Source organism: Micropterus salmoides, unplaced genomic scaffold, assembly GCF_014851395.1.
Source record: "Micropterus salmoides isolate LMB-PRFRI ecotype aquatic unplaced genomic scaffold, ASM1485139v1 Ms_hic_scaffold_23, whole genome shotgun sequence".
NCBI classification, from domain to species: domain Eukaryota; kingdom Metazoa; phylum Chordata; class Actinopteri; order Centrarchiformes; family Centrarchidae; genus Micropterus; species Micropterus salmoides.
The window spans coordinates 1,201,175-1,345,353 of record NW_024041484.1 but is presented as its reverse complement, the minus strand read 5'-3'; the positions used below and the strand labels follow the sequence as shown (position 1 = coordinate 1,345,353).

General features: G+C 42.0%; 2 protein-coding genes and 1 pseudogene across 8 annotated transcripts; all 3 read left to right on the top strand.

Moving 5' to 3' along the window:
- Positions 1-11,289: 11,289 nt before the first annotated feature.
- Positions 11,290-24,953, top strand: LOC119918025. 2 transcript variants are annotated; one of them, XM_038738526.1, is made up of 5 exons: positions 11,290-11,447; positions 14,366-15,393; positions 15,778-19,080; positions 19,210-19,293; positions 24,443-24,953. In XM_038738526.1, exons 2-5 carry the CDS (start codon positions 14,511-14,513, stop codon positions 24,487-24,489), a joined length of 4,317 nt encoding a protein of 1,438 aa, XP_038594454.1. In that variant the 5' UTR covers positions 11,290-11,447; positions 14,366-14,510; the 3' UTR covers positions 24,490-24,953. The 2 variants fall into 2 exon arrangements, with proteins under 2 accessions (XP_038594454.1, XP_038594453.1); XM_038738525.1 differs by having other exon boundaries at positions 14,366-19,080.
- An 8,134-nt stretch (positions 24,954-33,087) lies between these two features.
- dennd5b (DENN/MADD domain containing 5B) lies at positions 33,088-126,371 on the top strand. Of its 6 annotated transcripts, XM_038739022.1 has the most exons (24): positions 33,088-33,527; positions 65,695-65,754; positions 73,828-73,937; positions 77,475-78,171; positions 87,753-87,940; positions 91,781-92,359; positions 93,233-93,464; positions 95,930-96,080; positions 101,260-101,350; positions 101,677-101,787; positions 104,755-104,886; positions 105,494-105,646; positions 105,884-105,965; positions 106,043-106,124; positions 107,208-107,336; positions 108,682-108,803; positions 109,983-110,128; positions 111,718-111,759; positions 112,390-112,508; positions 113,538-113,725; positions 114,782-114,864; positions 115,637-115,763; positions 115,989-116,163; positions 121,915-126,371. In XM_038739022.1, exons 1-24 carry the CDS (start codon positions 33,419-33,421, stop codon positions 122,096-122,098), a joined length of 4,092 nt encoding a protein of 1,363 aa, XP_038594950.1. In that variant the 5' UTR covers positions 33,088-33,418; the 3' UTR covers positions 122,099-126,371. The 6 variants fall into 6 exon arrangements, with proteins under 6 accessions (XP_038594950.1, XP_038594947.1, XP_038594948.1 ...); XM_038739019.1 differs by lacking the exon at positions 111,718-111,759 and having other exon boundaries at positions 33,098-33,527; positions 101,260-101,358; positions 101,661-101,787; XM_038739020.1 differs by lacking the exon at positions 101,677-101,787 and having other exon boundaries at positions 33,100-33,527.
- Positions 126,372-127,846: 1,475 nt separating this feature from the next.
- On the top strand, positions 127,847-141,661 carry LOC119918333 (annotated as a pseudogene).
- The last annotated feature ends 2,518 nt before the right edge of the window (positions 141,662-144,179 follow it).

The following is a 144,179-nucleotide window of genomic DNA, read 5'->3' as shown; positions in this document are numbered from 1 at the left end:
ACCACTGACTAATGGAGATCCATAACATTGCATTCTCTGGCCAGGATGAACAATGCATCTCTCCTAAGACAGCAAAGTCCAGTTACTACTGTGTAACACAATAGAAAAAGACACAATAAGTCTGATAATATAGAATATGATGCATCACATAATGATATGTATAAGCTAAGAGACATGTAGCATGTTAACAATGGCTTTGCTAACATGAATGAATGAATAAAGTTGTATCATTGTGTCATATGTACAATAATGCCCAGTTCCCCTTCGAGGGAACTCGAACTGCGTCGGTAACGACACTATGGGAACGCCTCTGGGCGTGGCAGGGCTGAACTATGAATGAAACTACTCCAATCCTATTGGTGTTACTAGAACGGTAGTGTGTGATGGCGTAACCGGAGGGGGTATAATAAGCACGCCGGCACATAGGACACATTAGCTTCTTTCCATTCAGCAGGCACTCTGGCTATGTTTGGAAGCTCCATCATCCTACCTGAAGTCGAGACGAAGCAGGTCAGGTCGAAGCGATTCCGACAGTGTGTCTTTCCATGTGAGTGTTTCATCACGGAAGGTGATACCCATGGGATGTGCGTCTCATGCCTGGGGATGTCGCACGCCCAGGCAGCTCTCGAGGGGGCTCAAGCCGTGTCGGATGACATCCGATTTGGTGGGCAAGGGTTACATGGCAGCGGGTCGGGCTGGTGCCAGCCTGCACACGATGGCTGTCTTGCAGGCATACCAGGCCGATCTCCTTCGGGACTGTGACGTAGGGGGAGGTCTTTCTGAGGAGGACCTGACTGAGCTCCGTAGAGCGACGGACTTAGCTCTCCGTGTGACCAAGGAAACGGCATGTTCCATCGGCCGATCCATGGCGGCTTTGGTGGCTATGGAGCGCCATCTGTGGCTCAACCTCTTGGGCATCCAGGGGAAGGAGAGGGCTTTTCTCCTGGATGCGCCCCTCTTGCTTACTGGCCTGTTTGGCGAAGCGGTGGATGCTGTCGTCAACAGGTTCCGCTGGCCTCTCCCCATTTTTCCCCGTTCTTCCTTGGGGCGGGGTACAGCTTCCCCTGGGACATGCGGTCTGGGGTCCTTTACGCTTTGGGGGGGTCGCAGGGTGCCCTGGCTTCTGGGGGTGGGGGTCTGTGCGTGGGTTTGGAGGGCTGCAGTGGGATTGTAGGGCGATTGTCGATGCATCTTGATGCATTGTGCTTTTTCCCTGGGCAGGGTCTCTGAATAGCTGCTGGGCGTTTAGTTTGTGCATTGGAGTCCAGGGGAGGCATTTCCTCGTTGGCTTGGAGGGACCAGTTTGCGTCCCTGTTTTGCTTCGTTGGCCTCGGATACATGCTTCCCCATTTCTCTGTCGGCCAGTTGTTGGACTCCTCTGGATACTGAGGTATATAGTTAGTTTTCGGGATGTGCAGTGTGGGTGCGGGGCAGGGCTGTGCTCCGGTTTGTTCTGGGCTTGTGCCTGGAGTTCTCAGCCCTTGACGGGTGGGTGGGTTGGTGGTGGCATACAGCTGAGCTAGTTGCTCAGTTGCTGGTTTGGCTGGTGTTGCACGGCGGCCGGGGGGCGTGCTAGGCATGGGGGATGTCGGCTGGCAGCGGCGGCCTTAGTTTTTTCCGGCGGTTGGGGGGACGGCGGACTTTTATTGGCGGGTGCACGGTGACCTGTGCGGCGCGTTTGCTGCCGGGCTGGGACTTGCTGCTGGTGTTTCTCTCCGCTGGCTTTCGCTGTCGTGTTGTTCCGCTTGCTCTCTCTCATTTGCCCAACCTCGCACGTGGGATTCGCAGGGGGCTGCTGGGCATTGGGTGTCGCCTGGTTTAGGGATACAAGGAGAACAACAACTGTTATGAAGTGTAGAGAGCTTAGTTAGATAAGGCTTGTATATCTTTCTATTTAACTTGCTTTAGCTGATCAATGACAAAAACAGTGTCAATATTTTAATATTAAAGTAAGGTTAGGTTTTCTTTAAATATGAAATTATGTTGTTAAAGTGAAATGGCAGTAGCAATAAACTACGTTAACTGTGGTTAACATCACTGTTAGCTTTAGGAAGCCTATAGTGCCTAAATACATATAAAACTTTGATGGACTTTTTCAAGCAGCCTGATAATAAGGAATTGCAATAATCCAGCCTAGAAGTAACAAATGCATGACTAGTTTTTCTGTACCATTTTTAGACAGGATGTTCCTGATTTTTGCAATATTACGTAGGTGAAAAAAGGCGGTCCTTGAAATTTGCTTAATGCAGAAGAATAACCCCTTCAAACCCTCTGCCTGCCTCTGTAAATGTATTGTTTTGTGTTGGATGCATGTCAGGGATTGTGAAGTGTTGTATGGTGGAGTAAAGATAAGGTGTGTGGTAACTAAGGTGCAGTTAAAATTGGAGGGTAGTTGTGAAACAGGCACCCCACAACTGTCAGGTAGTGGAGCCTCCCCCCAAGCCCTCTGTGTCTAATGTGTAATTAAAATTCAGGGGCGGCCAGTGAGGGAGGAAGAAGGGTGAGGCCGCAATAAAGCAGCCCGACCCACCAAATGCCCTGCAGCCTGCCCACCCCCCAGAGTCCTAAGGGTGTATGTTGTGAGACATGACCAAAGGGGGAAAAGGTGAAAGAGGTCATAGGGAGGCTAGAATGGTCCCCCTCACTGGGACCAGATTCCTGACTGGCCCCATCATTCATTCAGTCCTGTCCCCCACCCCCCTAAGCAGAAGGACGCCAGGTCCCTCCAGCCCAGGGCTTATAGCAAGAGCCCCTCTAGCACCGGCAGCACCCCAGAGTCAGCGACAACCCCGCCCATCCCCAGGACAGGTCCAGGGGGGCCCAGCCTAAATATAAATTTCAAATCACACACACATACTTTGTTTTTGTTTTTTTTAAATTGTCCCATTTTTTTTTTGCTTGGAGGGAAGTCACCTTCCCCCACAGGCCCATTTTCTCCAAAATTGTCCTAATCACAGAGAAACATTCCACAATCCTATTCTTTAAACGACACATTGCGCTTTTATGCCTCTTGTTATTTTTACATATGTGTAGGTGGCTTTTGAAGAGAGTTGAAATCCGATACTTTCATTTATAGGTAAAATCCGGGGGGCTCAACTCCGCAGCCACTGCCGTCTCCATTATTTACGCTGGGACAATCAACTGGCACGCAATGAATGTCAGGATACCTGGGGCTGCGAAGGATCCAGCTGTTGGATCCTCCAAACCGAGGAAACGGGACAGCCTAGTCGCATCGACTGTGACGTATTCGGCCTTCAAATGCAGCCTTCGAAAGATGCGGCCCCTGAATTAAGACACAGCTCAAGACTCTTCAGCTGATCTAGAATGCTGCAGCACGTGTTTTGACAGGAACCAGGAAAAGAGATCACATTTCTCCTGTTTTAGCTTCTCTGCATTGGCTTCCAGTAAAATCCAGAATAGAATTTAAAATCATTCTTCTTACCTACAAAGCTCTTAATGGTCAGGCACCATCTTATCTTAAAGAGCTCATAGTACCTTACTACCCACCAGAGCACTGCGCTCCCAGAATGCAGGGTTACTTGTGGTTCCTAGAGTCTCCAAAAGTAGACTTGGAGCCAGAGCGTTCAGCTATCAAGCTCCTCTCCTGTGGAACCAGGTTCCAGTTTGGGTTCAGGAGGCAGACACCATCTCCACATTTAAGAGTAAGCTTAAGACTTTCCTCTTTGATAAAGCTTATAGTTAGGGCTGGCTCAGGTGAGTCCTGAACCATCCCTTAGTTATGCTGCTATATGCCTAGACTGCCGGGGGATTTCCCATGATGCACTGAGCTCCCCTCTCCTCTACTTTCTCTCTCTCTGTATGCAATCTCATCCCCGAATTCTTCCCTTTCCCGTAGTCTTGTGCTTTCTCGTCCCTCTCCTCTCTCCTCCTATCACTTCCTGCAGGTTTTCTGGCTCTGGAGCTGTGGAGTCTGGATCTGTGGCTGCGGGTCACCTGCTGCCCCTGTGTTCCTGCTCGACACCCTCTGCTACAACAACTATTGTTACTAGTCCTATTGTTATTATTGTTATTATAATCATTAACATTACGATTGTTATCATTAACACTACTATAAATATCTGTACCATTTTTCATTTAGTCTATAGCAACATCACCTTTACTGTCTGTACCACTTTGTGTATATTGTGTAGGCTGCCTCCCTCCCTCCCCTCTCTCTTTCCTTCTATCCCCCTCCCTCTCTCTCTCTCTCTCTCTCTCTCTCTCTCTCTCTCTCTCTCTCTCTCCCCCCTCTCTCTCCTTCACCCCAACCGGTCGAGGCAGATGGCCGCCCACCCTGAGCCATGGTTCTGCTCGAGGTTTCTGCCTCTTAAAAGGAAGTTTTTCCTTGCCTCTGTCGCCTAGTGCTGCTCTTGGTGGGAACTGTTGGGCTTCTGTAAATAACATCATAGAGTACGGTCTAGACCTGCTCTTTTATGAAAAGCGCTGTGAGATAACTGTGATTTGACGCTATATAAATAAAATTGAAAATGGAATTTTTAACCCCATTCAGTTGCATTATGGGAAATATAGGATTAAAGAATATTCTAAAACAGGTCTAGTTTAGAGTCATTAGCTGACCCCACAAGAGTTCACTGACCTTCCAGCTCTAGTTATTTCTCTCATGTAACTGTCCTTTTTAGAGAGACTACAGTTAGATTGATAAAGTAGAGACAGTAGCTCAGGCGTCAGGGGAGGAGATCTGTGTTCTCTCGGAATCTGGCAAGGTTGAGTCTTACAGGAATGTTTACAGGAATCTCCTGGCTCCCTAAGCTAAATGAATAATTGAATTGAATTGATAATACCAACATGGTTTGTTTTTGTCATCTAGAATCTAAAATACTGCGTTAATACTAATACCATGCATCAAATTGGTCTGCATGTCTGTCGTCCCAGGTCTGGGGCTGCATAAGTGCTGCTGGCACTGGGGAGCGACAGTTCAGTGAGGGAACCATGAATGCCAACATGTACTGTGACATACTGTGTGTACTTTGTGAAGTTAAAAAATGGATGTCAAATAATTTCCTCCAGCTGAACTCAGACAAAACACAAATCCTGGTCATCGGGTCCCAGCAGATGGCAAAACAAATACTGCCATCTGCTGGTTCCCTAGTAAATCACATTAAGGCTGTGGCAAAGAACCTTGGTGTTTGGTTTGATAGTAATTTAAATTTCGAGCAGCACACCACAAAGCTTGTTCAATCATGTTTTTATCAACTTAGAAATATAGCAAAAATTCGATCTATGTTAACTTTTAAGGACACCGAGACCATTTTACACGCCTTCATCTCATCACGCCTGGATTATTGCAACAGCCCTTTCCACTGTTTAACCCAAAAATCTATTGATCGACTCCAGACTGTCCAGAACTCAGCTGCCAGGCTTTTAACCAGAACAAAGAAATATTACTCCTATTTTAGCTTCATTACACTGGCTCCCAGTATGTTTTAGAATTTACTTTAAAATTCTATTGATCACTTTTAAAGCTCTTCATGGCCTCTCGCCTTGTTATATTTCTGACCTTTTAGTCCCATACGCACCAGCACGTACCTTGAGATCCTCGGGCAGAGGTCTGTTGTCTGTTCCAGAGTCTCGACTGAAAACTAAAGGGGACAGAGCGTTTGCTGTCAGGGCCCCGAGGCTCTGGAACAGCCTGCCCGAGGAAATCAGGCCGGCTGAGTCAGTGAACTCTTTTAAGTCCCTTCTTAAAACATACTTTTATTTTTTGAGAGCCTTTCCCGATCTTATTTGACTTTATTTTATCCCTTTTATTTTATTGTATTTGACTAATTTTATATTTATCTGTATTTTAGTCTTTTCAATGTTTTCTTGCTTTTATCTTGTATTGTTTTTGTATCATTGTTTTTTGGGTATTATTGTCTTTAGTGCTCTACAAATAAAGATTGTTATTATTATTATTACTGAAGCAGAGCATCATCCCCTCCCTTCGTAGACTGTGCTTTAGGGCAGTATTCCAACATGATAACGACCCCAAACACACCTCCAAGATGACCACTGCCTTGCTAAAGAAGCTGAGGGTAAAGGTGATGGACTGGCCAAGCATGTCTCCAGACCTAAACCCTATTGAGCATCTGTGGGGCATCCTCAAACAGAAGGTGGAGGAGCGCAAGGTCTCTAACATCCATCTGCTCCGTGATGTCGTCATGGAGGAGTGGAAGAGGACTCCAGTGGCAACCTGTGAAGCTCTGGTGAATCCAAACCCAAGAGGGTTAAGGCAGTGCTGGAAATTAATGGTGGCCGTGTGGGAGTGAGTCATTAAAATCCCTGTGCCATTGTCAGAGTGCAAACAATGTCTACATAAACAAAAACACTTTTATCATCACCATTAGCTTTAATGTGTGTGTGTGTGTGTGTGTGTGTGTGTGTGTGTGTGTGAGTGTGAGTGAGACTCCTGGGTAGCTTTGAGGAGGATGTGTGTGACCATGCATATAGCAGGTGGGGGAGAGTGAGTAGGAAATAATGGCGGGATCTCTGCTGTAAGACAAGGTGATTGCATATTAGGAGGTTAGTGTCGTGGAAATGATATTCCTGATGAGGGGTTGAGCAAAGAATTGAGTTACAACAAACTGAGAATAAACAGTACTACAATACATTTACAGCTGGTCCAGAGACCTTCCGCCTAGGTCAGCTTCGGGCGTCTGGCCCCGAGCAAAGGGATGCATCATCATTTACACAGTCTAGGTTTCTATGTTTTGGGCAACAGAGATCCTCTCTCGGCCTTGAATGAACATTCCAGGAGAGGAGAGGAACAACAAGAGAGGAAAACACCAAAATCCATCTCACAGCTCTGACCTTAACCCTAGTAAATGTGGACGGACTAACATAAGGAGTCTAGGAGAGGAAAGGTTAAGAATAAAACATAATACATATATATCTATAAGCCATAATGAGAATAGTAATAATTTTAACAATTTAACAAAGTAACATTTTTCTGCCATAACAGTTATGAAAAAGGCTAGTGGATGTAAGGCGCTTACCCCACAGAGATGTGTTATCTGGAGTTTTTAAAAACATGATTTTCGACATATTAGGCCCGACCTTATCGCCCCCAGTGATAGTGCCTTCATTTCCATGAAAAAAGCCTATTTGGGGATGGAGGATGTTGAGGTAAATTCATAGTGTGAAATAGGAGAGTGATACCCCTGAAACAATTCATTCAGTATTCTGACATGTGCTTGAAATTAGTGTTTTCTCAAGCTACTTGTTTTTATTATTAGCAACAACACTTTAAACCTTCACATTTTGTGTGGTTCCATCGAACAGTACCAAGGATGGTTCAAATCTATGTAATACACATTATACTAATCTGTCTTTGTGATGTGTCACATTTAATGGTTAAGTCTTTGAATTCTAACATTGTCTGCAGCATGCCATGTGGGAGATGGCAGACAGGGAATCCTTCACATATTTAAATAATGCGGTTATTATCATTTGATGCACTTTGTCTTTCCATACCCCTCCCTGTCCCCGCTATACACAGGCACGGCTCATTATGCACATGGCTGATCTTTGTATACTTCTGCCATGTCTTTAAAACTCCACACAGATTGTATGTCAGACCTTTGTCATCTCCAAGACACGACAGAGGGCTAACCACAATGAGTTAGCTAAAATTTATGTGTAAAATTGGTGGAATTCTCCTTTAAAATCATCTGTCAGTTAATCCATTTAATTTCCAAAGGAGGTCAACTAGTAAACCTGTCATTCAACAAGTCAGCAAAGTAGTCAGATTCTGTAATAAGGAGACAGAACCACATGAGAGACCTATCACAGGAAGCACCAAAATGACTTATTACTGTGGATTTTCAGCACCTAGAGAAAACAGTAAAGTTCAATCCATTTGTTATGAATTTTAAAATTTGGTCTCAGAATGTTCAAAATATTCACTCTTGGAGCATCATGAGAAGTCTTTTGTTTTTCTTTATAAGTTGTTGCTTATAAATGCTAATGTATATGTTCTCAGTGTCTGTCCTCATTAACTGTCATGTGATGAAATTTCTATTTTGTAGACAATAAAGTTCCTAACTAACTAACTAACTAACACTGGCTATACAGCGTTCACAGTTAACCATCCACTACATTACATAATCTAGTAAATATTCAAATCAGCTTCAAATACAGTTTTTTGTGTGTGAAAACATCAAAAGCCCTTTTCATTTCTCAGTTGGACCTCCTCGATTCCTCTCCTTGCCTCATCGCCTCTGCGTCAGTGTGGAAAAGCTTGCAGGACCTAGAGGACCTGCAAGCTTTTCCACACTGACGATCCCCACACAATGGAAAATTTCCAACTGGCTGACGTCCTTAATTTGTTTTACTGCAGATTTGAGAAGCACACATTGACACCTCTCTCCAACATCAAACAGTCACCTTCCCGGCCTATTAGCACTGGCGCCCCCCAGGGCTGTCAGGAAATGAGCAGGAAACATCGCAGCAGATCCATCACACCCTGGACACAACCAGCTTCTCCTATGTGGTAAGCGATACAGAGAGATGTATGCCAAAACAACCAGAAACACAAATAGTTTCTACCCACAGGCCATCGCTCTGATGAACAGTGTCAGGAACAATCCCTCTGCAATAACCCAGTGACTCTAACATCCACCTGCATATTTACTACTTACTAGCAATTGGGTAGCTGTTCTTATTGTACATACTTTCTAGAGCTCTTCTCCACGCTTGAAATAACTCAGTCATTCATGTAATATTTTATTTAATTTCCAGCTTTTTCTTCATGATTCACTTTGACTATTGTTGAAGTATGCCGACTTCACCAGGTCTGTTGATGAGAAGAGATCAGATGAGACAGTGCCTTAAGTTTCGAGACCTTTATTACCAAACCAAAAGCAATTGCAGATATATATCTGGAGACTCCTCACACCAACACAGAGTCTACTCTGAAGCAGTAAGCAGAGGAGTCTGTCTCTTCCTATGCAGCCTGACAATTTATAGAGGTAACCCAGAGTGGTGTGTCTGTGTGATTAGTGATTGGGTGCGGATGATTGAATCACCAGGTATGGTATGTGTTTGTGTCAACACAACTGCCTCACAAACTAAGTATTGCAACACAAGTTACATAAGATATAAAGAGAGCATCATGTACCCACCCTGATAACCTGACAAAACCGAAAGCCAAAAAGGGAAAGAAGCACGATAAATCCCCAAATGAGACTGATGGTCAATGCTCCCGGAGCTAGCTGAGCTAGCTGCTATAGCCTCGGTATCGGGTAACAACCTGACACAGATTCAAAATTAAAGTTAAAATCGCCGGCCTACCTGAGAAGATGGAGAACTGAGTTTTTGGTGAAGTGCATCCCTGATGCTGCTGTGTGCTTACAACTCTAAACCAGTGGTTCTCAAACCAGGACCCCTAAACTCACACAAATTACACCATGGACCATCATTTGATAAGATATAATCTCAGGATCACCCATCTGATAAGATTTTTGGTTTTAGATGTTTTATTACTGAACATTTATATAACTTGTGACCAAAATAGACTGTCACTGTGTTACTTATGGATGGAATTAATTCTGGAGCGAGGACTGGCTTCATTCACACATGGATCCACCGACAGGGTGTTTGTTTTCTTCCCTGCAGGATGCAGAGACCTTTTCATGCATGTGACTTTTGTGCTGTATTCACCTAACCCTTAACCTGGACATTTCCACAACCATTTCTTTTTCTGTCCACAAGTATTTATTCACATTGCCACATGTCCTTTAATTGTATTGTGTTTTGAACCTACAGTAAATGTATAATGCATTGAACTCTATTGGACAATAGTGCTTTATTGACAAAGTACTAGGAAGTATGTGAAAGCACCTGAAGACATCTAGTCCAGAGGGTTTTCTCAAACACTCCACTTAATTTTTTAAGCACATTTCCCACAATCCCTATAATATGTATAAAATGTAAACATTTAGAACATTAGTCTACACTGACCATCTGAATTCAAATTTAAAGGAATAGTCTAATTTCTGAGATAGTGGCTGTGTCAGTTGCCAACTGTTTACTGTTGACCTTAAACCATAGACTGTAAAAGAAGTGGACGTAGTCACTGTGACGTCACCCATTTGTTTGTGGACTGCTGTTTTGAAGCCTTGTATTTGACATTTTGGCTGCCACCGTGTTGATTTTTTTGCAACAAGGCACTGGAAGTGACCATATTCAGAAGTGATAGTTGTGTTAGAAAGCTTGAAAAATGAACAGTCAACTCCTAATAAGCTTTTTCAACGGTACTGGCTAAATCCTGACTGACAGGTTGCAACATGTCAATCACAAGGTAGTCGTGTCCTAAAGCCTCCCCTGCTTTATGGTCTATTTTCCTCTAAATGGGAGCATAATTTATAAAATTAACATCATGCTGTGTTGAAGAAGACTTGAAACTAGCGACTGAGACCATAAACTCATTAGGAAAGTGTTTACTGAGGGAATAATTCATGTGAGAAGGAGGTTTATTTTACCATTATTTCTAATGGAACTTCTTTTGCAGCCACAGTAGTTGCCCCAGGCTGGCTTCAATCATGTGAGCTGGAGGTTGCTTTTAGCAAAAATGTGCTATGGACTTTTAAGAACATTCAACCTCTTTCGTATTTTGTTTCAGAATAAAATTCTGTGCATTTACAGTGAGAAATGGGAATGAAAAATCTTGATTTTAATTACAACTGTAGTACATTTTAATGTTCTCTTCTAAATTGTATTATAGTTTATGTTCCAAATTCGCACTCATTCATCTCCAGAGCATGATGCACCTGTCTGGCTTCTGCCTGCAGCATGCATCTCACTGTCCCTGCCTCTCTGAGCTGCCTGCACTAATCATGTTTTTGTTTTTTAGCTTGTCAGTCATACCTCTTTACAAATAGCTACTACATTTTTTGGTTTTGGCTTGTGAATTCATATTACTATAAAGTCGTGGTCTACTAAATTTGAAAATGCGTGTGTTGAAAGCGGTTCTTATTAGGAGGAGGTATTTTAACACATTTTCTACTATAGATTGGGAGGACAGATTGGTATTTTCTTAGACATAACGCCCCCAAATAAATCATGGTTAGCCTAGAGACATCACACAGAGTTACAATTCATACATTCAATAATAATACATTTTGTGAAACTTTATTTGAGTTGTAAAAAGTGCAGACAAAGATCATATTTATCACTTGATGCATAGACTGGTGTTTGCCCCTCTTTGTCCGATGATACAGGCCCCTTCCAAAAAGCCACCAATCAGAGCTCACGCTGAACGTCATATAAATGGTCCGTTCGACTTCCTCCTTCCTCACTGATACGGAAAGTTAGAGGTCTGTTGCTACGGGACTTCAGTCAGTTGTTACGCGGTGAAAGTTCACCCTAGAAAAATAATAGAGAACCTTTACAACGGTTTTGAGGAAGTGTTGTGAAATGCGTTAAATATGGTGAACCGCTTGAACATGGTAAGTTACACTAACGCTGGGTGTCATGTTAAAGAACACATTTGTATTTTTAATGTATTTTAAACCTTCTTTCGTTTAAATGTGACAAATAGTAAACGCACCGAGAAAACATGTAACGTTGTAAGGTATAATACACTTAGCTGTAAGTTATGTGACGCAGATTTACTTAAATTTACTTTAAAATACAAACGTGCTTGGAAAGCGTAATGATCACCATAAGTTAGTTAACGTTAAGTTAACGTTATGCCTTTTGTTCGCAGCGACACTAACGTTTCTGGCCTCGGATAGAAAAAAACTAACGTTACCGTTGGTTGTACCTTGAGCAACCTTTAGCATTTTAAAACTGACTGAAATGGAAGTAATGTTACTGTTGCGTGTGGTTATTTTAATCACTTTCTCGTCCTTTATAAACGTATGCATTTGTTGTACGCATTAACAAGAACTGGGCTTTGGCTAACTAAGTTAACTTGGATGGTAAATAATGTAATTACTCCATTGGTCAACGAGCCAGCTATGAAGGGCCGTGACTATCTGGAGAAGCTAGCGGGGACTCTCCTCCTTTGAATAGATAGGTATGCGAATTCATAGAAATCCGGTAACTTGCTTACAAAACATGATCAAGCGCGAACTGCGACACGGCAAGTACTGTAGCTAACGTTAGCAAAGTTGTGAGTTAGCAAACTGTATCAACAGTTGCTGCTGCAAAGCTAACATGCAGAGCGGAGGAGACTGTCCCAGAGCAGCATGGCAGCTCCAGACTGAGATACTCCACTATACTGCTGCTATAGCTAACATCACAACAACTGCAAGAAAGTAAGCTGAAAGTCCTTGGGTAACGTTAAGTAACTTGATTTAATGACACTGACAGATATATCATGGCTGGAATAGTGGTGGAGTCGAGCAGCTATGTACAACGGTCTATAACCTCGAACTCCCAGTTGTATAATAACGTTTAGCCTAACGTTACATAGCTATCCTTATTAGCTAGGCATGCTTGCTAATAATAACTTTTTTGAGGTGGGTCTCCGACATTAACCGCCTGTTGGACAGACTTGTGCAGCCATGTTTATGATGTTAACCATTCAGTTAAGGTTGGTCATATGTCGATGTATTTGCGAGAGCGAACTAGAGGGGTTCTGAGCGAACATATGAGCTGCACAGCTCTTCAATAAACTACGTTTTTGCTTTACCCATTTTAAATTATGTTACAAAAAAAATATGTGGAGGTCAGTGGCAGCCACAAATAACTCATGCATGGGTAACACTAAAGTTGACGTTTTTACTTGGTGAATTCATTTTTATATTTTTTGAAGATTTCTTGTTAGGGTTTTTTCTTTGTAGTAGGATATGGAAGATAAATTATATGCGTAATTTAACAAATGCAAAGTTGAGTAAACAGAAGAAAAATCGAATATATATTTGGTGTGACCATCCTTTTTAAACAAGCATTAATTCAAGGTACACTTGAATAAAGTCAGGGATTTTGTAGGCATTTCGTGTGGTGTATGATTAAACAGTTATACACAAAAGGTGCTAACGATCATAAAATATGTAGGTTGAAACGCAATCATTAAAGGAGACCTATTATACTGCTTTTCCAGTCCTATATTGTAATTCTGTGACGCATGTATAGCAGCTTTACATGATTCAAAGTAAAAAAATAAATAAAAAATTCTTATACTGACTCTTCATGTAGGCCTTCATTTCAGCCTCTGTCTGAAATAAGCTCTAGATGCTCCTGTCTCTTTAAAGCACCCCCTCTCAAAGCCCACGGTCTTCTGATTGGCCAAGACCTGAAGCATGTTACCAGGCTGCTGTTGTTGCTGCGGGGAACAGGCAGAGGGAGCGTTGCTATGCTGTTGCTATGGGAGCCAATGACATGGCTGTTTCTCTATACGGAGTTCGGCAAGTTCGGACTTCTGTACTTAAAGCTCGGACTTGGCAAGTTTGGCTTGGGAGTACAAACTTCCAGGAACGGGAGCACGCAGTCAGTCATTCAGCAATTGGAACAGCAGCAGACTTGATGATGGCCAGACCCGTTAGCGGGCGGGACCTCACATTTCCGAAAACATCGTAGCAATTTTTAAAATCAGCTCTGTCTTGAGAAATCAACTACATATTTGTAGTTTAAACAACTATATTCCTGCATAAAAAATCTCTTAAAACTACTATATGTGACATAAGAACAGCAGTATTATAAGTTACAGTTCTTTTTTCTCGTCCGACATTTCTGCTTTTTGGCAGCGAAATGCATCCTGGGATATCTGGCGATCCGAAGTCCACACAAGTCACCACCGATGCAGGTTTGGTAAAAGGGGCGGAGCGAGAACACATCCGGGTATTTGACTGTACTTGGCTAGATGCAGACTTTTGAATTGGAACAGTACTTTGGCTGCGACTGATGACGTTTCACAAGAACACAAGTACAGACAAGAACGCAGATTGAGAAAAAGCCCATATATAGAACACCGGCACTGTACGTAGAATGGAGCTGCTAGAAGAAAAAGCAGTTCAGAACAGGAGGAAATCTGAGGTTTTGGCTCACAGGGTGTGGTGCCTTTAGGGCTTTCCATTGGCTACGGTTTAACTGAGTGTTTAGTCGGTGTTTTACACACACTGCACAAGAACATTACACAGGGACTTCTTTTAAATAGTTCAACCTCATCATTTGAAACATGAACATCCAACATTGTAAATAAGTCATGAAATGTAGAATGGCATAATAGGTCTCCTTTAAAGTGGTGAGAATGTGGATCGGGTCTTTAGCTGGCGTAGCCCGGCCTTGTCTCAATCATTTGCTAATAAGTGCAAACAAAAGCACAACCATAGGCAAAGGATTCTTAAGTTAAAGGTCGCTTTGAATGTGAAATCAGCAAACCACTAATTGTCTTTTTTTTTTTTTTACATTTGTTTCCTAGACCTGGGAAGCGCTTAATTGAAGTCATCACTTGAAAGGTTGCTCTACATGCGGTGCGATGTGGATGGCGACACAGCCAAGGAGGGGGCCCCATCCTGCGTAACACTGGACTATCCTTGGTGTTTTCACATCACCTTAAGACAACAATGTTACACCTTTACTGTGGACAACAAAGGGAATGTTCTAAGGGAAATTTTCATATTCCAGAAGAGTCACATTTGAACAATAATACTAGACTGCAGCAAAGACGAGATTTAAATTATGCCTTATCAGCCGGTACCAGTTCTGCAGCACCTCAGGAAGACTACCTTGGAATCACATTTCCATTACAGGATCAGTGTTCTTTTGTGTCTGAGAGCAAACAGGAGACAATGTGTCCACTGCTGTACAACTTGCTGAAAGCAAATCCTCCAGATTCCAAATCCCGTACCTCCCCATGTCCTTCGTCAGAAGAAATTTTGACTGAAATGAATTCTGATACTAATTTTTCAGATATGAACTGCAGGGGTGGGCAAGTGAAAAGTTCCCAAACTGCTCTTAACTGTGGCCAGACTACAACACAACACCTAGATCATTCAAGAGGAACTCATTTCACCCTGCGTCAGCAGCAGGTCTCCCCATCCTCTGTTAGCGCTCAGCTATCCATAAACAAAGTCTCGACGGTTGAAGAAACGGAACCTATAGATGACCAAAAACTGGACTTTATTGTAAAAAGGCTTGCAAAATTATATAAAAACAAAAATAATGGACACCCACACATCAATAAGGGGTGGAATTTTTGCACTGACAGGAACTTGACACTCCCATCTGACGGCATCATGTCCAACAGTGTTGCCCATCTCCCTACAACCTCTGCCTCTGACAAAGATGATGTTGAAAGGCAAAGTGCTGTAATTGCGCAGCGCACTGCTGCAGCTGGACAAAAAGGAGAGGACCGTTCGAAGGGGAGCAAAGCAGATGCTGATTTGCTTATCAAATCTAAAGAGACAGGTTATTGTTCTACATCTGTATCAGAGAAACCTTCAACAGGTACACTAATCTCTGCTGTTGGAGACTCATCACATGCTTATAAAAATCAATCTTTTGAGAACCGTGTATCTGCAGCTTTGGATTTGCCTGTAAAAAAACACTTCGACGTAACTATGCATGCAAATGGCAAACTTTTTTACTCAGATCACTATAAAGACAAAACATTTTCCTGTAGCAATGATGAAAGTTTCCGTAGTAAATATTATGATAAGCATTTACAGAGTGGCTTGACCACTCTTCATTATTCATTAACTGCACTAAAGGAGTTGATTGCTAGTCTGGAGAATGTAGAAACCATTGCAGAGATGGACAACTTATCTAAAGTCATACTGCAACAATATTGGAATGGGAATATAGATAACGTTCATCTCTTTACATCCACAGAATATCCACAAATTATGATGAAAGTTGCTGCCAATTGCGCCAAGAGTGAAGATGAGAGTCCGGTGGTTCTCACCGCAATGTCTGAAGTGACCTTGGATGAACCGACTGAGAAGCACTCTTCAATGCTCAACTGCCGCTTGCCACAAGAAGAATATAAGCCTCTTCATTTAAATATCAAGAATTTGGATGACACACACCAAGTGCCTAGTGTTGGTTGGTTCAAATATATGACAGAAGAGGAGAAAGGAGATGCAGGCCTTAAACCAGTGGAGACACTAGGGTTGGACAATGTGCACACAAAGTCCAGTTTAGAGGTATCTGAAAACAAAATGCTCCTTGAAAATCCAAAGAATAACCTTGCTAAACAACATTGGGATGTTGGCAATAAGGATGTAATTGCACATCCCAAACTAAATTCATCAATTGATAACATTTTTCACGTATCAATGCAAAGTGAAATGGTGTGCAACCAAACAAGTCGTGCAGGTGTGAGGGAGGATGCAGGTTCTGTGCTTTCACAGACTGATCTAAGGACTGCAGTTTATGAAAACAAAGTCAAAGAACATGCCCCTCTATTTAAAGGCAAGGGTGAGGAAGCACATCTTGTACAAATTTTAAAAGATCCATTTTATGAAGACATTTCAGATGAAGACATCAAGACGTCACAACTGGCCAAAATCACCCCAAACACAGAGCATGCGGAATCAAGCTTTGCAGTATATTATGAAGACCCACAGTATGAAGACATAAGTGAAGATGAAAATGTGCAGATGGAGAATATGTCTGTGGAGAGGCCTTTGCTTACACAAGTACCTGAACGCAACGACAAGCAGTCACCATTGGAAAATAAAGGCCATGAGCATGGTCAGACTCACATGAAGATGGCAGTCATTTCAGATATAGCACAACATTGCTCTCCATGTTTTATGGAAACTGATGACTTTGATTTAAGTCCTAAGTGCGACAGTAACCGCCATCTGGGATTGCCAACAAACCACTCTATTTCATGTAGTCCTTCCTCTTTTTTGAATGATGAGACTGATCAGATGGAGGAGGATGATGACTGGACAGTCATACCAATCAGCATTTCAGACCTTAAATTTGAAATGGATGATGAAGACCAAGACAGCCCAGAAAATGTTCTGCTAGATGATGATGAAACTGGAGACAAAGAAAGATCATATGACAGAAGTTCCACACACCATGAGTCACCGTGGCCAGCTCCAAAACCAGGACCAGCTTCTGCTTCAACAGGAAAGCTAGAGGTGTTTGACACAATTCAGAGCTTTCAACAAGCAAAATGTTTACAATTTAAGAATATATTCGAGGTGGTATCAGACAAGTGCCTATCTGAACATGAAGTGGACTCTGGGGGAGAAGCATATAAACTTCAGAACAGGAGTGAGTCTGAGCATGAAGACAGCTGTGATACTGAAGACAGTTGTGATTACTCATCAGGACCAGAACATAACTATATGACTGTGCACAGGAAGTTTTGGAAGAAGAGGTCAGCACCTCTGCTCCCAGAGACTGATGAAGATGTGTCTGAAAGAGAGGGTGAAGATAATGATGTAATAATCATTGATTCTGACACGGAGGATGGTGGTGATGGACCATATAGTCAACAAAAGAGACAATCACCTGAAACTGTGAACAGTTGGTGTGGAACTACTGAAGAAAAGTTTCCAAAAAACAGACTGCCAACTGAAATGGGGTTTAAAGAAGTGACGCAGGATGCTTGCTCTGACCGGTCACACAGTACGGGCGAGAGTGGGCAGCCGATTGAAACCAAAGCTGGCTCTGATCATGTTAAACAGAAGACTGACAGGCAAAAGATTGCTAAAAAGGATGATGTAATAATCCTTGATTCTGACACAGGTGATGACGATGATCAAAACTACAAAAAGAAGGCAAACAGGAAGAGATTCTCCTCAGGCTCAACAGATGGTGGTGATGCCCCCTGTGTTCAACAAAAGAGGCATGCACCTGAAACTGCAGGCAGTCGGTGTGGAAATATTAAAACAAAGTTTAAAAAAAGCAGACTGCCATCTGCAGACTCATCACTGCCACAGCACCAGTCTAAAGTTGATGATACACAGTTTAAAGAAGTGATGCAGGATGCATGCTCTAATCAGTCACACAGTGTAAAAAAGAGTGGGCATCTGATTGGAACTAAAGGTGGCTCTGATCATGTTCAACACAAGACTAACAGACAAATAACCTCAAAAAGAAAAGTTTCCCATGATTCTGATGAAGTGCTTAAAAAAGACAACTTCAGCAAAAAGAAGACAAATACAAAGAATATACTCCCATCAGGATCAGAGGACAGTTGTGATTCTTTATTTGCTAAACAAAGCAGTCCTTCAACTGAAACTGTGGATCATCTTTGTGGAACTGCCAATGAAAAGCCTGAAAAAAACACTCAGTCATTTAAAGATTTACCAGAGAAGCAGCTGCAGTCCGTGGACACTGTGAGTCAGAATCCCGTGATTCCTCGCTTTCTTGTTCAGTGGTCTCCCCAACCCAATGACTACTTGCAACTTTTAAAAGAATCTAGAGTCCACAGGCAGGACAAAGATGAAACCCAGGGTCCAAAGCGTCCCACACCAACCAGAAAACAGACTGACTCCAGTGGAATTAATATGACTCATTTGTTCAGAAATAAAAAGGGAAGATTTGTATCCAAACCACAACTTGCAGATGAGTTGCACCATGCAACAAAGAATAAATTTCAGGCCAACGTAACAAAACCCAAACTTTCGTCACCTAGCCAGGAAGGCCCACCCACCTCCACCTTTAGCTTTTCTTCTTGTGGAAAAGGTTCTGAAGCCAGACAAAGCTCAGCCTCCCAAAGAGGTTTGTCTCAGTCTGGAGAAACCTCCACCTCTTCTAGTCTTCCTAAATCTAAGCAGAATCCATCTATTCCCAGAAATGTGTCTTCATCCACTCTACGGAGGTCTCACTCTAATGGCAACCCCTCTACATTAGATCATCCATACACTCCTACACAAGGTCAATCATCTGCAACCATGCAATCATCAGCAAGGAAACAAGTGACCGCAGAATGGCAGGACGGCTATTACCCAACCAGGAGAGACAGAAAAACTAGCCTGGGGATGGAGGATGACTTGAAAACCACAAATCATAATTCTGGAAGGGAAGCTAGACCAGGACCGAGGCACTATGACAGGGCACCCAAACTGAGGCGCAACTTAGATTCTGCAACCCCTCTGATGAAGAAGTCCCAGATTGACGCCAAACAGTGGACAAAGGCCATAACTCGTGATGCCCCAAGGGAACTAGGTGTGTTCTTTTGAAGTCTCTAAACTGCATTTTAAGTGTCTTTTAATAAATTCATATGATGATGAAAATCAAGTTATTTTTAATGCCTCTAATCTGAATGCATGTTCCTAACCCATATTCTTACCATAGGCTCTGGGGTGAAAAGTCACAGAAGTGGTCAAAGAACAGTGGCCACGCCAACAAAAGGTGATGCTTCCAGGATCAAGGATCAAGGTAGTTTATCGTCATACGACACAAAGCTGTACATTGAAAAGAAAGTGTCCAGTCCCCTACGTAACATAACATTTATATTAGAATAGGTTCACATAAATTCTAGGCCTCCACGATATGCGGAAGATCTGCGATAACATTGATATGACTTGCGATAAATAAACAAATATTGATGTGTGCATAGTAGCTGCCTGGTTGTCTTCAAATTCAGAATAGGATTAGAATTTAATATTTTAAATACAATGTTCTAGAGTAGCAACAGTAAAGTTTACTACTGTAAAGTCACTACACACACTCAATATCTCAGTGGAAACCAATCTGAAACGTCAGTGAAATAAATCACATTTCTGACATCAAAATACTGAGCGAGGTTTAGAACAGGGTACCTGCAGGGGTATTTAAAAGGCCTTAAATTTCATATTCCAAAAATAAGGCCTTTAATAGTATTAAATTTCGTTTACAGAGATCTTAAATTTTGCTTGTCCTTTCGTAGGATTTAATTAATGCCGAAACGTCATAAATAAATGTTTTGTGTGTGAGACTTCATAATATATTCCGTTTGGTGTGGTAGATGTTATACGGTAGTACAGGTAATGTTACTATTTACGTCCGTGTTCAGCTTTACGCTCTGAACTGTGAAGTGTTTGCGGTGCACGAGCTCTGGCATCCAGCTCTGAGCAAATCAGTTGGTTACTAGAAAAGAAAAGAGAAGAAAATGTCTGACTTGGTAGTAACGTTAGCTCGACGACTCAGAATGGGAAAGTGTCTGAAATTCAGAAAGCCAGAGATACGAACAAGTTGGCGGACGAGGCTGAGGGCAGTGGTGCTGAGGTTAGCACAACAAGCTGATCGGCGTGCGAGCCAGTCACACTATGGCGAGCGCTAATGGAACAGCGGTGCTGGAAGACCAGCTGAAGGTTACTGGTCAGTGAATGCTACAACAGCAACGGAGAGACAGGTGTGTATGAGACGAGGACCATGTCTGTGTGTCGCCGTTGCACCGCTGTTATAGGCTAACGTTATGAATGGAAACATCAATCTAACGCACATTAAACTTAAATCACCCAGATGCGGTGATCACGGATACGAGGGAAAAACAAAGCGGACCCCAACTCCTTTTCCCCACTGCTTTCAAGCCAATACTATTTAATACTACATTTCAAGCAGCCTTTAGATGCTTTAGAAAAACCAAACTGGATGAATAATCACTGAAGCGATTGGCATATTATATTATCTTACATTACTTTATCTAGCCAAGGTGTAACTAATTGCAACAACTCTCACCACACAATTTTGATGTTTGTATTTTTGATTTCACCCCTTAAGAGTTCTTAGTGCACAAATATTGTATTCATTTCATAGGTGTCACACTGTGGATACTGGGGACATGTCTCCATCACTTTGTTTAAAGCATTTGTTAAATAAGTTCTGAAAAAAGCTTGCAACAAGAAATGTTAAAAAAATACAAATTAATACTTTGAGAAATGTTTATTTGCTCAATAAGTAAACATGCAATGCAATTTAAAGATAAAAGAAACAAATATGCATTGTTTAAAGAAGTTTAAGCTAAAAAAATCACTTTATTTAAATAAAGACAATTCTACCATAAATTGGTGCAGAAAATGTCTCCAAAATGCAGGAAATGAAGTGTTGAGTGCTCAAAATTTTCTAGGGGACCCCCAGACCCCCATTTATATATTTCAGCATTGAATATTTCAGAATCAGAAGGAGCTTTATTGCCAAGTAGTGTTTTACACATACAAGGAATTTGCTGTGGTGATAAGCTGCTACACGTAGACAAACATACAGTCGACATAAATAAATGTAGAAATATACAAATATGGAATGGAAGAACAACGTTGCAGATATATACATGTGCATTATTTTGGGTCTGTGCCGTGCAGAAGTAACGCAACGGAAGAGATAGTGAGTGTGTGTGTGTGTGTGTGTGTGTGTGCGGAAAAAATATTCAAAAATATGTGCGACGTTCCAGGTCTGTGCCCGACACGAGATGAAACAGTATTTACATGTGCAGAGACATTTGTATCATTTGCAAGGGGGAGTGTCAGGCCTTGTTAATGAGGCTAGCTGTAGACGGGAAGAAACTGTTTTTGTGGCGAGAGGTTTTGGTCCTGATGGACCGCAGCCTCCTGCCAGAGGGAAGAGTCCTCAGAGTAGTTTGTACTTTCCTGCTCGCCGAGTCCTCGAGGCGTACAGGTCCAGAAGAGAAGGGAGATTGCAGCCACTCACCTTCTCTGCAGAGCGAATGATACGCTGCAGCCTGCCCTTGTCCCTGGCAGTGGCAGCAGCGTACCAGATGGTGATGGAGGAGGTGAGGATGGACTCAATGATGGCGGTGTAGAAGTGCACCATCATTGTCTTTGGCAGGCTGAACTTCTTCAGCTGCCGCAGGAAGTAAATCCTCTGCTGGGCCTTTTTGATGATGGAGGTGATGTTCAGCTCCCACTTGAGGTCCTGGGAGTTGATGGTGCCCAGGAAGCGGAAGGAGTCCACAGTGGTGACTGGGGAGTCACACAGGATGATGGGGGAGGGTGGGGCTGGGCTCTTCCTGAAGTCCATGACCATCTCCACAGTCTTCTGAGTGTTGAGCTCCAGACTGTTCTGGCTGCACCAGGTCACCAGATGGTCGATCTCCCACCTGTAGGCGGACTCATCCCCACCCAATGAGGGTGGAGTCATCCGCAAAGTTCAGCTTGACAGACTGGTGACTGGAGGTGCAGCTGTTGGTGTACAGGGAGAAGAGCAGAGGGGAAAGAATGCAGCCTTGAGGAGAACCAGTCCTGAAGGTCCTGGAATCAGAGACCTGTTTTCCCAGCTTCATGTGCTGCTTCCTGTCCGTCAGGAAGTCAGTGATCCACCTGCAGGTGGAGTCAGACAGCTGGGAGAGCTTGTCCTGCAGCAGGGCCGGGATGATGGTGTTAAAAGCAGAGCTGAAATCCACAAACAGGATCCTGGCGTAGGTTCCTGGGGAGTCCAGGTGCTGGAGGATGTAGTGAAGGGCCACGTTTACTGCATCATCTACAGACCTGTTGGCTCTGTAGGCGAACTGCAGGGGGTCCAGGAGTGGGTCTGTAATGGATTTTAGGTGGGACAACACAAGGCGTTCAAAAGACTTCATAACCACAGAGGTCAGGGCAACGGGTCTGTAGTCGTTTAGTTCTGTGGTCCTTGGTGTCTTGGGGACAGGGATGATAGTGGAGGCTTTGAAGCAGGCTGGCACATGGCGTTAAAAATGTCTGTGAACACCGGAGACAGCTGATCAGCACAGTGCTTCAGGGTGGAAGGGCAGCGTTTCTGCCTCCTGAAAAGACCGTTGACTTCCCTCTCTGTGATGGAGAGAGGAGGGGAGGGGGTGGAGCTGGCCAGCTCTGAGGAGGGAGGGGAAGAAGTGGTGGACTGAGGCTGAAGCTGACCAGAGGAGTCACAGGGGATGGTGTCTGACTCTCAAAGCAGCAGTAGAACTGGTTCAGCTCATTTGCCAGTCGAGCATCGTTTATGGAGTGGAGGACTTTGGATTTATAGTTTGTGATCTGTCTGAACCCCCCTGACAGAAGTGGCGTCGTTTGCAGAGAACTGGTTCTTTAGTCTCTCTGAGTACAGTCGTTTAGCTTCTCGCACCTCCTTGCCCTGTCACCACTCCTAAATGCCTCCTCCTTTTCCAACCTCAGCTGTCAAATCCAGTAGACTTCTTTAGTAAGTTTAGCTTTTGGGCTGTAGTTTTCAAAATCTGCTCTAGATTTCCCAACTTATTATTCACAGATGTGGTAATAACAACGTTCCAGAATTATGTGGGATTTCATTATTGGAAACAAAACTTTTCCCACACACAAATACCATCTTAATTTTTTACATCATACTGCCCTGAGAAAGCATGTTTTAATCCCCTCGGACATTAATTTTATTATTTGTAAATGGGGATTGAGACCCGGTTCTAAAAGAACCCGGTTCCAAAATTTCTCAAAACCCGAAAATCAAGGTCAAGCGCAGGCACGATGTGTGTAAGGTAAACATGTAGAAAGGGTTAATTATCTCTGTCCTCAGTCTCTCAACCTGTATATTATTTACAAGCACAGCTAACGTTAGCTTGGCAGTTAGCCAAATGTTTAAAAACAAGCTAAATAGAAAGCTGTCTGTCTAGACTGGTCTGTAGTCTTAAACTCAGCTGCTGGCTGAGACAAACCAGCCGCTCCTCCTCCTACCTGGTAACGTTACCTGACTAAAAGCAGAGAGGAGGAGCATGGACTGATACAGACTGATTGACGTTTAGAACTCACTATTGTGATGAGTAAACCATTTCATCTGTTGCTGTATTAGCCCTGAGTCGTAGCTGTTGTCTTAGTGGCTTTGATTCTTTCATCAGTGTAGCGTGTTTGAGTGTTTTTATGCTGGTACCTTGGCTGCTTTAGGTCTGTCGTGGACAGCTGACCCCCAAAACTCTTCATATTCTTGTTATTCCGTGTGGTGGTTAGTTTGTGGTATTTAACATCCTTGCGCATGAGGTTGGTCCACGTCTAGTGATTCAGCCTAACAATGTTTTATCACCTGGCGCTGTTTGTTCACTCATTTTTAACTTCACAAATATTTCCGCAGCTACTGCTGGTTTAACTCCAGCACACATGTACTGCATGACGCAATGACTGGTGCTTTGGATTGATGTAGCTTACTTGATGATGTCTGCTCACATATCGTTCAAACAACAATTAAGATATTATCTATCTACTACACACATTGCATCTGGGAGAGTGTAACCAGCAATGTGATAGTGATAATTGATTTTTATTTACACAAAACGTCCGACATTTTGGGAAACCCACTATTTGTGAGCAATGTTTGAGCAACAAACATCATCAATGTAACCACAGAGTCGTCCTTCTGTTATGTGGCTGGAGTCTTGTCAGCTCGGAACACAGTTTGACCAGCGAGTGCTTGATCCGGAATAATGGAGCAGGTCTCTGAAAAGATGTGGGCACAGCATTCTCTTATTTCCCACTGTTTGACCTGCCTGAGGCCCAACACATGCATAATCATTTTACAGCCAACCGACGCACTATGCAGTTTCACCAGGTTTTCTGGTTTCAGAGATACAGGTTCAATTATTTCTTTCCCTCTTGTCTGCTATTTTTCATTGTAGGTTTTGGCAGGAAGGGGAAGAAGCGTCGATCCACAATTCCCCTGTGAAGGAAAAAGGTTCCTGTGTCTACAAATCAAGTTTGTTTGGCTCCCACAGAGACGGGTGGTTGAGGGGCCAGAACAGCAGTTACTGTTGTAACTGAAATTTCTTTGATTTTCCAAAGCATGTGTATACTGTACAGTGACAGACTACTTTATACCTATTAGAAAGCTGAATATTCTGTGTTTTAACTTTGTGTGTATATGTGTACTGTAAATATATTGTATCAGCTCTTTCTGGTAAAGTCATTGTTTTTGAATGTTTTGTTTTGGTGTCACCTGGACACCCATGTTCTTTTACCAGCTACCTCAAAATAGATATTCAAATTCAGCATTACTTTGTTAAATATAAAGGCCTGTATACATCAGTCCGATTTTTTTTAAGTTGATAGTGTTTTTGTACTTGGCTCTGATGAGAGAATGTTGTATTACTTTTTAAAATGTTGATGTCAAAATACATAGTCTTAAATGGATCCATTGCTTGCCTGTTTTGCTTGTATGTTTTTATTTCACCACTAGAGGGAGACAGTGCACTATATATTACACTTACATGTGCTCTCCAGTTTCGTGGTTAACATGTTGTGACCTGTCAGCTTCTGTCATTTGATAGGGAACAGCAGTGGCAGTAGCTACAGTGTATTGCCTGGTGTGATGTCATGATTGTTGCATGTTAAAGTGTGGTATTGAGATTACATCATACATTTCAACAGCTGTGATAGCAGAAAATGGTAGCTGTCACTGGAGCCTTAACACCCCATCTATCAGTCTTTGGCCCCATCCACACTACTCCGTTTTAGTTTACAAACGGAGAATTAAAACGAATACGATCTCCGTCCACACCAGCGTTTCCACTGCGTTTTGGAGTTGATCTCCTACATTTAAACCACTGAAAACGCACAGGACCCGTTCAGGTGCACTGGGCATGCGCGTGCCAGTGTAAACATGAAGCAGATGGTCGTAGTTACAGAAGATTTGGCGAAAGAATAAATACAGACTAAGCATCAGACCAGTTTATTTATTTTTTGTTGCATGGATCAATGACGAGCTGAGACTATTACTGAATGTAACACGGGAGTGTGGCGGCAGAAAACTGAGTGGGAGTTGTTGCAAAGTAAACGGCAACATGCACAGTACAAGTGTAGGCAGATGAGTGTTATTTTAATAAAAATATGATGTGGAAAAACCCGGTCAGCAGCATTGTGTTTCTGCTCTGCAAGACCCAATCAGAGAGCCGAGCGTGAGCAGCTGCATCATTGTTTCTGAAGTCCTCCGTTTTGGCCCGTCTTCACTAAAACGCCCTCCGGAGTTTTGAAACGCTAAACGGGGTTGGCAGCGTTTCTAAACTGTTTTAGCTCTTCGTTTTCATCGTTGTAGTCTGGACGGTGCAAATGTAGCAAAAAGTCTGCGTTTTAATTTGAAAACGCGGTGTGTGGCTGGGGCCTTGGACCATCTTGCATCACAAAGTCTGATGTTTTGCAGTATAGCTGTAATATCTGATGAAGAAACAATGATAGTAAATATAGTAATTATTTATAGAATATGAATTCATGTCCACCTTAAAGTTAAGGTTGACCATTACAGGCAACCTGCTATGTTTCAATGGGCCACAAAATCTGATGTTTTTTTTTTTTCCTATCTTCAGAGTGAACAGCATTTTACAATAAAACTGCTTAAGAAACCATAATGCACTGAGACTGCGAAGTTCACTTATCTGTTGAGTAAATTTGTGACAGAGGAATCATGGTTAATTATTAATGAAAGAATGGATAAGGTATTAAGTGATTAGTAAAATATTTTATGCATAGATTAAGAGGTAAAATGTGCAAAATACCAGCTTTAAATGTAATGTTATAATAGAAGTCATATAGTCACTACGGCCCCAATAAAGAATGATTATTTCCTGGTCAAAACATGGTGATCACAAACGAATAATACATTAATTGTATTCTAAGTCGACATACTAGAGGAACAAATCCCCCAAGTCTTCTTTCTACAAATTACAACTGTTTTTTCACAACTTTAAGATGCCCAGTTGTTGAAATGGATGTTAATGTAAAAATATTCTACTGCAAAATTAGTTTATTTGGCTGATATTTACATCCTCCCAAAAATCTGAAAATATTAAATTTAGGCTCCTCCAAAAAAGGGACAGCGTCTGCCTTACACATGTATCTCTGGAAATAATCATCAGAATGTCACCAAATTTGAACTGCATGTTCACAGACCGTTATTACATTTGTTCATATTCAAAATCTAAACACTTTAAACACAAACTATTGGTGGAAATTGAATAGGAAAATAAATATCCAAAAGTTTTGTATAGTGTACATACAGTGGGGAGAACAAGTATTTGATACTATATTTGATTTTGCAGGTTTTCCTACTTACAAAGCACGTAGAGGTCTGTCATTTTTATCATAGGTACACTTTAACTGTGAGAGACTGAATCTAAAACAATAATACAGAAAATCACATTGTATGATTTTTAAATAATGAATTTGCATTTTATTGCATGACAACTATTTGATACATCAGAAAAGCAGAACTTAATATTTGGTACAGAAAACTTTGTTTGCAATTACAGAGATCAGAAGTTTCCTGTAGTTCTTGACCAGGTTTGCACACACTGCAGCAGGGATTTTGGCCCATTCCTCCATACAGACCTTCTCCAGATCCTTCAGGTTTCAGGGCTGTTGCTGGGCAATATGGACTTTCAGCTCCCTCCAAAGACCTTCTATTGGGTTCAGGTCTGGAGACTGTCTAGGCCACTCCAGGACCTTGAGATGCTTCTTACAGAGCCACTCCTTAGTTGCCCTGGCTGTGTGTTTCGGGTCGTTGTCATGCTGGAAGACCCAGCCACGACCCATCTTCAATGCTCTAACTGAGGGAAGGAGGTTGTTCGCCAAGATCTCGCGATACATGGCCCCATCCATCCTCCCCTCAATACGGTGCAGTCGCCCTGTCCCCTTTGCAGAAAAGCATCCCCAAGAACGATGTTTCCACCTCCATGCTTCACGGTTGGGATGGTGTTCTTGGGGTTGTACTCATCATTCTTCCTCCTCCAAACACAGTGAGTGGAGTTTAGACCATAAAGCTCTATTTTTGTCTCATCAGACCACATGACCTTCTCCCATTCCTCCTCTGGATCATCCAGATGGTCATTGGCAAACTTCAGACGGGCCTGGACATGCGCTGGCTTGAGCAGGGGGACCTTGCGTGCGCTGCAGGATTTTAATCCATGACGGCGTAGTGTGTTACTAATGGTTGTCTTTGAGACTGTGGTCCCAGCTCTCTTCAGGTCATTGACCAGGTCCTGCCGTGTAGTTCTAGCCTCATGATCATTGATGCCCCACGAGGTGAGATCTTGAATGGAGCCTCAGACGGAGGGAGATTGACCGTCATCTTGAACTTCTTCCATTTTCTAATAATTGCACCAACAGTTGTTGCCTTCTCACCGAGCTGCTTGCCTATTGTCCTGTAGGCCATCCCAGCCTTGTGCAGGTCTACAATTTTATCCCTGATGTCCTTACACAGCTCTCTGGTCTTGGCCATTGTGGAGAAGTTGGAGTCTGTTTGACTGAGTGTGTGGACAGGTGTCTTTTATACAGGTAACGAGTTCAAACAGGTGCAGTTAATACAGGTAATGAGTGGAGAACAGGAGGGCTTCTTAAGGAATTCAATTCAATTCAATTTTATTTATATAGCGCCAAATCACAACAACAGTTATCTCACAGCGCTTTTCATAAAAGAGCAGGTCTAGACCGTACTCTATGATGCTATTTACAGAAGCCCAACAGTTCCCACCAAGAGCAAGCACTAGGCGACAGAGGCAAGGAAAAACTTCCTTTTAAGAGGCAGAAACCTCGAGCAGAACCATGGCTCAGGGTGGGCGGCCATCTGCCTCGACCGGTTGGGGTGAAGGAGAGAGAGGGAGAGAGAGAGGGAGAGAGAGAGAGGGAGAGAGAGAGAGCAGGAGAGGAACAGAGAGAAAAAGAGAGGGATGGAAGGAGAGAGAGAGGGGAGGGAGGCAGCCTACACAATATACACACAGAGGTACAGACAGTAAAGGTGATGTTGCTATAGACTAAATGAAAAATGGTACAGATATTTATAGTAGTGTTAATGATAACAATCGTAATGTTAATGATTATAATAACAATAATAACAATAGGACTAGTAACAATTGTAACAGTTGTAGCAGAGGGTGTCGAGCAGGAACACGGGGGCAGCAGGTGACCCGCAGCCACAGCTCCAGACTCCACAGCTCCAGAGCCAGAAAACCTGCAGGAAGTGATAGGAGGAGAGAGGAGAGGGACGAGAAAGCACAAGACTACCAGAAAGGGGAGAAGTTGTGTTAGTAACATGCAATAATGGGATGAGGTTGCATACAGAGGGAGAGAAAGTAGAGGAGAGAGGAGCTCAGTGCATCATGGGAAATCCCCCGGCAGTCTAGGCCTATAGCAGCATAACTAAGGGATGGTTCAGGACTCACCTGAGCCAGCCCTAACTATAAGCTTTATCAAAGAGGAAAGTCTTAAGCCTACTCTTAAATGTGGAGATGGTGTCTGCCTCCTGAACCCAAACTGGAACCTGGTTCCACAGGAGAGGAGCTTGATAGCTGAACGCTCTGGCTCCTAGTCTACTTTTGGAGACTCTAGGAACCACAAGTAACCCTGCATTCTGGGAGCGCAGTGCTCTGGTGGGGTAGTAAGGTACTATGAGCTCTTTAAGATAAGATGGTGCCTGACCATTAAGAGCTTTGTAGGTAAGAATGATTTTAAGTTCTATTCTGGATTTTACTGGAAGCCAATGCAGAGAAGCTAAGACAGGAGAAATGTGATCTCTTTTCCTGGTTCCTGTTAGAACACGTGCTGCAGCATTCTGGATCAGCTGAAGAGTCTTAATGGACTTTTTCGAGCAGCCTGATAATAAGGAATTGCAGTAATCCAGCCTAGAAGTAACAAATGCATGGACTAGTTTTTCTGCATCATTTTTAGACAGGATGTTCCCGATTTTCGCAATATTACGTAGGTGAAAAAAGGCGGTCCTTGAAATTTGCTTAATGTGAGACTTAAACGACATGTCCTGATCAAAGATAACTCCAAGATTCCTCACAGTGGTGCTGGAGGCCAGGGCGATGCGATCAAGGGAAACTATATCTTTAGATAATGCGTCACGGAGGTGCTTAGGCCCCAGAGCAATAACTTCAGTTTTATCTGAGTTTAACATGAGAAAATTACAGGAAGAACTAACAGGTCTATGAGAGCCAGAATTCTTACTGGTTGTCATGCAATACAATGCAAATTCATTATTTAAAAATCATACAATGTGATTTTCTGGATTTTTGTTTTAGATTCTGTCTCTCACAGTTGAAGTGTACCTATGATAAAAATTACAGACCTCTACATGCTTTGTAAGTAGAAAAACCAAATACTTGTTCTCTCCACTGTATATATAATGTCCAGCAAGGTACAAGATAGATTTATTTGTCACAGTATATCAGGTTGTGGAGTAAACTTCTAGTTTGTGCTATGTAGCAGACAATATACATATAAAAGTAATTATAAAAATGGTAAACAGACATAAATGATATTCAGTGGAGCAGTGCTGAGGATTAATTAGTTAAGAGTCTGATAGCTTGGGGGAAAAAGCTGCTCTGCAGTCTGGTGGTGTGGCAGCAGAAACTTCTATATCTCTTCCCAGAAGGCAGCAGAGTGAACAGGCTGTGGCTGGGTGGGTGCTGTCCTTTAGTATCCTTTGGGCTCAGAAGGCACCTCACCTCACCGCTATCACTGATGCTCGGAGATGGGTACCAATGATCTTCTGAGCAGTTTTAATCACCCACTGCAGAGCCCTCCGGTCCTGAGCCGTGCACATCCCATGCCAGTTAGTGATGTTTCCAGTCAGGATGCTTTCTACTGCTCCTCTGTAAAAGCTGACAGGAACTTGGCACGGGAATTTGGCCTTCTTAAGCTTCCTTAAGAAATACAGTTGTTTCTGAGCTTTCTTCACCAGCGTGGAGATGTGAGACGACCATGTCAGGTTCTCTGTGATGCTGATTCCCAGGAACCTGAAACTATTCAGCTGCTCCACCTCAGCTCCACTGATGTAGACAGGAGAGTGTGTCTTTATCTCCTGTTTCCTGAAATCAATGATCAGCTCCTTGGTTTCGCTGACGCCTACGAGCAGTAGGTTGTTCTCTGAGCACCACTCTGCAAGATTATCAATTTCCTCCCGATATGAAGTCTCATCTTTGTTTGAAATCCGGCCGATGATGGTGGTGTCGTCTGCAAACTTCACAACAGAGTTCCCTTCATGTCAGGGGATGCAGTTGGGGGATGCAGTCGTGGGTGTACAGCGTGAACAGGAGGGGGCTGAGCACACAGCCCTGGGGGGCTCCGGTCTTGAGCACTAGAGTGGAGGAGGTGAGTCCACCAATCCGAACTGACTGGGGTCTGTTTGTGAGGAAGTCCAATATCCAGTTGCAGAGTGTTGTATTTAAACCCAGAGTGCAGAGTTTGCGGATCAGTTTCATGGGGAGATTGTGTTGATACTGAGCTAAAATCCACAAACAGCATTCTGATGTAGGTGTTGTTTTTCTCAAGGTGTGTGAGGGCTGAGTGGAGGGCAGAGATGGCATCCTCTGTGGACCTGTTGGTTCTGAAAGCAAACTGGTGAGGGTCCAGGCTGGCTGGGATGTTGTTCTTTATGAACTGAAGAACCAGTTTCTCACAGCACTTGATCATTGCCTTAATAGTTTCACTATTAAGATATTGCAATAGTTTCACTATTAAGGTAAGGAGGGCAATCACCCAAAAATGTTATTTATTTGTACTAAAGACTGATGTCTTATCATAAAAATAGGTTAATTGACTAATGACTTTTAGATAAGGCAGACGCTTGCCGTTTGGGAGAAGCCTAGATTTTCACTATTTTTGGTTTTAAATATCAACCAAATAAACAAAATTTGAGGTAAAATATTTTTCCACAAACATCTAGACATATTGAAGTTTTGAAAAAACATGGTTGTAATTAGTAGGTAGGGGTAGCCTACCTCAAAATCTGAAGCCTTGTACTGCGGTAACGTGAGCCGCCGAATGCGAAACCGTGGTCAGGCCAGCCGCCGTCTGATTTCTGTTGCGCCTAAAGCAGTGTTATTATGGTAAGCACAAGGTGCGAGTGAGCGGAAGGTCCTGAAAGATACATACGCGGTTTTTTGTGATGCTCTCTTGTGATTATATAAACACAAATACATACCACGGTAATATAATAATATTAATAAGTAGAAGAATAATGATAATAGTAGTAACAATAATTAAATGTAATAATCATAATTTAATAATAATAATCTAATTTATTATTACTTGTTATTAATAAAAATTGACCCTTTATTTGCTGTTTTGTGAACATAATTAATATGAAATTTAACCTTTCACCAACGTAATTCCCAGTGGTGAATTGCTCAGCAGGTAGTTCACCGTTATCATGGCTTCTACTTCCTAATGAATTTTTCTATCACTGGCACAAATATCGTGACGATTTACTGTACAAACTTGGAGAAATTACACTCTTAACATCACTACAACAGCGAAATTTAGACAGTTGAAATTTCTCTGAACTTTGACTTTGGTCAAAACAATTCCTTTAACAGGTAATCACGGTTATCATAACATCTCCTTCCTAGTGTCCTCTAGTATCACTGGTACAAACATTATAAGAATTTACAACTACGAGGTATTGCAGATATTGCACCCTGCAACAGCGAAAACTAAACAGACAGTTAACATTTCTGTGAACTTTGACCTTTGACCAAAACAATTCTTTAATAGGTGACATCCCGGTTGTCATACCATCTCCTAACACACTCCTCAGAAAGAAAAAAATGAACCGATATAGGATGTTGACTGAACTATGACCTTTAAACTTTGACAGTAAAATGTTATATTTCTACCAGTAATAGTAGATGACACTATGAAGCAGAAGATATGAAAAGGGTGATGTCACCTATTAAGGGAAGTTTTAAGTCTGTTTAATTTTTGCTGTTGGAGGGATTTTAGAACTAACTAGGAAGTAGAAGCTGTGACAACGGTGAATTAACTGCTGAGGAATTACGTTGGTGAACGGTCAAAGTTCGGTCATTTTGCATTTGTAATAATAACTAATAACAATTATATTATTAATATTAATATATTACCGTGGTATGTAGTCGTATTCAAATAATTACTAAGAACGTCACAAAAAAAAAAACCCACGTGTGTATCTTTCAGGACCTTCGGCTCGCTCACGGCCCTTTCTTACCATAATAACACTGCTATAGGCGCAACAAAAATCAAACGGCGGCTGGCTTGACCACGGTTTCGCAATCGGCGGCTCATGTCACCGCAGTAGCCTTCTGGGGTTCCTCTGCTATCTAGCCGAAGTAGATTATTTATTTAATGTGTAGCCATTTTGACCAGGGAAACAGGCCAAGCAATTCTTTATTGGGGCCGCAGTCAGTGACTAGCGTATTTGACAACTTTAGTAAAATATTTAAAGTTAAGAAACATTATTGTGCTTTGTTGTACCTGAGGTAGGGTGAACTAGGGTTAAGTCCCTAGTGGATGCAAAACAGTGAAGCAGTCGGCTGCTGGATGGTAGCTGCATGATTAATGGCCTGAATGGAGGAGATTTGAATATCCCGCCCTGCCAGGCGACTCCCCCCCCAACGCAGTCAGTGCTGTGTCGGGAGCTCCGCTCACACGGTGCGCTGAGAGCGAGCGAGCACTGGAGCAACATTTAAAAGCAACTTCGGTGTATTACGGAGCTTGTAGGCTGTTTACAACGAGGAGCCGACGCACAACACTTTACCTGAGTGGAGTGTTTTATCTAGTTTTCCATTTTTCTGGAAATGTGTCGCTTGGAGAACTAGGAGCGGACAGCTCTGCACACCGAAGCCGGGATGAGTGGGAGCTCCGCGGTGTCCGGCGCGGCGCCCTGCCGCTTCGCTCACTACTTTGTTATTTGTGGGATAGACACAGAAACCGGACTGGAACCGGACGAGTTAGCAGGTATGAGCTTCTGTTCAGTGACATCTAGTTTGTTTTGGAAATCTTTATCCTACATGATTAAAGAACAAAGAACAATAGTCCTCCGGCTCAACGTCTTTTAGGAATATTGTTGTCTAAAATACCCACCACATGTTCCTGCATGTTCTATTCAGTGATAGGCTACATTATGATACAAACCACAAAACACGTTACAGTCAGCAACCCGACATGTCAAATTCTTTTTATTTAACTCATCACCATGTGTCACACACCATGAACCCCTGAACACATAATTTCCTTTGCAGAGTTAGTGGTGTAGTAAAGAAATAAGAAATACAGGCAGCAGAAGAAAGGGTTGCAGCAGTGGGCTTCAGCAGCACTTCTGCACAGTGAACTGGTGACATACAAGGAGGATGAGATTATTGTGTGTTAACAGAGTGAAAGATCACCAGTATCTTTGGAAATGTTATAATCTGATTTTAGCTTCCTGTGCTCCTCTGTACTGCTCTGACCCCGCCAAAGTAAAACTACTGTTCAAAATTGAACTGTAGTTTTACTGCTGTGTTTTTCAAATAAAAGGCAATTTGAGATTATTTTTGCTGTGTTGTAGCACATATCCTGGAGAACACTTTGCCATATTCCACTTGTTTTAAACCCCAAAATAGATTTTGAAAGCAACAAAACAAAACAAAAAACCATACAGGTCTCCCTGTAATTCTCATTGAGAAGACTGTATGTTGTTTGAGTCTTGCTGGTGCATTGAAGGCTGCCACACGGGGTTACAGTGGGCGTACTGCCTCCAAAGCAGGATCATTATTTAATTAGGAACAGGGTGTTGATTCAGGGGTTGCAAATGTCTTGCCACACCACTACTTGGACCCTTTGATTAATTCCTGTTTACTTGAGTAGGACGCTGTGTTTGTTCATAGGCATCAGAACTCTCCCCTCTCTCTGTGTAATCCTCCGCAGCGTAGACTCCTGCCAGGAAAACTGTGCTGTTCACTCTTTCACCAGATCGATGTAGTCACTGGCTTTACTGTGTTCCATCCTCACAAAGTGGAGTTACTTTCTGATGAGCTTTACACTCTGGATGTGGTTCTAATAGCATAGAGGGCTGTGTGCTGTGTTGCTGAGGTACTACTACATGAAAGTCAAATTGATTGCTTCAGTCTGTGTGACTGAGTCTCTGGGCCAAAGTTCGGAATAGCAAAGTCTATGTGTGTGTTGAAAGTGAGCTGGGATTGCACCTTTCTAGCCTGATATCAAGTGGACTTATCAAGAATGTACCAGTATATTTTAGTGACATTTTCCAGAGTTCTGTATGTGTGTGTGTGTGTGTGTGTGTGTGTGTGTGGTTTAACTATGGGAAGTTAACATGGGGTTAAACTAGGGGTGCTGATTACTTTCATCAGAGATTAATCTACTAATAATTTTCTGGAATCACTGTTTTTCTGTAAAATGTAAAAATATAGTGAAAATTGCCCTCACCATCTCCTACAGTGACTTCTTCAAAAGTCTTGTTTTGTCCAACCTACAGTCCTAAACCCAAAAATATTAAGTTTACTATTGTAGAAAACTATGAAAAAAATCTTAATGTCAGAGAATCAGAGACCAGAGAATTTTGGCAATTTATCTTAAAGAATTACTCAGAACAATAATGTTGCTATTCTCCTCAGGCATGATTAGCTACTTGTATGATTCATATTGTGATGCTGCCACCTGTAGAAATGTACAGCTCTGATTTAAGACTATATGCCTTTTTATTTTCAGGGATTTGACCCATGCAGCTGAGTCTGAGAATCATTTTTTATGTCTTCTCACTCTTGGAGGTTCTATTGCACAGTTAAATTAGGTTAATTCACATTTTGTTCAAATAATGTTGACCACTGAGGCAAATCGTCTTCTTCATCTGGAAAACGACAGAACAAGTATACTGTATGTCTCACAGGCTGATCCTTGTGCATGTTAGCAGAACATTAAAGAACAATAAATGCGAGTTTAGAGCCTTACATTCCAGTTTTTGTCTGTAGTGATCAAGCATTAGTAGAGCATCCTGCCTTGTTCTGGTACCAAAGAAGTCCTCTGACCGCAACCATTATAAGTCCTGGAGAGACTGCTCTTGGCTCATCGCAGATGTTAGGTGACCAACTCCCTACAGCCTCTGAAGTTTGCCGAGGATACCACTCTGTTGGAAACGGCTGGTAACACTGTGTGGATTATTTTCTTTGACTACTCCAGTGCCTTTAACACAATCCAGCCTGTACTTCTGCGGGGGAAGCTCCAAAAGATGCAGGTAGAGACCTCCGCAACCTCCTGGGTTATACCTGACGGACAGAACACAGTTTGTGTCTGAGCAGGTGGTTCTCAGCACAGGAGCACCACAGGGGACTGTACTCTAATTTTCCACTTCACACTATACACCTCAGATTTACAGGACAACTCTGAGTCCTGTCAGCTGCAGAAACTCTCAGATGACTCTGCTGTTGTGGGGTGTGCCAGCAGTGGAGAGGAGACTGAGAACAGGGAGTTAGTCGAATGTGGCCAAGACAAAGTAGATGGTTGTGGAATTTAGGGAGGACCAGGACTAATCTGAACACCGTCTACATCGGGAAATAAAAGGTGAAGGTGATGGAGGGCTACAGGTACCTGGGTGTTGGCTCTACTTCTTCCTTCCTTTAATGTGTGCAGCAAGATGTTGCACATTTTATTGCAGTCTGTTGGTGCAGTTTTGTTTACAGCTGGGGCAGGAGCACCAGGGATTAAGAGAGCTGGCTCTGTGCTGTGGGCCGAGCTGGAGCAGGGGGAGACTTATTTATCTCACACTGTAGCAGCAATGACCTCATATCTACAACTCCACTCACCTTTCAACTCCACAATGCTGCTGACCCTAAATGCATCTGGTGTTAGAATGCAGGAACTATTTCAGGCTCTGAATGCCAGCCAGGGTTATTTATACCGCTGAGGATCAGTGTAATGGTATGGAGTGAGTGTCTGATCCAATGAAGTAGTTATTTATGGGAGGGATTAAACCAGCTAATAAGCATTCTGGGGCTGTCTGTGAAGTCTGGGGGCGAAGAGCTCAGAATCTGTGACGGCAAGAGTTAAATAGTGTATGATCTTGTAGAAAGTAGAATCCCAGACAGACAGACAGAGAAAGAGAGAGCACTGTAAACCATGAAGGAGCCCGAGGCAGGTCTACAGGAAGTCTGGCCGTCTGACTAGAACAATGGGCTGAGGGGAAATAAGGCCACTCTGCCACACAAAGAGCAGGGAGGAGGGGAGCTGCAGCCTAAAATAAGCAAAGGCATAGAATGTTGCTTGATGTGGGTCACTGCAATTATGGCTGCCTCCAATTCAGGGTACAAGAATATGTGGGGGTGCTGAGATGCAGCATGGCGCTTGACAATGAAATGAGTTTAAGTAGCGCCAAAGGCAACATGTTGATATCTGTCACGGCAGCATCAGCGTTGTCCGGATGACGGTGCATCATGAGGGGTAATCTGAGACGAGTGAGGACCAAAGGGTGGACAGCTTGTTGCAGTAGCAGCAGCTCACATAAACTACAACTACACTTGCCAAACATAAACAACTTACAAAAATGAAGCAGGAGGTGGCTTAAATACAATTAACAAATGTACAAATATATTTATTCATACAGACTGTACAACTATATACCAAAAATAGAATACAAAAGGCTTTAAGATGATGGCTGCGTTTTGACTATATAGGAACCTTTGGAGGATCTCACTGTTTTTCCACCGGAGGGACCAGGATCTAAATGTTGTTCTGGGGTCTTCATTTTACCCCCTAAAAAGTCCCTGCTCGGGGGGTAGTACTTTCCGAAAGTAATGGGGAATTTGGGGGGGCGGGGCTTGCCCTAAAGTGAATTTCTGAATGGGCGAGCAGAGGCTACTGGCTTTAACTGAAGAATGTCGGCTGTTTGTCTGCTGCTGCTCCTCTCTTTTCCACCATTGTTTGCAAACCGATAAATCACAACCAACAGTCACAGAGCCGCACAAGTCTCACCGACGTTGCCTGAGATCGTACGTCGGCATTAAATGTGTTGCTGGGAAACAGCAGCCAGTGTGCAGCGGTGTGTTTACAGCGAACAGCTGATGGCGCTATGCTAAATACTGGGTCCTGAGTTGTTGTTGTTTTAAGTTTTCATCAGTCAGGAGGTTTTCACACACAGCCGAAGTCGGTTTCCTCCGCTCCAAAACAAGCGGAACAGCTGATTAGGGAGGTAATAAAGCTCGTTAAACATCACGTTCCTCCGGCGCTCAGGCGATACAGACGTGAGTCCTACAGCTGATCTGCAGCTCTTGTCGCAAATGTTTTTATACCTTCCAAACTGATCTGTGATCGCGATTTTATTTTTGTGTTGCTTTCTCTGAGTTATTTTAATAACTTTGTGACAAACTTTATCGTGTGTCTCTTCATTATAGCTCCCACACAAAAAAAGCTGCTTTAATGGTCAAACACAGCCAGTAGTTTTTTATTATATTCCATCAAATCTGATGTTCATTTATAAATGTTGCTCATGGATCGTGGTTACAAATAATGATGCCTGTGCATGGCTTTCTACAGCCAGGCCTACAGCAGACCTGTGTTTTTTAATTCCTCCAGTCCCAGGTTTCTTTTCCATGGTTTGCATAAAGAGTTGGTACTTTTGTTGGGATTTCTGAATTTTAATGAAGCAACAAATGTTTTTACTATAGATGAATCTGTCTGTTATTTTTTGATTTATTATTAGTATACAAATGTTTTTTTAAAGTAAAAAAGGCCGTCACGATTTCCCTCAGTGTTCTTTTTCCCTACTTCTTAAGCTAAAAAACATTTGAAATCCAGTGGATTGTCTGGGAAATGCAATGTCACAAAGAGCAGTTGGCACCTTGCAGCCTCTCAGTGTGAATGTGACATGTAGTGTAAAGCAGAAGACTAGAAGGTCCATTTCCACACACAGGAGAGGCTGTAAGTGTGATGTGACTTGCCAGTCATTTTTAAGTCCAGCAGAACTACAGCTTCTCTTCCTCTTCACCTTCTTCTCCTCCTCCTCATACTCCCTCTTTTCTCCTTTCACATCCCCCTGTGTGTCTCCACCCTTCACACCTCCCCCTCCTCACACCTGAGCATTACCCACTGCTCTCCCACAGCAGTGATCTCCTGTCAGTAGACTGTAGGCTGTCGTCAGTGTTTTGTCCCCGGTTAGTTTATGGCCATGATCCTGTTGTAAGCGAGTTAATATCGGGGGGGGGGGGGTTTACAAGCACCTGCAGTTCCTGGACAGGTGTCAATAATAAAGGTTTCCTCTCTTCCTACAAGTTTGAACATGTATATTTCAAGATGGATGTCTTTTATAACAGCTGGACTTCCAGCAGGACTCCCTCGGAGAGGACATAGGGAGGACAAATAGCATGAAGTTTGTATATGGGATGATAATGAGCTGATCTTTCCAACTGTGGGATCATAACAAATCCAGATTATATTTAATATAATATATTTAACCAGATGTTTTAAATTGTTTTTGTGAGCTCAGCTTTTTTAAAAATTACTCACAGGAAATTAGTTTTTATCTCTGGGCCAGTCCCCTCTCTCTCTCTCTGTCGAGATGTGGGTTGTTTCAGCAAGCTGCTCAGCCTCAACACATGGCCTCAGTCAGTTTGCTCCTCATGCAACTTAGTTTGAATTGCTACCTTTAATCTTTTCTGGGAGCATGCATCATTGTGTAACAGAGATGGCATTTATCCCACTCCACAGGGCATATTGTTCGTGACAGACCATTGGCAGCCAGATCCCCAAAGCTTTGCAACAAGCTGCTTGATGACATCAGGTTTTCCTGATTTTACTTGATTTGCTGGTTTTATTTGTTTGTTTGTTTTTTTTGCTTTAATTCTTACTGACTGTCCTGCTTAGTTGAAACATGAACATCAATACAGAGATCAATCAGAGAAAGACATCACACCCACTCTGTGTGTGTTATCAAAGCTTGTCTGTTCTTTGTTTTGGTAGCCAAGGATTTATTTTGACTAACAAAGATAGTTATGAGTTTTATTTTGTTGCTGTTGAAATGAAGTGTGTTTAACGCTGATGTGGGATATAAAATGACCTGTTTTTCTCAGTGGACCACAGGGCCCATTTGATTACGTATGAGATGCTGGTGCTCTAGTGTGACATTGAGTGGTAGTGAAACATGTAAATGCTCTGTACTTGTATAGCACCTTTCTAGTCTTTTCGACCACTCAAAGCGCTTTTACACTACATCTGCATTCACCAGTCACACACATTCATACACTGAGCCTAAGTGCTCAAACGGAAACTAACATTCACACTCACTCACACACTGGCGGAATAGCCGCCAGGGGCAATTCGGGGTTCAGTATCTTGCCCAAGGACACTTCAACACGCAACCAGGGGGAGCCAGGGATTGAACCGCCGACCTTCCGATTAACGGCCAACCCGCTCTACCTCCTGAGCCACAGCCGCAGCATTTTCTGATTTATTTAACTGATTTGTGAAAAGCTTGTGCATATTTAATGTTGTGCTGCTGCATTTAGTTCATGTGTCATGCTGAAAGTGATACAGATATAGTGCTAGGTCTGACCCGTATGACTTTTATGTAAAAGTGACTCAGCCGCTTATGTAGACATGAGACTGAGGTAATGAGGTCAAGTAAAGTTGACAACACTTGACTCATGAGTCTCATGAGATGACTGTGATCAGTTTGACCCTAACACACCTGTGTGGAGCTGGCCTGCCAGTTTAATGTGTTTTTGGCTATTAATATTCAGTTTGTTCAGAGAGCTCCTTTGCTGCCGTTGGTGGCTGGGTAGTTGGTAGTTGGCCAGTGCAGCTTTGAAGATGACTGGAGCACAGAGGTTGTAGGCCGGGGCTGAGGTGGGAGCGTCCTCAGGCTGCAGCAGGACACAAAAGGATTTGAGCAGCTAAAGCTCCCCTCTGGCCTTGACCATCTGTCCATGCACAGACCGGCCTGGGAGTCTAACGCTGGCCACTGACGTATGCTAATGATGACAGGGGGTAGCGACACTGATGCACGCTCCTGTTGACTGATGCTAACAATAATATGCCTGGGTAATGGGCAGATAATAGTATATGGCACGTCCAAAACTAAAAGCTCAATATAGAAAATAGCAAACCTCTGTACACTTGTTTTATTGTATATTGGTTATGTCATTCTGTATTCATATTGGCAACATTATGACAGGAGTGTGACTTTTTTCTTTGTCACATTTGTTTTCTTGTTTTTCTAAATGATGAACTCCATGCCATGTTTGCTTTTGATAAAGATTCTAGCGTCCTTCTTTTACTTTTTATTTCTTCCACGGCTCATCAGCTCCTTCATACTCTGTAGTGATTTGGTCCATCTCTCTGCGTTTTGTCCCCCGCTTGTTGCATCGTGCTCTGTTAGCCTGGCCGGTCTGCTGTTAAGCCTGTTAGAGTAATCCATTCAGACAGTTCCTCCAGGCTACACTGAACGCATAGCAGTAATGTAACACACGGCCAGGCCTCAAAACAGTCTCCGGGCGCACGCACACATACACATACATACGCACACGCGCACACACGCACACACACACACACACATATATATATATATATATATATATATATATATATATATATATATATATATACAGTGGGTACGGAAAGTATTCAGACCCCTTTAAATTTTTCACTCTTTGTTTCATTGCAGCCATTTTCCAAAAATCAAAAAGTTCATTTATTTCTCAGTAATGTACACTCAGCACCCCATCTTGACAGAAAAAAACAGAAATGTAGAAATTTTTGCAAATTTATTAAAAAGAAAAACTGAAATATCACATGGTCATAAGTATTCAGACCCTTTGCTCAGTATTTAGTAGAAGCACCCTTTTGATCTAATACAGCCATGAGTCGTTTTGGGAAAGATGCAACAAGTTTTTCACATCTGGATTTGGGTATCCTCTGCCATTCCTCCTTGCAGATCCTCTCCAGTTCTGTCAGGTTGGATGGTAAACGTTGGTGGACAGCCATTTTCAGGTCTCTCCAGAGACGCTCAATTGGGTTTAAGTCAGGGCTCTGGCTGGGCCATTCAAGAACAGCCACGGAGTTGTTGTGAAGCCACTCCTTCGTTATTTTAGCGGTGTGCTTAGGGTCATTGTCTTGTTGGAAGGTAAACCTTCGGCCCAGTCTGAGGTCCAGAGCACTCTGGAAAAGGTTTTCGTCCAGGATATCCCTGTACTTGGCCGCATTCATCTTTCCCTCGATTGCAACCAGTCGTCCTGTCCCTGCAGCTGAAAAACACCCCCACAGCATGATGCTGCCACCACCATGCTTCACTGTTGAGACTGTATTGGACAGGTGATGAGCAGTGCCTGGTTTTCTCCACACATACCGCTTAGAATTAAGGCCAAAAAGTTCTATCTATCTCATCAGACCAGAGGATCTTATTTATCACCATCTTGGAGTCCTTCAGGTGTTTTTTAGCAAACTCATGTGTCTTGCACTGAGGAGAGGCTTCCGTCGGGCCACTCTGCCATAAAGCCCCGACTGGTGGATTGCTGCAGTGATGGTTGACTTACTATAACTTTCTCCCATCTCCCGACTGCATCTCTGGAGCTCAGCCACAGTGACCTTTGGGTTCTTCTTTACCTCTCTCACCAAGGCTCTTCTCCCCCGATAGCTCAGTTTGGCCGGACGGCCAGCTCTAGGAAGGGTTCTGGTCGTCCCAAACGTCTTCCATTTGAGGATTATGGAGGCCACTGTGCTCTTAGGAACCTTAAGTGCAGCAGAAATTTTTTTGTAACCTTGGCCAGATCTGTGCCTTGCCACAATTCTGTCTCTGGGCTCTTCAGGCAGTTCCTTTGACCTCATGATTCTCATTTGCTCTGACATGCACTGTGAGCTGTAAGGTCTTATATAGACAGGTGTGTGGCTTTCCTAATCAAGTCCAATCAGTATAATCAAACACAGCTGGACTCAAATGAAGGTGTAGAACCATCTCAAGGATGATCAGAAGAAACAGAAACAGCACCTGAGTTAAATATGAGTGTCACGGCAAAGGGTCTGAATACTTATGACCATGTGATATTTCAGTTTTTCTTTTTTAATAAATTTGCAAAAATTTCCACATTTCTGTTTTTTTCTGTCAAGATGGGGTGCTGAGTGTACATTACTGAAAATAAAATGAACTTTTTTGATTTTTGGAAAATGGCTGCAATGAAACAAAGAGTGAAAAATTTAAAGGGGTCTGAATACTTTCCGTACCCACTGTATATATATATATATATATATACACACACACACACATATTCATGTTCATAACCTTGACTCTACTCTCTGCCTCCTGCAATGTTTGATCAGGGGCATCCTCCCATTTTTCTTGATAAAGAATCACACTGTAGGTCAGTTTCACAAAATATTTTGTCCTGACAGACATGAAACTTGATATAAACCTTGAACTTGAAATATTTTAAAAATAACACTTCATACTGTAGTGTCGGTTTGTCCTCAATTTAAATCAGACAAAAAGAACAATACATAAAATTAAAATAAATCAAACTCAAAATCAAATGGGCACTGAGGCACCTGAGGAACGTAAGGAAGTAAGTCCAATGTCCACAGTGTTTATGCGGTTTATTTCCATTGAAGCAAGCAAACAAACAAATAGCCACTGCAAAAGATTAGACAAATCACATAGTCTGGTCGCATCTTCTCCAAATTGCTGCTTTTTGTCTGTTTTATATTGTTAAAATGGAATATCTTTTGGTTTTGGACTGTTAGTCATCCTGGGCCAAAAAGCCTGTCGTGTCTTGTATCCTATAAACGGGGATAATGGCGCACACTCTCCTACAGTTTCTCCTCAAAGGCACTCACGGTGTTGCACATAATTGCACACACGAAAAGTGACGTAGTTGACTTGTCCATGTTCAGCTGAAGGTCGTGACAGAGCCCTGAACCTCCCTGCCATGTGCCTGACAATATGTTGAGTGTCAGGGATGTGCAGTCTCATCCTGGATCCATACAGTATAGAAGAGTCTGCCATATGGTGCTAGTTAAAGTTCAAGGGTTGGGGGTAGGGGTGGGCAGGAGGGACCCGTAATGCCTCTGGGATTCAGCGAGACCTGATGACCTCAGAGGATGCAGCTAGCTGTTGCTGACTGGTAACATCGCTTTGCTAATGCTTTTCCGTCTCCAACAGCAAAGTGAGCAGTTGATCTTGGGAGGCGTGAGGAGCCATTTCATAGTCCCTCGCTCATGTTGACCTCTGACCCTGAGCTCCATATGTTCTCTTTCTGTGCGAGAGGAATGAGACAAAGGAACCAGGGGGAACTTGGGGGTCGTTTTTTTTGAGAGGCCCACAAATCAGTTGGAGCTGGACATGACCATAGAAACTCAACATTCTGTTCTTTTGTCTGTTTTGGGTTAACTTTTTTACAGTAGGATGAAGTTAATAGTCTTTTTATTGTGAATATTGAAGGTTAGAATCATGGTCAGCCATGTCTAAGGCCAAGAGTGTTTATAGCTGTTCTGAACAGGCCTGATGGCATAGAGACTCGTTCAGATGGAGATAACTGCTCTGACAGTCTCTCCTTGAAGGCATGCATGATGTTCAGACAAGTGGCAGGAGTAGTTGTGGGTAAAAAGAAAAAGAGAGCTTTGATAGAGCTGTTCAAGGACTGTACACACCTGTAAGGTCTGTTTCCCAGCTTATGTTTCATGAAAATAGGAACAGCACCTTTGCAAAGGGACAAACTGTAGAAGAACCTCATGTTGTGCCTTTGTGTGTTTGTGTGTGCCATCATCTCATACATGTCATACATCACTTGGAATGTACACAGTAACCTTGGTGATGTACTGAAAGGCAGCCATTTGTGTAACATACTGGTTGTCTTTCATCCGGAATTTCTTAGTACCAAGGTTGACTACCTGTAGTCCTAGGACACTGTGGTGCATCTCTCTCGTTTCTTCCTCTTCACTGAACAGAGGACAACAGGCCTCCTCTATACTTACTTCTATACTTCTCAAAGTCCTTACTCTCATTTGTAACGTCTACCAAACCCTTCTCTTTGTAGTAAATAAAACACACCAAACTTTGCAATTATCTTTACTCTTCATCCAAACACACAAAGTATTATAAATAAGACTCGATTACACTAAAGAATAAGTAAACAACATATATTCTGAGTAAGTATTCAGTAGAGAGAGAGAATATAATACCTCTGAGTCCCAGACAGCATCAGCTCAAATGAACCTCATCGTTGTAAGAGTGTGCAGCACGGTGTTATGTCAGGCAGGCTGTAAATCTCTTTATATAACGGAGATAGGCTGCACAACGGTAACTGAGGCCCCTTATGACAGATTAGAGCCGCTGTGGTGCAGGGGCCCTGCTGCCTACTGACAGATCACCACCTCACTGTGAGACCTGCTGGACACACACAGTGGACTCTGAGCCTTACAGAGGTGAAATGCATTATGTAATTGCTTTTCAGGCTGATAATAGCAACAGTGTGTCTGGCAGAGATTGGTGGGGTGTTGTAAAGCTTCACAAACATACAAACTAAGCCGGACCTCAAGTCTGAAGTGTGGTCGTGCTGTGGGAAACGTGATCAAAGAATACACTACTTATTATGAGTCATCTTTGTGACACAGTGAAAAATTAACTTGCTTACAGCTGGTAAACTGAAGCTCTGTGTTAGCTACTTTTGGAAAAACACCACGCATACAGCAGCAGAACAATGCGTGGTGTCTGCAGACTCATTGCACATGATAACGCTTTACGTGGTTTAGTCACCCTACCAATATAATTTGTTCATTTAAACTCCGGCAATCGTGGATGTGATTGTCAAAGTGTTCAACAGGAGAAATTCTGCAGACTCCTGCACAAGACTTCTCTGTGTTTAAGTAAGCTGTTGGGCTAATTGCAGTTACTGTCACGTTCTTCTTATAAGTTTATACCATCTTTACTGTCACAGCTTTTAAAGCAAAAATGGTTGTCATGTTATCATAAGGTTTATGCAAACACAAAGCACCGTGCTGCTAACTCTATTTGTGGTTTTCCATGTAAAACTTGGTGAATCAGGACTTTTTGAACATTTTTACCACATTTTAACAATGTAATACTTATAACCGTGAACATTCTGGTCACTTTAATTGTGATATAAAATTTTCCTACTGTACTATAAACTTAGTGCTCTCTCTGAGATTTGATGACATTTCTTGAAGACATACTACATATATGACATTTTTTGAGGTAGGAGGCTAAGTTTGGCCAAATTAAGTAATGCGCTATACATGGATCCCTTTATGGTCAGAAAAGGAGCCCAGTCAGAATATGAATGCTTCATCTAAACACTCTAATCTCAGCTAACCTGTAAATCATGTAAATGCTCCTTCTAGGCATTTTATCTGAAATGTTCTTACTAAGGTGGTAAATCACCTGCATCATGACTCATCTTATGAGTTATGTTATATTTCATAAATGTCTATTAATTTTTTATGGTGGTTTTTTTTTCATATAATGACTGTTCCTTTGGTCAAAAAAAAACAACAACCTACGTTTACATTTCCTACCAGCATCCTGTTGTGAGCTGTCCTGATTCAGCCTTAAACACAACAATAACATATTATCATTGTATAAGTTGATATGCTGTATTTGTTAGCATAAAGATGCTTATTACAAATTATGCTCCACTATGTTCACCGCCGCTGGAAATGATGCTAATAAGTGCGGAACCAAAACCATAAAGTTACAAGCCACAAACTCAGAACAGTTAAGTTAGTTGACACACACTAAAACACTCGTACAACTGCAGACTGGTGATAATTGTCTGTGGGTAACTACAAGCAAAGCACACTGCATAAGGTTACATAACCAATTTTATTATATAAATCAGGGATGTGATTTTGTCTCGTGCATCCCTACGCCGTAGGCTACGCACGTAGCCATGCATTTATACTTGTGCGTAGGTGTGTCCGTCATTCTGTAATTAGACCCCCAAACGCTAGTCGGCAGTAGCGCTACAGTGTCCACTGTGTTGACTTTTGCCGACCGAGCAGGCTAACTTCCGGTTTAGTGCTCCGCTAATGTAAATGGGGGTAAAACTGTAAAATGTGCTGCTGGTGTAGCCTTTTCAAATGTTACCGACTGAATGGATCACATTCTGATAGCGAAACGAGTCATTTCGCTTGGGTTGCGACAGTCAAATATACTGATTCACTGTGTTACTGTCGCTGTTTTGCTTGGAGGCATTGCGAGGCTACCCAGCCGACCAATCACAGAGCTTACGGTCCGCGTCGTAGTTACATTTTTGAGGAGGTGCACGTCAGGCGACAGCGTAGCCTCTGTGTAGCCACTGCTCAGCTAAAAGCTTTCGACCGCAAACATTTCTACATCTTTACTTAATTAAAACATCAGCTAAAGCAGCGCAGCAACGTGAAACTCGGAAAAACTCCGGCCGCTGCTGCCACTGATGCTTGGACTCGTCAGGAGAGAGTGGCGTTATATCACCCAGTAAAAAGTAGAGTAGCTAATATTACTTTTTCAAGGAGTATATGCTAAGTAACTTGTAAGTAGCTGTATTATTTCTGAGTAACTTGCCCAACACTGAGTTGACAATAAGGATGGGATAAATTGGGTATGATTTGATTATTGCTTGTTATAGGCTATGTCTGATGTTTACTTTGACTTTGTTGTCGATTGATCACTCATGTAGCCTATATAGGCTACACTTTGCTGTATGAATGTTTGCTTTTTAAGTCGTCAAGTATATTTGGTGTACATATATGATGACTTGCACCAGTAGTGAACTGCAGGTGTGTCTTTATCCAGTGTGGATTCAATATTAAGTTCATATCTCTTTGACTGACTGTTGACTTTAAATTGTCAACAAGTTTGATTCCTTAATACAAGTTATCCCTGGTCACTGATTGAACACAACCAGACAGCCGCCCAAATTAACTACGGTGAGATGTCAACAACATTCACTCTATGTGTCTGCACTGCAAACATACCACTGAATGCAAATGTGAAACAAGGTGTCTGTCAGAATGAGGACCTGTGGTTGGCTGGTCATGTCTGCTTGTTCTAGAGGAAAGAAAAGACGTGTGTTTGTGTTGTAGCTGGCTGGTTAAGACTTTGATCTCTCTCTGATTGAGTTCCAATCATCCACTGACCTCTGGCCTGTGTGATAAGGCTGTGTAAACAAAGCATGACCACCATCAGATAAGCTAGTCCATGTCATATTCTCCCACTCTCTAAACGTTATTTGTTGTAAATTGCATTATCTGTCACGCTCTGCCGGTTGGCCATCCTTTGTGTTTACTTTTGAGTTTGGTATCTGCCTTGGTATGTTGAGTTTTGGGTTCTGTCCTGTCTAGTGTCCAGTATCTGTTATATAGTCTGCTTGTCATGTCAAGTCTCTGTTTTCCTCTGCTCTCTCTCTCTGCCTCGTTAGTCTCATGTCTGTCACCTGTGTTGCTCCCGCCCTGCTCGTTAGTCCCTGTGTATATATACCTGGTGTTTCTGTCTTGTCCTTGTCCGGTCATTGTTCATGTTACCCCCCAGTCTGTCGTGTGTGTACTCTCTGCCTGTAACCAGCCTTGCTTGTCTCGTCTTGTCTCGTCTCCCGGTACTTTTGGATTTTGGATTTCAGTTATTCAGCCACTCACCTGTAAGTGTGCTCGCTTTTGTTTGTTTATTAAAACCCTTCGTTGTACCATACCTGCCCCGCTCTGTGTCCTGCGTTTGGGTTCTCCAACCTGCCTCCACACCACGATCGTGACATTATCTTCCCTTTCCCCCTTTTTCTTTGTCTCTGGTGTCTGTCTCATGCTGTCATCATGCTCTCTACCTCCTTTATTTCCTTCTTCTGCAACATCTTTATCACCCCCCGGCACTACATACCATTAAGTTGACCACTCTGTGTGACTGCACAGCAGACTGAATATAGTGAATCAATCCATTCATGTGTCTATGAAGATTCTCAGTCATCCAGGTCATAGTTATCCAACGAATGTTAAAATCAAGGGCAACTGGACTTGGTTGAAGATACTGGAAGACGTTTCGTCCCTCATCCAAAGGACTTCTTCAGTTCTGACTGACTAGCAGGGAAACTCAGCTATTTAACGTCAGTGGGGTCGTTGGCCCGGGTCATCGATAACGCTGGTTCGTTAGTGTTCCTTGTTTCTGTGACGACAGTCGTTACAGTCGTTAAGACTACCTGTGGCCAAGACTGAACGACCATCGTTGGTATCTTCACCTGAGGCCAATAGGTTACGTTTGTCGAGTTTCCTGGGAAGTGATAAAAGGACAGCATTGTAAGTGGGGGATAAGTGGTGGCGTAGACCCCCTCCCCTGTTCAATGACGGCTTCTCAACCCTGGTGTAGATGGCTTCCTTGACACCTCTTTCAAACCATCCATATGTGGACGACACCTGGGTCAAAATTAAAAGCCAGGAAGTGCAAGCCTTCACAGAACACATCAACTCTGTGGACAGTAACATCAAGTTCACACGAGAGGATGTTCACAACAACAGTTTGGCCTTCCTGGACTGCGTTGTACACATTGAAGAGGACAGGAGCCTGCAGATTGGTGTTTACAGAAAACCCACACACACAGACCAATGCCTACTGTTCGATTCCCACCACCCACTGGAGCACAAGCTAGGGGTCATGAGAACACTGCACCACACTGGTATCGATGACCCGGGCCAACAACCCCACTGAGGTTAAATGGCTGAGTTTCCCTGCCAGTCAGTCAGAACTGAAGAAGTCCTTTGGATGAGGGACGAAACGTCTTCCAGTATCTTCAACCAAGTCCAGTTGCCCTTGATTTTAACCTTCGTTGGAATCCATTCATGTGTGTACTGCAAACATACCACTGAATGCCACCTAGTTGGCCTCCCTCTGCTGCAGCACAAATATCCAGGCCCAGGGTCCCCAGCAGATGCCAACAGCTGCCAGGTGGCCTTCACACACATGTGCCTCTCATCACTGGTACACCAGTGGTGAGAGAGGCACCATAACTGTCCTAAGTGTAACTGTTGTGAAGGAGAGATCAGCGTTTGTCTGTGAAGAAGTGGATTATGATGCAGTTTGAAATTAACCATGGCTTAGGACAATGCATGTAGAAAATACTTTTTAGAATCATGTAATTTAGACTACTGACAGGGAGAGAAACTATATGGTCATATTTTTTATAAATTTTTATATTTAATATATTTATAGATAGAGATGCACCTCTGCTTACATTTAAATTGAAGAGCTGAGATGTTCACTGGTTTCCTCAGAGTTAGCTCGTCTACTACACCAGTGGTTCTGAATCATTTTCAAGGACCCCTAAACTGACACAAATCAGCTGACCCTCATCTGGTAAGATTTTGGCTTTTAGATGGTATTACAGAAAGTGTATGAAACCATGACCAAAATAGTCATATGTTCTGTCACTGTGTTTCTTAAGAATGGAAATTTAGTGAAAATGGATTACCCCCCCAGGGGGTCCCCAGACCCCACTTTGAGATCCACTGTACTACACAAGACGAATGAGGCAAAGACAAGAAAGACAGGGTCTGAGGCAGCAAATAAATTACTGTACCTCCCAAATCAAAATCTCCAAAAGTTCTATCTTTGAGATGCAACTGAAAATTTGAACAATCCTGCTCTGACTGCACTGACTGGAGTGTTTTTGAGGCTGCAGCCACTGACCTGGACAAACTAACTGACACTGTGACGTCTTACATCAGTTTTTGTGAGGACGTGTGTGCCGACTAAAACCTTCCGCACATACAACAGCCAAAAACCCTGGTTCACAGCAAAACTCAGGCAGCTTCGTCAGACCAAGGAGGAGGCCTTCAGAAGTGGGGACAGAGTCCTGTATAACCAGGCCAGGAACACACTGACTAAAGAGACCAAAGCTGCAAAGAGGAGCTAGACTGGAAAGCTAGGAAACAGCTTCACAGCCAGCGACCCTGCGTCAGTGTGGAGAGGCCTGCAGACACTCACTACAGGAGACCATCCCCCAACGCTGCTGGTACTCAACAACTGGCTGACGAGCTGAATAGTTTCTATTGTAGGTTTAAAAAGCCCACAGTCACACCTCTCCCCCGCTCCAACACCATCTTCAAACAATCACCTTCCCCCACTGACACCCCCCCTCTCTGACCCCTCACCTGCACTCACAATCTGTGAAGAGGATGTGAGCTAGCTCTTCCAGAGGAGAAGATCAGGAAGGCTCCTGGCCCAGACGGTGTGTCTCCATCCTGCCTATAAATCTTTCCAAACCTGCTGGCCCCCATTTTCAACAGATCACTGGAGCTGTGTGAAGTTCCCTCCTGCTTCAAACGCTCCACAATCATTCCGGTCCCCAAAAAACCCTCCATCTCTGGACTAAATGACTACAGGCCTGTCGCCCTGACATCTGTAGTCATGAAGTCCTTTGAAAGACTGATGTTGGCCCACCTGAAGGACATTACAGGCCCCCTGCTGGACCCCCTGCAGTTTGCCAACAGGGCTAACGGGTCAGTGGATGATGCAGTCAACTTGGGACTGCATTACATCCTGCAACACTTCAGGCACTCCAGGGACATATGCTAGGATCCTGTTCGTGGACTGCACCTCGGCGTTCAACACCATCATCCCGGACATCCTCAGCACCAAACTCACCCAGCTCACTGTGCCAGCCTCCACCTGGCAGTGGATCACAGACTTCCTGAGTGACAGGAGTCAGCAGGTGAGGCTGGGAAACATCACATCCAGCACCCGGACTATCAGCACTGGCGCCCCCAGGGGTGTGCGCTCTCCCCAATGCTCTTCTACCTCTACACCAACGACTGCACTTCAGGAGACCCATCTGTCCAACTCCTGAAGTTTATTGACAACCCGACGGTCATCGGCCTCATCCGGGACGGTGATGAATCGGCCTACAGACGGGAGGTTGATCAGCTGGCTCTCTGGTGTGGCCAGAACATCCTGGAGCTTAACACGCTCAAAACTGTGGAGATGAACCCCCCCCACTCTGCCCCCCATCACCATTCTAAACATCCCTGTGTCTGCCGTGGAAACCTTCAGGTTTCTGGGTTCCACTATATCCCAGGACCTGAAGTGGGAGCCCAACACTGACACGATCATCAAGAAGGCCCAGCAGAGGATGTACTTCCTGTGTCAGCTCAGGAAACTCAACCTGCCTAAGGAGCTGCTGATCCACTTCTACACAGCCATCATCCAGTCTGTTCTCTGCACCTCCAACACTGTCTGGTTTGGATCTGCCACCAAAAAGGACAGGAGCAGACTACAACGGACAGTCAGGACTGCAGAAAAAATCATCAGTGCCAACCTGCCCTCCATTCAGGACTTATACATTTCCAGAGTCTGGAAACGGGCAGGAAACATCACTGCAGATCCATCTCACCCCGGACATAATCTTTTCCAGCTCCTCCCCTCTGGTCGGTGCTACAGAGCACTGGACGCCAAAACCAACAGATGTGCACCTGTGTATCACATCCGTCGTCGTCGTCGTCGTCATCTCCTGCATCCTTTGCACTCTGCTCATTGCACTATTATCTCAATCTGTCTATATTGTTTTTGTTTAGTGTGTATGTGTGCAATGTACAATCCAGAGTTAAATTTCTCAAATGTGTACACATACCTGGCAAATAAAGCTGATTCTGATTATTGATAGGAGCTCAGGACGGTGAGGGATTGGCGCGGCATCATTATGTCACAGCCACTCAACGTAAATCCCCCAAAATATGTTTAACCAACAGCCGAAATCTCCTCCAGCAGCACATTATCACCAATGAAGTGACCCTGTTTTTGTGTGTGTGACTGAGCTCGAGTCATGTTCATTCCTGCACAGACGGAGCCCGCTCACCTCCTCAGTTTATGTAACTGGGCCATGTGTGGACTTGTCAGGGCAGATTAGAGAGACTGGGCAGCTATTTCTGAACCATTGGCTGGATTGTTTATTGCAGCGGATTGAAGGGTAAAACGTAACAGAAATTAGAAATCTAAGAGGAGCACAGACTGATGGCAAGTGTAGGTCTTCTAATGTGAGGGATGGAAGTGATCAGTTATAACGTGCCCGCTAGCTCAAAGTAATCTTGATTTAGTGAGTAAACAAAAGAAAAAACTAAATCAAATCTGTATTTGGTGTGACCACCCTTTGCCTATAAACAACATTAAATCTTCTAGGTGTTGGTCAGGGATTTTGTAGGCAAACTCAGCTAAAAGGTGAGGCTGCTGAGGAGCGTTTACTGTCAAACTCACACCTTGACAAGACTGAGCACAGCAACAAGACACAAGGTAGTTATACTGCATCAGCAAGGTCTCTCCCAGGCAGACAGGGGTTTCCAGATGTGCTGTCCAAGCTCTTTTGAAGAAGCACCAAGAAACCAGGGACACTGAGGACTGTAGACGCAGTGGTCGGCCAAAGACGCTTACTTCCATTCACAATCAGAAGATGTCCAGCAGGGCCATCGGCTCCGAGCTGCAGAAAACATATAAAGTATATCTTCTTCTTCTAAAACAGTGGGACCCTGGTACACCATCTAGTCTGGAGACGTCTGGTCAGAAGTGGCCTTCATGAAAGACTTCTGACGTCTGACATAGAAACAAAGCCAAGTGATTTAACTATGCACTGCAACAAAGGAAAAATTGCAGCAGGTGTTCTGGACTGATGAGTCAACATTTGAAATATATGGCTGCAACAGAAGCATATTTTGAATTGAAACTGTTCCCGATACACTGGTCCCATGCTCACAGCTGTAGGCGGAAGATCATTTAGAATCATGTGTGGACAGATGTTATTAGCTGGTTTGACAGATGAGATTCTAGCAGGTTCAATATTTGCATGCTATGCACCAGTGGGCCGTGTCCCTCCGCGGCAGTGTAGCTCTGTGGTTAGTGTCATACACATTAGGGATCTAACGGTTCTGAAACCGAGACCAAATCTGCAATGCAAACGTGTGTAGCCTCTGTTATGGCAGACAATTGTGTCCTCTTACATTTAATCTTTTATGTATGTTATTTTATTATTATTATTATTGTTATTATTATGTATTGTGTTTTATTCTTAACCTTTCCTCTCCTAGACTCCTTATGTTAGTCCGTCCACATTTACTAGGGTTTAGGTCAGAGCTGTGAGATGGTTTTTGGTGTTTTCCTCTCTTGTTGTTCCTCTCCTCTCCTGGAATGTTCATTCAAGCCGAGAGAGGATCTCTGTTGCCCAAAATATAAAACCTAGACTGTGTAAATGATGATGCATCCCTTTGCTCGGGGCCAGACGTTAGTGACTGTCCAGCTGATTTGTGTTGTAGTTATTCTCTTTTGTTAAATAAATTAAATAAAGACAACGGTTTGTTGTAACTAAATTTTTTGCTTAACCTCACACCAGGAATATAATTTCCACGACAGTCTCAAGTACCCGTCTTCCGTGTTGGCACGGTGGTGGCACGGCTCACCCGTGACTTTAGTGCACTACCACAGCTCGGTCTGTCAGAGAGGCAGCTGGGTGGCACTTCACATGTTCATACAAGAACACAAATAAACAGGGCTCAGTGAGAGCAGTGGCAACTGACTAGAGCTGCAGATGACGTGCACTTTCAGATAGATCACACTGATGTAGACTTGTATTCGAAAAAAATTCCAACATTGCACTGGCCCTTTCGGAAGACAAATTCAGCTTGAAAACAGTGCTAGATATATAAAGTAATAATATCTTTTGTTTTAGGATTTAACACTTTCAGCATCTCCATAGCGTAAAATCCTTCCTCACAGTAACAACATCCATTAGGAGAAAACCTAACCTAGGCTTGGCCCCGTGATTGGAGTGATTCAAACATTCGGCTCTAATCTCTCCAGAACTTTCTGTCATCGTCAGCTTTTACTCACTCCTGTGAGTTTCTGAAATAAAAGGACGTCTTCTGCTCCCAGCGTCTTGTCTTTTCTTTTCATCCCTCCATTCACATTATATCAGCCCTGCTGCTTGATGGCTGCAGTGCGGCAAATATGGCTGAAGTAGCTTATGCAACTGCCTCAGTGTCCCGCTCGTCCTTAGGGCCATTTGAACAAACAGGTCTGTCACTTTCTGTCTTTTACTCTTTCTCTTATATCTGCTCTAAGCCGCCAGCATCAACTGCAAACCCCTCACCGGGTTCTGGGTTTTGGAGGAGCCAGAGGGGTGTAACCATTATAAAACATCACTAGTATTGTCTGCTGCTTTTCATCACCCGCTTCCCTGTGTGATGAGCTGAGAGGGGCCTGCTCAGAGGCAATGCAATTAGCATGTGCCTGGGTTCAAATGGGATGACGTAACCTCTATTAACAGCAGCCCTTTAGCCTTTTGAGTGTGCCATAGGACAGGGGTTGCCACAGAGACGAGAGGAAATTTAAGCAATACAAATTATTTTGCTGAACGGGGCTGATGAGCTAAAGATCTCTGCAAACCCCCACCGATGTACTCTGATCCTTTCTCCTGGAGCTGTCAGCTTGCCAGGCTTGAAAGCATTCAGCTTTATTGTGTTTCCCCGCCCTCTTTCTGCAGGCACATGGATAAGCATTTAACAAGTCAGAACTAATGGAGAAAAAAGAAGAATTTTAAGTGTATTAATTATTTAGAAATCAGGCACTACCTGACAGCTGTTGTAGTTGTTATCAAACGTTACTTAAACAGGAGGAAATAAAGCATTTGTTGGGGACTATTTTCCCCAAGGTGAATCCACATGTCGTGCTCTAGTGAGTATTTGGGGTGATATACATGGGACTGAGTGTGTTCACGGTGATGAGAACATGTCCCCCAGTGCAGTCCTGTTTTTAGTTAGATTTAGTCCTAATATCAAGATTTATGCTGGAAGAGGTAGGTGCCGTTAATGATGAAGAAAACCTTTCTTGGTTATGAAACCACCCCAGCCTAATTATGGAAAGTCACTGAGGACTGCTGACTGCCCTGTAAACTGATGTTCTGTAAAGATCAAAGCGGTCTGCTGCAGGCCTCTTGGAGACGGCGGTAATGTAGGACTAATCACGGCTCTACAGTGTTTGAAGAGGCTCTTCAGGGCTGCTTCAAGTCTGGCTGTGAATGAGAAATCTACGTATAGAGGCTGATTTGTACAACTGCATGTGCACCTTGCTGAGCAGAGCTGGGAATGCCCTGTACCTCTGCAGCTGTAATAAATAACTCTACAGTTTTAAGAGGATATTTCTGTAGTTTGCCCTGTGAGACTTGGAATACAGTTTGTGCTTTGTGCTAACAAAGGAGTGGTAAAAATGCTGAGTTTTTTTTTTACAGTGATTGAATGTCAACTTATGGTTGGTTTGAGGTTGTGTAAATGTCAGGCTGCAAAGGGAATGGAGGTACCCAGATTGCTGCGTGGTGAGGGAGAGAGAGGAGCAAACGCTGGCAGGACTTTACAGAAACATAAATTAACTCAACATCGAACTATATCGGTATAAACGGCATTGTCTTATTTTATATCTCTTTTGAAATTATATCTGTATACCTCATTATACTGATATACTGCACAGCCCTACTGTCACATCATAGACGACATGTTTTAGAGCCACGTGGTGGTTAGAAAATGGTTCCTCGTAGCTTGCATATAGAATTAACGGAGTGCTGTTAAAGTGATAAACTAGATGTGAATATGCTACATATTAGAAAAACAGTAATTGTGGCAATTATATGTAAGGTAATAACTATTTCATAACAGAGAGAGAGAGAGAGAGCAAAATGGAATGAAAACAGTATTTCTGTTATCTAGTGTTGTCAAGTCCAAGACCACAGTTTACTGAGACAGAGACGAAGACTTTTAGGGGCTGAGAGCAGTCGAGACCAAGACCGAGGGAGACCGAGTCAAGACCTAGACCAGTTCCCTGCATTGCATGGCACACAATAAAATGTGGAACGAGATCATAGGTACTTCACAAAGTGATCTGAAAGATCCACTTTCCCATTAAAACACCCACATACAAAGACTAAGAGCTGAAATCAACGTAAGCATCGCAGGGAGGGGTGACGGTCGTTAATTAGGGTTATTGGTTGCAGAAGTTTTACTTCCAATCAAAGTTGCTGTTTCTGTTAGTGATAAGCCATCATTATTAAACTCAACAGGTCTTGTTTATGTTTTAAAACCACCCAGGAGAAAAGAGGTTGTGCCCTTTGAGTGCTTTTAATGTGAAACACCTGTGCAGGAAATGTTGAGTTTCACTGACAAGATTTTAACACTAAATGAAAAAACCCAGCAAAGTAGAACAGAGTGTGAACCGCATTTTATTCAAAAGAAATAATACATCAGAAAATAGAGAAGCTTTCTAAAATATGATCAAATTAGATTTTAAAATATAAAATATATATAAATGGATAATATAGTATATTAAATATATGTTTTAAAATTACTTATAAAACAAGGGTAAGCATTAAACTTTTTTAAATAAACGTCTCTCTGTCATCGAGGTTAATAACAGCCCTGACCGTTATTTATGAATTTCCAGTGTCTTCTTTGAAAGGCCCACAAGACGAACAGTTTGTAAGAATATTAGTCTACCTTCTAGTTTCCTCTGTGAACATCTGGATGAACCTGAACTTTTAAAAGCCTTCATAAATGCAGTGAAGCCAGATGAGACCTGAGCGTGACAGACACACCTGACTGCTTTAATAATGAACTTATACATCTTTTCTGTCAGCAAAACCTGACTCACTCTCTGACACCACCTCATAGTAGTCACGCAGCTACTGTGAGAACAGCTGTCGTTGGCTGACACACAGATACAACAGCTCAGAAAGCTGCTTCCTGCCTGTTTGACAGTTATTCTTCATCTAACTATAGAGGAAGGAGTCTCTGTCTGTGTGCCTGTCCTTTGATTTTCACAACAACTTTTCAGTGAAATGTCAAATTTGGTGCCATTTGCCCAATCGGTGGCGCTGAAGCAGCAACATTTATCTATAAAGGACGGAGTCTCTGTCTGTCTGTCCTTTCAATTTTCTCGACGACTGTTTATCTGATCGACTTTACACTTGGAGGGCGTATCGCTGAGGACCTGAGGGAGTGCAGTGTTGAGTGTGAAGACGATCAGATGATCCGATTGATTGATTGATGACGCTGAATGGGCACATGTTCCGAACAGCCGGGTGCTCCCTATGGGCACTGAGACTTTTTCTGAGACTTGCGGTTCAAATGTTACAGAAGACCAGAAGACACCCCTAGTGGCGACTGCAGCTCAAAAGGGATAGATGGACTTGTGGAGACACATTTTTCATCCAAATCCCTCAGTGCACAGTCATGACTATGCATTATTTTCCGGCAGATGTAAACTCCTCCTCCTTCATCGTGTCCATCACTGCTTTCATTCAGTGTACCAGGGTTATCTGTCCTCCTTTCATCAGGTCTCACAGAGCTCATAACAAGGTGTAGATAAACAGTCAGGTGACAGTGAATCATGAAGCGGGGTCACAAAGACTTCCCATGGTGGAAGGTCCCAGGGGAGCACCCAGAGCATGTGCCTGAATGAAAATAAGCCGGGCATCCTCACACCTCCTGCTCCAGCATCCTTCTCTTTTCTTCTTCTCCCCTCCATCTCTCTCCTCGCCACCTTAAAGTGAATAAAAGACGCAGTGTGGTAGGGTGATGACATCACCACAGTAGCGTCGTGCAGCCGGCATGCTGAATAGGGCCGATAGAGCAAACTTAGCCCATGCACCAGGACACTGGACCATTGTAACACACACACACACACACACACACACACACACACACACACACACTACCCTGTGTTCCCTGTTCTCATCATGTAAGAATAATTCATAATGATAAAGAGATTAGAATGTGTTAACCTCTGCTGCCCCAACACCCAACAACCGACACTCAAACAACAACACAACAGCCCTCTATCTTTAGTTGTCCTGTTGCCAAGGAGACAGATTGGTGCTGCTCTCACCCGGTCAGTGCCAGGCGTTGGCAGTGCAGCCCGTCACAGCGGGCACTAGCCCTTTTAAGAAAGAAGGAGCACTCTGACTGTGTGTTTTGTGCATGTATGAGCTGTTTACATGCTGTGTGTGTGGGACCAGGCTGGCTGCCCAGTTGTAGCAGGTGCTGCTGGTGGAGCTCTGGGTGGTGGAATGTGTTTGTGAAGCCAACTGGATGAGCAGTAAACCAGCTCCTGCCGACTTGTAGTGAGGCTTTGGCTATGAAGGCGAATTTCCTTTTCTTAAACGCTGCTAAATGGTCACTGAGCTGAAAGTAACAGCAGCGTGGGGTCATTTTTTCTGGCTTGCACTATCTGCAAAACCTTGGTGAAGATGCTGTTCTGTACCTTTTTTGTCCCGTAAATGTTCAGTGTAGGCTACAGTACCTCAATTCTACTGTTAGTTTTAAGCCACGGTCAACAAAACCCAAAACTTTGTTCAGGCAAAACAACTACAGATAGAATCAAAACAATTTCGACCATTTTTCGACCAAATCTGTTTCTTCTGATGTTTATAGTATAAAGACTAGTTTCCTATGGACAGAAGTGTGTGAAATCTGTCTGGATGGCACATGAGTGATAAATGGATAATTTATGTGCAGATTTCCCTCCTTCCTTTTCACCAATGTGTTATTGGTTGTTTATTTGAGCTCATATTTCCACGTCAGTTTTTGTAGTGTGTACTCTACAGGCTCTTTGTGCCCAGAATGCATTTGCTTTCGCACATGACTGACTGTGTGTTGAGGGGAGTGAATGAATGTTTTCAGTAGGTATTCAGGATATGCATAGATGCACTGACAGATGCTTTTAAAGTAGCAGAAGACATACAAGCCCTGCACACTGTGAATGGAGCCATGAATACACACTTTTTATGCTGTAGGTGAAACACTGACTGCATCATCTCTGTCGCCTGGTGATTGCAGTTTGCTTCAGTTTTCTCTCTGTCTGCTCACTCATACGCATAAACTGTGATGTGGATCTGCAGGCCTTGAAGTGAAGCAACAAAGGCTGACTGTGGAGTCCACACACATATCCTGATTCTGATACACAACCAAGAGCAGAGCGTCTGATCACCTAGTCTAGCAGGGCAACAGGCGCCACATACATTATTCATCAGTGTCTGCAGCCAACATATGATTAGTTCCTCTGTGTTTCTTGTATTTGTCTGCATGCAAGTATGTGTATGTGTGTGGGAGAATGTGGAAGAAGTATTACTTGTGTTGTGGGAATAAAATGTCTTTACAGAGTCACATCGTGGGGACTTGCCTTCCTTTTGGGAACAAAATGCACGTCTTGTTTATGGAGTAGATGTTATGGTGAAGACTTGGTTTAAGGTTTGGGTAAATAAATGAAGTCAATGTAATCCTCTCAAGTGACAGAAATGTGTGTGTGTGTGTGTGTATGTGTGTGTGCGCGCGCGCTATAGTTGGGTATTTTCCCCTCAGTAAGGAGCTGAGCTTTAACATGTTTTTTATGAGATGCTGCCTCACACTCTCATTGCGTATGTATTTGTGCATTCACATGCTAGTATGTATGTACTCTGGGGGCCGGCCTCCTGGGGCCTATTGCATGTAATTAGAGGTGCATTATGTGATTTGTGGCACTAATGATGCAGTGTGTTTCATACTATAATACCTCACCCCTGCTTGCACTTTGGGGAAACCCCTCCTGCAAGGCAGGTCTGGCTGAGTGAGTGTCTGTTGATGGAAATGAGCTCATTATTTTGATGTCTGTCACCAGAAATACAGAGGGAGGGCAGTCCCCCACCCCCAAAAGGGCACAGAAAACTCCAGATTCATGAATTTCTACCTAAGAAGGTTTAGCCTCATCTCCCATTAGGAGCTGTTGCTACTGCAGTCTAGCAGTGCACTAACACAGGTAACCGTAATACCGGTAGCAATTGTAATCCGCTGTTGCTAACTAGCTCCGTGAAGTGATTGAGGCTGTAAATTCCAGAACTACATCTATATCTGTAGTTCCTGACTTCTTCTGCATTTGTTTGCTGTTTATGCTAGAGCAGATAAAGACATGGTTGAATCCATTCTTTACACTTTTGTTCTCATTTTTGGTACCTAACATATTAAAGCAGTAAAATGTCCATGTGCCTGTATTAATATATGTTCTGTCATCCACATGTGTTTATGTAAAGCAGGATTTACTGCTGTAGTTGTTGAGTTGGAGCTCATTTGCACGAGGACGGCAGGGAGTACTTGTGGAGCACACAAGGAGAAGAAAAAAACTCTGCCTCTTAGAGGAGATGTAATTCTGTTTATCACCCCTGGTGGATTAGACTCATATGTGTAAAATCATGTTTGTCAGCAGTTATCACCTTGACAATCCAACATCTCTCGGAGCACAGAGAACGTGCACATATAAATGTTAAAAAATATTGAATTGCAGTGTAGAGGATTGTGTAATAGATTAAACATTGAATGTTTGTAAGGTGCACATTAGATTTGTGTCTATTGTATTTGTGGTATATACAGTATATTATGTCAATGTCAATTTATTGTATCAGAGTGCACCTAGTTCATTCTGGATCAATCTACTGATTTCCTCCATGAACAGTCCAAAGCTCAACATTACTAACAAACATTACAGTTATTACAATCATTCAGAGGAAAAGCAGAGGCTGAACCATCAAATTATCAAAATTTATTTTCTGTGAATTGTTTCAGCTGCACTAGTATAAAATGTTGGTGAGATTAATTTAAAACAAAACATATTTTATAAGAACTTCCTCTTTTTGTAATTTAACTCGTAAAGCGATGGACTGGCGACCTGTCCATGGTGTACCCCGCCTTTCGGCCGATGTCAGCTGGGATTGGCTCCACCCCCCACGACCCTGTACGCAGGGTAAGCGGTTGACGATGGATGGATGGATGGAACTTGAAAAACTGTCAAAAAGTTGTAGTGTTGATAATAATGTAGTCACAAAGATCATTTGCATTTTGACAAACTATTTAAAACAAAACAGCCGCTATGTTAACTGGCTGTGAGTGATGACATTGTGCCATATTGAAACGGCTAACATTAGCTTATCACCATACATCTGTGACATGAATGTTAGTAAAAAAAGTAAAACACTCATCCTTAGAGGCGGGGGGCTGGAGCCTATCCAAGCTGACACTGGGCGAGAGGTGGGGTCACCAGTTCATCACGGGGCCGACACATAGAGACAAACAACCACTCTCACTCACATTCACATCTACAGGCAAGTTAAAATCACCAATTAATGTTTGGAGCAAGCAACTTGATTCACTACAGTTTCAATTACCTGATTGCGACGAGGTACTAGTTCAGCTCAGGGTTGCACAGCACATCGAACACAGTACACTCCTTGTTGATTTGTAGACCATGCAGGCGAAGCTGTTTACTCATATTCTTAGTGCATCCTCCTGTGCAAGAAATAAGCATCTCACAGGTGTTGCACTGTGCTGACTGGGGCTTTCTCAAAGTAACATAAAGCCACACTTTTGAGCGCAGCTTACTGTGCTTCATGGCTGCAACAGATCAAGCGCCTGGTTTTACAGTGGCTGCCACGGAAACCATTACTTGCGCGTAGTACATTTGCAACCAGTGATCGAATTCTAAACCAAATTTTACCAATGATTCCGTTGGAAACCGTTCCAAGTTGGAACCTGTTCTCGATGCCCAATCCAATTGATTATTGATTTGACGCTGCACGTGAGATTTAATATACTTTATTTTTGAAATTAGATTTCATCCATTAGCACACAGTAAACTGGATTACAGGACTGAGTTGTAAGAATATCAGAGAACATCAGTGTCTTTTACATGTTAGTATCAATAATGAATCCATCAGTTTAAGTGTGTTGTGCTTTAAGCAGTAGTACATGCAGACCAATCCGTAATCAGCTTACTCATTGATCGCATGCCAATTCTGATGGTTACAATCACTCAGGACTGCTTCATTGGTCTTGTGGGAAATCTTTGCATGAAAGGATCTATGTGAGTGTGTGTGTGTGCGTGTGTGTGTGTGTGTGTGTGTGTGTGTGTGTGTGCGCGTTTGTTCAAGACCTCATTCGGAGCTTTGTTACATGATCCAGAATGCATTTTTACAGTGTGTCTGTAAGTATGAGAATGGACAGATACGAGCGAGCAGTGATGTTAGAAGCAGATAATGCCAGCAGCAGTGTGTGTGGTTTCCTCTCAAACGGCAGCTGAACAGTTTCCCTCACTTCTGACTGAACCAAGTGAAGCCTCATTTCACTGAATGACTACTGAGTCTTTCAGTTTAGTCCCAGGCGCCACAGCCTGATGTCAGCACACGAGAGGAAAGAAGAATGATCAAACTGATTGAGTCTACCCATGTCAACAGGTTAATCAACTCTACGCTTTAAGTGATGTGTCATATGCTACTGGGTCAGGGCCATTTTAACAAACTCATATCCACCTTGCACACTCGGGTACCCAACCTGGTGCAGGACTCTACTGCAGATTCAAACATGGACCATTTTCAAAATGCTGCTCTGTGGTGCATTTAAGAACAATCCAACATTCAAGATGTAGTTGGGATGAAAAACTTAAAGAAAATCAGTCCTAGACGATAAACATGGACACTGTCATGAGGACTCTAGGATTTTCAACTCAAAAATCGCAATTTTGCCGTGTCCAGACTTTCAGAAATTAGGAAAGAAAGGGGATGACAGCAGCGAGCACGCTAATCAAGACTAGAAACAAAATGAGCTTTCAGGGTCTGAAAGAGAGGCATGGACTAATGAAAAACAAAACCCCTATATGGACTGCTTGATGTAATGGTGATTGGGATGTGAAAGCAAACAAAACAAAAAACAGGATTTTGATGATAGCAGAGATGTGATCTGAGCATTATTTCCAAAGCGAAACCACTCATAAATCCATCTACTGACCGCCAAATGTGTTTAGCGATCTGTAGCGATCTGTAAGCCATGTATAGGCTATGTTTATGAAAATCATTTGATAATGTATATTTGTCACCAAGGGTATTTTCCCTCATTAATAGGTCAAAAGCTTTAAAAAAATAAATAAAAAAAGAAGGGCCAGTAGTACTCCGTTTATAAGCCCCAAATTATTACTGTACATGTCCTGTTTTTACATTATTATTCATAGTAGGCTATGTGGTCGATCTGCGGCCTACAATTACTAATCATGATTATAATAAGTTATTTCTTTGTGAGCTCTTTACGATACAGATCAGAACCATTAAAGTGCTGCGTAAACTGAATTTGATTTCCTCACGTGGGTCCTGATGATCACCAAAGCTGTAGATGCAGATGCAAACCATAAATTATGCCCATTTTGGGAAAAGGATATGAAATGCCAAAGGATTGCAATGCCTGTACCTTGGAAATGTAAATGAGCATGTGAAATATAATACTAAGCCAAGATACTAATCTAAACTAGAGCTAAGAAGATGTTTTTGATAGTGGGGGAAACTGGTGCACCCGGAGGAAACCCACACAGACGCGTGTAGAACATGCCATCTCCAAACAGAAAGAGCCGGGACGACTGGGGTTTGAACCCCACTGAGGCCGCACTGCCATATGGTATAAGACTGAATACCCCAACATAGAACAAAGATTAGGAAAAGAGAAATGTATGTGACGGAAAACTGACCTACCAGCTTCAAGAGAAAGAAAATTTTTTTATTACTAATTGGGGAAAATGTAGATATATATATATATATATATATATATATATATATAATGTAGAATGTGCAGAGACTGAGGAGGATATAAAACTAAACATCTTGGACTTGATAATGACAATAATCACCTTTTAACCACGAGTGTTCTATATTTGATGTATTTCCATCTCTCTCTCGTATTTCCTATTTTTCTCTGTGTTAGTTAACATGCACATACTTACATGCAAACTCACTAAGAAATTGAGATAAAAAAATAATATATCAACTGCACAAAATTATATTTGTGTCACTGTAATGATCTTATAACCTAAACGTGTGTGTGTGTGTGTTAGAGACATTTTGTATTGAAACATGGCAGGCATAGTGCTGAACCCTGCTTCAAAAAGAGTGTGTTAACCCTGCAGAGCCTGAAGTAGCTGTCTGACACAGCTTTTGATTTCCTCAGTCATACAGTGGACATGACCGCACATATGGAACACATTCATTTGCAGAAGTTTGCATCTTTAGACACATTGAAATCCTACGAGACTACACATTTATAATAGAAAGCCATACTAGGGACTAAAAGTGATGATGTCCGTGCATCTGCTGGTCCAATTTTGACCATTGTTGTTTTTTCTGTTTCTTGTTAGTCCCCCAACTTAATAAATAAGGAAGCGTGATGCTAAATCACTGGATGACCCCTTTAATCCATGTTCAAGCACTGCTCAAATATTGAAATTTAAGACTTGTTTTTTTTATGGCTGGCCTATTCTATCAAATAAATATTTTAGATGTTTCGTGCATCATTTTAGACGTATTATCGCAAATTCTGCCTGACATTCGGTGTCTTTGAAAACCTTGAGTTCGCCACAAGAATACAAAATAAAGTTCTTTCGTTCTGAACAAAGTGTTTCCACTGACTTTGGGCCAGTGGGGTTAAAGATGTTAAACCAAGATACACAAGCAAGTAAAAATGCCCTCCTCATTCATACAGTTTGTTGCACACCTAATTTTGACATCAGTGGTTTTCTGCTCCCGTAAATGTTTGTTGCTGTGAAAATGCTGCTGCTTGGTTTGACTCTGAAGAGGTTGCTGCTCACTAACACTAAGTCACATGCTCCTATACTTCACTCACAGCTCCATCATTCAAGGCAGACGTTGTCATGCAGCAAACATTTTCACTGAGCCTGGCACCTCCATAATGGCACTTTTTACTTCCTGAAAGACCAAACATTAAAGTAAAAAGAGGAGACAGAAGGGAATGTCACATTTCACAGACAATGATCCACAATTTGTATCTAACATACTTCAAGTGTCTGAATTTTTGTGACATTTGCTTTTGCCTTCTTATGAGGCCATTTGCCCTCTACAAATTACAGAAAAGTAAAAAGTGCTTGTTTGGAATGCTAATACTCTTTTTCAAGCCTGTGTGTTATGTCTTTAATGCCATGCCATGTTGTGTTACTGATAGTGTAAGTGTCATGTTCCTTCTCTACTCATTCTCATGCATTTATTAATTTGCTTTTTGTGTGCATTTGTTTTGACATTGCGCTTTGTCTTTGTTTTTTGCTCCATGTTTTTCTGCATGCGTGGCTCATCCCTAGCTTTGTACCAGTGGCTAGAAGCAGACCGCCAAGGCAGGGATCCTGATACTGCGGCCACAGGTAAAACACCATCAACCGTTCCCTTCCTGCATAACAGAGCGCTACACCTCACACTGTCCCTTACACCTCGTAAGCTATGTGACCTATGTGATGGCAGCCTTGCCACAGTATACATCTACAGGTCCATTGTGACTTCAGGAAAATAAATGGGATTTTCTCGTAATCACCTCAGACACAGAATGGTTTATCACATGTCTTTTACACTTAAATCTTCTAACTATTTCTGTGTTTCTGTGTGTGACCCTTCTCAGTAGGCAGCCCCAACTTCTACAACTCATGCTGTTTAATAATATACTATGTGCTCATAATCACCCCTGCAGTTAACTGAAAGGTTGCATCAAATTAGTTAAATGAAAACTGCTGGGATTTGATCAATCTAAATCCAGTATTGAGTCAGCTTATCAAGTCCTTTCAAATCCCTTATAGAATCCATATTCTATTAGCTTTCAGCTTCTATGACTTCATTTCTATATGAAGTTTTTTTTTTTATAAGTTGAGACCTCTAATCCTTTTGTTGTCTGAAAATGTAGAAACACTAGAGATTTTAGTGGCAGCCTGATTAATGTTCAGAACCCGTAGCTGAAGTCTGAAAATGAGCATGAAATATAAAATGTTCAATATGTGTCTGACAAATCTGACGCAAATAAAAGATAGAATCTGTACTTGTGTTTGCACACTTTACTCTTTATAAGGTACTTGCTCCAAATAAGGTGGTCCTTATTTTACCTTTATTTTACCAGGAAGTCTCAATGAGATAAAATATCTCTTTTACAAGAGAGACCTGGCCAAGGTAGCAGCAACATATTAAAATGCTTCGTACAATCATGACAAAAGTCACAAAAACAAACAACCAAAAAAACAACACAAAAAACACATCTATTCAAACACAATGGCCTCTCAAGAAAAACAATCACATGTCTCCTTTACCACATTCTTTATGATGCTCTTCTAGTTTAAGATCTTTTTATTGCATGCCCAGGGTGCATAGTATGAAAATGCAGTTTTCCCCAGAGCTGTCAAAAACCTGGGTACATTAAAAAGCAACCACTTGGAGGAGCGTAGCTTTTATCTAGCAGAATTGAGACAGAGAAGGGTACAGAGGTAAGCTGGAAGTTTACCTTGCACTTTATATATAAAAATATACCAGTGCTGTTTTCTGCGGGTGGTCAGCGATGTCCAACCCACCAGATCATAAAGAATCAGTTATTATTGACATTACATGAATGAAGATTGTATTGGGAGATTCCTATTACTGAAATTGCCATGCCAATTTTAATATGATCACCAAGATCGTTTCACAAAATAAGACTCCCTACTTGATTAGTCTTTTCCTAAAGACAGACACTTCAGACACCGGCCTCCTAACAGAACGTTAACCAGACAACGGCCAAGAGGTTTTGCCAGTGGGCAAGTCATTTATGGCATAAATGTTCATTCGCTACATCAAATCTGCCACCAGGAACGTTTATTATATAAATAGGGAAAAGCATAATTTAGCACCATCTAGACATGAAAAGCCTTCCACAACTTTAACTTCACTTTATTTATAATGCAACTAGAGCTCCTACAAATAGTGGATTAATAGATAAGTTTGATAATTGATAAATAGTAATTTTCTGAAATGTGAAGATTTTCTGTTTTTCTTCTTTTTATATCACGGTGAACTGATTAGCTTTGGGACACTTTTGAAGCTGATAAGGATATCACTTTGTTTTCTACGTCTGTTCCTGCATGCAGCCTGGAGTTTTGGGAGTTAATAAAAGTAGAGGATGGAGGTCTTAAACAAAACAAGCTTCTTCTCTTCTCCCGTTTTCTTGTCTTCCATTCTTCATCCTTTCCTTGTCACATTCTGTTTGTCATGGTTGAGGGCCTCTGGGTTTCAGTCATTCCTCCTTATGCCTGCTTTGAGAGGACACAAAGCCCTGGGCCCCTTGGGCCACACAGCCAAGTAGTGAAATGATTATGTTTGTTTGTGTGTGTGTGTGTGTGTGTGTGTGTGTGTGTGTGTGTGTAGGAGAGAGAGAGAGAGAGAGAGAGACCTGTGTATGCATGCAAGTCCTCTGAAATGAGTTGACAACAACTTGAGGCCATTGTGCTGCTATTTGTACACGCTTCAACAAAATCAGATGTGCGTGAGCCACACTGATGCACTGAGTGAAGGGCTCCTTCATCACCGTGAACAACACCCCACCCCCTCACCTTCACTCATGTCTGCATGTGATACTTGTGTATTTCTTTTGTTCCTCTCCAGATTAGTTTTCCTGCCTCCTCCACTTTATTTAGTTTTCTGTTCATTTCATGTTAGTTTAATTCCAGCGCCATCATAGCAAAAATTTATTTTGCAGCCTTACTATAATTCTTACTGCAAGTTCTCATTCAGATAATGAAAGAGTCTGCTGGATGAACAAATGAAGGCTGACTGCTAAAACAAGGCACGGTAAACAACATGGAATCACCTGGAATATAATGCCTCATGTTAAATTCGCAATAGTCATTTCTGATTAGTATTTGGCTACTTTTATTTCTTTGACTAACAGAATGTGTTGATAATAATTTAGGAAAAACATTTGCTGGTTTCAGCTTGTGAGGATTGGAAGCTTTCCTTTGTATTACATGATAGTGAACTGAATGTCTTTTGGTCTTGGACAAATAGGTCCTTCCAGATTTCACTTTGGGCTCTGGGAAATGATAATAAGCATTTCTGCTATTTACTGACATTTTATAGATGATAACTATAAACAATTAATTGATTAATCGAGAAAAGAATCGGCATATTCATCAAAAGTAAAAATAAAAAATGTTAGTTGCAGCCAGACATTTAATGTGAAACATCTGTGTAGAAAGTGTTTCAATGGCAGGAGCTTACTCTGAAAAAACTCCAAAGTAGAAAGATAGGAATTATTTAGTCAGTGACAAACATTAGTTCTGTTATTAAAATATCCTAACGGTAGAATCAATACTGTAGAAAGTATGCTGAACTTATCAAGACATCAGGTAAATGAGGAAAGGAAGGAAATTGTCTACAGTCAGTACACCAGCGCTCCCAGTTACAGAGCCCATTCACTTATCTGAAATCAGTGTAGATTTGTCTCCACCTTGTACCATGACTGTTGGAGATCTGGTCATCCAAAGAAAATTGAATGGTGTTTGTGTTAGTGGTGAGGTTTAATAGCCCACAGATTACACTGACTACAGAGCAGATTTGACCCCAGTATCAGCACCCTGTCAGGGATGCTCCTTAAGAAAGCCTTTTTATGATGTTTTACATTTTCCCAGTGGAAATAAATGAAGTTATTGATTCAGAATAGCTTTCAGCTCGTGGATCACTAGTCTATAGTTGACTGTAAAAAACCTCTTGTGTGTGAGTCATGCAGCCATTAGTTTTATCTTTGAAGACCACCTCAGCCAGGACTCAAAGTCACTATGCCCTATGCCATTGTTGTTTTTACAGGTATACAGTCTCTAAGATTTCTGCTCTTACCCCGATACAATGCTGGTGAATGGACTTTTGTTTGTTGCATTCACAGCAATGAAAAATGATTTTAAAAAACCAACAGCATCCTTACTACTGTGGAAAGTCAACAGAATATACCATCAACCAGTAACTTACGACCTAACGACCTTCTACTGAAGAAATAGTCTCTATGAAATCTGCTGACAGGATGTTGTATGTTTTTGTGGTTTGAGTGAACTAACCCTTAAAGACCTGTCTTGAAAGAATTGAAAGTCCGTGTTTCCTGTTAAACACACCAGGGGAGAGATAATACTGCGCCTACTCAGGCAGAGGTGATGAACAGCGGATATCCTTCCTTCTACTGTAGATCTACGATGTCCCGCATGGACTATAACACTAGGAGCAAAAGCATGATGGTCATGTCATGCAAACATAAAAACAACAAAACATATTGATAACACATCTACAATGTCGTGGAAATTATATTCCTGGTGAGAGGTTGCGCAAATAATTGAGTTACAACAAACCGTTGTCTTTGAAGAATTTATTTAACAAAAGAGAATAAATAGAGAATAACTACAACACAAATCAGCTGGACCAGAGGTTCTGTCTCCTAAGACAGTCACGGCATGAACTACGTAATTTAGTACTAATTATAGGGTAAATGGAGGCAGTGGTGAAGAGTCCTTTTTTTGGTGCAAAGCATATGGAACAAGCAAAAATGTGAAATTAGTAAAAAAGCAAGAAGGCAATTCAGCATACAATATGGGACATAAAGTTTCAAAAGGAATAAAAAAAGGAATAAGAAATAATTAATTACTAAACAGTATACTTGAGGTTATTTTCTGTTGTCCCTATAATTAGTACCAAAGTACATTGCTCCTTTCAGGAAAATTTCAAGCTTGTAAAATCAACCGAAGAAATGACTTAGAAGAAAAACTTCCCACAGATCTGATATAAATGTTTATGAAAAATACTGAAACTTTCATTTCTTAACCTTTTGTTGCTCTTCCCTTTCCTGTTCCTGCTGCCTTGATACTTACGTTTCCCTTAACATTTGTGCTTTTGTGCTCCTCCCTGGCCTCCTCTGTATGCATTCTTCCTGTCACCATACAGCAGAGGGAAACACAATTTGAATTTTCTAAACATTTTCTCCCTGAGTGTTTCCATTTTACATATAAAGCATTTTGCTGATGCTGCGTTTAGAAAGATTAGGAATAAGCCCAACAGCCCAATTTCTCACAGAGCAATAGTGTGACTGTTGTTCAGTGGTGCATGTACAGAAAGCAGCTGCCTGCTGTGTTGGAGTCAGTTTGCTGGATGAAATGGATGTAGTGAGAAAGTAGAGAACCAGCTGTGGACGGCTGTTGTGTCCCGAGCAGCTGCTGGCCATGTGACTCCCAGCATGGCTGTCCTGCATACACAGTTTGTCTCTGATATGCAGCTGAGACAACTGTCTGTCTCTCACTCAATCACTCACTCACTCATTCTCTCACTCACACACACACACACACACACACACACACACACACACACACACACACATGAGGCGCTCACCTAGGGCAGCATCAGCCGATCATAGTGTCAGGTTCAGGTTCCCAGATGATGAATCCTAATGACTTTTGTGATCCTCTCTCTTTTCCTCTAGCGCCACCATGAGGTTGACATTCTCGGTTTCAGTGGAACACATTTAACAATGCAGTGGCATGAATTTTGGTAGACATGCAGGTCCTCCTTTGAATGAACAAAAGTGTTGCATTTATAATTTTGTTCAGTGTAAATAATGAATATTTGTCGGATACTTTGGCAAATTAGCATTGTCATTGTGAGCATGTTGGCATGCTAATGTTAGCATGTAGCTCAAAGCGTCAACGTGTCCAGATACAGCCTCACATTGCTGCTAGCAGTGCTGGACACTCAGCCTTGTTAAAAAATGATAGGCCAACTGGGCCAGTCAAAATAGTTGGTGTTGATGTGGAGCTTTGGGAGCAAAAATTTGCTTCAGTCATAACAGTTTCATTTTATCCCATGTAGTGTGTCATAGTGGAATCTGGGACACCTCATAATTTCTCAACAAAAGGACTAGCAAGACAGATTTTTTTTTCTCTTGCCTTGTCTGACATGCTCTGTGACACCATTGTTGTTTACAACGTGGAAATGGACACGGACAATCATGAGGTTCTTTTCATACTACATGTTTGTCTGTATGTGCGGATATGGCCTCATGGTCCATTGCAGCTATTATACAGAGAATAATTTGACCTTCACTGATCCCCTGAAGTATGTGTGTGTGTGTGTGTGTGAGATGTGTGTTGAGATGGGGGAAACGTAGAGCAGCCCAGCTGCTGACACAGAGGAATCTCATGCATGCAGTCAGCGTGGCTGTCAGTGAAAAGCCCCATCCAGAGTGTCATATATTGGACATGAGGTCATTCTCCCAGTGCTGCTTTTTCAGTCCCTGTACAAACCACTGTGCCAGTGTTCCTGACTCTACACAGCTTCATGCTTTGATGCTTCCCTGATTTAACCTGATTTCCCACCTGTGATAGAAACTGTTAACCCGGAATAGTTTGCCAACAACCGGCACCCAGCACAGCACAAACTCCAACATAAACTCCACATTAGAATACAAAACAACATTAAAGGTTTATGTGAAGCCTGTCAGGCCAAAGAGAATCAGATGATGTCAGTGACAACGGTGAACGTAAGAAAGGTGCAATTTTCCGGTGCAAGTTAGGTCCAGTGTTAGGCAAGTTACTCAGAAATTGTAATAAGTTACTAGTGACTTATTACTCCTTAAAAAAGTTACAGTATTACTTTACATATTACTGGGTGATAAAAGTAAGTAGTTACATTACTATTTTATTTTCTCTACCCCTCCACAAACAAAGAAGCCTCTCCCAACTTTTTAACTAAAATCCTAATCATAACAGCAGCAAGGCATTTGCTTTTTACAAAACATAACGTTTCTTAGCACCACCAGCTGAAATAAAAAATTAAGCAAGTAAATCCCGACTTTTGAACTACTGTTTTCGGTACATGTATTTATAAGAGCAGTATTCGGTGTTTTTACAAAATATTAAACCTTCCTTAACGACACTCTCTCCCCATGAGACCATGCATCACTGGCAGTAACAGCCGCAGTTTCTTTCTGAGGTTCACGTTGTAGTGCTACTTTAGCAGATGCTTCAATAAATTAAATGTAGAATTGTTCGCACATCGTTTATAACGGACGACAATGTTCTTTGCATCTTAGACTGTGACACAATAATGGAGGTACTTCCAGCTGTGGAAGGAACGCCTCTCTCCCTCATTCTCCATTCTTCCATTAGCTTTTTGGCTAAATAGTAATCCGTTACACACTAGTTACTGGGAAAAATTAATATTACAGTAACCTGTTACTGTTAACTTATGTTACCACATAATAATGCAAAATAACGGTGCAGGACAACATCACAGTATGAGAACCGTCCACTACATTAATGTTACTTACGATTACTCTAACTGTTAAAGTAAGCAACAATCTCATTAAAAATATTCAGCTCACTAACTGTTTTGTTATCATCCAGTACATTTAACTGTGCTCACAGTACTTAGCCTCCAGTGAAAGATAATAACATATAAAAGCAGAAGGCGAGGTAACGCTGATGTAGCACGTCGGCTAAATGCAGTAAATGTAACGTTATCATGTAACGAGCATGGATTAGTTCAACCTCAAGCTGATAAAAATATTACTGTAACATTGGAATGGGGGTTTACCAGCATGTTGTGTGAAGTTGTCTCCCTGTCTGTAGTCGCTGTCACACTGCCTTTTTTCTAGGAGGATTGTGCCAATATTTGAAGTAACAAAGTCTGAACATGTCTGGAGAAAAGCCGCAGCCAGCATGCCAGTGTTTCTGCATTGATTATGGGATCTCTGTATGTTTCAGACTATGCTCGCTTAAGAGTTCAAGCGAGCACACGTACGAGCACACACCAGGTTGCAATCTTTCAAAAATTACATATAACCCCTTTTAATATTTGTTTTTACTTTTAAACAAGTAAAAAATATGCCTATAAACTTTATTTCCCAATGTATTTAATTTTGAAATATGTCCACATCAACGGCATCAAAAGTGATTAAATGGATCTCAATATAGGTCCAAAAAACAATATGTTTTTTAAACATTTACTAAAACGGATATATTTTCAAGAAATATATCATTAAAATCTGGATAAAAGTATTTCTAACATCCTATTTAGTTGAAAAAAATTTTTCCGAGAATAAAAGGATGTTACAGTTGTTGCTGAGGTATTTGGTGCATTGACACTTCCCTCCCCTGTTTTGAATTTATGATGCAGTATATCAAAATGACAGATGTAAAAGATAATAATCAAATGGAATTGAAGACAACACTTTGGGGGTACGTACGTGGTGGTTGGAACATGGTACTATAACTTAAATTGTTCAAAATGGCTTCCAAATATCTGTCCATTGTTGTGGATGTCATGCATGAAAGGGTTAAAGCTTCACATAAAAATATAATGGAGTTTATACTGGAGATGTTAGACTTGGCATGACCAACTGGTAGTCATGATTCTGACCTTTTGTGTTCCCTATGTTTTCTTTGTCTGACTAGGTGAAAACTTTGAGCAAAGCCCCCTGAAGAGGACGTTCAAGTCCAAAGTCCTAGCACGCTACCCTGAGAACGTGGAGTGGAACCCCTTCGACCAGGATGCTGTCAACATGGTATGTGAATTGTACCATTATATTGGGGAAAATGAGTAGAAGAGTGAGGATTAACAGAACTGTGAGTCCAGTAATACCCCCAGCAGGCAGGAAGAGACCAGTGGGATCATTCACAGAGGAAACGGCCTGTGGATTATTTAAACTAGCAGTTTAGGGCTTGGCTTCCTTCTAAGGATGAAACCACACATTTTGAGGATATAGGGCAGGCCCTGCATTAAGACACACGGTGCATTCTCAAGGGATCCTGGGTAACCGAGTGATATATAAAACCCCTCCCATCTCTGTGGAATTACCAAGACAGCTTTGCATGGAGGGCTGCAATAACACCTTCCTATTTTGTTGTCTGAATTTAGAGGTTTAATGTCGAGAAGTTGGATGAAAAGTTGATTAAAAGGCAGGTGTTTGGAAAAGTGGCACCTCTTCTTGTCAGAGTCATCAGATCTCACAGACATCGTTCACATACTGCAGGACTCTCAACACAAGAAGAAATATTAAGCTATAGATAACAGTGTTGTGTTACACCCCGAGAGGTAATATATTGTTCAGTAAGTATGTAGTGGGCTGTGGATTATGTGACCTCAAAAAGAGAGACATTGCTGGAATTGAGCTCCCTGTTTCTCGTTTCTGCTCGAGGTTTCAACCTGAATAGAAGGGAGTTTTCCTTGCTGCTGTGGCCCGTGTTTGCTCATGGTGGGAATTGTTGGGTCTCTGTAAATAATATTATAAAGAGTGTGATCCCCTGAAATCCTTCTATTTCACTAAAAAAAAGACACTGAGAGGTTTTCAGAAAGGTGAGTGTGTGTGTGTCTGTGTGTGTGTGTGTGTGTGTGTGTGTGTGTCTGTGTCTGTGTGTGTGTGTGTTGTGATGGAAGGTCACCTATTGTTCCACCTGCCCTGGCGTCAGCACTGCTGAATAATTCAGCCCCGGTTATCGCCTTACGTCGGCATGGAAACAGGCCATTATGTAGCAGTGTGGCGTCTGAAACCCAACACCCGGATGATTGCGAGCTGTCGAGGGTGACAGCTGAGAGAGATTCTGTAGAAGCAGCATCATTTCTCTCTCTCTTTCTGTGACTTCCACCGCCCCTCTTTTTGCTCTGCATCAGCCTCTCCTCTCTGGAAGATTTTCATCCCTGCTCTTCCTCCTCCTCCTGCTGGGAGGCAAGTGATGGGGGAGTGTAATCACACTTCCTGCGGCCGCCATCAAAATCAACAACAAACAGGGAAAAGGCTGAATGAGGGACTTAGAGCATGTTTCTCACTGAGAGCTGAGAGGTGAAACTCATGAAATAAAGAATGCGGTCGTGGTGATGACTAATGTCAGACACAGGCTGAGTGTGGAGGAGAGATGATCTGTCAGAACTGATCAGTGGGACACATGACTCATGCATAGTCAAATTAGGTCACCAAGCCTGTGTGTGTGTGTCTCTGTAAAGACAAAATGTAAATGCATGAAAGTGGAAGTTAGTTCATGTATGCAGACTCTAAAGCTCATACATATGTGTATGTGTGTTTGCAGAGCAGTGAGCACTAACTTGAAATTTGCGCTTTTCCATTACCAGTACCAGCTCAACTCGCCTTGACTCTACTCGACTCGGTTTGGCCCTGCTCCGTTTTCCATTGGAGATAGGACCCAGAGATAGTAACCCTTAATGTAGCTGGTCGTCATAGCGACGTCAAACACAACTAACATAATGTTCAATGCGACACACACACCAGCGATCCACACAGCTTTCTCTTTTTTAAGTTAAAACGTTTCAATATTCCTCAGAATGTAAAGACAGATAAGCGGTATGAAAACCTTCCAGCTGTGTTTTCCTCTGCCGTTGTTGCTGCAGCGGTCTGTGTGACGGCGGGAGCAGAGGGCTCTGTGAGCGGGCGGCTGGCCGGCCTCACACGCTCCTCCCGCGGGTCACAGCAGGCTTCCCCCGCAGCCACTCGCTGAGCTCCTCAACTGTAATTGAGTATTGAAAATATTCAAGCACATTTTTGTTCCACCATCACTTCTCTAAAACTGTCAATATTGGAAATCTACAGAGCTGATTTCTCACCTCAAAACTTCTCAGAAGTGGATTTAGTGATGAAATTCCATATGAAAACTGTAAAATATAAAACTTCCTGTTGCTGGCCTCTGTCTGGTGCAATGATGATGCAGTGAATAGTGAATATTCTCTCTGACCAATCAGCAGTCTGTCGTGTTTTCACGTCACATTTTAGTATCCCTCAGCTCGCTGGAAGCAGGTACAGGTACAACATTTCCACAATGGAAAACTGACTGACTCTGAATGTGAAAGCATCACTCACCAGCATTTTGTACAGACTTTCATGTTCCCAGAGGATGAATCCCCCTGACTTGGTGATCCTCTGACTTTTCCTGTAGCGCCACCGGGAGGCTGATTATTATTATTATTATTATTATTATTATTATTATTATTATGACATAAATTTTTGGAAGGATTGCAGTGAATTTGGGTACAGACATTGGTGCTTCCCACAGGACGATCCTCTTTTCATCTATTTTTCAAAGTGTATATCCAACACTAATGCAAAACTGTGCCTCAGTTGTGTTTAGTGCATAGTGCGTTTAGCAATGCAAATGCTTACACTCTGTGTTAACATTTAGTTCAAAGCACCACTGTTTGTCTTTACAAATACCAAAACTGCAGCTTCCATCGCTGTTATCCATCCATTTTCTGCTGCTCATTGGGATCCAGGTCCCAGTGTGAGCGGGGGACCCAGATACTTGGGCAGCAACTCAGTCACAAGCCATTATGAGTCCAACACCCAGTGAGAGCCCATTTGACTTCTTGACTTCCAAGAATACAAACTAATCCTTTGCTCTGTACGCTATAAGATGAAGAATCTTATCTGATATAATGTAGTCAAAAGCGCCAGAACAGCTATTAAATGAAATGGGATTGTTGCAACTGCTGTTTTCATGTCAAGAATGAAGGATGAAGCATTCTTTATCTGTTTGGTTATTGGAAAATCCATCTCAATCATCATGAAAATACATGTGTCCCATACTAGTATCCTGCTGTCTGTGAAATGCCCTCAAGTCCATTCAGTACTTTTAGGTGGAGCATGTGGTCTGTTGCTTCACTCTTAAATCAATATATTTCTTGCATTATATTACATTATTTTAGAATTATTTTCCTCTAATACATGTTGGCATACAAAATAAGCCAGTTAAGATGTATTAGAGAAGGTTTATCTCTTTGGAATTTCTCTCAGTTTTGAAACACTAAATATCTTTAAAATTACAATTTTGTAGTACACTGTGTGGAATTTGAAGATTTCCAACTTGGCGTCACCAGTGATAGTATCAGAACAGACAGTGTGGTAGATAGTCGTACATGCCGCTACCCGCCCTACAGATCTGACCTGTTGACACTGAAGAAAAGCTAACGTATAAAACGTATGCCCTCTCAATCATTTTAAAGACAAAATCAGCATTTGGTAGTGGTTTGAACAAGAATTGACAGTAGTCTGCTCCAATGTGGTGATTGACTCCTGTTCCCTCCCTTTTCCCTGCAGCTATGTATGCCTAAAGGGCTCTCGTTCAGGACGCAGGCTGACCAGCGTGATCCACAGTTCCACTCCTTCATCATCACAAAGGAGGACGGCTCTCGGACCTACGGCTTCGTCCACACCTTCTACGAGGAGGTGACCAGCCCACAGATCTGCTCTGCCATGCAGACCCTCTACCAGATGCACAATGCCTCCACCAACCCCCCTTCTTCCTCCTCCTCCTCTGCCTCCTCCTCTTCCTCCTCCAGCATGGACTCTCTGGCCAGCAGTTTAGACGAGACCGACTCCCCGACATCCTCATCCTCCTCATCTTCGTCTCGCAGGGCAGGTGTATACGACTCTTCGCGGGACACCCTCTATGTGTCCAAGGCCTTATGTCTGATCACACCCATGCCCTTCATGCTTGCCTGCCGTCGCTTCTTGTCGCAGCTGCACAGGGCTGTTACTGCAGCCACCGCCCCCCCGCTGCCACTGGAGAGCTACATTCACAACATCCTGTACGAGGTACCGCTGCCTGCTCCGGGACGCTCGCTCAAGTTCCATGGTGTGTACGAGCCCATTGTGTGCCAGAGGCCTGGGCTGGGGGAGCTGCCGCTGGCTGACTTCCCCCTCGCAGAGGCCTTCAGTCTACTGGGCGTGGAGAACCTGGTCCAGGTGTTCACCTGCACCCTGCTGGAGATGCAGATCCTTCTATACTCACAAGGTAAGGATGCATATAAAGTCAGCATCATAGCCTGTCATACGCATATCTAGAACATGATAAAACAAAATGTGACAAAAAATGAAAAAATTTATCATGTAGCCAGTTTGGATCCATTTCTTGTTCACTCGGACTTATTGCAAAGTCATGCGGACTGACACCATACTCACTGTACAGTTTTGGTGGTGTGCACGGGGGAATCAAATTCCATAAAGTGACAGCAAATCACACTACACTTTACTGAACCTTATTTGTCCAATTATCAAAGACCCATTGATTTTGAAAATTAATAGTCCAAATACTGCAGCGGGACTTCATGTAATAAATGACGGACAGGCAACAAAACAGCGTAAAAAGAGGCACCCTGCAGTGAGCATATGAAGGGAATGGCTAGATATAAAGCTAACTGAGATTTCCCTCCTTCTAGGTTTCCCTTCATCTATTATTCACCGCTGCAGTGAGATACTGTGTGCTGCTGGTTGTGTTGGTGCACATTACCCTTACATACAGAGCAGATACTTTGAACTACTGTGGACGGAGGTCACATTCGTCCTCTGTCCTACTCTTTCTCAGTTTCACTCTGTGACTCCTTCAGTCTGCAGCGCACTCTGAAACTTTCTCTGCAGCTTGTTTGTTTTATCTTCTGTGCTGCATGAGTCAAGACAATAGAAAAGGTTAGCACACACACCAAATCCACAACCCCAAAGTAAAACCTTGTATCTATAGTATTCTGCAGCATGTGCATAGGAGGACCCTTCCGTGTTAGTTGGGCAACATCACATAATCATTGTTTTTACGTTTGAAAATGTATGCATGGATTACATTCTAATCACAGTAAAAAGGTACTGCTTGTCAAAACTGAACAGAGGAATAAAATAAAGGATTGCAGCAGGCTGATTAACAAACTTTACCATGTTTGTCCCTTTGCTGTGAAGAGTTTTACTCATTTTGGAGGACAGTTATGCTCTGAGCTTCACCCTGCAGGTTGTAGTAGTCTATCACGTTACCCTTGTGGATCTTTTACTCAAATTGGACAACAGATACTAACTAGATCACAGTATCTGTAGTAACACACCCAAACTACGGTTTATAAGCGTGTCTATTTCTCTTTCAATCTACAGAATTGTGAAATGTTCTCTGTCGACCCCTCTGATAGAGCACTGGGGTTGTGTCACTTCAGTGTGAGATGGTATTTCGCTGGAGCCACAGCATGTAATGAGACCGAAGGGGCTGAGGATTAGATGCTGTAATCTGATTGGTTGACTGTATTGCTCTGTGCTGTACTGCAGCAGCACAGAGGGAGTGATTTTAGCCGTCAGTAGGCCACAGGGTGAGATTAGAAGACAGTTTCAGGACAGATTGTGTGTTTGACTTGTGGGATATACTGTGCTACTGGGGCACTGCTGTTAATAACTGCACTGAAACTTTTTCTAAAATTTATGTTCTGGAGTAAATCTTCTGGCAACCATGCATTGGTGTTTTACATTTTTTCAGCCGCAGAAAAAGTAAAGATTGCAAGTAAGAGTAGTTCAGTATTTTGGGAAATGTGCTAAATACCAAAGGGGGTTAAGACATGATTCTTATTTGCTTCATTTGCAAATGAGACAAAACATATGTATGCCAATCTGGAGTCTGCCTGTTAAGTAGAAATTGAAAAATACACCCACCAACACCTCGAAAGGTCACTAACAAACACATTGTATAATGTTTTTGTAATCTGTACACAATCTGTAATGTAAAATGATGATTTGTTACAGGCTGGATGCAGTCTTGTTGTCACAGTGAGGGTGCCATATTTCCATCGTACATGCACAGAGGCAACTTTCAAAACCTTTGCTTCTGTCGACCTGCTATAGCTGGAGATGCTGAAAAGAAGTTTTAGGCTGATAGATAAACTGTTGTTAATCGAGAACTATCAGGGTCAAAGGCAATCACTCTTGGAGAGAACCAATTAAAACTATACCTGATTCGGGGACAAAATGTCCTTGTTTTGTTCAGGTATTCAGTCAGAGATCTGACTGTGTGCCACTTCTGTCAACAAGCTCTAATTTCTTGGTAATGAGGGGTAGAACCCTGCACCAGTGTAATTTAGCTGCTGGCAGGTGATACAAGGGTTCAGTAAATAAAAGCTGGAGAATGTTCCCTGTTAATGAGACGCTGCTCCATGTTCCTGTACGAACAGAAGTGTAAACATCAACACACCCCCGAAGCACCAAGCTTCCAGTCCGGGCAGAATCAGCCAATATATCAGTTAGTTAGCAGCTAAAGTAACTCCTAACAAAGAGTAAAGTTATCTGTCCATCAGGAAATTGATTTTTTTTGGCTTGTTTATTTGATTTGTCATGGAATGAGATTTTTCTGTAAGCCTCTTTTATTTTGATCTCTTTCTAATCTTCCCTCCATACAGTAATGTTCTGACTCTTTATTATACCACATTATCATGGTGCAGCTGAACTAAAGTCTACCATCTCTGCATTTGAATAATGCCAAATGTCAGCTGTTCACCACAGACAGCTTTCTTCTTCCCTTGTGAGACTGAGCTGCGTGGTTATCAGTCCCTGATGCATGTTACAGTTTCACAATGACTCGACATGTCCCATCCTGTTTTTCAGCATCCTTGAACCCTTTCATATCAGATTTGTTTATTTTTTTATAATTACATGCTTGTTCTTGTCATACCTCTCAGGGGGTTTCTTTGTCAATGCAGCAAACAAAATGACGCTCAACTCAGTTCAGCAAGAGGAAAAAATTAAATCACTAACTGCTGGATTCCTTCTCAATATTCCCCATAAGGCCTCGCTGTATGAGCTCGGATGTGTTTCTGTGTGAGGGGAAAAAAAGATGGTAAAATTCATGATGTGTGAAAGAATATCGCTTTAGGAGTAGCAGTTTTTGGGACATGTCAGGCTAAACTTATCTAGCTGTGATGTGAGTATGAAGGGGAACAGGTCAGAAAGGATTTGCTGTAACATGAAAAAATTGGAGTGTTTCTGGCAGACTCCCTCACTGTATATCCCACAGAAAGGTGTGTGGGGGAGAAACTTTGAACCTGTTCAGACTTGAAAGAAAGCAAATACAGACTTAAACACACAGTACAGAGAGAGAGAGAGAGAGAGAGAGAGAGATTGTTCTGCGTGGCCTAGCGTCTAAATCTTCTGTCTTGTTTGGGATGGATGTTTTGGAAATTGTGTCAAACAATGAAATGGAAAGCTAACTAGGCACAGAGAAAACAGTTATAGATGGACTTGGATAACATCTTGAAACAACTGCAGTCACAGCTTCTGTGAGGCTGTAATGTTTGTTGGGGTCAAGTAAAAGTAAAAATGGTGGTGTTTGCTAACATAAACTTTACAATGGCACGCTCTGTGAATCTATACTTGAACACAGCAGTGTTCTGAGCTAAATGCTAACTTCAGCATGCTTACAGGATCCATCCAAGCGAGATGCAAGATAAAATTGGCCAAAAGGTTCACCACAACGCCGGCTGTGAAATTTGGAAACATCTGTTTACTGGCTGGATGACGCAATGAGTAGTAGTGAGTTGGCTATTGATGGCTTCACCTTCATTTCATTTCAGGTAAATCAGAATAAATTAATAACAGGGAAAGAGCATGGTGGTGGAGTGTGTATGTATGTCAACAAGAGCTAGTGCAATACAGGGAAAAATCGGGACAAAGTCTGTGAACCTGATATTGAACTACCTGCTCTCTCTCCGCCCCCTTTACTTGCCTTGTGAATTCACACATCTATTTTACATAGTTGTCACATCCATCCATGGGCAGCTTTTTTTTTACTTGCAGTCTGTCATACATTTTCTACCTGCTACAAAAAGTTTATACAGTGGTTAAATCTCGAGTATAAATATGATTACATAAAAGTGAGAGTGTACAGTGAGTGTACGCAGATGGATAAAGATGAAGATTACACCACCAACCCAACATAACAGAGTAAGTCAGTGAAACAAGTTGCTACAAAACATAGTGCACAAAAAGTGAAAGCGTAAATGTAAAAACTGTGAGAAAGTATTATGGAATTCAGGTAGGTCAAAGAGACGCAGTTCCTGTCACAACATGCATGTTTGGTTGTCAAAACATGCATGCTTCGCAATGTCCTCTTAAATATAGTGAGCAGTCATTTCTCTCCAATCATGAACCTAACACACACACACACACACCCCTATCAGTAGTGTTGTTGTCAAGACCGCCCAAACAGAAACCAAGTCAAGACCAAGACCAGAGTTTATTGAGACCGAGACAAGACCAAGACTTTTAGGGGCTGAGACCAAGTCGAGACCAAGATCGAGGGAGGGTGAGACCGAGTCAAGAACCAGACCAGTTCCCCACATTACATGACACACAATAAAATGTGGAATGAGATCATAGGTAAGTCTCAAACTGATCTGAAAGAGCCACATTCCGATTAAAACAGCCACATACAAACACTTAAACCTGAAATCAACGTAAGCATCGCAGGGAGGGGTGACGGTCGTTTATTAGGGTTATTGGTTGCATTTGAAGTTTTACTTCCAATCAAAGTTAGGATGTTCACAAATCAGACAATGCAAAAGCAATTTATTGATATTCCCAAAGTTATGGTCTTGACTGGTCTTGAAATAAAATCCTAGAGAGACAAGACAGAGTACAAAGGTGGTCGAATCCGAGACGAGACCAAGAACATCAAAAAGTGGTCTAAAGACCGGTCTCGAGTACTACAACACTACCTATCATTCTCTTGTCACTTTTTCAAACACATGAAGGAGTGCACTCAGTAGAGTGCAGATCTCAGGTGAGTCCCAGTGTAGGTACCAGATATGCTCAGTCAGGCTGATGTGCATGCCCTGCATTTCCAGATTTCGTAATGTGGCGTATAACATATGTGCATTTGACAGTTTAACATAGCACTGTAGCAGCTGGATAGAGGATTAGTGACCTTTAAGGGGAGAGCAGAGGTCAGTGGTTACGTGGAGGCTCAGACCCTTATCTGGTGTCCAACAAGATGTCTACACTTATCCTATAGAACTTTGCTCTTATATGGATTGGAGCCTTAGTTTGCAGACTCAGACCCTTGTATGGTGTCTAACAGATACCTAAACATGTCCTATATAAGCTGTGTTTGATGTACAGAGAGACAGAGTGGCCATCGGGCTGGGTCACTCTCCAAGCTGCTGCAGAGCTTGTAATTGATGCTGAACTCCTTGATGTAATAAACTTTTATGATCAAGAACAGTGTCAAGCAGATTTCTTCTCAACACATCATCGCAGCATTATTGTTTGGACACCACAATAACACAATACCACATTATGATTGGCTCTCCCATGGGAAGTGAACGGATGCCGCGAGGCCTCACGTGAATGTAGTGTGGCAGGAACGTCGGTGAATGGATGCCGTGTCTTTGCACCGCAGACTACCAAATTTTGATTGTGTGATTGTTTGTGTAGGGAAAGAGATCTGTAACAGCACTACAACAAACGATTATTTTCATAGTCGACTAATCTGTCACTTATTTTTTTGATTAATCGATTTGTTGTTTAGTCTATAAAATGCAAGAACTGGTGTTTCCCAAATCTCAAGATGATATCCTCAAATGTTTTGTTTTGTTCACAACCCAAAGATTTTGAGTTTACTGTCATCGAGTAGTAAAGAAACCAAAAAAGAATTCTTATTAAAATTGACTCCGAATGATTAATCCATTATCAAAATAGTTGCCGATTAATTTAATAGTTGACAACTAATCAATTAATTGATTAATCGTTGTACCTCTAGTTACAGATATAACATCTAACCCAGCACCCAATTAAAGAAAAAATCAAAACAATCTTGTGTACAAATTTGTCATACAAGCCAATGGGGTTTGAGTATGAATGTTGGGTTCCATTGTTTGTAGTAGGCTACATAAACCTTTCACTTATTTCACTATTACATTCCACCAAAAACTGTTTCTGAACACATTTGAGGAGAGAAATTGAGAGGCATACCAGTTGCTGAATCGTCACTCATACTAGAACGACATGGCTACTTTAAAGTTTGCTCTGAACTTTAAAGGCAAGGGCACTACTGCACTATTGTATCTGGTACCTACACCGGCTCCCTTACATTTACATTTATTCATTTAGCTGACGCTTTTATCCAAAGTGACTTACAATTGCTATACATGTCAGAGGTCGCATGCCTCTGGAGCAATGAGGGGTTAAGTGTCTTACAGTCAAGATTGCAGCGAAGATAACAAAAACAGGGATTTATTCATCTTGTGATTATCTTTTTTAGCGTGTAGCATGGAGACCGTTCACACAAACATTTCACTTTATCAGCATCTGGATCATTAAAGCTGCTGTTTATATAAAGCGTTATGTGTGTTTAACAGACATATACGACACGTTTCTCTTGTTGAACATAAATCAGGGTGGTCAGTAGTTCAGGCACTGGAGAGAACATACAGACAGGAGGACACATTCGATGGAATGGAATAAAATGAAATGATAAAGGGAGGAGGAGGCCATAGAAGAAGAGAGCAGTTGATTGGATAAATGGTATAACTGTCATGTTTTCTTTTTCTTTTCTTCTTTCCTCAAGGTTGTGCAGGCTTTTCTCTCTGGCAATCATAATAACATCTGATGAAACTGCTGTTGAACTCAATAGTAAAGCCTGCACCCGCTGACCTTAATCTGTTGTAGGGAACAGAAGAAGCAATACTCTCAGACACACACACACACTCTCATACATGTGAAAATCTGATTGAAAAGAATCCATCAGAATGTAATTCCTCTAGTCTTTAACCTTAACTCACTCTCAAATTCAATTTGTATCACTTGATTGAAGTCTCTCATGCACATACAGGTGCTGGTCATATAATTAGAATATCATCAAAAAGTTGATTTATTTCAGTAATTCCATTCAAAAAGTGAAACTTGTATAATGTATACATTTATTCCACACAGACTGATATATTTATATGTATATATAAATAAGTGTTCATTCCTTAATTTTGATGATTATAACTGACAACTAATGAAAACTCCAAAATCAGTATCTCAGAAAATTAGAATATTGTGAAAAGGTTCAATATTGAAGACACCTGGTGCCACACTCTAATCAGCTAATTAACTCAAAACACCTGTAAAGGCCTTTAAATGGTCTCTCAGTCTAGTTCTGTAGGCTACACAATCATGGGGAAGACTGCTGACTTGACAGCTGTCCAAAAGACGACCACTGACACCTTGCACAAGGAGGGCAAGACACAAAAGGTAACTGCTAAAGAGGCTGGCTGTTCACAGAGCTCTGTGTCCAAGCCCATTAATAGAGAGGCGAAGGGAAGGAAAAGATGTGGTAGAAAAAGTGTACAAGCAATAGGGATAACCGCACCCTGGAGAGGATTGTGAAACAAAACCCATTAAAAAATGTGGGGGAGATTCACAAAGAGTGGACTGCAGCTGGAGTCAGTGCTTCAAGAACCACCACGCACAGACGTATGCAAGACATGGGTTTCAGCTGTCGCATTCCTTGTGTCAAGCCACTCTCGAACAAGACACAGCGTCAGAAGCGTCTCGCCTGGGCTAAAGACAAAAAGGACTGGACTGCTGCTGAGTGGTCCAAAGTTATGTTCTCTGATGAAAGTAAAATTTGCATTTCCTTTGGAAATCAAGGTCCCAGAGTCTGGAGGAAGAGAGGAGAGGCACAGAATCCACATTGCTTGAAGTCCAGTGTAAAGTTTCCACAGTCAGTGATGGTTTGGGGTGCTATGTCATCTGCTGGTGTTGGTCCACTGTGTTTTCTGAGGTCCAAGGTCAACGCAGCCGTCTACCAGGAAGTTTTAGAGCACTTCATGCTTCCTGCTGCTGATCAACTTTATGGAGATGCAGATTTCATTTTCCAACAGGACTTGGCTCCTGCACACAGTGCCAAAGCTGCCAGTACCTGGTTTAAGGACCATGGTATCCCTGTTCTTAATTGGCCAGCAAACTGGCCTGACCTTAACCCTATAGAAATCTATGGGGTATTGTGAAGAGGAAGATGCGATATACCAGACCCAACAATGCAGAAGAGCTGAAGGCCACTATCAGAGCAACCTGGGCTCTCATAACACCTGAGCAGTGCCACAGACTGATGGACTACAGGCCACGCCGCATTGCTGCAGTAATTCAGGCCAAAGGAGCCCCAACTAAGTATTGAGTGCTGTACATGCTCATACTTTTCATGTTCATACTTTTCAGTTGGCCAACATTTCTAAAAATCCTTTTTTGTATTGGTCTTAAGTAATATTCTAATTTTCGGGGAGATACTGAATTTGGGATTTTCATTAGTTGTCAGTTTTAATCATCACAATTAAATGAAATAAACATTTGAAATATATCAGTCTGTATGTAATGAATGAATATAATATCAAGTTTCACTTTTTGAATGGAATTACTGAAATAAATCAACTTTTTGATGATATTCTAATTATATGACCAGCACCTGTATATACTCTCACATATATGTATTCCATAAACCTCTATCTCTTTCTCCCCCACTGCCTCTACTTATTTTGAGGGTCTGTATAGTGTAATAAAGCCATCCTTACATGGTTATGGAGAACACATCACTGCCTTTTTCATAAACAATTTAGCAATACCTAGGATCTTTGTTATAATCTGAACATGGATCATTGCTTCTCTTTCTAAGGTGGATTCAAGAAATTTTATTTGCAAACCTCATCAGTGAACCACATGTTCCTTCATCATCATGAACACACACTGAACTTTATTCTGACTAAGTTCTCCTGCCCCAAATACTCAGTATTTAAACTCATATATTTTTACATATCTGGATTCATCTACCGCTGAAAATAAATGCACTACTTCCTCCTGTTTCAATAACTACAGTGAGCAGCTGTTTTAGGAAATTACTGAGCATTTTTTAAATGAAACATGTTCAGCAAGAACCACCTGGCTTGGAGATTTTTTAATATTGTTTAGCAATCAGAAAAATAGAAGAATAGAATAACAATTCAATTTCATTTATATAGCACCAAATCACAACAACAGTTATTACACTGAATTATTTCTTTAAAGTAGTATATTGTTAGTTCAGAAACAACTGGTTTGTGGTAAATATTTGTTTTTGCATAAGCAGAAGTCATCAGCAAGAGTGGGAAATGCAGTGCAGAAACATCTCCGCATTTAGCACCAAAACATGGAATTACATAAAAATGTACATCACATGTTAATATTTTGCTCTGTTGATGTCAGACTCATTGCTGTGCAGTTTTGAACACCCAGACGTTAAAATGTGTCATTGCTCACCTGTTTTGTCAAAATCAGAACGTGATAGCAGTAGCAGTCATGACCTTTAAATTGGAACTGTTTCACCCCTTAAACTTTGATTAAATCAGACTGATTTCTGAGTTAATTGAGATTTTAGTTCCATGTTGAACATGTTATGACCTTAATTTAAAGAGCACTCAGGCTGTGCACAGTGATAAAGTGCTTCCTCTCTACTTGTTTTGTCATATTTGTGTTCCTCCATCTTACAAGATGAAGCCACGGGAGGAAAAGAGGGCTTGGATCCACTTTATTATCCTCATAGTACCTTCTTTCTTCTCCTCTCAGACTTCCAGCGGTTGATGACAGTGGCCGAGGGCATCACCACCCTGCTGTTTCCCTTCCAGTGGCAGCACGTCTATGTTCCCATCCTGCCAGCCTCTCTCCTCCACTTCCTGGACGCTCCTGTTCCCTACCTGATGGGCCTGCAGTCCAAAGAGGGCACTGACCGCTCTAAACTGGAGCTTCCTCAGGAGGTACACATTGATTAAGGCAACATGTCTTACTTTGAGAAATGTCCTGAGAAGTTCAAGGCACATTTTATCCACAATGAAAATAAAAATCCATAGGGGGTGGTGTGGCTCAGAGCGGGTCGTCCACTAATCAGAAGGTTGGCGGTTCGATCCCAGGCTCCTCCAATCTGTATGTCGAAGTGTCCTTGGGCAAGGTACTGAACCCCACATTGCTGATGAGGACCATGCCATTAGTGTGTGAATGATTAGTTCCTTTCTGATGAGCAGTTGGCATCTTGAATGGCAGCGTCTGCCATCAGTGTGTGAAAGTGTGTGAACGTGACATGGAGTATAAAGTGCTTTGAGCGGTCCAAAGACTAGAAGGGTCATACAAGTAGTGTCCACTTACTATTTGAATAAATTGAGATTTTTTTAATAACAAGTCAGTAAAGTCTTAAAGAGGTGGTATTATGCTTTTTGGCTTTTTCCCTCTCCTTTAATGAGTTATATACCATTTTTGTGCATGTAATAGATTGGCAAAGTGAAAAAGCCCAAAGTCCACCCCAAAGGAATAGTATGAGGCTGCCGTTTCAAGACCGCCATCCTACGGCCGGAGCTAGCTCCATGTGTCATCCCTGTGACGACACAAGGATGAAAGCTAAATGCTCCTCATAAAACGCTCACCAAGCGGCTAGTCCGACATGCCCTCAAAAACAGTGGTGAGAAAACAGTGAGCTGCAGCACACACCTCCTCTCCCTTCCAAACACTAACTACCCTCCAGGTAGTCAGTGGACATGTGATGTAGAGACAGAGCTCAGTTAAAACTTTATGGATGAAAGATCCTTTTGTTACAGATTAATAACTCACCACTCTGAAACTCATGCTCCAGTCCATGTTGTCAAGCTGGTCGGCAACAGCTGAACCAAAGCTGTTTACAGGCTTCTCGCTGACCCGCCCTTCTCTTCTTCTGATTGGCTAGTAGTCCTTAACTAGGAATTGTGCAACTCCCAACAAAGATCATTTAGAGACAAGATGTATCACTCCATAGCTAAAACGAAGCCTTCAACACAGGGTGAAAAAGTGGCTGCAGCAATGTGCAGTATGACAAAAAAAAATGTGTGTAGTGTTTTTTGAAAATTTAACCATGTAAACCTGTTCTGGTACAACCCCTAAATGGGAATTTTTAACCTGAAAATGAGCATAATCCCACCTCTTTAAAGGTAGGGAGAGCGATAAATATCCAGTATACTTCTTTTTGTCAAAAGCAGTGAAAATCTCCTCACGGTCTGTTAGCTGTGTGTTCTGTGTTTGCGCTGTAAAACGTCTGGTGTTTGTGCTCAGCCCTGGCTCTGTAAATGGGGAAACAAACAAAGTGGTTCACACCCTGCTACACAACTGTATTCCAGCCATTCCAGCCATGATCTGTGCGTCAGTGACATTAAATAACTTGCCCACAAACATCCAGCTTACTTTCTAGTTCACCAAGACATGTGGTTGTTGTAATATTAGCTATAGCAGCAGTATAGTTGTGAGTATTGCAGTCTGGAGCTGCTGTGCTGCTCTGGAACCGTCTCCTCCTCTCTGCATGTTAGCTTCATGTTAGCTTCATGTTAGCTTTGCAGCAGTAACAGAAAGGTTTGCCCGCAAAGCAAAGAATTGTCCATTCCTGCCCAGATATGCTGTATCTCCAGTGTCCACTGCTGTTGAGACTATAATGTAAGTTCTGCTCGAGGTTTCTGCCTGTTAAAAAGGGAGTTTCGCCTTGCCAGTGTGGAAAAGTGCTTGCTCGTGGTGGGAATTGTTGGGTTAGCAGGACTAAGAAAGGCAAGTGTGAAAGGCCTCTGTCTGTCCTGTCATTTGTCCAGCCACACACACAAACACAGATACATAATGGGAACAGAGAATTACCTATTGTTGGTATGCAAATTTACCTCAAGGCAGAGTGAGTCTGAAGGGGATTTCAATCTCTGTATTCTTCTTGCTGTATTATTTCAGCCCCAGCACTTGTCAGACAGTGAGGAGGTGAATGTGCACTGGATTTAAACCACTATTTAGCCCAATGCAGGGTTGTAGTTAATGTGTGTGTGTGTATTCATGTGTTAAAGCGAGATAAAGCCCCAACAAAGCAGAACATCCAGGCTCGCCGGCTTCCGGCTTTGCTTACATCCCCCGACTCCCAGCGCTCGTTAATCCGGCACATTCCATATGGATGCTAATGATCTCAGCCAGCGCAGGATGCTGCTGCAGAACGCCCACAAGGCTGTCTGCCCCCCCTCCAATATGGGGTCCCTCATCTGCCTAGAGCGGTGAATCTCCCTGTGTTTCTGAATGTTCCTTTGAAGTGGCAGTGACCTAGAAATGGGCTGATGATGAAAGAATGGCTTAAAACAAAACAGAGAGGGAAATATGGATGTAATTGGGGAATTAATGCCAGATGAGGTTGGCCTTGTACTTTAGTCCAGGTCTTCTTCTTTTTACCTGATGTCAGATGATTGAAACATTGGTTATGTTTGCATTGCAGACATGATTGCATGGCACTATTATCATCCCTTTTCTACATGTTTCTCTCTTTGTGCATATACAAGTATTCTTAATGAACTTTATGTTCCAAACTAGGGCAACCTTTGTAGAGACATGCAGAGTTTGCTCAAGCTCTTTTAGTCGGTGAGTCCCGTCCTTCAGAGGCAAAATGAGCTGCACTTAGATCTAATTTCAGTCCTGCATCCAAAAACACACAGCATCTGAGTGAGCCATCTTGTGCATTCAACAAAATTAAGTTTACAGTGTCTACATGTCACATGTGTTCCCTGTAGGATTTTCCTGCAAAAACAACACATAGATAAGAGGTAGAAAGTGTCTGAGCCTCAGAACCTTTACCATAGTAGTCTTATTTATGGAAGAGTAAAGTTTTAGCAGCAACAAATACTTCTGTGTACTGGTTCTTGACTTGAGTATCAACTGCAGATAACATATTTTCTCTAAATACCATCACTTTTTGAAGTGTTCAAATATGGTGCTTGATTTTAAACTTCAATTTGTAACTTGGATACTTATTTCTGTAGTTTTGACTGTATCTCTGTAATGATAACAATGTAGTCATTGCAGAGATCTGGGAACACAGCAACCTCACAAAAAGATCCAGCGGTGCAAGAAACACGAGCAGTCAGGCCGGCTGTAAACACACCTCCTGATTAGTCAAATTCACGTGGAAGAGAAAATGACAGCGAACAGTGAGATTGTTAGCCAAACTGTTGTAAAGATCCATCACAGTTTACAAATCTACCTGCTTCATCTTTGGTGCTCACACAGTATTCCTGTGTAATGAAGGATTGGTTCTGACAGTTTGACCTTCCAATAAAGTGGCTTACTGTTGGTCTGTTCAAAATCATCTGAGTTTCTTGTAGTTGTTGCAGTGTTGCCATGTTCTACTACTATGTTGTCGTAACTGAACAATGGATTCCTCCTCTTCACTCTTTTATAGTAATCTTCCAGCTGTGCAAATTGAGCATATTTTGAGTGACTTACAGGTTTTGCTTTAAGGTGCAACTCAAACTCCATTATGTCAGATTTAGATTTATCTCCGAAAATGTGTTATTATCAATCACAGTGACCTACATTCTCTGTACTCTACATCTCCCAACCCCCATCATAGCTCCTAATCTGTCCCCAGTAAGCCTCCTGATAACACCTGTCCCAGCTTTAGGCCTGTTTGTGCTGTCAGGACGCTCTTAATTTCTGTCTGTGATGTAAAGGTTTGATTTTGTTTTTGTGGTTGCAGAAATGTGAAGTAAGATCAGTTTACAGTGATCATGGTCTATTCCTGAGCTGTGTTGTTGTGATATTATTTTCTTTCCCTTTCCCAGGCCAACCTGTGTTTTGTTGACATTGACAAGCACTACATTGAGCTTCCTGAGGACTTTCCCCACTTCCCCAACAAGGCTGAGTTCATCCAGGAGCTCAGCGAGGTGCTGCTTAGCTTCGGAATTTCTGCCAACACAGGGGCCCCACCACGGACCCGCACCAGCCCCGGCAGCACCCCCTCCACCCCTGGCAGAGAGCGTAAGACTGTCGCTTTCCGGCAGCTAGAGGACGATGGACGTAATGGCAATTTGGCTGGGGAGGAACTGGCTGTGCTGGAGCTGCTGCAGGGAAACGCCACCCTGGAGAGACTGCAGGCGCTGACCAAACGCACTGGGGTGACGGTGGCCCGCGTGGTCGCCCTGAGGGCCGGAGTCAAAGCCCAGGGCACTGAGGGGCAAGGAGGCCGGACTGCAGCCGAAGAGGAGGAGCTAAGGAACGCCAAGCTGAACATCCAGCTGAGAGAGGTGTTCGCCAGCCGCTTCACCACCATGTTTGCAGACTACGAAGCCTTTGTCATCCAGAGCGCCCCGGACCTGGAGTCCTGGCTCACCAACAGGGAGCAGATGCACAACTTTGACAAGGTGACCACAGAAAAAACACCACTTCCTACTAGGGTTTATTTTTTACCTTTCTAAGACACACTGTGCCTGTACAGAGTGAAGAGAGAGACAGAGACATGGTCATCTGAATTATTCTATGAGGGTGAAATTGCATTGTGTTTGTGGAAGACTAGAAAACAAATTCAGTTTGACATGTTTGTGCCTGTGTGATGAATTATGACTTGCATTCAGAGCAGTGTAGGGATCGTAAAAGACACTGTTTGCATACAACATGCAGTAGGCTTCCCTTGTGAGTTTTGGAAAAATCATCTACTGCACAGTATGAAAATCTGCTGTTGTGAGTATATTTTACATTTTCATCAGTTTAGTAAAAACCAGGCTTTTCTATGGGACAGGCTGTTATGTCTAAGTTGACCTTTTGCAGTAGTACATTCTATAAATGTTCATAATGTTAGCATTAACAGGAATTACAGAATAAAAATCGTAGAGTGGACAGGTGATTTATGTGGGATTATATCATGGTGTTGGCAATAGTCTCACATGTCCTTAGATGTTAGATTTCATCCACACTAAGTTGTTTAAATTTTAAAACTGGATTTACTTCTGAATATATCACACTTTCAGGTTTTTGTTGAGGTCTCTTCATGCTGTTTATATTATATATTGAATGTACTGTTGATACACACTCCAAACGTCCTGTATCTGCCTCTCCAGCAGTCGAGTGGAGAACTGGAAGATGTTTACAGTGAAGCAGCAGTCTTGACACAGCAAATTAACACAGTAATTGAATCGGTGCTAGTTGTTGTTTTTTTTTTGTTTATTGTCTTCTGGCTAATTTCTAGAAACTGACAACTGTACATATATTTCTGTATCTTGTGCTCGTGCCTGCTCTAGGCCTCGTTCCTGTCTGACCAGCCAGAGCCCTACCTGCCCTTCCTCTCCCACTTCATTGAGACGCAGATGTTTGCCACCTTCATCGACAACAAGATCATGTCTCAGTGGGAGGAGAAGGAGCCACTGCTCCGGGTTTTTGACTCTCGCATCGACAAGGCCCGCCTTTACAACGTCCGCGCTCCCAGCCTCAGATCCTCCAGCTACCAGAGGTGCTCCATCCTCAAGGAGTCTGGTAAGCTTAGTGGAGGTGTGAGTATGGATTACTTCACAGGGAATATGATTAAAAGTCAAACAAAGGTGCTTAGAGAGGCTTATTCAGAAATGTAGTGGTTTTATTTGTAGGTTAATAACTCACTGATCAGCATGCTGTGCATGTCTGTCCGTCCGTCAAAACATGTCATCCATTAGAGGTCAGACAGGATTGCGCTGTGCCATGCAATTTTAAAACACACCTAAAGTCTTGTCTCTCATTTATTTCCTAGAAGCAGCTCGGCTCTCCCCACTGACCAGAAAACCCCATTTCTCATTTCTCTATGTCCCATCACCCTCTCTCACTGAGGCACAAGCACACACTCTCTGACACCTTCTTACTGCAACAGTGTTTGGTCAGGCCATTTTTTCTTATTTTCTCAATCAGGGCTGCTTTGCTTTCCCTTTCTTAGGCCTTTAATGGGTGCTGAATGTGCAGTGTGAGGCAGGAAGTGAGACTCAGGACTGACTCAGACTGTTGGAGACCAACAGGGAATCCACAGAGCTGCATGTGTCTGTTTGTGGTTAACTGATTTACAAGCTGCACTAGCTGTTCATAAGTTTAAACTTATCAACAAACCAGCCATCTTAGCGGTGCCTGACTCTGGCTAATCCAAAAATGGGCCAACAGGTGGAGCTGAGGCGGCCTGCAGATAGAGTGCAGTGGGTTTATTGGAGCTTTGTCTCTGGAAACGGCTGCCTGCTGCAGCTGGAAACAAGGTTGATGAGAGCCTTGAGACTGAACCAAAAACAGTAAACTGGCGTCATTGAAACCAAAACAATGAGCTAAAAGATGCTAAAACACTAGCTAGAGCTGAGCTGCTGTAATCTCTCTGTGGGTTCATCACAATGAGCAACACCTCACATTCAATACTCAATACCTTTTCCTTGTCAGTATAAAAATATTGATATTAATGAATAACTCACAGACTGATTGATCCATTTTTTTCATTTTGCTCTTGAAAAAAAAGCAAACAAGTGTATTTTTCAAAATATTTATTTCTTTAACATTATAGTGTTACAAGACATACAGTGTGTACTGTGTGTTTCCACAGTTGATAGCTGTCTGATATCATCTGATTATTTCCGTGTCATTTACCACCAACCATAGTAAACAAAAATAGAAGAATATGATGTTATGAATTCATACTGAAACTGCTTTATAACCTGTTTTGGACTGATATATCAGAGAGAAAATATGATGATTCAAGCATCACAACTATTATCTGTGTATGTATCAGCTTTCAGTTTGGCTCACTGTTCTCAGCTTTGCAGCACTTTGTAGCTCAGATCATTATTTTCTTTGCTAAGAGTGATCAGGATTGTCATTTCAGCCAGAGCTGTTGCATTAATTCTCTTCTTTGTTTTTTGGTGTGTGTCTCTGTGCATGTTGTCTGTTTCATGCTAATGTGCCGAGCGATGTAAAGCTTTAATTGGTGAGGGTGAGCTCATTTGAAGGCGATGATGCATGCAGGGACCTAATTACCCAGACAATAGGCAGGCTTTCCCTCTGCTGCTCTTACTGCAGCTCCTGTCTGAGGCAAAACAAGGTCAGGGCTCGAGCAGAGCAACATAACCTGGACAGTTTAACCACCTGCTGATAAGAGCGTTGTGTGTTTGCTGTTAAAAGCAGGTCAAAGACTTCTGAAGACTTCTGAATCCCTGGGGCAAGAGAGGGAGTGATGAATGGGTCACAGAGAGAGATGAAAGGACAGCATACTTTATCTGTGATTTATAATGTAAACAAGTCCAGCAAGGTTTTCTCTTCTTGGCAACTGAGCAGCTGTTAGCATAGCTTAACGTTTGCTTCGTTAGGCCGTGAGATGTGTGCTGTGAGAAGAGTTTGTTCCTCGTCATTGTTTCTGTTGGTCAAGTCTGTCCTCCATTATTTACATGTCTGTCTCTTTGGCTACATTCACACACTGCAGCTGAAATGTCCCAGATCACACCTGTTGTCCTTCACTGGTGACAAAAGATGTTTTTTATGGCTACACCTGTCTTTGACACTGCACCCTAATACATGTAATCACAGCAGCTTGCATCTTAGTCAAATCAAAGGATAATTATTTAATATATCTCTAATTATTTTGGACGTCATTCCTCGTATTTGCCAAGTTGCTGAGATCTGGGAGCATCAGGTGGGGCAGGAATGGCCAGATGACCAGATAGGTTGTAAACAAACTTTTTAGAAGAGAAAATGGTGGTGATGGAGGTGTACAACAGACAGTTTGGGTAATATTTTGGCCATGTGAAATGTCTTGTGATGTTGCTATGTTCTTAGATCTCAGAGTAAGATGTTATCATAACTGCGAGAAATGTATGGTTAATGGAATTATCCTTAAGGTTTGATTACATGAACTGCAGTAAAACTAAACGTATGCAGAAAAACTGAGAAAAAATGACAATTTACTGCTCCAAGTGTCTAAATGGATTCCGGTTCCCCTACAGCTCAGGCCATCGAGCAGCGGCTGATGAAGATTGACCACACCGCCATCCATCCACACCTGCTGGACATGAAGATCGGTCAGGGCAAATATGAGCAGGGATTCTTCCCTAAACTGCAGGCTGACGTGCTCAACACGGGGCCGCCCAATAACAAGTGAGTCCTCCTCCACCTTCTGACTGACATCCGAATTCAATTCAATTCAATTCAATTCAATTTTATTTATATAGCACCAAATCACAACAACAGTTATCTCACAGCGCTTTTCATAAAAGAGCAGGTCTAGACCGTACTCTGTGATGATATTTACAGAAGCCCAACAGTTCCCACCAAGAGCAAGCACTAGGCGACAGAGGCAAGGAAAAACTTCCTTTTAAGAGGCAGAAACCTCGAGCAGAACCATGGCTCAGGGTGGGCGGCCATCTGCCTCGACCGGTTGGGGTGAAGGAGAGAGAGAGGGAGAGAGAGAGAGAGAGAGAGCAGGAGAGGAATAGAGAGAAAAAGAGAGGGATGTAAGGAGAGAGAGAGGGGAGGGAGGCAGCCTACACAATATACACACTGAGGTACAGACAGTGAAGGTGATGTTGTTATAGACTTAATGAAAAAAGGTACAGATATTTATAATAGTGTTAATGGTAACAATCGTAATGTTAATGATTATAATAACAATAATAACTATACAATAATAAGACTAGCAACAATAGTCGTTGCAGCAGAGGCTGTCGAGCAGGAACACGGGGGCAGCAGGTGACCCGCAACCACAGATCCAGACTCCACAGCTCCAGAGCCAGAAAACCTGCAGGAAGTGATGAGAGAGAGGAGAGAGACGAGAAAGCACAAGACTACCAGAAAGGGGAGAAGTTGTGTTAGTAACATGCAATAATGGGATGAGGTTGCATACAGAGGGAGAGAAAGTAGAGGAGAGAGGAGCTCATTGCATCATAGGAAATCCCCCGGCAGTCTAGGCCTATAGCAGCATAACTAAGGAATGGTTCAGGACTCACCTGAGCCAGCCCTAACTATAAGCTTTATCAAAGAGGAAAGTCTTAAGCCTACTCTTAAATGTGGAGATGGTGTCTGCCTCCTGAACCCAAACTGGAACCTGGTTCCACAGGAGAGGAGCTTGATAGCTGAACGCTCTGGCTCCTAGTCTACTTTTGGAGACTCTAGGAACCACAAGTAACCCTGCATTCTGGGAGCGCAGTGCTCTGGTGGGGTAGTAAGGTACTATGAGCTCTTTAAGATAAGATGGTGCCTGACCATTAAGAGCTTTGTAGGTAAGAAGAATGATTTTAAATTCTATTCTGGATTTTACTGGAAGCCAATGCAAAGAAGCTAAAACAGGAGAAATGTGATCTCTTTTCCTGGTTCCTGTCAGAACACGTGCTGCAGCATTCTGGATCAGCTGAAGAGTCTTAATGGACTTTTTCGAGCAGCCTGATAATAAGGAATTGCAGTAATCCAGCCTAGAAGTAACAAATGCATGGACTAGTTTTTCTGCATCATTTTTAGACAGGATGTTCCTGATTTTTGCAATATTACGTAGGTGAAAAAAGGCGGTCCTTGAAATTTGCTTAATGTGAGACTTAAACGACATGTCCTGATGAAAGATAACTCCAAGATTCCTCACAGTGGTGCTGGAGGCCAGGGCGATGCCATCCAGGGAAACTATATCTTTAGATAATGCGTCACGGAGGTGCTTAGGCCCCAGAGCAATAACTTCAGTTTTATCTGAGTTTAACATGAGAAAATTACAGGTCATCCAGGTTTTAACATCCTGAAGGCACATTTGAAGTTTATCTAACCGATGAGTTTCATCTGGCTTGATCGATAGATATAATTGAGTATCATCTGCATAACAATGAAAGCTTATGGAATGTTTCCTGATAATATTGCCTAAAGGAAGCATATATAAAGTGAAGAGGATTGGTCCGAGGACAGATCCTTGAGGAACTCCATGACTAACTTTGGCATGCATGGAGGACTCATCGTTAACATGTACAAACTGAAATCAATCTGATAAATAGGACTTAAACCAGCTTAGAGCGGTTCCTTTAATGCCAATGAAATATTCCAGTCTCTGCAATAGGATCTGATGGTCAATGGTATCAAATGCAGCACTAAGATCTAATAAAACCAGTACAGAGACAAGTCCTTTGTCTGATGCAATAAGGAGGTCGTAATTTTCACCAGTGCTGTCTCTCTGCTATGATGAGCTCTAAATCCTGACTGAAAATCCTCAAATAAACTATTGCTCTGTAGAAAGTCACACAGCTGTTTAGCAACTGCTTTCTCCAGAACCTTAGAGAGAAATGGAAGGTTAGATATAGGTCTATAGTTGGCTAAAACATCCGGATCAAGTTTGGGCTTTTTCAGAAGAGGTTTAATTACAGCTACTTTAAAGTACTGTGGTACATAGCCTGTTGATAGAGATAGATTGATCATATCTAGTAGAGAAGTGCTAACTAAGGGTAAAACATCTTTAAGCAGCCTAGTCGGGATGGGGTCTTAGAGGCAGGTTGATGGTTTAGATGAAGAAATTATTGAAGTTAGTTGGTAAAGATTGAGGGAAGCAAAACAGTCTAAACATGTATCTGGTTCTACAGCTGTTTCTAAGGTTCCTGAGTTAAGAGATAAGTCGGTGCCAGTTGAGGGCAGGTCTTGGTGAATTTTGTCTCTAATAGCTAGAATTTTATCATTAAAGAAGCTCATGAAATCGTAACTACTGAGAGCTATGGGAATACTTGGCTCAATAGAGCTGTGACTCTCTGTCAGCCTGGCTACAGTGCTGAAAAGAAACTTTGGGTTGTTCCTATTTTCCTCTATTAATGACGAGTAGTACGCTGCTCTGGCATTACGGAGGGCCTTCCTATAAGTTTTAAGACTATCTTGCCAAATTAAACGAGAATTTTCCACTTTGGTGGAACGCCAATTCCTCTCAAGTTTCCGCGATATTTGCTTTAATTTGCGAGTTTCAGTATTATACCATGGAGCTAACCGTCTTTGTTTTAGTATTTTCGTTTTTTAGAGGGGCTACAGAGTCGAGTGTCATTCGCAGCGAGCCTGCAGCACTATCAACAAGATGATCGATTTGGGAGGGACTGAAACTAGCATAGGAGTCCTCTGTTACTTTGTGACTAGATAATGTATTTAGAGCTGATGGAATCGCATCCTTAAATTTAGCTATAGCACTATCAGACAGACATCTTGTATAGAAATTTTTGCCCAATGGCAAGTAGTTCAGCAATACAAACTCAAAAGTTATCAAACAGTTGTCGGATAAAGAGGGATTCTGTGGGAACACTATTAAATGTTCAATTTCAATACCATACACCAAAACAAGGTCGAGGGTGTGGTTAAAACAGTGAGTCGGTTCATGAACACTCTGAGAGAAGCCAATTGAATCTAACAGAGAGATAAACGCAGTACTAAAGCTGTCATTCTCAACGTCCACATGAATATTAAAATCCCCTACAATAATAACTTTGTCCGTTTTAAGGACTAAAGTTGACAAAAACTCTGCAAATTCAGATAAGAATTCAGAATACGGACCAGGTGCTCGGTACACTATAACGAAGAGAATTGGTTGCAGTGATTTCCAACTTGGGTGCGAAAGACCAAGAACAAGACTTTCAAATGAGTTATAGTTTGGTTTAGGTTTAGAGCTGATTAGTAGGCTAGAGTCGAAGATAGCTGCAACTCCACCTCCTCGGCCTGTGCCTCAAGGAATGTGAGTATTAATATGACTGGGAGGGGTGGATTCATTTAGGCTAACATATTCTCCATCACCCAGCCAGGTTTCAGTAAGACAAAATAAATCAATATCATAATCTGATATTAGTTCATTTACTAGTACACCTTTAGAAGAGAGAGATCTGATGTTTAAGAGTCCACATTTAACTCTCCTATTCGTTTGCACTATTGCTCTTGTGGTTTTAATTTTTATGAGGTTTTTATGCACAGCTCCTCTTCTGTTTACCTTTTTAAATAATTTCGATGGTCGGGGGACAGACACCGTCACTATAGGATTTTCACTAAGTAACTCCTGAAATGGAGGAGCAGAGAAGTGTGTTAAACTGCGACTCTGCCTCCTGGTCTCAACTCTGGGTTGTCATGGATTTGGTCCACTAATAAACTTGGCCAGATTTCTAGAAATGAGTCCCAAGTGGGATGGATGCCGTCTCTCCGGATCAGACCAGGTCTTCCCCAGAAAGTCTGCCAATGATCAACAAAGCCCACATCGTTTGCTGGACACCACCTCGACAACCAGCGGCGGAATGACGACATGCGGCTATACATGTCATCACTATGAATGAAAACAAAGTCAGCACCAACACTTCAGGCTTTTGCACAGTGGCTTCTTGTGCTTCATGTGTCATGCTTATTGACTGAAAAACTACATTTAGTTAGCTGTATTTTAGAATACACTTCACACAGCATCATCTGTCTTACACTTCATTCAAAGCAAATCACTAAGAGCTACACTACGGAGGCCGACACTCAGCTGTTCAAAGGAAAGAACTTTAACTGAACCCTCATGTCTTCAGTACAGTTTAATACCAGTTTTGAAACTGACAAGTTTGCTGACACATATCAAGGGTAGCCTTTATCAGAGCATTTTAAGTGCACTTTTATTTTAATTTCAATTTCAGTTTAATTTATATAGCACCAAATCGCAACAACACTTTTCATAAAAGAGCAGGTCTAGACCGTACTCTATGATGCTATTTACAGAAGCCCAACAGTTCCCACCAAGAGCAGCACTAGGAGACAGAGGCAAGGAAAAACTTCCTTTTAAGACGCAGACAGGGTGAGCCATGGTGGGCCACGGTTCTGCTCTATATTTTAGTCTGCCTGTATGTCTGCAGGAAAACAGTGAAGCATAAAGACAGGAGGAAAAGAAAAATATTTTTTAAATAAATAAAGCAATAGTTTAACTTTTTAGGTAGCCTAATACTGTACGCTTATTTGTTCATTTTAGGCCTTTGCTGGACAATTGACAGTAGACAGATGACATGAAAGGAGAGAGTGATGAGCAATGCAGTAATGGTCCCTGGTTGAATACAAACCTGAGCACCTCTGGTTTGCACTTTGGACAAAGCCAGGCTAGCTTTTTTCCCTCTTCCTGTAGTATTTGTGCTGAACTAGGCAAACCGTGTCCTAACACACAGATTGGAGATTGAAAACGATCTTCTCGTCTCACTTGAAAGAAAGTAAATAAAAATGTTCATGGAGAAAGCAGTTTCTGTGAATGGCAATGTGTTAATAAGCTGTATTTTAAACAGAATTCACATCGTTGAATACCTAGACTAATTCCTCATTGTTCTAACTGCAGGTGGGCTCATAGGACGGCGACAGCTCAGCGAAGGAAAGACCGTCACAGACAACAAACGGAGCACCTGAACCTCGACAACGACCTGAAAGAGGTAGAAACACCAACCTATAACCTTCCCTCTGAAGCCCCCCCCCCCCCCCCCCCCCCCCCGCTCTGTTGTCTAACATTATGTAGTGTACTAGCATGTCTTTATTTTCTCTGTTTGCCATGAGTTTTGTTTGTTTGTGTTCTGTAACAGAATTCCTGTTTGAGTTTTTTTTTATTTCTTCTTCGTCCTTCAGTAAGACTTCATGTGCATGCTGCCTTCTGTTTTCTTTCCCATTCTTCTCTTTTGTTCCTGTCCTCTCCTGTCTGCTCATGTGTCCCATGCCGGTCGGTTGGGGGTCGGGTGAAACCTCTGTTCCTCCTCCTCCTCAGCAGGTGGAGGGCTGTCTTGTCCTGCAGAACTCTATGGCATTTTGGGAGTGGGACAATGCGTCCCCTCCGCCTATCAAACCGCCTAAAAAGTCGGCCTCTGCATCCTGCCTGGTATGTGGAGGAGCTGCCTGTGTTGTGGACTCCCTCTCACAGACCCCTCCACCCCCCACCTCAAACTCACACCTTACACTCTTACGGAGGGGTCGCACCTGTTCTTAGGTTTAAACTGTTTTACTGAAACACTCTGTTCAGAGACTTTCTGTGCATTTAAATGCATTTAAATTCTTATACTTCCCTTCTCTTGCCACTTCTCAGTGGTGGAAATGTTTAAAGTTGTAATCCTTAAAATGTCCATCCTGTTTGATTTGGAGACACCTGTATGGGATCAGATTTGTGCCAACTTAGTCAAACAAAACTTCTTAAAAATCAAACAAAAATACACATTTGAGAGTAATGAAAACTAACTGAAACTAACTAAAATAAATTCATTTGAAAGTGCAGTTGAGTGCAGCAAGCGTTTTTTGCTTTACATTATATTTACTCATTTGGCAGACGCTTTTATTTAAGTGACTTACATTTGAGGAACAACATACAAGCATCAACAGAGGGGCGACTGTGGCTCAGGAGATAGAGTGGGTTGGCCGTTAATCGGAAGGTGGTTCAATCCTGGCTCCCCGAGGATGCATGTCGAAGTGTCCTTGGGCAAGATACTGAACCCCAAATTGCCCCTGGTGGCTGTTCTGCCAGTGAATGAATGTAAGTGAATGGTGAATGCAGATGTAGTGTAAAAGCGCTTTGAGTGGTCGAAAAGACTAGAAAGGCGCTATACAAGTACAGAGCATTTACAGAGCATCAATACAGCACTATATCTACAACTGACAATACATACTAGTAAGAGCAGCAATAAATACTAAGAGCTAATAGCACATATCACATCAATGGGGTAAATACCTAGGGAAAGAAGTAAGTATCAATACAAGATAATTGTAAGGGGATAGAAGAAGGCGTTACAAGAAAAAGTGTTCTCGGAAGAGATGAGTTTTCAAGAGCTTCTTGAAGTTAGAGAGGGACGCCCCTGCTCTGATGGCGTGTGGTAGCTCGTTCCACCATCGTGGTGTCACAGATGAGAATATCCATGCAGATATGTCCGAGAGACAGTCCGTGATCCGCGCTGAGACAATGCGATTGTCTTGGGGAAGAATAGGTAGAGTTGCATATCATCTGCGTAGCAGTGGTAAGAGAAGCTATGTTAGCGAATGATCAGCCCAGTTTCCGTTCTCTCAAATTGTTATTTTTTGTTTGTTTGTTTTGTTTGACAAATACAAACAAACTACCAGTACTTCTGCTACACTTGTGATTAAATACTACAGAAAACAGTCATTGAGCTTCTACTTTGTAAGTAATCCGACATTAGAGCAGCCACTGTATCTGTTAACAGTGCAGCCAAACAAACTGTGGTTGTTTAAAAAAAGAAGAAAAAAAAGAAGTCGTCCGTCAAGAATAATTGACTATCTGGTGTCATGCTGCACACACAGCTAGTAGTGTTCCAAACAACAGCAGGGCACAGTAACGTTTACAATGATGGGGAGTTGGACTTCTGCGGCCTGTAATTCTTCAGCTAACAGCTCAATGTAGTTGCTCTTCACTCTTCCATTTCTCCCTGCAGTATATACAACTGACCTGCTGATGAAAAAATGCTCAACATGGCCGCTATTTTGTTTTGTAGACACATTTGTGTTGAACAGTTGTGATAAACACAACTCTTACTGATTTAAGATAAGAGGTACCCAGCGCTTCAACACTTTTAATATCAAGCAGCAGCGGTTTGATGTTCCGTTTGCAGTAGCAGTAATACTACAGCTCTGTACGGTGTAAAGACAGCCAACAGTACACAGTGAGGCTTACATTAATTCGATCAAATTGCACTGGCATTGTTTTCCTGTCAATCCCTCATGCTAAATTAGGCAATCTGAATCTGACTCCACCACTACCACTAAAACGACTTCGATATAGAGAGATACTTACCGAGTGTAAATACACTGAATGGCTACTGAAGAAAAAAAGGCAGACCATACAAAGAATCAAAAGTTTGTTTGATTTTATGAACATTTTAAGGATTATAACTTTTTAACAATACATGATCCTACTCTCAATGCTGTTCCTGGAATACCCTGCTGGTTAAACCTCCCTGTAGTCTCCTCCTACCCTCTGTGATCACCTAGGCTGTGATTTAATACAACCACATGTATCATTCACATGTTTTTTCTGTTTCGGTGGTCAAACAACAGAACAAGTATAATATCAGATTATTTCATTGCAGTTTTGCCAGTACTCCATTTTAACCAGCGGGTTGAACAAACACTGAACAACAAATTTAGTCACTAGTTACACAAGTTCCAAAGGTCAGGGGAAAGGGAGCGCACATGACTGTAAGCCATGCCGCATCTTTTATGTGGAGCAGTCTGTACTCATATACGTGAAACTTAGATAAAATTGGATAGCGAAATTGTTCAATGTCGCAAATTAGCAAGTTGAACTTATCCCGAAAGCCCTGCACACATTTGTTTCACCTCCACAGGCAAATCTACTGAAGGTAGCACAGCACTTTGAGCTATGGAGCTTCAGTGGAAACACTACTCACGTCCCAGCACACCCCTGCCTAAAGGACACCTCCTCTTCTGTGTCCTATCCTTTCCTGTTAACTCACAGACGTGTTGGATTTTCCCGGCAAATCACAATCTAGATGAGTGAAAAATGAGAGGTTTTATTTGTCTATGCTCGTCACAGTTTGATCGTGCAGCATCCCTATTAATCCTATTTATAATGACAGCCGGGAAACCAACAGAAGTGAGACACAGCTGACTAAAATCAGATAAAGCTAACTGTGTCAGGTGGGAGCATGTCGTGTTAACCTGCAGCCGGAGTGTGTGCGCTTTGAGGTTAAACCTTTAGCGTGTGTGCATTCATAAATAAGTAAGACACAACACATAAAGCATCTCTCTTAATGACTGTATTGTTTAGGCCTGATCAGTGTGCTTGTTCTCCAGAGCTCACTAATGGGTTTTGTTTGATCTTCAGAAGTATATGCAGGAGGCCCGCGGCCTGGGGAAGAACCTTCGACAGCCCAAGCTGTCTGATCTGTCTCCCGCCGTCATCGCCCAGACCAACTGGAAGTTTGTGGAGGGGCTGCTCAAGGAGTGTCGCATGAAGGTGAAGCATACAGCCACAGCACGTCCCTGCACTCAGAAATGACCTCAGATTCATTAGTAGCTCTGAGGGGCATCATCTCTCAGGTGTGATGTAACCGCTCACGTTTCATCAGCATTAGATATAAGAAATGTGTTTCCTCCAAGTGGAAACATCAAACTAAGAATTCCCTTCTGAGATACTAAAAGTGTTGATAATTAATAATAGCACCCCCATTCAGACCAGTCACTGTCAAGTTAAACACTAGAACCAGGAGTGATGTCAGACACAGCATACTCCAAATGATACCCACTTTGTCATTGGAACCAATAAAACTTTTTTGTGGAATTGTGGTTTTGATGTAGAGAAATAGTGCTAGCAATGGGACTAACAGACTCAAATATGAGTAGTAGTATTAGTTTGTTTGTAGTTTACATTGCATATGGAAATACCACTTCGTAGGCTTTAGTTGCATTTTATTTATTCATTTATCCTTCAATCTATTTTCTGTTCTTTCAAAATTTGTGAGTTTGAAATAATGAATAGTCCTCTCTGTCTTAGAAATATTTAGTTTGAATAATGCAGCTATATTGTACACTATCATTGTGTGTGTGTGCGTGTGTGTGATTAGACCAAGCGGATGCTGGTGGAGAAGATGGGCCGGGAGGCGGTGGAGCTGGGCCATGGTGAGGCCAACATCACTGGACTGGAGGAGAACACTTTAATTGCCAGCCTGTGTGACCTGCTGGAGAGGATCTGGAGCCACGGGCTCCAGGTCAAACAGGTCAGTGCACACACACACAGGGAATGCATTACACATTTCTTAACCAGATTTCTAATAAAGCAAATCTGGTGCTGTCAGTTTCAGGTATTTATGACCATAATGGATATTGAGGCTTTACTGCCTGAGTGATCCTCTTTATGGGTTTCTAATCTCTCCATCCATCAGCGAATGCATTAGCTGCCTTTATGTATGAATTGTGATTTTGGTTTTCTGACACGTTTTTCTCTGACCCCTCAGGGGAAATCGGCCCTGTGGTCTCACCTGCTGCACTACCAGGCCAGAGAGGAGAAGCTGGAGCAGCAACAGGCAGAGTCAGCAGGTAACACACACTCGCTGCTCTGCAGAGTCCACCACGCATGTAACAAAGCCATCATATCCTGTGTTTCTCCTCAACAGTGCCACATGTTCCTGAGAGGAGGAAGTCTGATTGTTCCATAGCGATGCCGTTTCTACATGTGTCTCTCATACAGGATATGAGGTACGTGCTACCGTCCTCTAGTTATGGCTAGATGCCTCATAAGGTTGGCCGCAACTTGTCCTCACACTGTTGGTTAGAAAATCCAACTTGTGATTTGAATAACTCCATACTTAAGTTAAACAGCACTCTCCACCACCATCATCACAGCACCACATGAGGAAATATGTATGCTATTCATCCCTCAGCAACACATCTGTACCAGTACCCACAGGCACACACCAAAACAGCCACTGGTTTTAACAAAGGACTGTTGTTCGAGACATTTTATTGGACCCAATAGATCGGTTAAATTAAATTATCTCATTGCACTTTTCATATAGAACAAGTCTAGACCATACTTTTACTATTCTTAATACTATTAACATAGTAGTACAGAACATACTATTCTTAACAGAGACCTAACAGTTCCCACCATGAGCAAGCACTTTGCAACAAGGAAAAACTCCCTTTTAGAAGGTAGAAACCTCAAGCAGGGGTGGGCAGCCAGCTGCCACGATCAGGTGGGTTGAGAGGGAGGCGGGAGCACAGTAGCGCAATGCAAGTTCCACATAGAGATGTACAATAATAGTAATGGTAGTGGCAGCAATATGTATAATAATAAAAATAATAAAGATAATTATAATAGTATATATAATAATAACTCTAACAGAGGGTGTCGAGCAGGAACACGGGGGCAACAGGTGACCCGCAGCCACAGATCCAGACTCCACAGCTCCAGAGCCAGAAAACCTGCAGGAAGTGATAGGAGGAGAGAGGAGAGGGACGAGAAAGCACAAGACTACCAGAAAGGGGAGAAGTTGTGTTAGTAACATGCAATAATGGGATGAGGTTGCATACAGAGGGAGAGAAAGTAGAGGAGAGAGGAGCTCAGTGCATCATGGGAAATCCCCCGGCAGTCTAGGCCTATAGCAGCATAACTAAGGGATGGTTCAGGACTCACCTGAGCCAGCCCTAACTATAAGCTTTATCAAATGGTTTCTGCACATACACACACAAACTGAAGTAAAAGCAGATAAGGCAGGTTAATGATTTTTATGAACCTTCGTCTATCTATCTTCTTCCCTCCATCATGTGTCTCCTCAGGCACATCCAGAGTATGTCAGAGATAAAGACAGATGTGGGACGAGCAAGAGGCTGGATTCGCCTGTCCCTGGAGAAGAAGCTGCTCTCGCAGCACCTTAAACAACTGCTGTCCCGACAAGCCTTAACCAAGTGAGCACACACGTCACATGCACTCACTTTGTGCTTTTGATAGGTGAGATTGTGCTTCCCTGAGATGCACCTGCACTAATATCACTGCACGTCCCAAAACCAATCACACAAACATTCACCAACATCAGCTTATATCAAAGGTGTGAAGACATCCATAGGTTAGGCGAACCACACGTGTATTTGACAAACGCATAAATCTCACCTTTGTGTGGCCTCCCCAAGTAAGTGTGGCGTTTTCTTTGTCTCCTTGTGGTTCATGAAGCTGGAATGTGCGGCACATGGGGGGGGAAACACCCATTGCAGTTACAGTGGGTGTGTTTCCCCCATCAGCCACAAGCGCAGCAATTTAAGGCAAACTGGAAAATGGGAGACACAAAGGTGAGCTTTATGCTTTAGCAGATATATTTACAAGTAGGTTTCACTGGTCTGATTTGGCAAATGCACTCCTGGTTAAGCATCGCTCATCCGAATCCCTGACCATCAGATACATTCAGGATTGTATTTCAGCCAGTGGAAGTGATGGTCCTGGCTGTACCTGCTCTGCCTCATGACAGGTGACAAGTGCAAAATCCAGTTCAAAACGTTCAGTTTAAAGAAAATAGTAGAAGAGAGGGTCTCAGACAAGGCTAGTCTATCCTGAACTGCCACATTATTCCAGCCCAGGGGACACATGAATTGTCATACTGTCACACTAAGGACCACTTGCAAGCAGCGGTGGCTTGTGGGACATTAAATGATCAGAGTGGGTAAACTGCTCTGATCGAAGCCAGATGAAAGGTTCTCTGTAGGATAGAAATCCACCATTTTGCCTGAGTGAACACAACAAATGAGATTGAATAGATAAATGATAAATAATAGATAGATTTAAATAGAAAAAATATATTATATTTTATATTTATACCTTATAGCACCAAAACACCATAACAAATTCCTTGTATGTGTAAACCTACTTCACTACTACTCAGATTCAGCCGTACTGTCCTCCATCATAATCTCAATAAAGAACCATTCATTGATTTAAATCGATTAATTTGATTACTAAAAAGTATCGACGCAAATTCTTTGCATTAATGCTTCGTTTAATCCATAGCACTATACAGCACACTGTTTCACACAGACAGATTAGTTGTCTGTAAGAGCAGTACGAATGGAGTGAGACATTTTTGTTACTTTAGTGAAGTTATATCTGTACCTACTACATGTGACCCAGTATTTTTATTCTTGAGACCTCAAGTTGTCAGCGTCACACAGACAGAAGACAGACTGTGTTTCAAAGACAGTGGAGTTTGAACAGCAGGTGATGATACTGTAAAGCACGTGAACCTGACCTGTGCTGTGTCCACAGGAAGCTGTACAAGCGTTACGCTTTCCTGCGCTGCGAGGAGGAGAAGGAGCAGTTCCTCTTCCACCTGCTCTCTCTCAATGCTGTCGACTACTTCTGCTTCACCAGCGTCTTCACCACCATCAGTGAGTTCTCCCTCAGCTGCACATGACCTCTGACCTCTGTTTGACAAAACCTAAGCATTAATGTTAAATCCAGACCTCAGCTCAGATTCACACCAAACCTCTATCACAACTGAAGGCACAGGCTGACCAGCTCCGCACGGAAATGTACATACAAAGTACACACTGAGGATTTAATTAAAATGTCTAATTATTGTGAAATGCTTTTCAGTCTTGAATATTATAATCAATACTAGAGTAGTAGTTGCAGTGGCAGGTACAACAACAAGTGTTCTTACTGGTTGTATTTATATACATAAAATAAATAAACATATACAATACATGTATAAATGACATTTATAAACAATTAAACTGAACTAGGTAAGAACTTCTGTTGGATTCCAAAATATGCATAGGTGAGAAAAACTGATGTGTGGTCAGGACTCAAACTGATTTGCACATAATTTGATTATGGTTTGTGGTGAGTTGTTGGCCATAGAATAGCAGATAAAACACAAAGCAGGTCGAGAAATACAAGATTAATTACAAGATAGAAGATACAAGATTTTTTATTGACAGTCTTATGACTGTCAGTAAAAAAGTCAGGGCAACATTTCAGGGAAAAATCTGGGAAAATCTTCCGTTGTCCTGCTCCTATGACCTTTAATACTGTAATACTTAATTCACATTTGTATTTGAACATCTGATGTGCATGTGGATTCAACAGTGAGGGCACCAGTGGTGACCAGGCCGTCACTGTGCTTAATTATCCATCCATACATAGAGCACATGCATCCCACCTTCTCCCCATGTCCCTCTGGTCAGGGTCGTGGAGGGGCAGCCAATACAACCTTTTTTCCAGCAACTGTCTCCACTTCACTGCACTCTCAGGCCATTTGAGCAGTGTAATCCCTTCAGGAGTTTTTTAAACGTCTAATTCAACACAATGTACATGCAGACAAGCACACAAGCATGTGTGTGTTAACTGCACCCACGGGCGGTAATTTAGTCTCCTCTGCTGTGCTGCCTGATCTGTTAGTGTGTTTCCTCTCTGCTGCAGTGCGTTTGCCCTGAATCTGTGGTTTCATAATAAAATAATATAAATAAAATAAATAGGCCCAGTTAGATAACCTGCAATGAGTCTAAAAGCATTGTAGTGTTTGTTGTTCTGTTCTGGCGCTGACGTGCTGTATGCTCCTGCAGTGATCCCGTATCGAGTCGTCATCATCCCCATCAAGAAACTGAGCAACGCCATGACCACCTCCAACCCCTGGGTGTGTGTGTCAGGAGAGCTGGGAGACTCAGGCATCATGAAGATCCCCAAAAACGTCCTAGAGATGACCTTCGATGTGAGTAGTGTGACATTTGACCTCTCACAGGCTGAACACCCAGCTGGTCGCTGTGGTGTGGCGTGAAGCCTTCACTGTTTGGGTGATGTCAGGTTTGTGTGTGTCAGGAATGATATTCGGTTGTTTAACTCCTCTGTCACTGTGAGAAATCACGCTCACGCTCTGCATGCTAGGAGCACTGAACTGTGTGACATTTCCAAAGCATGGTTCTACATGTTGCTTCAGACATTTCCAACAGTCTGCTTTATCTCTGAATGGAGTTTTCGTCCTCTGATGAGTCACATGGGCAACACACTGCCAATTGCTTTACACTGTTCCACTGATCTAAAAGTGGCTGTGATGCACCAAGAAGACAGTAAACATGGATGTAAACAATGCTGGTTTAAAACCTTCAAAATCAGCTTTGCAAGCATTTTAAAGAGAAGGAAATGGATTCGACAGGTTTGTTGGACCTGAAGGATACACACTTTTGGCGGGTGACACTGATCTCCACAGGCCCTTTAGGTCTTTGATGGTGGCCAGTAGAAATGATTGAGTATCAAACTGAATCAGTCAAATTTCAGTCAACAAACCCCCACTTTAGCAAAATGTCTTTGGAGAAAGCAAAGGCTGTTATGCTAAACCTCCATCACAGTTTGCAATGAGGGATTATTACCAACATTTCAGGTGTACGCAAGTATAGTGGTTTAGAGAATCTGACCAAACTGTCAGTTTGTTTACAACCTATCTGATCATCTGACTGTTTGTGTTCAAGCTTTGTATCATGCTCTGAGATCTCAGTAATTACCTGGCAGTGTACAGTGTTATCATAACTGATAGAAATGATGATACAAAATATATATACAGTAGATAAAAATCAGTCCTTGAATTAACAACATACACTGCTGAGTTGCTGTGCGGGCTCTAAATTCCTAAAGTGAAAATGACAAAATGAGTTTCTGTTCCATTTGGGAGGTCAGTTGACTGCTTTTCCATTTTTTGATGGGGACCACGCAACTGTAGTACTGAAACGATGAATCAGTCTATTTACAGTTAGTTATAGTTGTTTAAGCCATTTATCACGCTGAAATGTCAATCATTGCCTGGTTTCAGGCGTCGTATTGGTTCCCAAAAAAGACCATATCTTTGTGTTAGCATGTTCAGATCAGATTAGCATGTTTGACTTCATCCATTTTCACACAAAAGACAAATTTCCAATTTAAAACACGCGGACGTTACCCCGGACAAGACAAGTGACCAGAGGAGCAGTGAGTTCATAGAAAAACAGGAGGTCAATGTGGCTGTAATTTATGCTGGGGTGGGGGTGAAAAATTACCCACAAAAGCGCTCTGGACAGGATAAAAGTCACTGACCAGCGCAGGTAATGTTAAGATCACCCTGCCCCCCCACAGACATATATCCAGTCCCAGCAGGGCTACAGACTTCCTGCTCTCCTCCTCACACTGCATGTCTGTTGGTGTGCATGTGTGCACTGGTGATGTTTTCTGTTTGCATGATGGATGCTGTTCTTGTTTTGGTTCTGAGATCGCCACACCATGATGTTAACTGTCCATCCATTGTGTCCTAACGAGTGTTTCCATCTCCTTCAGTCTGCTTTCAGGCCTCACACACACATCTCCGCCTTGTTCAAGGTTAGAGGAAGCCACTGCTCCATTTCATCCATTTCCCATAATCCTCCCTCTTTGAAATGCTTCTGTTCCAGTTGTCCTGTGCCTGTTTCCCTGTAGGCATTGTTGTCCTGCAGTCAGCCTCATTGTACTTTGACTTGGGTCATAGTTGGTCTGTCCCTCAGCTACAGTCACTTCCATGAGTCTGAATGCTGATCTGTTTTATTATATTTATTATAGTAATTTCAGCACTGCTTAAGACTACTAGGAGAACTGGATTAAAGACAGACGTTTAATGTAGCTAAATGTTCTGAGTTACGTAAGTCTGAAAGTGTGGAATCTTAAATGCCCAGTGCATGTTGAGATAGCATCCTTGAAAAGGATTTAGGATTAATTCAACAAATTCTCATTTTCATGGAATCCATGAATGAAGCAGGGAAATACGATCCTACTAATATAATTATATTCAACTTACTGAAAGTTGTAATAATTTAATTAAAGACAGTAGTGACAGCAATTGCTTTTAATAGTGCTGGAGATCCAGTAATGGTACACTAATAGTGTATATAAAGTAGGATTTCATATTAATTAAAAACACTTTGCATCAACTAGATGTTCTCTCTGCTGTGTGTGTGTGTTGTGTGTATTTTTTAGTGCCAGAACCTGGGGAAGCTGACCACTGTGCAGCTGGGTCATGATAACGCAGGCCTCCTGGCTAAGTGGCTGGTGGACTGTGTGATGGTGCGCAATGAGATCACAGGACACACCTACAGGTGCGTGGAGGCTGCGTATTTTTAGCCAAGCTACGCTTGGTCGGTCAGTCAGTCCACCTCTTCGGTCCAGACTGAAATATCTCTACAACTATCAGATCGATTGCTTTAAAAGTTTGTACACACTTTCATGGTTCCCTGACCTTTCCTCTAGCGCCACCACGAGGTTGACTTTTTAGTTCTTTATTGAAATGCTTTGACAGATATTGGATGGTTTGTTGTGAAACTTGGTCCACACATTTATTTGTCTGGACTTCAATCTCCTGACTTCTGATCTAGCACCATCATCTGGTCAAATGTTGAATTTGTCCAGTACGTTGGTTTATGACCAAATACCTGCAAAACTAATGGCATTAACAGCCTTATGTGTACTTTGTCTTTACTACTAATTAGCTAATGTTAGCAGGCTAACAAGCTAAAACAACACAGTGAACATGGTAAATAGAATCCCTGTTAAACATCATCGTAGACTCTTAGTGGTGTTCAGCTTATAGCCATTTCTCAAAGGTGTGTTTCAGAGCAGGATGAGTGACAGGGGTCTTTTGTACTAACTGTGTACTTCACTGTGTGATAGCTGTTTTAGATTTTGCTTATTTGCATCATGAATTGTTTGTTTTATACACAGATTGTCGTAAATCACTGTATGATTCCAATTTTATCTTTGATTTTTTTTTCAACTTTTTTACATTGACTGTAAAGCACTTGACCTGTGCTATACAAATAAAGCTATTATTATTATTATTATGTCAAGTCAAGCATCAGTTCCAGTCAAAGTGGTTTTTAGAAGAAATACCCTTTTCAGAAACCTTTGAGGTTTTTGTAATTTTTCATAATTTTTTTTTGTAAAACATCAATATCAAGCACGGCATTGCCCATACAGATCCTGGACACTCATTCAACATTTTCTGGATAATTAAGGGTCAAATATCGTGGCATATGCAAGCTGGTCTCCAAGGACTTGCTGAGAAGAAAGAAGCAGTAAGGACACAGGGAAAAGAAAATAAAGAAATGATGTTGTCTCTGTCCCTCCAGGTTTCCATGTGGTCGGTGGCTTGGTAAGGGTGTAGACGACGGGAGCCTGGAGCGGGTCCTGATCGGTGAGCTGGTGGTGCCCAGTGGAGAGGAGGATTCTGGGAGAGCCTGCCGTACACCCCCGCTGCAGCGCTCGCCATCCCAGACTAGACGGATCAGCATCACGGCACTGTCTGGACGGGGATACAGTCAGTATCTGTTAGGCTGTTAGCTGTGCAGGGCGGGGGACTGCTCACGTGTTTTCCAACTCACAACAATGCAGTGTCTCTGATGTCGGTACGGGAGTTAGATCTGAAACCAGCACATCATAAACTTTGTGCTTTAAATGCATTTTTTGAAGTAGAGTTTATGTACAATAAGGACAAAATAAAACTTAACAGTCAGGACTGAGGCCAGGTTTCCAAAAATACTGAGGTCAGTCCCCCCCACCTGTTACCTGTTAAATGAAATTGCTGCATGCATTTCTTTTAATGGAGCAGTTCTTCTAAGAAAACAAAAGCTTAAAAACTCAACTTACCAATTTCAAATGGTCTCTATTTCCCCTATAATTAGTATCGAAACTTCCTGGGAAATGATTTGTAAATTACACAGACCGGTAAGATAAAACACTACTGTTTTATGCCCCAACATAATAGCTGTTTTTTAGTTATTTTAATGTTGTTGATTAAATTACCATTTAAATGGTGCAGTCATAAACTCAAATTAAAATCATCATAATAATAATTCCTTTAAATGCTGGATGAAGGAAATTATTTAAACATGTACTGGCAAACTTTTTTTTATTATTGCACTATCTTTGTCTGTTTGTCCTAAAGAAGTATTGAAGAAGGTGACAAATTAATTATGAGATGGAATATGATAGATGCACACACCAATAACAATAATCAAAAGAATAAAACATTATACTTATCATGAATTCATAATTTGATGGGTTTTTAATCCACAACTTAAATGCAGCTTTGCAACTAAATGCATCTGTTCATTACATATAATAATGAAACACTACAGTGGTCTATAATTGTTCCAGTGGCACTGTCTCTACAAATACTGGAATTAACCCATTAATATGTTTTTGTTGTTAAATGTAGAATTATCACCAGAAACCACCCAAAAAATCCCTCATCATCCTTAACGGTGGCTACGGCCCTGTACAGTAAAATACAGCAGTTAGGTGAATCTCATAATGATGGGTTGTTAATGAGACTCTGTGCTTATAATTTGATGCAGCTGTTTTTTGATTCCAGAACCCACTTCAGCCCAAATCCAAGAGGCCATCGGGGAGGCTGTGAACAACATCCTCAAACACTTCCACAAGCCAGAGAAAGAGGTTAGTGACTGATCCAATCCTCAGTAGTGCCTGAATTCCTCTTTTTGATAATGCATAAACTCATTTCTTATTAACTTAATCACTGCTGTACTCTCTCTGAACCCTTCACATACTAAACTGTGTGAATTTCATTGTGTGGCATTCTATGGCAGTCCTACTGGCACAGCAGAGGAGACAAATGTAGACTTTTATCCAGCATTCCTCTTGTCAGAGGAGTGATGGACAATGATTCAAGAGTGGAGGGTGATGCATACAGCCCTGACAGAGACCATAAACCAAACAACACTATGCAAATCTGCCACAACTACAGGAATATGTAAAGATTTGGCATCAACATTTGGCATCCAACGTTCTACGGCAAAAAGTAGCTCCTAACTGGCCCAGATCACAGAGCATCTGAGGACTGAAACCAACACTTAAGTTGGAGCAAAGTTAGAGGAAGCCCAGAGGAGTCACAGGTAGTGGGCAGCTACAGGTAGTGGATGTCATCCTGTCAGTGTTTTGGAAAAATACGCCCACATTGAACAATAAGCTTTTGTCAAGTGGGAAAAATTCTCACAGCTGTTTTCAGTTTGTGATAAAGCCACTGGCAGCAGCAGACACCGTTAGAGACCAGCTGGGGAATATAGTGGAGCATTCAGCAGCTACAGAGCCAGCCATATCACACAATGGAAAGGCTTGTTTTCCCTTAATATAATTCATTTCCATAATTCACTGGCTGAATGTAGTTGTCAGTCCTTATCATGTGTATTTCCTGGTTGTTTTAATGCAGAGAGGTAGCCTGACCGTCCTGCTCTGTGGGGAGAACAGCTTGGTGGCAGCTCTGGAACAGTTCTTTCATCACGGCTTCAAGTCTGCCCGCCTCTTCCAGAAGACAGTGTTTGTGTGGGACTTTGTGGGTAAGTGTTGAGGACAGTGCCATCTGCTGCTGATGGGCTGAATTATTACTACAAAATGAACATGTAGAAAGTCGTGTAAACATTTGCTGCAAGCGCAGCCTATCCAACAGTTTGTTTAGCTGTAAACCACAGTGAAGGCTCTGTGTGCACCAAATGCTTCAGGAGGAGAAGATGTGAAAGGAAACAAACTCTCTGAGTCTGTAATGTCCTCCCCTCCCTCTGCAGAGAAGGCCGTTGCCTACATGGAGTCAGCTGACCAGATGGGAGACCTTCAGGAGACCGCGGAGCCCCTGGGGATGACCTGTCAATCACTCTGTCACTATGTCAACGCGGTCAACTCCACTCCTAGGAACATCGGCAAGGATGGGAAGTTCCAGCTGATGGTCTGCCTCGGAGCCAGGTCAGTTTTGAGAGAACGCTGCTGTCACTCATCTACCTTGGACATGTCTGCTTTATAATTCTGTAATGTGTATTGTATTCACAACAAACAGGGGCTGGAAATGTATAAAATTAAATACATACCAGGGCACTCATTTGTGGTTGTTGGGAACTTCAGGAGGATAGTGAAAGTTTTACACAAATAACAGCGTCGGCTTCTATTATTTATTATATTTACACATATATTGAACAGAGAAAAATAATCAATGATCAAATATGTGATATGACAAGGATAACCATGTGGGGACAAAAATTGTGGTCCGCACCGATAGAGACACCTTTGGAGGGTTAAGACTTCAGGAGTTCAGGTTACAATTAGGTTATGGGTTAGGGTTTGGGTAAGGGTTATGGTTAGGCATGTAGTTGTGATGGTTGGGGTTAGGGTAACAGGCTAGGGAATGCATTATGTCAATGAGCACAAACTGTGTGTGTGTGTGTGTGTGTGTATGTTTGTGAGATGGTGGTGTGGTTGGTCAGTGTTTTTTCCTGTGTTCTGTTTAAGCTACATACTACTGCCCTCCCACCTGGTTCCAATTTAAAAGATTAAGTCTGGTTCGCTATGTCTTCTTCATACTTTGGTGTTTTTGAACTCAACAGTAACAGCAATCATGCACATAAATAAAATACTATCTATTAATTTCCAGGCCAGTAGAGTTCGTTTGAAGTTTGATAACTGGTGGTGATGGCGCAATGGATAAGACACATGCCTTTGGTGTGAGAGACCCGGGCTCAATCCCCCACTGTGACCCATCCACCAATGTGTCCCTGAGCAAGACAGTGTTAAACCTCTGACATGTATAGCAATTGTAAGTCGCTTTGCATAAAAGCGTCAGCTAAATGAATAAATGTAAACAGGAAATTTATCGATTTTTTTTTTTTAGTCAACATTTTAGTAGAAATGTAATACTACTTAATTTACTTTTATTCATTTAGCTGACGCTTTTATCCAAAGCGACTTACAATTGCTATACAGGTGCTGGTCATTCAAAAAGTGAAACTTGTATAATGTATACATTCATTCCACACAGACAGATATATTTCAAGTGTTCATTCCTTTTAATTTTGATGATTATAACTGACAACTAATGAAAACCCCAAAATCAGTATCTCAGAAAATCAGAATATTGTGAAAACGGTCAATATTGAAGACACCTGGTGCCACACTCTAATCAGCTAATTAACTCAAAACACCTGCAAAGGTCTTTAAATGGTCTCTAGTCTAGTTCTGTAGGCTACACAATCATGGGGAAGACTGCTGACTTGACAGCTGTCCAAAAGACGACCATTGACACCTTGCACAAGGAGGACAAGACACAAAAGGTCATTGCTAAAGAGGCTGGCTGTTCACAGAGCTCTGTGTCCAAGCACATTAATAGAGAGGCGAAGGGAAGGAAAAGATGTGGTAGAAAAAGTGTACAAGCAATAGGGATAACTGCACCCTGGAGAGGATTGTGAAACAAAACCCATTCAAAAATGTGGGGGAGATTCACAAAGAGTGGACTGCAGCTGCAGTCAGTGCTTCAAGAACCACCACACACAGACGTATGCAAGACATGGGTTTCAGCTGTCGCATTCCTTGTGTCAAGCCACTCTCGAACAAGACACAGCGTCAGAAGCGTCTCGCCTGGGCTAAAGACAAAAAGGACTGGACTGCTGCTGAGTGGTCCAAAGTTATGTTCTCTGATGAAAGTAAATTTTGCATTTCCTTTGGAAATCAAGGTCTCAGAGTCTGGAGGAAGAGAGGAGAGGCACAGAATCCACGTTGCTTGAAGTCCAGTGTAAAGTTTCCACAGTCAGTGATGGTTTGGGGTGCCATGTCATCTGCTGGTGTTGGTCCACTGTGTTTTCTGAGGTCCAAGGTCAACGCAGCCGTCTACCAGGAAGTTTTAGATCACTTCATGCCTCCTGCTGCTGACCAACTTTATGGAGATGCAGATTTCATTTTCCAACAGGACTTGGCTCCTGCACACAGTGCCAAAGCTACCAGTACCTGGTTTAAGGACCATGGTATCCCTGTTCTTAATTGGCCAGCAAACTGGCCTGACCTTAACCCTATAGAAAATCTATGGGGTATTGTGAAGAGGAAGATACGATATGCCAGACCCAACAATGCAGAAGAGCTGAAGGCCACTATCAGAGCAACCTGGGCTCTCATAACACCTGAGCAGTGCCACAGACTGATGGACTCCATGCCACGCCGCATTGCTGCAGTAATTCAGGCAAAAGGAGCCCCAACTAAGTATTGAGTGATGTACATGCTCATACTTTTCATGTTCATACTTTTCAGTTGGCCAACATTTCTAAAAATCCTTTTTTTGTATTGGTCTTAAGTAATATTCTAATTTTCAGAGATACTGAATTTGGGATTTTCATTAGTTGTCAGTTTTAATCATCACAATTAAATGAAATAAACATTTGAAATATATCAGTCTGTATGTAATGAATGAATAGAATATCAAGTTTCACTTTTTGAATGGAATTACTGAAATAAATCAACTTTTTGATGATATTCTAATTATATGACCAGCACCTGTATATGTTAGAGGTCGCACACCTCTGGAGCAACTAGGGGTTAAGTGTCTTGCTCAGGGACACATTGGTGGAAGTGTCAGTGGGGGATTGAACCTGGGTCTCTCGCACCAAAGGCCATCACCACCCTTTAGGGAGGGTGTTTTAAATGTTGTCTTTTTTATCAACTTAGTTAGCCATTTAACTTTTGAAAGTATTACTTAAGGTTTAAAACTTAAAACCTCCAGACCTCCATTTTTTATGTTCCATATGGTATCTTTGCTTAATAATAATAATAGTAAACTTTATTTTATAGAGCGCCTTGAAAAGCAGCTTCTCAAAGCGCTGTACATAAAATCACAATACACAGAAAAATACAACAAATAATAATAATTATAAAAACAAAAACAACACATTAATAATAAGAAAAGGCCCTGTCACCCATAGATTTTAGGTGCATTTGAGGAACAGTTAACAGATTACACTGTGAGGAGTGCAGTATGCAATTCAGGGTGTAAGGGATTAATAAGCCAGATAAGTATTGCGGAGCCAAGCCGTGTAATACCTTGTATGTCAACATCATGATCCTGAAATCGACACGGAACCTGACTGGGAGCCAGTGTAAGGACTTCAAAAAGGTGGTCAGATTTCCTGGTTCCCGTCAGGATCCGGGCGGCAGAGTTGAACATATTGTTTGTTAATTGTGGTTTTAGAAACTCCGGCTACAACGGCGTTACAGTAATCCAGCCGTGTGACAACAAATTTATCAATCAGCTTTTCAGATAAATTTAGCATTGGGCGTAGTCTGGCTATATTTCTGAGGTGGAAAAAGAATGCATTCACAGTGCTCTGAACAAAAAATCAAAGGTGAGGCTGGTGTCAAAAATTACACAAAGGTTCCTCATCTTACTTTGGGTCTCTAGAACAGAGCCATCAACAAACAGGGACAGTGGAGCCTAACCTGGAGCCTAACCTATAAGCATAACCTCAGTTTTCCCGCTGTTTAGGCAAAGAAAGTTATTGTTCATCCATGCTTTTATCTCAGCAATACAACCAGAAAGATAACAAACATCAATGTCTTCACCAGATTTAGAGTGAATGTAGAGTTGGGTATCGTCAGCATAAAAGTGATAATGGAGGCCAAGCGATTGCAGCAGATTCCCAAGTGGAGATAGATAAATAATGAAGAGTAGAGGGCCTAGAACTGATCCCTGAGGAACACCAGTGAGCACCGAGTAAGTGTCAGACCTAAAGCCACACATAGAAATAAAATGGGAACAGTCAGTAAAATAGAATTTAAACCAGTTTAAAACTGTGGTGTCCGAACAATAATGCTGCGATGATGTGTTGAGAAGAAATCCGCTTGACACTGTTCTTGATCATAAAAGTTTATTACATCAAGGAGTTCAGCATCAATTACAAGCTCTGCAGCAGCTTGGAGAGTGATCCAGCCCGATGGCCACTCTGTCTTTCTGTACATCAAACATAGCTTATATAGGATATGTTTAGGTATCTGTTAGGTAACATAGAAGGATTTGACTCTGCAAAATAAAGCTCCAACCCATAGAAGGGTACAGTACTATTCTGAGGTAACAAAACAAGGGGTTAGAGGTCAAATTCTATAGAAGGGTTCAGTCCTTACATAACCACCAATCACTGCTCTCCCCTTAGGAGGTCACTGACCCTCTGTCCTGCTGCTACAGTGCTATTTAAAACATATATTTTACACCACAAAACACTTTCAAGACGGGTAAGTAATAGACCACAGTATTGAAGGCGGCTCTAAGGTCAAGAAGAATAAGAAGTGAGATAGCTCCAGAATCAGAGGCCATCAACAAGTCATTGGTAACCTTGACCAACGCTGTTTCAGTGCTGTGAAATTTACGAAAACCTGACTGAAGGGGTTCAAAGAGGTTATTGGTTGTAAGTTGATTACAGAGTTGAGAGGCAACAACACGCTCAAGTATTTTTGCCATAAAGGGAAGATTAGAGATGGGACCAAAGTTGTTAAAATCATCCACAGAAACATTCTCTTTCATTGGTACAGGTGTAACAGCAGCAGTCTATAGTACTACTGGAACGATCCCAGTATCCAGTGATTCATTTATAATGCTGAGGATAGTAGGGCACCACACAGTGAAGCACAATTTAAATAGAATAGTTGGAATTGGATCCAGCAAGCAACTGGTTGATTTCATGCTGGATACCTCCCTTGTGAGAGCCTCAGAATCAAGCAGTGAGAAATGAGTGAAAGAAACCAGTGAACCCAGATGAACAAAGGAGTGAAGTGGCACAGTCAGGGTTAACAGAAATTTCTTTGTGAACATTGACAATCTTTGAATTAAAAAACTGTAGAAAAGAATCACAGAGCTGCTGAGAAACAGGCATAGTGGAAACAGGATTAACTTGAAGCAGTCTGTTTATGGTTTGGAACAAGTGTCTGGGATTATTTTGATTATTTACAATATCTTAAATGATGACATTTGTTCCTCCAAATGAAATTAAATAAGATCTTATCTAATTCTTTGTATATTTCAGCAGGCATTTCCAGTGACAAGGATACATAGATCTGGATATTCCCTCAGTATTAGATAGTAGAACTCCATAATTCAGTGAAAGAGCCCTGTTGGATCTTTTTGTTATTTGTTAAATCGTAGGGCTGAAGTTTAGGTTATCGCAAAGATTTTCATTTTTATCACACCCATGTATGTGACTGGGTTCTTCACTGGACACCATTAACTTGTGATAGTTCACATTCCTGAAGTGGTAGCCTAATAAACAGATTGTTTAAGTTTTTTCTTAAGCCTGAGACAGTAGAAAATTCCTTAACATCTGTAATTGCTTAAATCCATTCCCCTCTATTAGACAAAAAAATGTATCATCTGCCAGTTGAGATCATTTAAATGATCTAAAGTCACTTTAGGTCTACTTTGGAACCATAGACTGTATAAAAACTTGAAACTGACATTTTTCTAATGTCAAAATTTGTGTGACAAGGAACAGAGAGGGGCCTTCCTTCAGAGACTGTGGTAGCGACCAGTGATCCGTGTGGCAGCCTGGCAGCAAGGCAGCGGGCAATGTTTGGTGTGGCAGCGACCAGTCGGCGGTGTGGCAGTAACCAGACCACAGAATTGGCTACGACCCCTGCTGGTTCAATATCTACTTATGCCGCCTTACTAATGCCGTCTTACCTCTTGCTCTGCAGAGACCGTCTGCTGCCCCAGTGGCTCCCCCTGCTGGTGGAGTGCCCGGTTATCCTGCGAATGTACGAGGACACAGCCCTGCTCAGAGACCGCACCACTGTCAACGCACTTATCGGCGTCCTGGAAACGTTGCACGACTTCCCCATCACACTGGAAGCCTCACTGGTCAAAGGCATCGACCTTTAGGCCAAGGAGGGACCACCAGGCTACCATTCAGCTCTACATTTTCCTTCAAAAACCCCAACTCACTACCACCAACTTCATTTACTCCAGCACTGTTGGCTCTGGGATTAGACACATGACCAGGAAGGGAGGAAATGAGGGACAAGCGGTTTGGTTACCAAAGCAAAAAGTTCCACTGCTTCATGTGAGAAGTTGGGGCTTTGGATCAACCTGAAGCCTGGATGCAGTATTATCTCTCTAAAAAAAAACTTTAAATTAAATTACAACCAGTGCTTAATCAGGTTTTACATCATTAACTACAAATACGTCACATTACTGTGGACAATTTCCAAACACTTTCCGGTTGATTTTCTGCCTTCCAGGCAGCCATTGGTTTCACTTTGTTTCATGACGTTAGAAATCGTCTTGAAGTCACGTGAAGTTTGCTGGGGATTTGTAATCCATCGTAATATTTTATATTTTTCATATTGTCAACAAATCCCATGAAAAGACTCAAACCAACAATGTGGTAGTCCCTTTCTTAATACTCTCTGACTTCCCCACTCTGTCTGTGGCTCTCAGCTTCAAGCCCATTGGTTCCTACTGAAAACAGAAATATTTAAAAGCAACCCACAAATATATATTATTATTTCTATAAAAAAGTTTAGCTATCTCCTAAAACAGCTGCTAAATGTAGTTTTTACTTTACGCAAACAGAAGGAAATAGAGCATTTGTTGGGGACTATTTTCAGCAGCGGATTAATCCAATTAATGTGGTGCTCAATTGAGAATTTGGGGCAGCAGGACAGTGTGTGGGACTGAGTCAGAATAAAATACAGTGTGTGTGTTCATGGTTATGAAGGAACATGTCACCCAGTGCAGCAGTGAGGCTCACTGATAGTTTAATAGTTCCTGAAACACAGTCTATGGCTCAGAGGACGAAGAGACATCAAATACTTGTTAGTAGGATCACTTCATTGTTTGGGTCATTTCATAAAATGTGATGACTACAAGAAAAATATAGAATATCACCAGATTATTGTCCCTGCTCTCAACAGCATTAACATGTAATGCTAATGTAATTTCACAGTGTACTGTAATAAACTGAGAATAGCAGCTTAGTAAGAGAAAAATCCATCTAAAACATTTTTAAGAATGCTTCACAAAACTAGAGACAAGAAGATAAACAGTGAAATATGCAACTGGTGTGTTTTTTAAAACGTTAGTAGAAGCAGCCATTTCCTGTGTGCTAGCTGTGTAGCCTAGCCCACCTTCTGTAGGTACAGCTGCATAAACCGAGCGATAAAATCTCTTTGTTCGCTTGCAACTGGGCGTTACGGTGCCACCATCCCCACACCCTAATTAGCGTTAGCAGTAGCGAGCATGCCTATAGAATGAGCCTATGTGGGAAGAAGAGACGACCTCAGGAAGAGACAGAACGGTCACTGACCCACGGAAACAAGGATTATGACAAAGATGGTGATGGATGGACTCTCGTACAGTGTAGCGTTCTCTCTTTCTGTTAATTCGCTGGACTTTTGTTGGGCATTTTCTCTACTTTCAGTCTGTGGGTGAACACAAAAACTGATCTCAGTGATGTGGTTCGGTAGCTTAACCTGTGGCTTCATGGACATTCCTACCAGACTGCAGGGACCGCCTGGTTGGTTTTAAATGGTGTGTGTGTGTGTCCAAGTGTGTGTTTGAGTGTGTATCGTATTTCACAAATGTATGTGCTCTGGTGTGTGTGTTTGCCTTCCATTTATTTTCTTCCAACTTCAGCGAAATCTACTGTGTAAAACAATCTGAACTCAGGGTCTACTTATTAGCTTTTTCTGGAGCTTACTCAGCTGTCATCATATGACTTAAATATGGATATTTATGGTTGAAAGCTCTGGCAAAGGCTAGTGAGTGGAGTGTGAGTTAAGATTATTTTGCCAAAATACTATTCGTAAGGTCAAGAATGAACGTTTACGCAAGCAAGCAAAATGGAACTCAATGGTTCTCAAACTGGGAGGACGTTGATGTTGTGTTGAGCAGACCTAAAGTTGCATGAATATGATTCATGTGGTGACAAACAAAAGCGCTCTGATGCTAGCAAGGCTGTTTTGCTAACCTGAATCTTGATTCATTACCTGCCACTAGATGAATAACACGACGTCCCTTTAAATCAAAGTTTGTTGTATGGAGGGTTAGTTCAGATCCTGCATCACAATGTGACACCAATGTAAACACATGCTGGTATTTCCAAGAATGTATGTCTGTATGCCGCACTGTAAATGCCATCATTGTTTTTGAAGAAATAGTTCAACATTATGGGAAATACACACATTGGCTTTGTTCCAGAAAGTAAGATGAAAAGCTTGATCAGTCATCTAATGGAGGAGGACGATTGAGATTCCTTCTCAGACTACAGCTGACTGAGTTAATTTGGTACATGAACAAGGCATGTACCAAAGAATGAAAAGATTGATCAATCAGTCTCACGTCTCTGTTATAAAATAGAGCTGGACTCCAGGCGTGTTACACCTCTGATCAAGTGTGTATTCATTCGTCCAGAAATTCTGTGCCGAGTCTTAAGTTACAATAGTCGTGAGCACAGGTTTTGGTCTCTGTACAAACACTGTGGTACCAAACCATGCTCTGACAGCAAAGCAGCTTCCAGTAAGCTAGGCTAACCGTGTCCTCCTGTCCACTCAGTGGACAGACATAAGATTTACATCTTTCCCTAAATGTTGAACTATAGTAGCATTAGTTTGATAAAGCTTAGCAGGACAAACAAATGAATACTTAACAGCAGGCATCAGTTTTTTTCACACCTTGGAAGTTCAAACTCAGTTCAGTAATGTGTAGGTTGTTGAAAAAAATACATATTTTTTTAAGAATAAGGTTGGTGTTATGCTGTATTTTTCACTGTCAACAAATTCAATGAAAAAAACACAAACAATGAACTGGCCACCATACCCTGTCTGTTGTAAAATACATAAATCTTTAAGAACACCTCACAAAAGTATGGTTTTGTTGTCATCCTAAAACAGCTGGTCACTGTAGTCTTTACCAATTGTCACTCACAAGAGAAAATGGTGCTTTTGTTGGAACTATTTTCAGCAATGGATTAATACGCAGTTCATAATTAGGCACCAGGATGTGTTTTTTTTTCTGTGGGGTTTATTTTTTTTATTTATTAATTTTTGTCTACCTTTGCATTCATTGTTGGTTTGGGTCTTTTCGTGGGATTTGTTGACAATAAGAAAACTATAAAATATACAGAACAGCCTTGTGAGGAAGTTTCAGATCAGTGCGTGATGTTCAAACTTTTAGCTGCAATGTTACATGAATGCAACACGGCCTCTAGATATAAAAGTAGGGACAATGTCTTACTATTCATTTATGATGTAAGAATTTCATTCAGCCCCCACCTCCTCCAAACACAGACAAACTTCATATTTTCTCTACTTTAGCGGCAGCCAACAGAGATGGGTGGAAACTATTTTTCTTCAGACAGATTTTTATTCCCCCTGAAACTTTTGCTGCATGAGGTTTTGCCACTGTTGCCACGTACTACTGTCTAAATGAATCCTTTCTGAGAAGCATGTTATCATGTAGACTGAGCTGTATTTATTGTGACCTTCTCTAATTAATTCTAGATGGTAGGTGAGTTTTGAGGGGACAAAAAGTGGACATCTTTGCAGCCCCAGTTCCCTGTAGTATTTTTGCTGTTTGAGTCTGTGAAGGACATACAGCCTGTCATTTTGCTTTGAATGTCTTGATTTCATGTATTTATTAATTTAATATTAATCCATGGCAGGTTGGCAGTAGCACTGGTATTATAAGGTTGATTAAACCGGTGGAATAACTGGAAACATTGCTGTTAGGCCACTTCATGTGTTTTTATCATGTTTTAACCCTCTGTGCTCCTGCTGCTGTGCCCCTGATGCCTCACCTACAGGACAAGCACAATAACAAATTCCTCTGTCACATCCTGGATTTGTTTGTGTACAAACTCTTTGCTGATGGCTATAAGGCAAACTTCTAGAGGACGGTTGAGATTCCTCCTTAGGCTACTGAACACTTTGCTTAATTAATTTGGAACATGGACATGTCACATGTGGTATTAACCCTGAGTGCGTCTGCTCAAACAGCGAACATGAAATGCAACTGACAGCCATGTAGTGGCTGTGCATCCTGCTCTTGGCAAGAACACCACGGGACAAACAGAGCTTCATGTCTGTGGACTGACTACTCTGTTATATTTATTATGCCTATTTCAATAAAAAAAACACTGTGTGTGTTAAAGGCGTCAGGTGTTTGTGGGTTTGTCCATAAACTACACTTACATCCATGTTCAGTGTGTCTATTGGAAATGTTAAATGGTGGGAGAAAAGTCAAAAGAGGATTTTCTTACAGGGAAGCAATGTTAACTACAGAGTGCAGATCATCAGGGTTGGGAAGAGGGAGTGCAGGGCAGGCTGTGTGTCCAGCGTATATGCAGTGTAAGCTTTCTTAAATAGCTATATGCAAAGGTAGAAATGCAATACCCAACATAATAAGAATATTGGTAGAAAAACAACAACAGAGACAAATGTATCCATAAACTGTCAGGATATAATGACGTAAATAGGTAAAATGTGTTATATTAGTAGGCCAAAACTCTTAGGAAGGAGATGAATTATAGTAGTCCCAAAAATTGTCCTAGATGCAATCCTATATACAATATTATCAGAGTTTCGTGCAGTATTCATTCAACTTTTTTCTGTTTATTTACATTTAAATTTATTCATTTAGCTGACACTTTTATCCAAAGCCACTTACCCCTCTGGAGCAACTTGGGGTTAAGTGTCCTCCTCAAGGACACATTGGTAGACGTGTGGCAGTGGGAATCAAACCTGGGTCTCTCACACCACAGACGTGTCTTATCCACTGCCCATCACCACCCCCACACATTTGTAGTAGTTTTTTTGGCTGAAAACTATTTCTACCTCTGGCACACAAACTACATAGGCTACAGTGCATTTCAGAATTACATGCTAAAACTGTTAACTACATGTGACTACCACATGATACTGGAGAGGGAGGGGAGAGGACATGGCAGGGGATAAGAGGTAGTCTAATCACCAATCAAACACAGGCTTGAAATTTATTGATTCATGAGTCTTTTTTTTTTTTAGTTTGTATACTCTACTTTAACAACCAGCTCATCTTTTATTTACATTCACATTTATTCATTTAGCTGAGGCTTTTATCCGAAGTGACTTACAATTGCTAATTATGTCAGAGGTCGCACGCCTCTGGAGCAACTAGGGTTAAGTGTCTTGCTCAGGGACACATTGGTGGATGTGGCACACCAAAGGCAGGTATTTGGAAGTTTTAATATGTAATTCTCCAAAAGAACTGAAAGTATAGAAAAACATTAAATAACAAAACAGAAATAAAACCATATAAAAATAATGACCGTAGCATAGTTGAACGTCCCGGAAAAACTCGTCAGCGGACTTGAGTTGAGACTATTCTGTCACACACAGATTCCATAGTCAAGATAAAAAAAATACAGCGAATATAAAATTAAGCAAAGAATAAAATAAAAAGTGTAATCAGAGCCTCCTCCTGGCAGCATCCCCGTCCTGCAACCTTTCCATAACAACTGGGTAGACCTCCTTTTCCCGCGTAAATGTCACTCCTTATTGCAGGCAGACGTCACAGCTGTATGCAAATCACGCTGATTGAAGAAAATCAGAAAATGGTGGCGCGGGAGTCGCGTAGTGCGCCTGCGTGAACATTTGCACACTGGCTGCGTCTGGCTGCGTCAAGCTAGCCACACGTAGCCGTTATCGAAAGTTGAATGAACTGGCTTTCAAAATAAGTGTATCGTCGTTACTTCAAATCGCGGCCGAACTGCGTTCTTGTGACCCTGGCTTTAATTTCAGAGTTCCAAGCGGATGTCATTTTGTTATTCCCGTGTCTTGACGCTTCGGCGGGCAACGCTATTGGTTTGCAACGGCATTGTTAAATGTTAAATGAGAGTTTACCGCATATGACACAAGTGTGGGTCGCTCAGCTTTTCATTTTGAAACAAGGTAAGTGTGTTTTCTGACTTTGTGGACAGAACAAAAGTATGTGTAGACAGCTCGGTGTCTGCGTGCAGTAAAGTTACCGGAGGATGGTGTTTCTGATTTCACATCTCGAAAAAGCGTTAGGCTACCCTAACCAGCTGTGTGTTTGTTACTAAAGCGTTGATGATAGTTAATAAAGCCTAACATTGGGGATTTGTGTGCTTGTTTTCATGCGGAGTGTCTTACGCTAACTTAAATACACCCACGATGTCTGTCTGTCTGATGATGCTCATGATAGTTGAGCTAACGTTAGTTGCTCGGTTAGTTCAGAAAACATTAACGTTATTCAAATTGTTAATGGTTCGCTCTAAGCTAACTTTATTATGTTTTTCGTATGCAATACAGACGTCAACGTAGCGTTAGTCTGCCGAAGCGGGCAAGGCCACTGACTGCTAGTTTTACCTTGTCTTGATATGAGTTACCTGCTCAAAACGTAACGTTTACAAAGTTTACATATTTAAGTGCTTACAGTTGTTCAACACATTTGAACGTTAAATGAACGCTGGTGTGTAACTGAGCTGGACTTTGTTGTCGGTGGTGGGTGTGTTCCTGCATCAGTGTCCAGCCCCCTCAGGAACATTTCAAACACAACGAATTTATGTTCTAAGTTAGCTCCTAACCCAGTGACTGAAAAATATCATGTCGGTCGCGCAATAGTTTCCACAATGTTTGAAAGAAACTGCAGTAAAACCGGACACGCGTTGACACGTTTGCTAGTCTCGTTTGTCGGAAACAGTGGTTCATGGTTTATGCCGAGGTCTTAGTATTTCCCTTTAGGACCAGACCGTTCAAAGATTCATGCCAAGTCCAGCACTCGCGGCCCACATCAAAGCCGGGCAGGATAACCCCATACCATGCATTTTATTGTTGTGGCATCACTTCCCGCTTCTCCCACAGCGCTGTGGTAACCAACTAGGGGTCCATTATAATGTTAAGTCCCTGAAACAAAACAAAGCAGAGGAGCCCGGAAATGTCTCCGTGTATTTTCTGAGACGAGGATGCGCCTGTTCCGCACAGATGATTTAGACTCTGCCTACATGTAGTAGTAAATCTTTTTGGATATAGTGGCCTGGCTACTCAGAGGCGACACCTGTCACATAATAATAATAATAATAACGCACGGAGAGAAGAGCTGCTTCCACGCTGCCAGCTGGGGAAGAAGAGGGACAGACTGAGTACTTGTCGAGCAGTGTTAATAACATAGACGCGTTCTAATTGTTTTTAACTTTACGTCTGTTGCAAGCTGATCTGTTGGTTATTGTAGGTCGCCCATAGCAACATCTGCAGGTAACTGTCAGGAGGATGGACAGCGCAGGAATGTACTGACTCACTTGGCACTCAGAGAAGAAAATAAATCTGATCTGTAAACTTCACTAATTATCTGCTGTGTGGCAGTTTTTAGTGATTTTAATGCACTTTCTTTCACATTCAAGTTGTTTTGCAGCCCTGACTGGTAGTCTACTGCATCTGTTCTTTTGCCATGTGCCAGGCTGTAGTCAGGACAGATTACACAATCACTGCCAGCATCAGCGCACAGCGTTTCACATGACATCATGGCCCCAAACCAGGCTGCATTTCACATACTGATGACGCCTCAAATATCAGTTTGAACATTTGTGTAAAGCAACATGCATATGTTTCCGTTTCCTCTTTAAACGTTTTAATTACCAAAATAAGTAAAGTGGTGTAGTACACTATTAAACAGGTGTGTTATCGATTTAGAGGCGTTTTATCAGCGGTTGTCGATCATTGGCTCAACATCCCGGCCACATGTCGAGCCTCCAGTTGCATCAGCACCACGGTTGCATAACAGGCAGCCAGGCCGTGCTGTTCCCTCCTCAGTGATGCTCAGCCAGATAACCTGCTCATTTGATGTACACACACACACACACACACACACACACACACACACACACACACACCACCTCCTCCTCCGCCACAGGAGATCAGGAGGGAGTGCCTTAAATGGCATATGACGTAAATGCGTGTTATGCACACAGCCCCAGTTTGTACTAAGTTAGTAGTTGCAGCTGCTTTTCTTTCCCTCATGATAGTAACTGAATATCTTTGGGTTTTGTGGATTCTTGGTCAAACAAGATATTTGAAGACATCACCTTGGACTTTCAAAAACTTTGATTGACACAATTTTAAAGGCCAAACATTAATTAATTAAATTGGAATCAATAATGAAAATAATTGTCAGCAGCAGCCCTATTTGATATATTCTTCTCTTCTATCTTTTCTTAAATGACGACATTGTAGCTTGCTCAGTTGGTGAAACCTGGTAGCATCTGAGTTAAAATGTAACTTTCACAGCAGGTTGTCTGTTCCAAGGAGAAAGTCAGCAACAGTGAAAAGAATATTGTATCTGTAATTTGAGGACCTGCAGCATCCTCGTCGTTTAAGATCCAGCCGTGACAGCATGGCTGGTATTGTTTTCTCTCTCTGTGTGTCTGTGATCGTGGCTGGAACCACCACAGAAGCAGTTTTAAGTGTTTTGCCAGGTGTTTATGTCTGTCGGTCTGTGGACAGATTTTGTCAGTGTGATAGCGTTACAATCGTGCAAGATGCAGTCATGATCAAGATAAAGGCCACGTTCAAACATGGGTGTGGTCCGAGCAGGGGCACCAGTAGTAGGGGGGCAGGAAATGGAACTTTACGCCCCTGGGCACATTTGTTTTCAGTTGTGGAATTAGCTTTACCAAGATGACAAGAATCCAGACAGATAAAAAAGATCATTTATCTCTTGACAATAATGACACATTCACAATCATAATCCTATTTAAAGTGGGACATTCTTGTATCAAACCAGGGAATATTTCAGCACAACACATACTCTATATGTTAAAACTAACAGGTTAAACGTTGACGGTCGGGCAGTTCGCCTGTTTCACCAAACTCCCTTCTCTCATGTCCTGTGTTCCATTACACCATGCACACTGGCATCTCTGCTGCTGTGACCCCATAGCGAGATGGTCTGTAGTTGTTGATGTGCTTCTCTTCCTGTGTTGCTGTAGATGTTTGGCTTCCACAAGCCAAAGATGTACCGGAGCATAGACGGCTGCTGCATCTGCAGAGCCAAGTCATCCAGCTCCCGCTTTACTGACAGCAGACGCTACGAGACCAACTTCAAGAGCTGCTTCGGGTGAGTCTGCAGTACCTTCTACTGTCATGATAGTCAAGATCCCTAAGGCACAGCTGATCTCTGCTGTGGTGCTGTTCTTGTACACGTGATGTCTTGTTGTTCCTTGGACCAGAGGGTTTCAAATTGTGAGGTGCATGCTGGTGTTCTAAAAACAACAAGAAGTTAGTTATTGTCGTTTGTAAGCATTTGCAGCAGCAGTGGCTATGACCCACAGCTCATGCAATTGCATTGTAGCAATTGCAGCACTTAAGATACTTATCTGACTCATGACTCAGTCAAATCTGAACACAGACATGATACATATTTTTAGATTCAATGTGACTGAATTACTCATTACTCCAGAACTTTCCTAAGAATCTTGATATTCTTCAGCATCAAAGTAATCCAGTGATAGTTGTCTGTACATCCATGGGGACGCTGCTAACAGGAGCTGCTAACTGGCCTACAGTAATAGCCTACAGCATAACTCATTGAATTTATGGTAATATTTATTTCCTGTCTACATCCTCCAAAGTATTAATCATAAAATCTACTTTTAAATCATGTGATGTTCTGCAGCACTTATGAGGACTTTCTGCTGACTTGCATGGTTTCCATGGTTACTTGTGATGCCGGACAGCACCTTTCAAAAACAAGCGTGTACAGTGCTGTACAGTAAAAACAAAGACAAAAGTCAATAGAATCAGAAATGATATAACAAGGTAAAATAAATAAAAGCAATGACAAATACCATCAGCTAAAAAGCTATAAGATAGACAGGAGATTTGAGAGAAGTCACTGAGCTTGCCAAAACAAGGTAATTGCGACAAATTGACTATTGTGCTGCATTCCATTTCTCAGTAATTCTCTGGTTTGTCTTGTGTTCAGTGCACCCCTGTCCTTTACAGCAGTGGCTCTGCCCCTTCATAAAAGCCCAAACTCCCTCTAAGCAGGCTGTGGCATGTTTAGATTATTATTGTTATCATTATTAGCATTTTACACTGCAGAAATTAGCCTAGCAGCTAGCAGGCTTTCCCTCCTCATATTTCAGCAAAAGACATTTATACTTTTACTTTACATCTCCTGACACAACACCACGGATGAATTTTAGCATTACGTAACAAAGTGTCATCAGCTCAGTAGTTCACCTGTCCTCTGCTAAGCTCCCCACCAGCACCACCTGTAAAGCTGCTCCAGCATGTTGATTGGCTATATTTGTGTGATGCTTAGCTCGTGTGTCTCTTCTGACCCTGCAGGTTGGGCGAGGTACGTTGTGGGGACATCTGTAACGCCTGTGTCCTCCTGGTCAAGAGATGGAAAAAACTTCCAGCTGGATCCAAAAAGAACTGGAATCATGTAAGGACACATTCAGCATCATTACACTTGTAGACCTTTTTATTGTGCTTTATAATGGGCTTTTTGTAGTTCTGAAACTAGGGATGCACCGATCCCAAACTGATATTGCATATCAACCCAATACTGACTCAAATAACTGGATTGGGTATCGATGACAAGAAGGCCAATCTATTCATTTCAGAGAGCTAACAGTATTTTGTTTTACAGAGTTAGAAAGCAATGTTTAAGTCACGCCTGATGTTGCCTTACACATAGAAGAATAATTCCCAGTAGGGCTGTGCAATATGACGATATATATGATTTTACGATAGCAAAACATCTTTTAAATTATGCTCAGGTGTTCCAATCACTTCCATGACCACAGGTGTATAAAATCAAGCACCTAGGCTGCAGACTGCTTCTCCAAACATTTGTGAAAGAATGGGTTGCTCTCAGGAGCTCAGTGAATGCAAGCGTGGTACTGTGACAGGTTGCCACCTGTGCAATAAGTCCATTTGTGAAATTTCCTCACTACTACATTTTCAACGGTCAACTGTTAGTGGTATTATAACAAAGTGGAAGCGATTGGGAACAACAGAAACTCGGCCACAAAGGTCCATAAAGACATGGATGAGCGAGTTTGGTGTTAGAACTTGACTGGCCTGCACAGAGTCCTGACCTCAACCCGAACACCTTTGGGATGAATTAGAGTGGAGACTGCAAGCCAGGCCTTCTAGTCCAACATCTGTCCCTGACCTCACAAATGTGCTTGTAGAAGAATGGTCAAAAATTCCCATGAACACACTCTTAAACCTTGTGGACAGCCTTCCCAGAAGAGTTTTTAGCTGTTACAGCTGTAAAGGGTGGGCCAACTCCATATTAAACCCTTCAGATTAAGAATGGGATGTCATTACCCTTCATGTGCATGTAAAGGCAGGCGACCCTAAACTTTTGGCAATATAGTGTACATCTTTATTAGGATATGAAATGACCTATATCGGGATACAAGATTTTAGTCATATCGCACAGCCCTAATTACCAGTCTCTTTCTCACAATGAGGAATACAGTTTTTTAATTTTACACTGCTTTCAGATCTGTACTCTACATCGGTAACCAAAGCTCAGTTACTCGGACTGAAAAAGTCTGATCGGTGCATCCTATCTGAAACCTGGCTCTACACAGTGTTTTGGTCACATTATTTAGCTCTTCCTGTTAATCTCTGTGTGATTTGAGGTGGTCGATGCAAAAGCTGGGTCGAGCATGAAGTCCACACTGAGGATGAAGACCATGAAGAAGAAGCTGAGGCCAAGCCAGATTTGTCGAGTGCAGAGCGAGCTGAAGAGAAACAGTAAGGAGCCAATTCAGTGATGGTGTAGTTATATATACTCTATATGATATAATACATGACAGTTATTAGTAATTATTATTATTATAACCTTCATTTAATCAGGTAATCAATTTAAGATCAAGATCTTTTTAGCAAGAGACATCAGTAGAGCAGTGTCTCAGTTCATGCCCTTCCATACATACACTTACTATTTTGAGTGCGTAAGTGCTTTCACACTGACATGCACAAAATGCACTGCTCTATGAATACCCAAATGTTACATTCATAACGGTCAAAAAGTTGAGTGTGGAACGCTGGACACTTTTCACCTTCAATGGTCGCCATCTTGGCAACGTAGTGGAAGGGGAGGGGCCGACAACCAATTCTGAAACCTTTTGGCGTTCAAAGAAGCTGCGCGGTTGTGATTGCAAACACAAGCAAGTTAGAGTATGTTAATTTTTATTCATTTTTTATAAAATTGAATTAAAGCCAAGTGAGCAAACAAGCCAGCAGAAGTTTTGGCGATAATGATCTGACCGATTACAGTGGAACCATTAAAAAGAAGAAAAAAGGGAGCGTTTAGTTGGTAGAGCACATGCCCCATGTACAAGGCCGAGTCCTTACTGCAGCGGCACAGGTTCCACCTGTGGCCCTTTGCTGCTTGTCCCCCGCTATCTCTCGCCTTCTTTCCTCACTCTATCCGCAGCTCAGTCAAATAAAGGCACAAAATGCCCAAAAAATATCTTTAAAAAAAGCAGTCAAATGTTGCAATCGTCTGTTTAGTGCACAGCTGTGTTTTGATTTTAGACAACACTACCCTATCAAAATTCACGCACTACGCAAGCAAGTGCATAGTGTACACAGTATATTACATGTATACTAACTCCTAACCCTGTCCTAGTGGAAGCATCTGAATTGAGACCCAGCATAGGAAAAAAACAAAACAACCTATTGAGTGGCTGGTAGAATTTGAGCATTCACTAGCCATTGTTATCGGCTATCTGACCAGATTCCCAGATACTCTTAAAATGGAAATAATTCAGTTTCAGAACCATTCTGTGTATGGATAGCAGGAAAATTTAAGATGGGCTCATTTTGTCTCATCAGCATTCAGTACATGTTTGAGGTTCTGAAGAAAGTTAAAGGCAGGTTTTAATGTAGACACAGTTCGAGTTGGAGAAGCCATGTGCAAACACGATTGTAACATCCATATAAAATGTATTATGTGTACATTTTATCTATGTATTATAAGTCCTAATATTTATATAGATTGTTAAAAATAATGGAGCAAGCACAGAACCTTCAGGTATCTCGGTTATTTATTGGGACGTTACACTCTGTATCTGTAGTAGTGGTGTAGTTGAAGAGTGTCATTTGCAATTTCTCAAGCTTAGCTATTGTAATAAACCTAAAACTGATTGCAGATAAAGCCTGCACCACTGCTGTGGAGAAATGATATGTCCATAGCATGTCTATAGACAACTTGACTCTCTCCAGAAATCATATGAACCCTTCTCTTACATGATTTAAAATTGACTAGGACTAAATTAGTGACAAAACAATTATACCCAGACAAACATGTAAATAATTCACCCGTAGCTTACTCTGGACTGAAAACAAGACCAGTGTTTTTATCCTTTACTCATTTTCTTTTAGATGTCTTTGTTGAATTTGACTTTTGTTCCAACATTTCCCATCAGTAATGGTTTGAGCAGCACACACTGGTTCCTGAGTGTGGGCCTCTTTGAACTGCACTACAACATGATCATCTGTCTAATGTAGAATACTTCTTTAGTTGCAGCACACTTATTTCAGCAGTAGATGGCAATGTGCACTATATTAAAATCAATCAATTATAACATGTCCCTCCTTATTTATAAACTGAACACAGGTTTAACCTTCATACAAGAATGATGATCATAGATGAACACACAGTCTCCATTCACACAAAAGAGCAGAGCAGCCAATGGCCAGTATATAATGCAGATGTCCTGTATGATTTCATTATTCCATGCACATTACAATTAGTAACCAGCATCAGTCTGACAGAGGTACAAACTTCTTGTGCAATGCTTTTATTTACACTATATCATACTGTTGAGCTAGTCAATGTACCAAGAATAAAAGACTGAATAATTACAGCCACTTGGATAAATAAGACTCCTCTGTCATTGTGTACAGTGTTGACACAGCCAGTGAGGCCTCTGTTGACAGCCCTGGGTACATTATTGCAGTGTGTCAGTAGTGTGTTTTGCTCAGCGTTGTCTGTGTCACTCCCAGACTCAGACGCCCACAGCACCACCTCCAGTGCCTCGCCCGCTCAATCACCCAGCTACAGCAACCACTCAGACGAGGGCTCAGATACAGAGGTTTCATTGGCTCCGCCCCTTCTCAGGCATTCTCCTTCCTGGATCTCACCTACTGGAAAAGGTAACTCCTCTCCACCACTGTTTCCCCTACCGTTGTTTTGGGGAGGGCAGCCTGCTCAAGCTCGTTTTAGACTTGGTGGAAGCCTGTGGAGGCTGTCAATTAATCACATGTTTAAAAGGGGACAGTTCGCAATACATGGATTGAAGCAATGCATGCATTGTGAATTGTCCCCATCACCTGGGGAGAACATGCAAACTCCATGCAGAAATCCGAAATCAGTCATTTGAAAAACGGGACACCAAATTTACTAGGAACATGTAGCTTGAATGTGTACTGTGGATTTCTTTGAACTTGCAGTCCAAATCTGAATGATGATTCATTAGACAGTCAGCTAGGTCTAGTTTCTTTGGGTGAGTTTTGTAAATGAGGGGCGCTCAGCAGGTTCAATTAACCAAACACAAAAGAAATGATAATGTAGTGATCTTGATTCCACAACATTTATTTCAGCCTCACTTCAACTCCACCTGAGGAATAATAAAATGCTCAAAATATTAGGGTGCAGAGGATCACAAAACTCAGTTTGGATCAAATCCCAGTTTTGATGCCACAGAATGCAAAGGGGATTTTTGCCTCGCGTTACTTGCACAGATAATAGTAGTATCACAGAGCTCTGGTGGTCCACAGACAGCTACAGTAATGTCTCTTGAAGTCGGAAACTCGGTGGCTTGCTGCTGCGGACAGGTTGAGAAGCAAGAGTGAACATAAACCAGCTTGAGACTGAGCTCCTTCCACTGGTGAACGGCTCGTGATCAGAGCAGAATCCGGTGTGGCTCTCCTGCAGAGCCACCCGTCTCTCAGCAGCTGGCTTAGCTGTCTTTTTTTGTGATTGTTGTGGTTTAAAATGCCTGATTTTGCGGCATCTTTTCTAAGAAATTGCGATGAAAGTTCTGATGTTTAGGGCCATTTTTTAAAATTGTGGGATTAAGTGAAAACTGCAATTGCAATGCAAGTAGCAGTGTTTTTTTTTAACTTTAGACTTATAGTTGAATCATTAAACAGTTTTTCCAGTATTTCGCGGACCTAACCCTGCATATTTAAACCAGCTTACCATGATTCTTTAGGCACTTGCAGTCGACAGGGATGTAACCACCTCGTCTGACTTCCTCCATGTTTCTGCCACTCACGTCAATGACGATCTCCTTTGTGTTCGACCACAATACTGTACATTTTGCCAGTTTACCCCCACTTTGGTAAAATCCTGTGTTTCACTGTCCTTTTTTGTCAGCAAATGCGAGACATTGGTATGACATGTCTGCTGCGTCTTGTAAACAAGGTGGTGTGCTGACATATGACAACGTTTTGCTGTAAACAGCGCTGATAGGTCAAATTTGGAGAAAGTTGCGGTGATTGGTCAAAATGGCAAGTCGCACTGAATTCGCAGCGATTTGTTGAATTTGCGTCAATAGTTGCGACACCACAAAATCCTGGGGGGACTTTTCATTGACTTTGTATGTAATACCTGTTTAAAAAAAAGGTAGGTCAGTAAATGGTGACATGGAGGATTCTTTTTTCCTACCCTAAAAATTTTAAATGAACTCACTATGGGCAACCATTTTACTCATTGGATTGATTGTAAACTAAACTTTTATTCCAAAAGTGCTGTTGTATGTAGGTTGTGCAGACTCATACTGACAGGAGTGTGTTTGATATTTCAGACAGAAGGTGTGCTGTGGGATCGTGTACAAGGGGCGCTATGGAGAAGTTCTCATCGATCCCCATCTGTACAAGCCCTGCTGTCAGAGGAAACCAAAACTGCACCAGCAACAGGAAGAAGATGGGGAGATGAAGGAGGAGGAGGCAGAGCTGGCAACAGGAAAGGACACAGTTAGCATGTTGGCACACTTTGAACCCAAACAAGAAGATGTGGAGGAGGAAGAGCAGCTGGGCCATGAAGCGCGGTGATGAGGCACCGGGTTGGTAGAGACTTCCTCGATGGACAGACAAACAGTATGACACCAATGTCCAAACAAGCAGTAACACAAATGGTCCAAACCAAGCCTCACTGTAGTTCTCCATCTTTACCAAGCTGCTGCAACCCTTCCAGACTTTCTTGATCTCTGGCGCCACCTGGACTGGATCCTTGGACTGGTTCTTTTGCAGTGTCTTTGCTTGGTGTGAGATTCTGTCTTTTTGTAAATACTTTATTTAGCTCTCTGTGTGAAATGCTGGATCGATGAATGCTGCATGGAAACCTATGGAGTTCACCCTTTAAACTTTGATGGAGCCATGAATCAGAAAGCAGCCTTCCACTCTGCCTTTCCTTTCCTAGGCTTGTTCTCAACTGTTGCTCTATTTATGTTCCTGCTTCATTCTATCAGATAGGATCTGAACTTGTTCATTCACTGTTCATGAATCTCTGGGTTTTTGTTGGAGTGTAAACATTTTGAAAACCGTGATGTGGCAGTGTCTTTTATAGCTATCCAATAGACCCTTTGCTAAGCCACGCCCCGCACACGCGGCTGGCCACAGTGCAGTATAGGACTCGCTCTAACTGAGGTCCAACACTTCCATGGCTGCGCTCCATTGACTCTAATGCAAAAGGAGTCGTCAAAAATCTGTCAGGTCTGACAGTTTGTTGGATTTAGCAACAGTAACTACGGGGGGGGTGTGGCTTAGCAAAGGGACAATTGCAGAGGTGCTAAAGACACAATGCCACCACGTTCCTTTAAACTTGTATGGGTATGTAACAATATGTTCACCCCCATGCTGACCAATGCCAGTATGCAGTATGAGAGGTAGAAGCGCAGGTCTGAGACAGGTTAAGACCTGAAAGTGGCACAGCAAAATTCATTTGTGCATCTTTGTGCTGTAAGCTTAGGGGAACTGGTAGCACGCTAGCACTATCCAGCCATAATACCCATCAGTCACTAACCAGAACGTGGGACTGTCACTTTTCCAAAAAATGAAGCTCAAACAGATGAGGACTAACATGTAAGTTGTTTGAAAAGCAAGATAAACACAACCCACATTGTCTAATACTGAACTACAGTGAAGAGTTAACATAACGGAAATCTGCAGACAGCCTTACCTTTGTCCATGATTTTTCCATTTCTGGAGTTTAATCCCAATCCCAAATTTTTCCTCACTTGTCTTTCGCTGATCTGTGGGTGAAATGAATGTGTGGTAGCATGACTCACTACCTTTCTCAAACAGACAACACACAACAACAATAGCCTTATTCATTAAGCAACAGGGCAAACGGGGTCAGACGTCTGGGCATTTTAAGAACAACTTCCATTGGAGAACAAGGCACACTTGGGCTTTGTTGCACTTAATACACACTGTGAAGTTTGAAATGTAACAAATCATTAGCAGTAGAATATTACACTTTTCCAACATCAGTTGGAATTTCACATAAAAAGTGACTTCAACCCAACAACACAGTTCATTCAAGCTACATTTTGTATTTGTCTCACTGACTACTGTTGCGCTACTGCAAATCGTGCCACATATCTTTTGTGGACAGGTTAATATTCAGAAAGAGCGGATAGATTTATATATTATTATTTTTTTGTATAGTGCAACACAACTAATATGATAGTATCCCCCAGTTTGGACTCTTGGAGCCTCCATTCCCTCAAAGGTCAGCACTGTCTGCACAGTCCACGCTGAAGCTCCATGTGAATTTCAGAGCGACTGAGTGCTACAATTCAATTTACACAGTGATTTCAGTCATTAATACAGCTGACACTTATTCTCTTGGTGATTTAACATTTAGCATGTGACACTCCTCACAAAGAACACACAAATGCCAGTTCAATTGGCTACATATCATCAGTAGAAATATATAAGACAAATATGTAGTTTTTTAAATTTATATATATATATATATATATATATATATTGTCTAATGGCCAATAATATGAGTATTTCAGAGTTTCCCTTTTGTACATAGTGCTCATGTCCTTGTTAAGAATGTAAATAATGCAAGACGACAAAAACTCTTCTTCATTGTTACCGAGGATAGATTGTGGTGCACATACATAAAAAGCACAAACCGATTCAGGGAGGTACCAGTCCAAATGCAGCTGTGAACCATTATAAGCTAAATCTACCCTCAGGAAGATGCAACAACATGAAGTGAAATGCGGGGACACTTCTGCATTGCTTCAGCAGCTTTTCTGCCATGTGGAAAGGGGCTCGGGAGCTATTTATATTCTAATATCATGGATTTGGCCTTTCATTATTAATATTTTATTAGTTTTTTAGTGTGAGGCCTACAGAGCAATGTTTAATTCACATTCTGTGGCTGTTTGCAGAACTCACTTCACTTGAAGCTCTGAGGATTTTGCATGATTTGATGATGTACAGCTTGAATATTTTACTGTATTTTTGTAATCTATTAATAAATGCAACAAGCATCTGTCCACAGATTTGTTATCTTCCATTTGAACCATAATTCATTAATAATTAGGTAACTTCAAGGAAATTTGAGGTAGTGCTGTATCTTACTGGTGTAGAGAAAGGGTTTTTGTTTCAAAATAATTAGTTGCTGAGGTTAATTTTTAAAGATAGCCAGACTGTGTTTACAGCTGTGTGCAGATTCAGAAACTTTCAAATGTCACCTCTGGCAGGAAATACTTCAACGTTTCTGGTATGCTAGCAGACATGTTAGCACTGTCAGTAACTTCATTGTCATCTGAAGCTTTAAAGCATCAATCTGGATTTTCATATTTTGGCCTTTTTTATTATAGTCTATTCAACATAACTACCTGTGGTGCCGCAGACAGCTGCAGTGTTTGGAACAGTATCAGAACTTTACTCAGTACTGAACCTTTAGTTCTTTTCAGTCTGCCATGACTTACACTTTTCCTCTTTAATTTAAGTATAGCTTCATCTGTGGGGTTGATTTGTCTAAAAATGTCTTTATTAACGTATCCTATAAAAATATTTTATTTTCACTACACTGAAATGTATTGCTCTTTGTAGACATGAAGACATTGTCTGTGCCATACTGCCATATAGACGGAACACAGGGGACATGATTGAGAATTGTGGAAAAATCGTATTCCATCATATTTATAAGAGGCATTCTTGCACTTCCCCTCAACCCGACCCTGGATAAGTGGATGAAGATGGATGGATGGATTCTTGTTCTGATATTTTGGGTAGATATACAAGATGGTCTTTAGTTACATTAGCATGTGATAATTTAGTAGTCTGTCTCTATATGGTTATTTTGCAGAGAGATTTCTAAAAGTTAAGTTTGTATTTTTATACGTGCTTGTAACTTCTACTTGTTCAATAAATGTAATTCACCTTATTTGAGTGTATTATTGTTTACTGACTGTAATACAATGGCTGTATACTCACCGGACACTTTATTAGGTAAACCTGTTCAATTTCTTGTTAACACATACAGCTAATCACATGGCAGCAACTCCATGAATTTAGGCATGTAGACGTGGTCAAGACAACTTGCCTCAACCATGCATCAAAATGGGGTAGAAAGGGGAAATAAGTGACTTTGAACGCGGCAGACAATGGAAGCCTTATTTAGAGCTCAATTTGACTATTTTTCAGAAACTGCTGATCTTCACGCACAAACATCTCTAGGGTTTACAGAGAATGGTTGAAAAAGAGAAAATATCCAATGAGCGGCAGTTGTGTGGACGAAAATGCCTTGTTGATGTCAGAGGTCAGAGTAGAATGGGCAGACTGGTTCCAGATGACAGAAAAACGAGTAAGTCAAATAACCACTCGTTACAACCAAGTTATTCAGAACACCATCTCTGAACGCACAACACATCGAACCTTGAAGCAGACGGGCTACAGCAGCAGAAGACCACACCGGGTGCCACTCCAGTCAGCTAAGGACAGGAAACTGAGGCTACGATTCACACAGGCTCACCAAAACTGGACAACACAAGATTGGAAAAACGTTGCCTGGTCTGAGTCTCGATTTCAGCTGCGACATTCAGATGGTAGGATCAGAATTTGGCGTAAACAACATGAAAGCATGGATCCATCCTGCCTTGTATCAACGGTTCAGCCTGGTGGTGGTGTAATGGTGTGGGGGATATTTTATATATATTTTTTACCAACTCAGGATCATTTAAACACGACAGCCTACTGAAACTGGTTTCTTGAACATGACAATGAGTTCGCTGTACTCCAATGGCCTCCACAGTCACCAGATCTCAATCCAATAGAGCCCATTTGGGATGTGGTGGAATGGGAGATTCGCATCATGGATGTGCAGCCAACAAATCTGCAGCACCGTGCGTGATGCTATCATGTCAATATGTACCAAAGTCTCTGTGGAATGTTTCCAACACCTTGTTGAAAGTATGCCCTAACCCCTGCATATATGTTGTGTGTAGTGTAAAGGGGGTATAGCTTTCATTTCATTGTGCACACTGCAGAATGACAAAAATAAATAACCCTGTACTTTATGAATTCATAGGAGTGAGATATTCACCAACATATTCCTCTGTTCTACACAAGAAGACCTACAAAGTAATTTAACTTGAAACCTTTGCTCTTCACTTTTACTTTAATGATGATACATGTAAAGTGTTACTTTGTTGTGTGGGGTGGATTAACTGGCAAAGAAGTGGTGGAATGTACATTTACTCAATTACTGTTATGACCTGGCTCAAAAGGCCACGACAAAAGGAAGGTACACCATGGTCAACGTTTAACAACATATGTTTATTTAACATAAAAAGCCAAATTAAGAATTTCTTAAATTAGCATGATTAAAGTATGAGGTATGTAGCCTGTGGTTTCAGTAGTGTCTGCGCAGGATGATGGATGCATGAATGTGTGTGTGAAGGTGTAGTAGTAAGCAAGAAAACAAGATAAATACCACAAAACAACACTCCAAAAACAAAAAAAAAACAAAAAATAAGGGGAAACTTGGGGGAAAGACCTGGAGGAGAGCCCGCCCAGGGAGGTCTGAACTCGGCCCAACAGCAGCTTCCTGCAGAATGACAAAAAGAGTTACACCCACTCATGACCCTACTGGGCGTCAAACTGTACTTAAGTACTGTATAGGTTATTGTACTTTATTTAAATATTGTTATTTTCTGCTGCTTAACACCAATTCTTTCTACTGCATTTTACAGAGAAGTGACATTTTCCATGGCTGCTTTTTCATACAAAACAAATGCAGCATTTTAATCAGGAATTCAAGTTTCTTATAAAAAGTTAAAAAGATCTAGCAGGAGTATTTCAGCTAATTTCAAAATGTTCTAATATCAAATATTTCATCATTATAACACATTATCTGGCTTACTGGCCCTGTTTTAAGATACAGACACCGATTTATAGAACATCTTTATAGGTTGTAATATTCACACTGCACTGCAGGTTTTAGGATTCAGTTACAGACAGAATGGTCTTGTTTGAGGTTTCCATCAACTAATAAAGTATTTAAAATCTGCTTACATGTTAATGCATCAGTGATGATTCCAATATTAACACAGTGAAGGGCCATTCCCCCATTACTACTTTAAGTACATTTAGAGATTATACTTAAGTAATATTTCCAATGCAGGACTTTTACTTGTAACAGACTATCTGCATACTATTTCCACCAATATAAGGTGGTCAACTGCTCCAGGGCCTGAAGAGCACCAGGTTCATTTGCCAGTTTAAATGAATTGCACATGCATTTTTATTTGATCCCGTGGCTTTAGCTGGTTCACAGCAGCAGTGAAGGAACTTTCCCGAACGAGTTGCCCGTGTCTGGTGAAGTGGCGCTCCTTCACGATGTTGTAGCAGCCTTCTGCCACCTGAGGGCTCAGCAGGACCGAACATGTCGGGAGGAGGATCGG

What these genes read in the sequence shown, in the direction of transcription:
- dennd5b (XM_038739022.1), top strand. Translation starts at nt 33,419, where the DNA reads ATGAGTGGGAGCTCCGCGGTGTCCGGCGCGGCGCCCTGCCGCTTCGCT. An exon ending in ACCAGGATGCTGTCAACATG is followed by an intron (nt 73,938 to 77,474) that starts GTATGTGAATTG and finishes TTTTCCCTGCAG; the next exon opens with CTATGTATGCCTAAAGGGCT. An exon ending in TCAAGGAGTGTCGCATGAAG is followed by an intron (nt 104,887 to 105,493) that starts GTGAAGCATACA and finishes GTGTGTGATTAG; the next exon opens with ACCAAGCGGATGCTGGTGGA.
- LOC119918025 (XM_038738525.1), top strand. Translation starts at nt 14,511, where the DNA reads ATGTTACACCTTTACTGTGGACAACAAAGGGAATGTTCTAAGGGAAAT. An exon ending in TGATGCCCCAAGGGAACTAG is followed by an intron (nt 19,081 to 19,209) that starts GTGTGTTCTTTT and finishes TTCTTACCATAG; the next exon opens with GCTCTGGGGTGAAAAGTCAC. An exon ending in TTCCAGGATCAAGGATCAAG is followed by an intron (nt 19,294 to 24,442) that starts GTAGTTTATCGT and finishes TTTTCATTGTAG; the next exon opens with GTTTTGGCAGGAAGGGGAAG.